The sequence below is a fragment of the Aquarana catesbeiana genome, linkage group LG05 (genome assembly GCF_042186555.1).
Source record: "Aquarana catesbeiana isolate 2022-GZ linkage group LG05, ASM4218655v1, whole genome shotgun sequence".
In the NCBI taxonomy this organism is placed as follows: Eukaryota; Metazoa; Chordata; class Amphibia; order Anura; family Ranidae; genus Aquarana; species Aquarana catesbeiana.
In genome coordinates this window covers 637,613,664-637,757,842 of record NC_133328.1, presented here as the reverse complement: position 1 = coordinate 637,757,842, position 144,179 = coordinate 637,613,664, and the positions used below count along the sequence as shown (strand labels likewise).

At 44.5% G+C, this 144,179-nt stretch overlaps 3 protein-coding genes across 5 annotated transcripts in view; all 3 read left to right on the top strand.

Annotated features, from left to right (window-relative positions):
* The window catches only part of LOC141145597 (leucine-rich repeat-containing protein 14-like), an 18,008-nt gene extending 12,875 nt beyond the window's left edge, over nucleotides 1-5,133 (top strand). For all 3 annotated transcript variants that reach the window (XM_073632422.1, XM_073632421.1, XM_073632423.1), the window contains exon 4: nucleotides 4,012-5,133. In XM_073632422.1, the coding sequence (XP_073488523.1) occupies nucleotides 4,012-4,582 (571 nt within the window). In that variant the 3' untranslated portion in view covers nucleotides 4,583-5,133. The remainder of the gene's footprint in view (nucleotides 1-4,011) is intronic.
* A 61,975-nt stretch (nucleotides 5,134-67,108) lies between these two features.
* Nucleotides 67,109-137,379, top strand: LOC141146119 (uncharacterized). The gene is made up of 5 exons (XM_073632873.1): nucleotides 67,109-68,798; nucleotides 95,823-95,842; nucleotides 101,115-102,473; nucleotides 102,787-103,319; nucleotides 134,390-137,379. Exons 1-5 carry the CDS (start codon nucleotides 67,203-67,205, stop codon nucleotides 136,174-136,176), a joined length of 5,295 nt encoding a protein of 1,764 aa, XP_073488974.1. The 5' UTR covers nucleotides 67,109-67,202; the 3' UTR covers nucleotides 136,177-137,379.
* On the top strand, nucleotides 79,503-93,849 carry LOC141145588 (leucine-rich repeat-containing protein 14-like). The gene is made up of 2 exons (XM_073632414.1): nucleotides 79,503-80,140; nucleotides 92,652-93,849. The coding sequence occupies exons 1-2, from the start codon at nucleotides 79,524-79,526 to the stop codon at nucleotides 93,220-93,222; spliced, it is 1,188 nt and encodes a 395-aa protein (XP_073488515.1). The 5' UTR covers nucleotides 79,503-79,523; the 3' UTR covers nucleotides 93,223-93,849.
* Nucleotides 137,380-144,179: the final 6,800 nt, after the last annotated feature.

Here is a 144,179-nt window from a genome sequence, read left to right as displayed (position 1 = left end):
GAATATCCATTCCCCCATCTCCTCTGTGATGAATGAATGAGGATCTCGTCACTTCTGATTTTGAAACTATCATTCCCTGCCTGTTACAGTCAGGAAAGCAGCTAATCAGGTTAACAGAGTACAGAGGGATAGAGAACAGGGGTTATAGTGGTGCCTAAGAACGTATATAATGTACTAGTAGGTAAAAATATAAAGAACTTTATGATTACAAAAATTAAAACATAAAATACATACACGGGTGTGTGAACAATCATATAACAGTTGGTACATACAAAGGTGGCCACGGATGTTAAAGGGCCACTAAATTAGAACAGGCGATTACTCCTTACATGTTTCGCCAAAGCATTGGCTTCTTCAGGGAATGATATTGGAAACCTGTACATGTATGTAGACTCTATAAAAAAAACACAATATACATGTACAGGTTTCCAATATCATTCCCCTGAAGAAGCCAATGCTTTGGCGAAACATGTAGGGAGTAATCAGTTTAGTGGATCTTTAACATCTGTGGCCACCTATGTATGTACTAACTGAATGTTATGTGGGTGTGTGAACATATGATTGTTCACACACCCGTGTATGTATTTTATGTTTTGATTTTTGTAATAATAAAATTCTTTATATTTTTACCTACTAGTACATTATATACAGTGGGGACGGAAAAGTATTCAGACCCCCTTAAATTTTTCACTCTTTGTTATTTTGCAGCTATTTGCTAAAATCATTTAAGTTCATTTTTTCCCTCATTAATGTACACACAGCACCCCATATTGACAGAAAAACACAGAATTGTTGACATTTTTGCAGATTTATTAAAAAAGAAAAACTGAAATATCACATGGTCCTAAGTATTCAGACCCTTTGCTGTGACACTCATATATTTAACTCAGGTGCTGTCCATTTCTTCTGATCATCCTTGAGATGGTTCTACACCTTTTATTTGGGTCCAGCTGTGTTTGATTATACTGATTGGACTTGATTAGGAAAGCCACACACCTGTCAATAGAAGACCTTACAGCTCACAGTGCATGTCAGAGCAAATGAGAATCATGAGGTCAAAGGAACTGCCTGAAGAGCTCAGAGACAGAATTGTGGCAAGGCACAGATCTGGCCAAGGTTACAAAAACATTTCTGCTGCACTTAAGGTTCCTAAGAGCACAGTGGCCTCCATAATGCTTAAATGGAAGACGTTTGGGATGACCAGAACCCTTCCTAGAGCTGGCCGTCCAGCCAAACTGAGCTATCGGGGGAGAAGAGCCTTGGTGAGAGAGGTAAAGAAGAACCCAAAGATTACTGTGGCTGAGCTCCAGAGATGCAGTCGGGAGATGGGAGAAAGTTGTAGAAAGTCAACCATCACTGCAGCCCTCCACCAGTCGGGGCTTTATGGCAGAGTGGCCCGACGGAAGCCTCTCCTCAGTGCAAGACACATGAAAGCCCGCATGGAGTTTGCTAAAAAAACACATGAAGGACTCCAAGATGGTGAGAAATAAGATTCTCTGGTCTGATGAGACCAAGATAGAACTTTTTGGCCTTACTTCTAAGCGGTATGTGTGGAAAAAACCAGGCACTGCTCATCACCTCTCCAATACAGTCCCAATAGTGAAGCATGGTGGTGGCAGCATCATGCTGTGGGGGTGTTTTTCAGCTGCAGGGACAGGATGACTGGTTGCAATCGAGGGAAAAATGAATGTGGCCAAGTACAGGGAAATCCTGGATGAAAACCTTCTCCAGAGTGCTCAGGACCTCAGACTGGGCCGAAGGGTTACCTTCCAACAAGACAATGACCCTAAGCACACAGCTAAAATAACAAAGGAGTGGCTTCACAACAACTCCGTGACTGTTCTTGAATGGCCCAGCCAGAGCCCTGACTTAAACCCAATTGAGCATCTCTGGAGAGACCTAAAAATGGCCGTCCACCAACGTTTACCATCCAACCTGACAGAACTGGAGAGGATCTGCAAGGAGGAATGGCAGAGGATCCCCAAATCCAGGTGTGAAAAACTTGTTGCATCTTTCCCCAAAAGACTCATGGCTGTATTAGATCAAAAGGGGCTTCTACTAAATACTGAGCAAAGGGTCTGAATACTTAGGACCATGTGATATTTCAGTTTTTCTTTTTTAATAAATCTGAAAAAATGTCAACAATTCTGTGTTTTTCTGTCAATATGGGGTGCTGTGTGTACAATATGGGGTGCTGTGTGTACAATATGGGGTGCTGTGTGTACATTAATGAGGAAAAAAAATGAACTTAAATGATTTTAGCAAATGGCTGCAATATAACAAAGAGTGAAAAATTTAAGGGGGTCTGAATACTTTCCGTCCCCACTGTACGTTCTTAGGCACCACTATAATCCCTGTTCTCTAGACCTCTTTATTCTGTTAACAATAAATTAGGGATGAGGTGCCACATATCTTAAGGATCTCCAGCCATGTTACATATTCTCAGCTAATCAGGGGTAATCAGTGATTGGTTAGCTGCATTTGGAGGTCAAGGGAGACACTGGGGGTCTAATAGACCCATGATTTCTCCATAAAGAGGACCTGTCACCTGCCCAATGCTATCACAAGAGACTTGTTAACCCAAGCAGATAAAACCCCCCGAAAAATTATTTTTTGAGGCCCTCGCACCCCTGCATACATGGATATATGAACTTAAAGCGGTAGTCAACCGCACCTTTAAAAAACAAGACAATGGGATGATGTATACTAGCACATTATGAAATACTTATCTTAACAGCTTGCCGACCGTATACTGTATATATACGGTACTAAAGCGGCTCCCCTGGGCAGGATCACGTACCTGCACGTGATCCTGCGCTCCTGGGTCTGGGGCGGCCCACTCTCCGCTGTTATTGGACACAGTGGGACCCAATCAGCATATCCAGCGGTCACGATGTCTGGCGGGACCTGCCACAATCGTTCGGTGACACGGTCAGACGTCAGGTGGGCTATGTAAACAAGACAGATTGCCGTTCTGTGAGAAGGGGAGGTAGTGACCCTGTGGTGTTCCTACAAAGCAGGAACACAGATCTTTGCCTTTCCACAGTACAAGCGCCTCCCCCCCCACAGTTAGCAAGCACTCCCTAGGAACACGATTTAACCATTTGATCGGCCCCTGATGTTAACCCCTTTCCAGCCAGTGGCATTAGTACCGTGCATTTTTTTTATTTTAGCACTGATCACTGTATTGGTGTGGTCCCCAAAAAGTGTCACTTAGTGTCCGATTTGTCTGCCGCAATGTCGCAGTCCCGCTATAAGTCACTGATCGCCGCCATTACTAGTAAAAATAAAAAATATCCCATAGTTTGTAGAGGCTATAACTTTTGCGCAAACCAATCAATCTACGCTTATTGGGATTTTTTTTTTTTTACCAAAAATATGTAGAAGAATACATATCGGCCTAAATTGATGAAGAAATTAGATTCAGCCTTTAGGGCTGAATGTGTGCAAAAAAAGATGCAAAAACAGCTCTGGCAGCAAAAGGGTTAATTAGCAAGTGGATGGAGACACATAAAGGTGGGTGGGGACACATTAAGGTGGGCGAGGACGCGTTAAGGTGGGCGGGGACACATAAAGGTGGGTGGGGACACATAAAGGTGGATGAGAACACATAAAGGTGGGCGGGGACACATAAAAGTGGGCGGGGAAACATAAAGGTGGATGAGGACACGTAAAGGTGGGTGGGGACACATAAAGGTGGGCGAGGACACATGAAGGTGGGCGGGGACACATAAAGGTGGGCGGGGGACACATAAAGGTGGGTGGGGACACATAAAAGTGGACGAGGACACATGAAGGTGGGCGGGGACACATAAAGGTGGGTGGGGACACATAAAAGTGGGCGGGGACAAAGTAGGAATGATGGATGGGAGATCTCACTATTAGATAGGAACACTGGATATGGGACTCCACCTGTATATATATATATATATATATATCTATCACTTATTGACTGAATTGCTTCTGAACTCTGTGTGCGGTAATGCTGTGCGCACCTTTTTCTTTTCTCAGGGGCATCCAAGAACCGCTGGAGAGTCTGGAATTGGCGTTCTGTTTCCTCCTCCCGCCGGATTTGTATTATTTGACGCAGAGCCTCCACGCCCCTGTCCTGAAGAAGGTGGACCTGAGCGGGACCAACCTCTCGGAGCTCCTCCTCCCCCCCTTGCAGCAGCTGCTGGCCGCCTCCTCCTCCTCCCTCCTCCACCTGGATGTCATGGAGTGCCGTCTCACCGACTCTGCCCTGTCGGCGCTGGCGCCCGCCCTCTGCCGCTGCTCCCGCCTGCGGTACCTGGGACTCTTCAGTAACCCCTTATCCTCCCAGGGACTGAGGACTCTCCTCCAGAACTGCCTGGGGCTCCGGGAGCTCCGATTGGTGGTCTACCCGTACCCGGTGGACTGTTGCGGCGAGGGCCTGGATTGGGGGGATTTTTACGGAGCGCCGACAGACGGATTCATTGACCAACAGAAGCTGGCGCGGTTCTCGGCAGAGCTGCAGGAGACGCTGGCGAGGGTGGAGCGGACGGACGTTGTGTGGACGACGGATTTGTGCCTTCACCGGAACCTGGACTACCTGAACCTCTAGTGCTGGCAGTCGCCGAAATATGGACTCGGGGGGGGCCCAATCCTCTAGATATAGACACAGAAGTGGAACGGCCATTTTTTTTTGGTTATGGGTGCAGAAGGGGAACGGCCATCTTTTTTTTGGGTTATGGGTGCAGAAGGGGAACGGCCATTTTTTTGGGGTTATGGGTGCAGAAGGGGAACGGCCATCTTTTTTTGGGGTTATGGGTGCAGAAGGGGAACGGCCATCTTTTTTGTGGGTTATGGGTGCAGAAGGGGAACGGCCATCTTTTTTTGGGCTATGGGAGGAGCAGGGAAAGTTTTATTGATGTCTGTAGCCCTATTAAGGGGAATTTTTATTCCTCACTTCCTGTTTTGGCCGACACCCACAAAATCTCTCATACCATAAAAAAACATCCTGGCTCCGCCCACAACTGAAATGATTGGCTATTCCTCACTACAGAAGCCATATGTGGTTATATTTTGTATAAATTTTTTCATTTTTTTTCTACGCACAGTGATATGATATCCTTGTAACTTTAATTCAGAATAAAATTTTATTCTTTCAAGATATTATCTGCAGCGAGAAAATCCTCTTTTTTTCTTAATGAAAGTTGAAATTGAATCCGCTTTTATTGTGTCTTCCCTGGTTCTTCCCCCTCCCCCACTGACTTCATTCGTTTCATTGCTAATTAGTTAGAAACCCCAAACATTATATCGTATTTAAAAGCAGAGGCCCTAGAGAATAAATTGGTGGGTGTTGCAATTTATGCATGTCACATGGTATATGCACAGCGTACAACGCTGGCTGTTAAGTGGTTAAATAAAAAAATTTCCGTTTTCATTAACTTATTTTAGGTTCAGCGATGTCATCACTGGGTCTCTGTGCTTCTCTATGCAATGCAGGCAGATCATGGCTGGTGGGAGGGGCCAGCAGTCGGGCTGTATAAAGCTTTGTGAAAACATCACAGCACCCTGCCTGAGTACTCCTCTCAAGAGCGCTCAGCCCTATTGCAGGCAGTGGGAGGGGTTATGCAAATATCAAAACTTCTTGATGGGTGGGTGCCAGTCTGGAGGAGTGGGCGTTCCTAGGCAGGCTGTATTTGCATAGGTAATGCCCACATGTGACGCTGAGTCAATCTGGGGGAGTGGGCGTTCCTAGGCAGGCTGTATTTGCATACGTAACGCCCACATGTGACGCTGAGTCAGTCTGGGGGAGTGGGCGTTCCTAGGCAGGCTGTATTTGCATAGGTAACGCCCACATGGGAGGCTGAGTCAGTCTGGGGGAGTGGGCGTTCCTAGGCAGGCTGTATTTGCATAGGTAACGCCCACATGGGACGCTGAGTCAGTCTGGGGGAGTGGGCGTTCCTAGGCAGGCTGTATTTGCATACGTAACGCCCACATGTGACGCTGAGTCAGTCTGGGGGAGTGGGCGTTCCTAGGCAGGCTGTATTTGCATAGGTAACGCCCACATGGGAGGCTGAGTCAGTCTGGAGGAGTGGGCGTTCCTAGGCAGGCTGTATTTGCTTTAGATTTACCAAAACAATGTAATATGAGGACCAACCTCATCTATCCAATCAATTTCCATCCAATCACCAGGATGGTAGATCGAAAGGAGATTGGACAGCCAAATTGAAAGTGTATGGTGAGCTTTGGTGTCCCCAATTGAAGATTTCCCCCCCTCCTACTCCGGTGACAACGATGAATTTTTGGATCTCCTATTGCTTTTTGTCCTGAAAGAGGGTGAATCTCCCGGGGGGGACACAGACAGCCATAAAGACCTGACAGGGGTTCCAATCCCTCTCCACTCCATCCAAAACTAAAAAGTAAACTTTAAAGTATAGTGGGTTTTTTTTTAATAGAGTGGGGAGGGATTAGAACTCCTGTCGGGTCTTTATTGCGGTCTGTGTCCCCATTAGGAAGGTACAAACTCTCTATTTTGGTCCTGGTGACTCTTGTCATTGAGAGTGAAAGAAAATCCCAAATGTTGGGTTGTCACCAGAACAGGAATAGAGGGGAAATCTCCCATTGGGGACACTATAGTTCTGGGATTTACTCTTATTTCTTGATTTGGATATGAGACAGGAAGTGAAGGGGAAATCTACTCATTGGGGAAACGGGGAGAAAAAAAAAACAAAAAAACTGACGGGTTATAACCCACCCTTATGGCCCGTACACACGATCCGAATATCGTACGAAAACGGTCGTCCGAGGAAGGATCGTACGATATTCGGATCGTGTGTACACTACTTTCGACAGCCGATCACGACCGTTCATCCGATATTATTCGATCGGACATGCACGAAAATTTTCCTCGTACGATTCCAGATCGTACGATTTTCGTTTAGTCAGTATAGTTGTCGTCCGAAAATACAATACAAATACATTACAACACATGACATCACTTCCCTTTTTTTTTGTCTTTCGTACGAGAATTTTCGTGACTTTATTTAGCTATTCAATTTCTACTTGCGACTTTTAAGCGAGAACAGTCGTACGATCGGTCGTACGATATTCGGATTGTGTGTACGGGCCATTACTCTATCCAAAATTGAGAACATTTTTTTTTTCGCCTTTAGTTCTACTTTCATTTTGGAGTAGGTAAAGGTCTTAAAGTGGAGTTCCACCCAAAAAAAAAAAAAAAGTTTCATTAATGTGCATGAAATAAAAAAAAAAAAACATTTGGAGAAAGTTTTTTTTTTTACTCACCTCTTAATGCCTGTTGCTAGGGGGTCCCTCGTAATCTGCCTCCTTACTCACCTCGGCTCCTGACGTCACTTACCTCAAGGCCGGAAGGGAGATCACCTCTCCCCCCTCCCCCTCCCTCTAGGCAATCATCTGGGGCATGTGACAGGTCCCAGATGATTGTGCGGCCAGTCACGGCGCGGCTCGCGCATACGCCCACAGTTACAATGCTGGCACCGCCGAGCGGAGGGGGAGACGAGCGGGGGCCTCGATCCCCCCCCCCCCCGCATCACTGGACCCCGGGACAGGTAAGTGTCCGATTATTAAAAGTCAGCAGCAGTATTTGTAGCTGCTGACTTAATTTTTTTTTTTTTTTTGAAGTGGAACTTTGCTTTAAGGTGACCACGCAGGAAGTGAGGGGAAATCTCCTTAACCGGGGGACACAAACAGCATAGAAAGAAAATTGTTTGCTCCATACAAAAGTAGGGATAAAAATGTTCTGGGTGGAGCAGGGCTACTAAAAAAAAAAAGTATTTTTTTTTTTTTTGCAAAAAAAGAAGAACATTTTATTTTTTGACCAAAACTTTATTTTTTTGCAAAAAGAACATTTTATTTTTGAGAAAAAAAATCATGTTTTTAACATTCTGCTAAAACCTTTGTGAATTAGTACGGCTTGAAGAAGGGGACATACCCTGAAAAATTGTATGTTAGTGCAAATAAAAAAAGTATCATGGACAGTACTCAATTTTTGTTTGCAAAAGCAAAACATTTTTGCAAAAAAAAATAAAAAATAAAAAAATTTGCAAAACAATATCACCAAAAGAAAGCCCGTATGTCCCAAAAACAAGAGGTTTGCGTTACATTGGGGGAGGGGAGATTTACTAACACTGAAACCAATCAGCTTCCAGGTTTTATTGTCATAGCTTAATGGAACAAACTGAAGTTAGAAGCTGATTGGCTCCCATGCACAGCTGTACCAGATTCTGCACTCTCCAGTTTTCGTAAATCCCCCCCCCCCCGCATTGTTATCATAAGTAATGACAAAGTTATGGCCGAATCAAACGTAACGATCGCTCTGCTCTATGTAAGGCGTTCGGGTGTCAGAGCTGGAGAGGGTCAGGCGACGCCCCCTTGCTGGTCACGTGACCACAACATCACCACATGGCCCATGTGGCCGGTCACATGACCAGGATGTCTTCATGGCTCCTCCCCCCTCTGGAATGCAGCATGTGCTGCTGTGTTTTTCCTGTAGACTGGTTGCCGGTTGTATAAGAAGTCCCGTCCATTGTGGAGGTGAGTGTTCTGATTTTTTAGATTGTAAGCTCCATGAGCAAGGCCTTCCTATTCCTTCTGTATTGGTTTTATTTTATTTTGTAAAGTGCTGCACAAACTGTCGGCGCTGTATAAATCCTGTATAATAATAATCGCGATATTTGCTGGTTGGAGTCACCGCGTTTTCTCGCCTTTTACTTGAGGTTTGTCATGTTAGGCGAACGTTTAGCGATCGAATTTGCGCAGGCGAAAAAAAAGTTGAAGTTTATTGTGAGCGATCACTGCTAGTACGGCTCACGTACGGCCGATCTGGAATCGCCGCAAATCGCAGAACAGCATGCGTTTGGATTCTATTCATCTTAAACAGTACCCCCCCCCCCCAAACGCAGAGTGATTTTGCAGCTTGACGAAACGCGAGTGTAAAATCAGACTTGGCAATTTTGGAATTGCTGCGATTTCCAAAATCGCTCAGCAATTACTGCAAAATGCATGTGTTTTGGGTGTAATGCGGTTTTTTTTGGCAGCGTGACAGAATCGCGCACCAAAACACACCTTTGAACGATTGTGTGAAGCTTGTCGCCCCCTCCCTGAGCCCTCATTCCCATTGAACGCAGCTTTGAAATCGTGCGGCTTCACCTGTAATCACACATTTTCAAAACCGCATTTCAGTGCGATTTTTGGGAGCGCCTTGAAAGCTATCTGTGCGGCTTCATGCACAGATGTCTATTGAAGTCGCACTCGAAATCTCCAAAACTTAGCACAGGATCTACTTTTGCAAATCGGTGCGCCGCCGCAAAGTTGGTGTTGCACTGATTTGAACTGTGCCATTGCCGACAATAGGCTGCGTCTATGTCATGCGATTTTTGACCTGTCAAATCACTCCAATGTGAGCGAAAGGCTTAGGCTGCATTCAGATTTTTTGTGTGGCAGAAATGCACGCGATTTTGGCGTGTTGCACATCGGAGGGGGGGCCCCATTCACTTCAGCGGGTTGCTCTATGCGCGTTTGTCACCCAAAAAAAAGTTTCTGCTCCTTTTTCGGAGGCGCAGCAGAATCGCATAGTGTTTTGGTGTGCCAGTAGCCCCGGTTCACACCGAATGCAGGTTTGAAATTGCACTACTTCAGCATGATTTCAAAGCCGCCAGCCAGTGCGATTTCACGTGCGCCTTCCCAAAATCCGTGCGACTTCATGCATAGATGTCGTTGCAAGCAGCGTATGAAATTTGCCAAAAATAGGACCCTTTTCAAAATCGGGGCGAGTCGGAGTCGCACCGAAATGAACGGTTCCATAGGGTGCGACTTGTCATGCGCCTTTTTGATCTGTCAAATCGCACGACGAGTCACACCAGTGTGACCAGGGGCTTAAAGGATAATGGCACCCAACCGCGAGTTGTGCAGCAATTTGCCAATGCGATTTTTGGAATTGTGGCGATTCTGGCCGTGATTAGAAATTGCGAAGTGCGAATGGAGTCTTAAAGGAACAGGAGCTTCTTTTGGGCAGTTGGGCTGCCCTATGGGTGACACGCGGAATTACGTGAAAATCGCCCACACGAGAAGGAACACGCGAAGTGTAAAGGGGGGATCTGGCCCCTGAGCTTCTTTGGAACGATAATCACACATTCAAGTGAATGGGCCGCCCTATGTGCAACGCTTGTTTCCGTGTGAGAATTGCGCTAACAAACTTGCGAGCGGGGACACAAGTAGTGTGCAATAGAGATTCTGAGTGGGGTTGAATCGAGATCACGATTTTTTTTTTTTTTAACTATTAATTGTGTAGCTCTAGTGGTTTCCAATGTGTGGGGGGTGTCATTCAAAATAATCATGCTAAAGTGCAGCGCATTTCTCTGCAGGTGGTGAACTCATGCGATTTCCTGTGCGTTCAACACCCGCGGAGATGTGACCCCCAGCCTTAGGCCTGCATCTAAACCGGGGGGCTCCTAACTTCTAAACAGGGGGCCAGTTTACTGTCCTTCGGATTTTAGAAGGGGCCCGGACAGTGCCCATAGAAAAGGCCCCAGCATCAGTGGGAAAAAAACAATGCCCCATCATTGGTGTAATTGGGAGAAATTGCGCCCCTTTTTTAGTGTCATTGAGAGAAATTGTGCCCCATCATTTGTGTCATTTGGCCTGTTGGTGTCCTTGGGAGAAATTGCGCCCCATCGTTGGTGTTATTGGGAGGATTAGTGCCCCATCATTGGTGTCAGTGGGAGGAATTGTGCCCCATCATTGGTGTCATTGGGAGGAATTGTGCCCCATCATTGGTGTCATTAGGAGGAATTGCGCCCCATCGTTAGTGTCATTGGGAGGAATTGCGCCCCATCATTGGTGTCATTTGGCCTCATTGTTGGTGTCATTGGGAAGAATTGCGCCACCATCGTTGGTGTCATTGGGAGGAATTGCGCCCCATCGTTGGTGTCATTGGGAGGAATTGCGCCCCATTGTTGGTGTCATTTGGCCCCATTGTTGGTGTCCTTGGGAGGAATTGTGCCCCATTGTTGGTGTCATTTGGCTCCATTGTTGGTGTCCTTGGGAGGAATTGTTCCCCATAGTTGGTGTCATTGGGAGGAAATTGCCCCATTGTTGGCGTTCTTGGGAGGAATTGTGCCCCATTGTTGGCGTCATTGGGAGGAATTGTGCCCCATTGTTGGTGTCCTTGGGAGGAATTGTGCCCCATTGTTGGTGTCATTTGGCCCCATTGTTGGTGTCCTTGGGAGGAATTGTGCCCCATTGTTGGTGTCATTGGGAGGAAATTGCCCCATTGTTGGCGTCATTGGGAGGAAATTGCCCCATTGTTGGCGTCATTGGGAGGAATTGTGCCCCATCGTTGGCGTCATTGGGAGGAATCATGGCTCATCATTGATATAAACAGATGAAATGGAGCCTCAAGGGTCGGAAAAAAGCAAGCAAAGAGCCGCAGTTTGAAGACCACTGGTCTAAACCACCAGAAAGCGTTCCGTGGTGGCAGTGGAGGGGGAGATGTGACGCCTCAGCCCCACATATTTTAACCCTATAATTGCCCCGCATGCATTGCGGGGTGTTTTCGGCACTTCCATATTTGTTTGAATGGGTTACATTTGGTGGGCTTGCTGCCTGCCGAGCGCAATATGTCAGATAAGGGCTCGTTTAGCACTTTTAGGGTGTTTGAGCCGTGTTTTTAGCTCCCTCTTAACCGATTGCCGACCAGCCGCCCGTCGTCATACTGCGGCAGGTCGGCTCGTTCCCACGGTTTCGCCATGGCTGTATGTCGGCTCAATATACAGCTGTAGCACGGCAGGGGAGCCGCTGTGCGTGACCGGCCACCCACTATCGTTCCACAGGGAGCCAAAACAGGGATCTGTCAATGTAAACAAATAGATCCCCGTTCTGTCAGGGGAGTACAGAGTGATTGTTTGTTCCTAGTGATCAGGAACAGCGATCTCCCTCTTCTCCCAGTCAGTCCCCCCCCCCCCCCCACAGTTAGAAACACCTCTCAGGGAACTCATTTAACCCCCTGTTCACCACTAGTGTTAACCCCTTCCCTGCCAGTGTCATTTATACAGTAATCAATGCATTTTTATAGCGCTGATCGCTGTAGAAATGTCAATGGTCCTAAAAAGGCATCCGATCTGCCCACCGCAATGTCGCAGTCCCACTAAAAAACACTGATTGCCGCCATTACTAGTTAAAAAAAAAAATGGTAATAAGCATATATTGTTTGGTTTGCGCAAAACTTATAGCATCTGCAAAATAGGGGATATATTTATGGCATTTATTTAAAAAAAAAATTGTAATAAAAATGCCATAAATATATCCCCTATTTTGCAGATGCTATAACTTTTGCGCAAACCAAACAATATACGCTTATTACCATTTTTTTTTTTTTTACCAAAAATATGTAGAATCCATATTGGCCTAAACCAATGAAGAAATGTTTTATTTTTTTTTGGGGGGGATATTTATTATAGCAAAAAGTAAAAAATATTGTTTTTTTTTTTTTAAATTTGTCGGTCTTCTTTTTTTATTTATAGAGCAAAAAACTAAAAACGGCAGAGGTGATCAAATACCACCAAAAGAACTCTCTATTTGTAAGAAAAAAAGGCATCAATTTTGTTTGGGTGCAACGTTATAGGATGACACAGTTTGTACAGATAACGTGTTTCTTCAATCGGTGGATCTGGAAGATCTCAGCACAGGAGAGTCTCCTCCATCACTTCCACATCCAATAAGACAAGAGGGGGGATTTGGGGGGTTTATTATTTATACAATCTGATTGTACAATCTCCTTTTAGATCTACCATCAGCTGTGTAGTATATGTGCCTGCCTGATTTTAACTAAATTGAATTTTTCAACTTTAACTTGACAATACATATTTTTGGTAAAGCTATTAGAGATTCGGTTGTATAGTGTATGGTCAGCTTTAGATTTACCAAAAATATAAGGACACCCATACATTATCCATTCATATTGTTTTTCCAAATTTATTTATTTTAAACATAGGACATACTCAGAGCATACAAAAGAAATACATTACATATTTAAACATAATAATAACCTAAAATTATTCTCATACAGCAGAAGATTAATTTTGTATCTGAAATAACTCTTCCTCCATCAATCTCCTGCCTTCTCTATACTCATGAGCTAGTCCCATTCAATTTTATACTTTTATCTAAATTAACCCCCCAAAAAAAAAAAAACACAAAAAACAAAGAAAGAACCGTGTACCGGTAACACTATATATACTACAATCGATTGGAGAGTCAATCCCTGGAACTACTTTTCCCATACCCTTACCCCCCAAGAAGAAAGGGGATACATATAGCCTCCTTTGATATATGTTTTAACTATTCAGATTCCCTTCTAGAAGGGCCCTTCCCTCTTCCGAAGCCAGAAAAACATTCCAGTTAGACCAAGTCTCGGAATATCTCTCTTGTTGGTGCCTTGAGGACAGGACCAGATCCTCTAATTTACTTATCTCTTTCACTTTATGTAGCCACATCCCAATCGTCGGTGGAGACGTCGACCTCCATGCCAATGGAACACAGGCCTCTAATAGATGCCGTATCACTGACTTCTTATATACCTTTTCTGGTATCTGGGACACGTGTAAAAGAAAAAAGTCCGGGTCCTCTGGTATCCTACTGTTAGTGATAGTCTGGAGAATATGTCTAATCCCTGCCCAAAAACTCTTTAACTTGGGACAATCCCAAAAAATGTGCAACATCGTACCTCCTATCTAGTTGACATCTCCAGCAAAGGTCTGAAGAGTCGGGGGAAAAACTTCTTCAACCTCTCTGGGGTTCTATACCACCGAGTAAAAATTTTAAAATTTGTCTCCTGCATCTTCACACAAATAGACGATTCATGTGTAAACCTAAGAATTTGTTGTTTTTGTGTTATACTGAAGCTTTTCCCCAGCTCTCGTTCCCATTCCTGGACACATTTCAAAGGGACAATTTCGCTTGCTACAGTTAATATCTCATAGTTAGCTGAAAGGATATGTGATTTTGCTCCCGTCTCTGAACACAATTTCTCAAAATTATTAAGCGGCCTTTCAAACTGTCTCGGTGCCGGGAGGGTACTCAGGAAGTGGGTGATCTGAAGAGCACTCCAAAATCTTAATCCGAATAACTCTATCATCTCCGTGACTGTCAGCCATTTCCCCCCTTTTATGTAATTATGTGCCTGTGTGCAGCCCGCCTCAACTAGATGTTTAAATGCCCTATCTTCTATCCCTGGGGGAAATAAGGGATTCCCCAATATTGGGTATAAGGGGGAGGTCTCAGGTATTACCCCAACATTAGGGAGCAATGCCGCACTAATTTTGATAGTATTTCCTATCAGGGGATGTTTAATAAGCTCTTTAGAGATATGTGCCAAGCACCAGGGAGCTCTTCCTAGTATGATCGATGACTGAGTATGCTCCATCTGTACCCAGAGCTTCAGATCCCCATGTCTATTCCAGTCAACGACCCGACTAAGATGTATAGCCTGATGATATTTGCGTATGTCGGGGACCGCCAATCGCCCCTGTCTTTTAGGACGTGTTGGTTGGCTACGCTGTAAACGGGGCTGCTTGTATGCCCAAATAAAATCAAAAATTAATTTCTGACATTGTTTAAAGTACATAGATGGAATTTGTATTGGTAGTGCCTGTAAGAGGAAAAGAAATTTAGGGAGAATACTCATCTTGATGATGTTACATCGCCCTATCCAAGAATGCAGACCTAATTTCCATTTATTCAATAAATCCTTCACTTTTTGAAGCAATGGAGGGAAATTTAACCCATAAATCTTATCAACATTAGGTGCCAGCTGCGTACCCAGATATGTTAATGCTTTGTCTGTCCACTTAAATTTAAAATTTTGCTTAAGATGTTCTATTGAGGTTTGAGGGCAATTAACCCCCATGGCTTCAGATTTAGTGAAATTAATACGTAGGTTAGAGAGAGAACTATACTCTTCAAACTCCTTCATTAAGTTAGGAATCGTTATTAAAGGGTTTGTCAAGGAGAACATCATATCGTCTGCATATGCCGAAATCTTATAATTAGCCTCTCCTATCTGGACTCCTGTGATATCTTGATTTAACCTAATAGTACAGAGAAATGGTTCCAACGATAGGGCAAAGAGAAGTGGAGACAGGGGACATCCCTGGCGTGTTCCATTATAAATCTGGAAGGCTTCTGATAGCACTCCATTGGCCCGTACTCGAGCCGTCGGATTGGAATAAATAGATGCGATCCACTGCAACATTTTATTCCCGAAGCCTCCATATCGAAGGACTGTTCGCATAAAATTCCAGTTTACCCTATCGAAGGCCTTCTCCGCATCTGTATTTAAAAACACAGCTTGTGTCTGAGTTTTGTTAACTACGTACAGGAGATTAAGGACTTTTGTTGTATTATCTCTTGTTTCACGTGTAGGGACAAATCCCTCCTGGTCTAGATGTATCAGATACGGGATATACTGTTGAATTCTATTTGCCAAGACCTTTGTAAACAGTTTGAAATCGACATTAAGTAGGGAGATCGGCCGGTAACTTCCGCAACAAGCAGGGTCCTTTCCCTCTTTCGGGATTACCGTAATATGAGCTAGTGTTGTTTCTTTTATAAATGATGCGGAAGATCCAAGGGCATTAAATAGTTTAAGCATATATGGAGCTAGTGAGGGAAAGAGGGTCTTATAATATTGGGCCGTCAGACCCGGGGCCCGGAGCCTTCCTCAATTTAATAGTTCTTAATGTCCCCTGAAGTTCTTCCATTGTTATCGGTTTGTCAAGATAATCCCTATCTGCCTCTGATAACTGAGGCATTAATGACCGTGAAAGGTACAGGTCTATTTGGGCTTGAGAAGGTATTTTATTCTGCAGATTGTACAGTGCCTTATAATAGTCTTGAAATTCTTTGACTATGTCGTGTGGTTTTGTCACCCTAGACTTATTAGGTAATATCAGATGTGGTATATAATTGGTTTGCTTCTGCTCTCTTAATGTCCTCGCTAAAAGCCTCCCGCATTTGTCACCTGACTCGTATGTAAATTTCCTACAAATCTGTAATGCGGCTTTGGCCCTATAGAGAAGGAGATCTGAGATTTGCGTTCTCTTGACCTGGAGATTCCTCTCCACCGAAGGGGACAAGGCCCGTTTATGACTGGTCTCTAACCGGGAAAGTTCCTCCAACAGTATATTTAGTTGTTCCGCACGTTTTCGCTTAATCCTAGCCCCATGTTTGATTACTACTCCTCTAATAACCGCTTTGTGTGCTTCCCAAACAATACCAGGGTCGCAGTCCGGGGTATCGTTAATAGAGAAGTAAAAATCTAATTCTCTAATCACGTCTTCAAGGACAACCTTGTCCTGTAAGAGGCTTTCGTTCAATCTCCATTGGGTTGATCTCATATTTCGAATCTCTTGCAAGTCATACGTCATGAAGATCGGTGCATGATCTGACCAAGTAATGGAACCTATATTGGCCTCTCGTACTGAATGGAGTTGGGTATGTGGGATTAAAAAGTAGTCAATGCGAGAATAAGATTTATGGGGAGCCGAAAAAAACGTGTAATCTTTTTCTGTAGGATGTAGTAAGCGCCATATATCCATCAGTTGACCTTTATGTAAAGTTTGGGATATGTGGTTACGTGCGCTACGGGAGATGGAAGACCCTCCAGAGGAAGTGTCCTCTGTTGGGTTCAAAGCGACATTTAAATCTCCCCCAATAATCAACTGGCCTTCCGTAAAATCATACAGTTGTTTAAGCACTTTGCCAATAAAGGTTTCTTGATGGTCATTGGGGGCATACAAGGTTGCCAATGTGATGCCAACTTCTCCTACTTTTCCTTTCACGAACAGAAAGCGTCCTCCAGGGTCGCTTATCATGTCTGTCAAACACCAAGGTATCTTACTTGAGAGGAGGATTGAAACCCCCTTTGATTTTGCAGTTTGATTTGCGGCGTGATAAACCGCCGGGTATGCCCGACTTTTTAAAATAGGGATTTTATCATTTCTGAAATGTGTCTCCTGTAAAAATACCACATCCGATCCAAAACGCCGCAAATCCTGTAAGAGTATCCTCCTTTTTTCTGGCGTATTTAGGCCTTTCGTGTTTAATGATATTATCTTTAAAGTATCCATAGGGTGACTCTACCCAACCACAAACGGTTAAAACAAACACCAAAAAAAAAACCCAAGGGCAAAACTAGCAATAACTTGCTAAAATTACGCTCACCGTTTAAACCCGGTATCTGAGCGTCAACTTAATTGGGGTTATGGACAGAAATAGTCGGCTGTAGAACTCCGGGGCTGTCTGCTCTTCCTAGTCCCTGAGCAGTTTATACACCAGGCCTAACCACAGAAAAGAATAATAAAGAAAAAGGGATAAATAGAGAAAAGAAAAAATACACTGGATAGTAGGGAGGGGGGGAGGGCGGCTGTCTAAATTCAAATTAGGACCAACCACAGTCTTTCCCTTTCCCCTCTCTCCTTCCTCCCTCTCTTACTCCTCCTATTAAAAAAAGAAAACAAAAGAGAAAAAAAAAAAAAAGAAAGAAGAGGAAAGAAAAAGGGGAGGGGGGTAAAATCTCCTTTGCCCTTTATCTTTACTTATATTAATACCATCTTAGTCATTTATTTATTAAAGAATTGGAGGGTTTGGGGAGGAAGAAAAAAAAAAAATAAATAAAAAGGGAGGACATAACAAGGAAGGAAAAGGGACTCATCTCAAACAGACTTCCTTTTATATATTGTTATCCCTTTATACTGCTCCTATGATAAGACAAAAAAAAAAAGGATCTAGTATAATATTCCAAATGAGAGTATCGGTGAAAAAAAAAAGAAAAGAAAAATTTATAACTACAGTGTTAATGTGAAATTAGTGCAATTAAAGTTTATCAGAGGGAAAGGGGATGGAGAGGGAGGGGGGGGAGCAAACAGAGGGGAAGGACTCAAGCCCCTCCCCGACCCCCCCCACCCCTCCCTCCCCCCCACGCATATGGATTGCAATCACAGCAACCAAACCAAGAAAATAGTGTTATTACCATGTCATTTGTCTTCTCGTGCTTTAACCACCCACCCAGAGCCATAAATAACAGAAAAAAAAAAGAAAAAAAATGTTTTCCACTCCGAATAGTGATTTATATACCATATCCAAACAAAAAACAAAATTTGGGGCTATCAACATGCCCTTCTTATTCACATTATCAATATAGTGTTATATAGTGTTATATAATTCATCCCTACGGATCCCAGTGAGAAAACCACAAAGGCAAACAGAAAAAAAACCTCAACCACACCCTCTCAAATGTGGGAAAAAAAAAAAAAGAAGAGAAAAAAAAAAAAAAACACACAAAAAAAACCCCCATTTACCTTCTCCTCATCTTCCCCTATACCCCCCTCCCCCTTCCCTCCTACTCCTCCCCTCCCAACCCCCAAACCTGGGGGTGAAGCATTGGTAACTGACCAATATCTGTAAAAAAAAAAAAAAAAGGAAAAGAGAATTCCATACAAATAAAAGTTCTCAGTTATGTCATATCTCCTTATATGAAACAATAGTACTATTGTATAATTCCTGGCCCAAAATTCTATTCAGGCCCTTTGCCATAACCTCCTAATCTACCATATCTCTACTTTCCTTTCCTCTTTTCCTTCCCTCCCTCCCCCTCCCTCTCTACTCCCCTCTTCCCCCTCTCTCTATAATCACAAGATTGTATACTAATCCCCCATAGGGTTTTGAGATCCCCCTTGCTGCCATTGTTGGCGTCGTTGAGAGTCCCTCCGCAGTCTCTGTCTATTCAAGGAGCGCGAACGCCCCCCTGTATGCGGGATATATGTGAGCCAGTTGGAAATCTGGATAGGTGCCACATCTAGAAAATCAAAAAATCCCGGGAGGTCTTCTGGTGTATAAACAGAGAAAGATATTGAGTCTCTGCGGAACCTCACTGACAGCGGGTATCCCCATCTATAGGTACACCCCCGTTCTTTAGCTAGATCCAAAATAGGACGTAAGCTGGCTCTACGTTGGAGGGTTGCTCGGCATAAATCTGGTAGGACCTTGATAGCAGACCCTCTGAAGTCAATGTCCCCTGCTTCCCAAGCTGCTCTAAGTATTGTCTTTCTCTTGAAAACGGTGTACCCGGCAGACCACGTCTCTCGGTTTCTCTGAATCTTTTGGTCTAGGGCCCACAGCTCTATGAACTCTGTCTATGTCCACTACCTTTTCCGGTGTTTTTAAAATTATCTGGATAACCGCCTTGACAATTTCCTGGAGGTCCTCGGTACCCCGTGTCTCCGGGATACCCCTTAGCCGCAAGTTATTTCTGCGGCTTCTGTCTTCAAGTTCCTCGGTATGGAGCTGGAGATCAACCGTCATGGCCGCCTGGGTAGCCAGTGCCTTTTCCAGTGTCCCCACCCGCTGTTCCACTAAGGATACTGTTTCCTCCCCCGCCTTGGTTCTCTCTGAAAGTATGTGGATATCAGCTCTTACCGCTTGGATGTCTTGGCGGTGTGTTTCTTCTAGTCTCCGGATCAGAGCCTCGATATCCCGACAGGTAGGTAGTGTGCTTAACAGCGCTCTTATACCTCGGATGTCTCCCTCTAGACTGCCTCCGTCACTGGGTTGCAAACTGTATGACGCTTCTGGCGGGCTTACAGGAGGAGATGCCGAGTCCACCATCGCTGAGTCTGTTTCAAACGCCAAGCCCGGAGGCTCCGTGATTTCCCTCGCACCTCCCCTCCGACCTTGCAGCGTCTCTTGTGCCGCGCCCAGGATAGTACGTGAGGGTATAATAAGGTACTGCTGGATGTCCCCCTGTACAATGCGGGGATGTACTCTCTCTTTTGCGGAACGAGTTTGGTATCTGTTGCCAGCGTTCATACCGCTACGTCGGCCGCTAGTCTTTAAACATTTATCCGAGCAGATCTACCAGCCCCGGAGCTCTAACAGAGCGTGTCTTCACCCGACCATGTCCAGGCCACTCCCCCCCCTATCCATTCATATTGTATCCAGGAAAGTACTTACACTACATAGTTGATAGTAGATTTAAAACTGATTGTACAATCGGATTGTATGGTCAGCTTTAAGGGTTATGTTAGGTCAGGGGTTAAGGTTACATTTAAGGAGTTGGATCCGGGGATCTGGGTCATATGACGGCGCGGCCTTCGAGGACCCCCAGAGGGCGCGTGCCCACCGCGTCACTCGGGTCCCGGTGCGCGTGCCCGGCGGCCGCGATGTCCGCCGGGCACCCGCGATTGCCCGGTAACCGAGCAGGACCGTGGATCTGTGTATGTAAACACACAGATCAACGTCCTGTCAGATGGGAGGACACCGATGGTGTGTTCCTTGTACAGAGGAACACCGATCGATCTCCTCCCCTTGTGAGTGCCCTCCCCCCACAGTTAGAATCACTCCCTAGGAACATAATTAACACCTACAGCGCCCCCTCCTGGTTAACCCCTTCATTGCCAGTCACATTTATGCAGTAATCAATGCATTTTTATAGCACGGATCGCATGTATAAATGTGAATGGTCCCAAAAAATGTGTCAAAATTGTCCGATGTGTCCGCCGCAATATCGCAGTCACGATAAAAATCGCAGATCGCCGCCATTACTAGTAAAAAAAATAAATCATAATGAAAATGCTATAAATCTATCCCCTTACTTTGTAGATGCTATAACTTTTGCGCAAACCAATAAATATACGCTTATTGGGATATTTTTTACCAAAAATATGTAGAAGAATACATATCGGCCTAAACTGAGGAAAAAATTAAAAATTTGTTTAAAAAAAAAAAATTGGGATATTTTTTATTATAGCAAAAAGTAAAAAATATTGTGTTTTTTTTTTTTTGTCACTCTCTTGTTTTGTTTATAGCGCAAGAAATAAAAACCACAGGGGTGATCAAATACCACCAAAAGAAAGCTCCATTAGTGGGGAAAAAATTATAAAAATTTCATTTGGGTACAGCGTTGTATGACCGCGCAATTGTTATTGAAAGTGCGACAGCGCTGAAAGCTGAAAATTGGCTTGGGCAGGAAGCGGGTGAAAATGCCCGGTATGGAAGTGGTTAATCACCACTGGGGTTTTTAATTTTTTGCTAAACAAATTATAAAAGACTTACATTTAAAAAAAAAAAAAAATCTGTTATAAAATGTTGTTTTCTCCTTCACTGATGAGGCGGCACTGATAGGTGGCACTGATGGGCATTGGCAGGCATTACTAATGGGCACTGATTGACATCTGTGATGGGCACCTCTGAGGGGGGCTGTGCTAATATTCAGTGCAGACCCCCCCCCATCGGGAGAGCCATCGATCATCTCTCCTCTGCTCGCGTCTTGTCGGCACAAACTGAGGAAAGCCGAATACTGGCACTTCCTGTGATTGGTCACAGCTGATCAGGTGGTAAAGAGACTATGTCATGGGCTCTTAATTTTCAAAAAAAAAAAGGTTTTATTGCAGGTTTTTGAAAGTGAAGTACAACACATTACAGAGCCTATTGGGCATACCCAGGCTCGGATACACAATAAAAAACTAAAACGCACAACAACAAAAAAACAAAAACAAAACGCTAACAAACTGTACGCTCGGACCACCTGTGCAGACGGAATCACAAGGATATTCTGTTCCCACAAACAACCTTCAGAGCCTATTGATTGATGAAATACACCCCCCCCTCCTCCCCGCTCTGCTATACCCAGTTTAGGATCCACCAGAGTCTGCATTTGGATCCGGGGATTCCACCCGTCTGTCCCATACTTTTGTGAAATTTTTTGCCACCACCTCGAGACAGGTAAGTGGCCTTGTATAATGACAGAGCTAAATTTAACTAACCGTTTCCAAAAGTTAATTGACCAAATAACTATTTTGAAATATTTTATTTATTTTTTATGTTTTAATCTATTCGTGTTTATATGAAAAAATAATTCAATTTTTTTTTCAAATTCTATCCTAGCTGGAATTTTAAGTCATGGTCACATGTTTCCTGCGTATAATTCTTCTTCCTATGAGCCAGCAATTTATTTTATTAAAACACCATTGAAAAGCTTTTGGAGCGCATTTTCTATTTTTAGAGGCGGTGATGGCAAACGCGGTCCTTTCAGCAGTCCTGAGGTACTTTCTGTTCATTTAAAAAAAAGTTTTGATTGTCGTGTAGTTCTGGACAAGAGTCTTCAGCAAAAACAACAGTGGTTGAAGATTGGAAAGATGCTCTTCAGGGGTGGACTGGGCCGGTGTTGGCATTTCCTCAAGTTCATTGGATTGCAGAGTTATTAGTTCCACAAAAGAAATCCAATTGCAAAAAAAAGTGTTCTGTGAGAAACTATACATCCTTCATAATCCAATCCCATTGCCTCTGCCTCTTTCATAATCTCACTTCAGTGTTTCTGTTACTACCTCCTCCATAATCCCACATTCCGCTCTTCCTGTTTCTTCTACAATCTGTTATCAATGCCTCCTCTTTCTATCTCCCCCCAAATCTAGTCTTACTGCCTCCTCTCCCTACCTCCTCCATTATCAGGTCTCTCTGTCTTCTCTTCCTACCAGCTCCATAATCTGGTCTCGTTGTCGCCCCTCCTTATCTCCTCGGTAATCTGGTCTCGCTGTCTTCTCTCACTTCCTTCTCCATTATCTGGTCCCACTGCCTCCTATTTTTACCGCCACTATAATCCGTTCCTACTGCCACATCCTCATACTTCTTCCATAAATCTGTTATCACTGCCTTCATTCTCTAGGACATCTAAAATTTAGGTAGGACGCCACAAGGTTCCCCTAGAGCAGGGGTAGGCAACCTCGGCCCTCCAGCTGTTTTAAAACTACGAGTCCCATGAGACATTGCAGAACCCTGACAATCACAGGCATGACTCCTAGAGGCAGAGGCATGATGGGATTGTTAGTTTAACCACAGCTGGAGGGCCGAGGTTGCCTACCGCTGGCCTAGAGGGTATATTACCATATATTGTGTAAAATATTTCTTACACAATATATGGTATTATACCCCCTAGGGGAAACCACGTGGAGTCCTACTTAAATTTTAGATGTCCTATGTGTTGTCATTTTTTTTTTTTTTTGTATTGTGAAATATAGTTTTAATGAAAGAAAAAGGAAATCTCCGCGACTGAATACTACATAAAGAGTTGGAGGGGGTTAATAGAATTGCTGCCTCTACTAATTACTACCACTAAGTGGAGCAATGTCATATGATAGGAAAACAAAGTAGATATGGCGCTGTTCTACTGCTAACACATAATGGTGTAAAAATCCTTAAGCTGCTTCCTTATGGAAAAAAACCTGACGACTAAGAAGATATTACACCATGTAAATTATAAGTGTTTAATGCAAAATAAACCAAAAATTACTTATACAGTGTGATCCTGCATCGAAATTAAAATCAAACAAAATGTGTGATCCTTGGTGTGGAAAACCAGTATATATGATATCCAAGACAAAATTAAGCTACTATCAAACTGTTGTGCGTGCTGAAAACACTCTAAAGTGCAATTGTAGTTAATATACTTACATCTGATACCCGTTAGGATAAAGGTAAAATGAATACACTAAAACGCTAAATAAATTGTTGTGCATACTGAAACAATTTAGGTGCAATAATTAGCATACTATCTAAAGTATTATTAGTGTTATTAAACTTACAACAAGCAGATTTTCTATGTCTGCATTTCCATATTGTCCATTTCAAATAAACTAATAAAAATCATCGAAAAAGTCAAAAATTCCTAAAAGTAAATATAAATGATAAAGTGCTCTTGTGCCCGTGAAGAAAATCCTCTTTCTAGTCTGATGGACTTTTCAGTGAGTGAACACACCGTGCATATCTTAGTTCGTGTTCCTATTGCGGCTGCACTCACCAGATTCTTCTTCCCCCTCCTGGGGTTAAAAGCATCCACAGTATGTGCCACTGTGTAGCAATACAGGAAGAAGACCGTCCTTAGTGCTGGCTATGAGGAGTTTCCATTATATATTGTACGTCATGGAAGAGAGAGAGGGAGCCCAAATAGTGTAATCTGTATCAAACCGTTTTATTAACAAACGCATGGAAAGGTACTCGCATACGGTAGAATTGAAAAGGCATTTGTTGCTGACACCAATGTGTGTGACAGGAAGTGATGCAACACACATTGGTGTGTTGCCACTTGGTTCTAGGAACCCCAAATTTGGTGTGCAAACCCAGTGGAACTGGTACCTCAACATATCCAAAGCTGGGGTTCCTAGCACAAAGTGGCCCTGATATACGGGGCCCCAAACCCGGTCTGGAAAATGTCATTCTCTGCTGCAGAAAAGTGCTTGACATTTTCTGAACCGATTTTGGGGCCCTGTATCTCGGGGCCACTTAGTGCTAGAAACCCCAGCTTTAGATATATTGTGGTACCAGTTCCACTGGGTTTGCACACCAAATTTGGGGTTCCTAGCATCAAGTGGCTCTGAGATACGGGGCCCCAAAGTCAGTTCGGAAAATGAAATTTTTTGCTAAAGAAAAGCCACTTGGTGCTGGAAACCCCAGCTTTGGATATTTTATTGTGCTAGTTCCACTGGGTTTGCACACCAAATTTGGGGTTCCTAGCACCAAGTGGCCCCGAGATACGGGGCCCCAAATTCGGTCAACTGTGTCCATCTGCAGCAATGTCATTTCGGGACCCTTTGGGTTCAGAGACCCCAAATTTTGGCTGCAGCTAGAGGGCATCTAGGAACCCTTAACTACCGCGTTTGAATTTCAGGGGACCTATGGCTGCAAATGGGCATAGTAAGGCATGCAAATGGGCACAGTGAGGCTGCAAATGGGCATTGTTGACCCTCTTTTCCACTTACAGTAGCTGTGCATTTCTCACCCTCGTCTTATACTCGAGTCAATAAGTTTTTCCCATTTTTTTGTGGTAAATTGGGGCCTCGACTTATACTCGGAACGACTTATACTTGAGTATATACGGTAATCTTAAATGACAATAATAAACTTTTTATTATTATTATTAATTTGTTCTGTTCCTTTTGTTTAGATGTGGCATTCGTTATTTCGGATAATTTGTTACTTAAGATAAATTCATATTCGTTACGTTCACTAACAGCCAAATTTGAAAGGAAATTCAAATACCTATAATTTAACCAGTTTCCGACCGCCGCACGCCGATGTACGTCGGCAGAGCGACACGGGCAGGCAAAAGGGCTTACCTGTACGTCCCTGCCTGCCCGCGGGTGGGGGGTCCGATTGGTGCCTGCGGCGGTCGGCAAATCTCCCCCGGCGATCGGTGGTGAGGGGGAGGCCATCCATTCGTGGCCCCCCCCTCGCGATCGCTCCCAGCCAATGGGATCATTTCCCTGCCTCTGTATTGTACACAGAGGCAGAGGAAATGATGTCATCTCTCCTCGGCTCGGTATTTTCCGTTCCGGGCCGAGGAGAGAAGACTGTAATGTGAGTGCACAACACAAACACACACAGTAGAACATGCCAGGCACACTAAACACCCCGATCCCCCCCCCCGATTGCCCCCCGATCCCCCCCAATCACCCCCCCCCTGTCACAAACTGACACCAAGCAGGTTTTTTTTGATTACTGCATTAGTGTCAGTTTGTGACAGTTAGTGTGTTAGGGCAATTAGAGTTAGCCCCCTGTAGGTCTAGGGTACCCCCCTAACCCCCCCTAATAAAGTTTTAACCCCTTGATCACCCCCCCCGTCACCAGTGTCACTAAGCGATCATTTTTCTGATCGCTGTATTAGTGTCGCTGGTGACGCTAGTTAGGGACCTAAATATTTAGGTTCGCCGTCAGCGTGTTATAGCGACAGGGACCCCCATATACTACCTAATAAATGTTTTAACCCCTTGATTGCCCCCTAGTTAACCCTTTCACCACTGATCACCGTATAACCGTTACGGGTGACGCTGGTTAGTTCGTTTATTTTTTATAGTGTCAGGGCACCCGGTGTTTATTACCGAATAAAGGTTTAGCCCCCTGATCGCCCGGCGGTGATATGCGTCGCCCCAGGCAGCGTCAGATTAGCGCCAGTACCGCTAACACCCACGCACGCAGCATACGCCTCCCTTAGTGGTATAGTATCTGATCGGATCAATATCTGATCCGATCAGATCTATACTAGCGTCCCCAGCAGTTTAGGGTTCCCAAAAACGCAGTGTTAGCGGGATCAGCCCAGATACCTGCTAGCACCTGCGTTTTGCCCCTTCGCCCGGCCCAGCCCAGCCCACCCAAGTGCAGTATCGATCGATCACTGTCCCTTACAAAACACTAAACGCATAACTGCAGCGTTCGCAGAGTCAGGCCTGATCCCTGCGATCGCTAACAGTTTTTTTGGTAGCGTTTTGGTGAACTGGCAAGCGCCAGCGGCCTAGTACACCCCGGTCGTAGTCAAACCAGCACTGCAGTAACACTTGGTGACGTGGCGAGTCCCATAAGTGCAGTTCAAGCTGGTGAGGTGGCAAGCACAAGTAGTGTCCCGCTGCCACCAAGAAGACAAACACAGGCCCGTCGTGCCCATAGTGCCCTTCCTGCTGCATTCGCCAATCCTAATTGGGAACCCACCACTTCTGCAGCGCCCGTACTTCCCCCATTCACATCCCCAACCGAATGCAGTCGGCTGCATGAGAGGCATTTTCTTTATGTCCTCCCGAGTACCCCTACCCAACGAACCCCCCCAAAAAAGATGTCGTGTCTGCAGCAAGCGCGGATATAGACGTGACACCCGCTATTATTGTCCCTCCTGTCCTGACAATCCTGGTCTTTGCATTGGTGAATGTTTTGAACGCTACCATACACTAGTTGAGTATTAGCGTAGGGTACAGCATTGCACAGACTAGGCACACTTTCACAGGGTCTCCCAAGATGCCATCGCATTTTGAGAGACCCGAACCTGGAACCGGTTACCGTTATAAAAGTTAGTTACAAAAAAAAGTGTAAAAAAAAAACATACAAAAATATAAAATAAAATAAAATAGTTGTCGTTTTATTGTTCTCTCTCTCTCTCTCTATTCTCTCTCTCTTGTTCTGCTCTTTTTTACTGTATTCTATTCTGCAATGTTTTATTGTTATTATGTTTTATCATGTTTGTTTTTCAGGTATGCAATTTTTTATACTTTACCGTTTACTGTGCTTTATTGTTAACCATTTTTTTGTCTTCAGGTACGCCATTCACGACTTTGAGTGGTTATACCAGAATGATGCCTGCAGGTTTAGGTATCATCTTGGTATCATTCTTTTCAGCCAACGGTCGGCTTTCATGTAAAAGCAATCCTAGCGGCTAATTAGCCTCTAGACTGCTTTTACAAGCCGTGGGAGAGAATGCCCCCCCCCCCCAACGTCTTCCGTGTTTTTCTCTGGCTCTCCTGTCTCAACAGGGAACCTGAAAATGCAGCCAGTGATTCAGCCAGCTGACCATAGAGCTGATCAGAGACCAGAGTGGCTCCAAACATCTCTATGGCCTAAGAAACCGGAAGCTACGAGCATTTTATGACTTAGATTTCGCCGGATGTAAACAGCGCCATTGGGAAATTGGGAAAGCATTTTATCACACCGATCTTGGTGTGGTCCGATGCTTTGAGGGCAGAGGAGAAATCTAGGGTCTAATAGACCCCAATTTTTTCAAAAAAGAGTACCTGTCACTACCTATTGCTATGATAGGGGATATTTACATTCCCTGAGATAACAATAAAAATGATTTAAAAAAAAAAATGAAAGGAACAGTTTAAAAATAAGATAAAAGAAAATAATAATAATAAAGAAAAAAAAAAAAAAAAAAAGCACCCCTGTCCCCCCTGCTCTCGCGCTTAGGCGAACGCAAGCGTCGGTCTGGCGTCAAATGTAAACAGCAATTGCACCATGCATGTGAGGTATCACCGCGAACGTCAGATCGAGGGCAGTAATTTTAGCAGTAGACCTCCTCTGTAAATCTAAAGTGGTAACCTGTAAAGGCTTTTAAAGGCTTTTAAAAATGTATTTAGTTTGTTGCCACTGCACGTTTGTGCGCAATTTTAAAGCATGTCATGTTTGGTATCCATGTACTCGGCCTAAGATCATCTTTTTTATTTCATCAAACATTTGGGCAATATAGTGTGTTTTAGTGCATTAAAATTTCAAAAAGTGTGTTTTTTCCCAAAAAAATGCGTTTGAAAAATTGCTGCGCAAATACTGTGTGGGAAAAAAAATGAAACACCCACCATTTTAATCTGTAGGGCATTTGCTTTAAAAAAATATATAATGTTTGGGGGTTCAAAGTAATTTTCTTGCAAAAAAAAAAAAATTTTTTATGTAATCAAAAAGTGTCAGAAAGGGCTTTGTCTTCAAGTGGTTAGAAGAGTGGGTGATGTGTGACATAAGCTTCTAAATGTTGTGCATAAAATGCCAGGACAGTTCAAAACCCCCCCAAATGACCCCATTTTGGAAAGTAGACAACCCAAGCTATTTGCTGAGAGGCATGTCGAGTCCATGGAATATTTTATATTGCGACACAAGTTGCGGGAAAGAGACAATTTTTTATTTTTTTTATTTTTTTTTGCGCAAAGTTGTCACTAAATGATGTATTGCTCAAACATGCCATGGAAATATGTGAAATTACACCCCAAAATACATTCTGTTGCTTCTCCTGAGTACGGGGATACCACATGTGTGAGACTTTTTGGGAGCCTAGCCGCGTACGGGACCCCGAAAACCAAGCACCGCCTTCAGGCTTTCTAAGGCCATAAATTTTTGATTTCACTCTTCACTGCCTAGCACAGTTTTGGAGGCCATGGAATGCCCAGGTGGCAAAAAAAAACCCCAAATGACCCCATTTTGGAAAGTAGACACCCCAAGCTATTTTCTGAGAGGTATAGTGAGTATTTTGCAGACCTCACTTTTTGTCACAAAGTTTTGAAAATTGAAAAAAAAAAAAAAATTTCTCGTCTTTCTTTATTTTCAAAAACAAATGAGAGCTGCAAAATACTCACCATGCCTCTCAGCAAATAGCTTGGGGTGTCTACTTTCCAAAATGGGGTCATTTGGGGGGGTTTATGCCATCTTGGCATTTTATGGCCTTCAAAACTGTGATAGGTAGTGAGGAGTAAAATCAAAAATGTATGCCCTTAGAAATCCCGAAGGCAGTGATTGGTTTTCGGGGCCCCGTACGCGGCTAGGCTCCCAAAAAGTCCCACACATGTGGTATCCCCATACTCAGGAGAAGCAGCTAAATGTATTTTGGGGTGCAATTCCACATATGCCCATGGCCTGTGTGAGCAATATATCATTTAATGACAACTTTTTGTAATTTTTTTTTTTTTTTTTTTTTTGTCATTATGCAATCACTTGGGACAAAAAAAATGAATATTCAATGGCCTCAACATGCCTCTCAGCAATTTCCTTGGGGTGTCTACTTTCCAAAATGGGGTCATTTGTGGGGGTTTTGTACTGCTCTGCCATTTTAGCACCTCAAGAAACGACATAGGCAGTCATAAATTAAAGGCTGTGTAAATTCCAGAAAATGTACCCTAGTTTGTAGGCGCTATAACTTTTGCGCAAACCAATAAATATACACTTATTGACATTTTTTTTACCAAAGACATGTGGCCGAATACATTTTGGCCTAAATGTATGACTAAAATTGAGTTTATTGGATTTTTTTTAGAACAAAAAGTAGAAAATATCATTTTTTTTCAAAATTTTCGGTCTTTTTCCGTGTATAGCGCAAAAAATAAAAACGGCAGAGGTGATCAAATACCATCAAAAGAAAGCTCTATTTGTGGGAAGAAAAGGACGCAAATTTCGTTTGGGTACAGCATTGCATGACCGCGCAATTAGCAGTTAAAGCGACGCAGTGCCAAATTGTAAAATGTGCTCTGGTCAGGAAGGGGGTAAATCCTTCCGGGGCTGAAGTGGTTAATAGTTATTATTAGTTCGTTATTTCGAATTGTCGGATTTCTGAAATTAAAAAAAAAAAAATCGAATGAATTTTTCGTCAGTGCACATGTCTACTCATTTCCCCTTTTTTTCAGGTGCTTGGTGTGCTTTACACATAGGTGGTTCCATAGCACGTGGTGGTGATTGAGTGGCTATCTAAGCTGTCTTCCTCCTCCTTCTGGCACCCAGGGTCAGACTATCTCACAGTCATCACCAAGTGCCATAATGGAATATTCTCAGTCTAACTCTTCATCCACAACTACCACCGCTGTTGCCCTGCCATCTGGCATAGAGGAGCCTGCTGAGTTATTTGAGCATAGTGTCAGCCACTTGCTGCAAATGGATGCAGAGCAATTAATTGGCTATGATGTTGGCTCTGAGATTGGTTGAGTAATGGGACCCTGGAGGGAGGAAACACCAGTCATGGACAAGCAATTGGGAGTGATGTAGCCACAGCATAATGTCAGGCTGGCTGCGGTGATGAGAGGATGCTGATGAGGTAGAGCTGCACGATTCTGGCCAAAATGAGAATCACAATTTTTTTTGCTTAGAATAAAGATCACGAGGATCAGGATGTGACGCACAAGAGTTGGGGGATGGGCCTGACGGCGGCGTTGTGGTAGCGGGCGGCTGATCTGCCTGTGATGCCGAAGACACCAGCAAGTGTAGAGTGGGTCCGGCGATCTAGTGGCCGGAGCCGCAAGTATTACAGCTGACTTGGCAAATAGCCGAGGTCTACGGGCCGGCCTGGGGCCCTCTGCGCGGGCTGTGTGTACCCTCCTCCCTCCCCCCTGTTGTCAGCCTGGATCCGTTCCTGGAGCAAGTCCTCTCTGAGCCACCCCAGAGCCGCCCCTTCCGCCCCTTTCAGCCTCTCGGTCATCCCCGGGTATTGCCGTGGTAAAGGCATGCTAGAAGCCGCCTATCCAGCCTCTCTGAAACCTTTGAGTACAGCCGGTGGCAGCGGTGTGCTGGAAGCCATCTTTTCAGCCCTCCGGATTTCCCCAGGGATAACCTGAGGTAGAGGCTTGTGGGATTGCTGGAAATCTGGAAATCGACTGTGAGTATTAACCTGAGAAACGGGCTGGAGTTGTGGTCGCCAGAGGTCCCCCTGGAGAGTTACCCTGGGAGAGAAGACCAGCAATCTGAGGTAATATCTAGATAGCTGTATTAACCTCATGGTAGGACTATGATATGACATACAGAGGTGTATTTAGGTTTTGTGCTGCCCTAGGCCTGACTAAACTTGTGCACCCCCTAATTTAAATACGACCCACCCTTTCCTGTCAGTGCCAAGCCCCTTCCTGTTTAAGACCCGCCCTGTCATCTGTAAACCACACCCTTTCCTCTTTAGGCCCCACCTTTTCTTTTTAGAGCTCCACCTCTTTCTCTCTGTACATTAACCACCTCCCACCCGGCCACTGCACATAAACGGCCGGGTGGTCATTTCCTTGTCCTGAGTGGACATTCAGGAACGTTCCTCAGAGCGAGTGCTCGCAGCACGGCCACAAGGCACGCTGCGGCTTGGTCCTGTGATCATTATGATCACAGAATCCAGCTGAGCAGAGATCGGGATATGGGCGCTGTGATCGGCCCTCCCGATCACGTGACGGCTGTGTCCAATCACAGCCGTCACAATGTAAACAGAGACGCATGTCTCTGTGACAGTTCTCCCCGCCAAGCTCAGTGCAGAGGGGGGGGGGGGGGACTGCAGATCTGTGACAGCTCTCTGTGCAAGAATGATTTTACACAGAGAGCTGTTACAGATCACCCCACAAACAGTTCACCAAGCACCCCTGTCCCCATACACATGTCTGTGTCCCCATAAAACATCTGTCTGTCCCCCATCACTGCCAACACCAAATAAACACTGATTTGGGTTATTTTTACCAAAGAGATGTAGCAGCATCTTTTTTGGTCAAAATTTATTAAAAGAAAATACTTATTTGCAAAATTTTATAACAGAAACTAATAAAAATGTTTTTTTTTTTTTTAAATGTTCAGTCTTTTTTTATTTGTAGCGTAAAAAATAAAAATCCCAGTGGTGATTAAATACCACCAAAGAAAAGCTCTATTTGTGTGAAAAAATAACATAAAAATGTAATTTGAGTACAGTGTTGCATGACCGCGCAATTGTCATTCAAAATGTGACAGCGCTGAAAGCTAAAAATTGGTCTGGGAAGGAGGGGGGTGAAAGTGCCCAATATTGAAGTGGTTAAAAGTGGGTACCAAGTGCAGCCTCATCAGTGCCCATTAAAGCAGCCTCATCGGTGCCCATTAAAGCAGCCTCGTCAGTGCCCATCAAAGCAGCCTCGTCAGTGCCCATCAATGCAGCCTCGTCGGTGCCCATCAATGCAGCCTCGTCGGTGCCCATCAATGCAGCCTCATCGGTGCCCATCAATGCAGCCTCATCGGTGCCCATCAATGCAGCCTCATCGGTGCCCATCAATGCAGCCACATCGGTGCCCATCAATGCAGCCACATCGGTGCCCATCAATGCAGCCACATCGGTGCCCATCAATGCAGCCTCATCGGTGCCCATCAAAGCAGCCTCATCGGTGCCCATCAAAGCAGCCTCATCGGTGCCCATCAAAGCAGCCTCATCGGTGCCCATCAAAGCTGCCTCATCGGTGCCCATCAAAGCTGCCTCATCGGTGCCCATCAAAGCTGCCTCATCGGTGCCCATCAAAGCTGCCTCATCGGTGCCCATCAAAGCTGCCTCATCAGTGCCCATCAAAGCTGCCTCATCAGTGCCCATCAAAGCTGCCTCATCAGTGCCCATCAAAGCAGCCTCATCAGTGCCCATCAAAGCAGCCTCATCAGTGCCCATCAAAACAGCCTCATCAGTGCAGCTTCGTCAGTGCCCATCAATGCAGCTTCATCGGTGCCCAGCAATGCAGCCTCATCGGTGCCCAGCAATGCAGCCTCATCGGTGCCCATCAATGCAGCCTCATCGGTGCCCATCAATGCAGCCTCATCGGTGCCCATCAATGCAGCCTCATCAGTGCCCATCAAAGCTGCCTCAGTGCCCAGCAATGCAGCCTCATCAGTGCCCATCAAAGCAGCCTCATCAGTGCCCATCAAAGCAGCCTCATCAGTGCCCATCAAAGCTGTCTCATCAGTGCCCATCAGTGCAGCTTCGTCAGTGCCCATCAGTGCAGCTTCGTCAGTGCCCATCAATGCAGACTCATTAGTGCTCATCAAAGCAGCCTCATTAGTGCTCATCAGTGCAGCCTCGTCAGTGCCCATCAAAGCCAGTGTGAACTGAGCCTAGGCCTAGGTTCACATTGGAGCAATTTGTCATGCGATTTGAGAGATCAAATCGCATGACAAGTCGCAGGCTATTGGAGGCAATGGCACTGTTCCAATCGGTGCTACACTGATTTTGCAGCGTCGCACCGATTTGCAAAAGTCGTTTCTGTACTACTTTTGCCGATTTCAGGTGCGACTTCAATAGACATCTGTGAATGAAGCCACACAAATGTCCATCAAGTAGCACCTGAAATCACGCTGACCTTGCTACTTTGAAATCGCACTACTTCAAGTGAAATAGCGTGATTTCAAAGTAGCATCAATGTGAAAAGGGGCTCAGAGATACAAGGAGCTATGAAAGGTTAACCACATATAAAAGCAGACACTAAGGTGTTAAATGCCATTGATTCCAGAATCACCAGCCTGCAGATAGTGAGCTGTAAAGAGTTAACCATATATGTAAGCAGCAGTGTACATGTGTCCATTGAAGAAGAGTAGTAAAGCACAGCAAGGACACAAAGGGTTAATTATCAGAGAGTCATATTTCAGATCACAGGGAGATAAGAGAAACAAAGTCAAAGCACAGATAAGGCCTGTGTGAGGTTTAAGGAGAGACAGTGAAGAAGATCAGGATTTTATTCTCACCCTCCAGGATATACAGACTGTAGATGAGTCTGCCCACTGAAGACACAATCCGACCTCGGGAATCACAACACCAGAGGAGACGCTGACAAGTTCTCTCTCCTGTCTATGCAGAGGGGAGGGGAGGGAGAGGGGGGAACTGTGAGCACACGCTGTGTGTGCTCAATGTGAGAGACGCTCGGCCAGCAAAGCAATGGACTGACTCGGGAGGCAGAGGGGGGGCTTTTTTGTAGGGGGGGGCGCGGCCTGGGCCTTGTTGGCCTAGGCCAAAATACAGCACTGATGACATGCAATGGCTGCAGAAGTTTCTTTAATATACTTGTAAAGCGCCTGGTAAAGGAAAAAAAGGGGAGCTAGGCCTCCCTGTGTACTCCCTTGGGTTATTGTAAAGCTGGCTTAAAGAGCTTGCTGTGTCAAGACATGTGTTAAGATCCTTTTTTGTATTTTAAGAAAAAAAAAAAAAAAAACAGATTACTGTAGAGGGTGGTTGTCTAGATTTCAGCTAGAGGAGTCACTGGGCAGGGAAATTGTAAATGGGTACAATTCTGAAATATTAGCATTCAACCCTAACCCTGGAGTGAAACTTTCGACCGCTGGGATCGCACAGCTCAGTGACAAACACGCCCTACGGGAGATAAGGTGGTGTAGAGCGAAGAGAAGAAAAAAGGAGAGCAGTGCAGGAGAGAGAGGAAGGGCTGGTGTGCGGTGGTGAACATGCGAGGGTGCCCCCAAAGAGCGGCGGAATCAATGAAGCCGAGAGATAGCTTAAACTCTAGCTCTATCCAGAAGTACCTGAAGGAGGCAAATTCGGGAAGTCCAAAGAGCCCAGCGCAGGAAAGCAGACAGCAGGGAGGAAAGGATAAGAAAAAAGACCCAGGGAAGAATAAAGGCGCTCGCGGCGGATTATCCAGAGAAGAAGGGAAAGACCTTAGCCTTGAGGAGGAGAATATCATGGAATCTCTACCAACAAAAAACAAATTCTTAGAGATGTTTGCTAAGCTAGAAAACTTAATTAAATCTGAGATCCTAAATGTTAGAACCGATATGGGCCACCTGCTGAAGCGAGTGGAAATAGTGGAGGAGGCTTCAGATAAACAAGACCGAGAAATACTGGAATTAAAACAACAAATAAGGAATCTACAAATGGCCCAATGGGACATATTGTATAAAATAGAAGAGCAAGAAAATCAAAGTCGCAGACAAAATTTAAGATTGCGAGGCTTACCAGAACAACATGGCGAAGACCTGACCACCAAAATAAAAGCTATCTTCAATCCAATATTAGACAGAGGTCCTAAAGAAGAATTAAAGATTGATCGGATCCATAGGATAAGGAAACCCCCAAGCGTCAGTGAAGATACACCTAGAGACGTTATTATCAGATTTCATCATTACGAAGACAAGGCAAGGATCTGGACCAATCTCAGAAGAGTTCAGCCGGTAAAATTTGATGGGACAGTGGTCCAGATTTTTGCCGATATCTCGGCAGGGACCTTGTCCAGGAGACGTCAGTTAAGACCTCTGTTAGAAGTCCTGAAAAAGGCAAATTTAAAATACAGCTGGGGTTTCCCTACATCTCTGAACGTTGTGAAAGCAGGTACAACAGTCAGACTGAAACATATAGAGAACCTGCAGGATTTTTGTAGAGATTTGGATATCTCTGCCCCAGATATGCCCAATTAGGTAGAAGATGACCGGGAGTGATGTTAGGCGACAAATGGAGTAGATTATTGTACATGATTTAAAAATCTGAAATATTGGACGGGGGATGGAACGGGGGAGGGATGGGGGGTGTCCGGGGGAGGGTGGCTGCGTTAAGCATGAAGAGTTGATGGGCTTAAATCTTTTCGGCCGCCCGCTGGCCCTGTTCCCCCCCCCCCCATACCCCAATCCCCATGCGGAGGGGGGGGGGGGATCTGGTCCTGCAGAGGCTCCGTATAGGGATTCAAAGAGCAACATGCGACATTACAAGGTAGTTCTATTTAAAGATTAAATGTCAGTGTTCACTTGTCTCACATATAATGTTAAAGGGTTGAACTCCCCTCTTAAGAGACACAAGGTGTTAAGAGAATTAGAGCAATTTAAGGCAGACGTGGTGTTTCTTCAGGAGACCCACCTCTCACAGGACACACATGTCAGATTATTCTCCGATTCCTTCCCCAATTGGTTCTATATTGACTCCCCTATCAAGAGGGCCCTTGGTCAAAAGGACCAAGTTTGTGCTCTTGGAGAGGAGCGCAGATATGGAGGGTCGCTACCTCTTTTTGAAGGTGAGGGTGGGTGAAAGGGTTCTTACCCTGGCAAATGTTTATAGCCCTAATAGAAATTCAACCAAATTCCTGTCTCAGGTCCTGAACAAACTGATGGATTTCAGGGCAGGTGAGGTGATTTTGGCAGGAGATCTTAATTTTTGCTTAGATCCAACATTGGATAGTACTTCTAGTTCACAGGGAGTGGGTAGCAAACTCTTAAAAAAAAAATAGGACAGAAATTGCATATTTGCCATATGATTGACGCATGGAGAGCACGCAAAGGAAAGGGACTACACTTTCTTTTCTTCAGTCCACAGGTCTTATTCAAGGCTCGATTATTTTATGGTGGATCATAGGTTATTAGAACATGTTAAGGAGACAAAGATTGGAGTCACCACACTGTCCCACCACGCCCCTGTCATGATGAAAGTGGGGATCCCAGGACATCGGGGGTCCCCATTTTCATGGCGTTTGGATGAAAAGCTCATCGAGAATCCTAGTGTCAGCAGTAAGATACAGGAAGAAATCGATGGGTTTTTCTCGATAAATGATACCGGTGAGATATCTGGATCAGTCCTGTGGGAGGCTTTAAAAGCATATTTAAAGTGGGGTTCCACCCAAAAAAACAAAAATACCTCAAAAATTCTAAAAAAAACCCCAAAAAAACATTTGGATATTTTTTTTTCACTTACCTCTAAATGCCTGTTGCTAGGTGGTCCCTCGTAGTCTGCCCCTTCCTTTGCCTGGGCTGGTGACATCACTTCCCCCTCGGCACAGGAAGGGCTCCGCTCTGCTCCCTCCCTCCTGTCAATCATCTGGGACCCATTACAGGTCTCAGGTGATTGAGCGGCCAATCACGGCGCCGCTCGCGCATGCGCAGTGGGTGCCAGGCTGTGAAGCCACAGCCCGGCGCCCACAGTTGAAATGCCGACGCCGACGAGCAGAGGGGGGGGCGAGCGGGGCTTCGATCCCCCGCATCGCTGGACCGAGGGACAGGTAAGTGTCCAATTAAAAGTCAGCAGGTGCAGTATTTGTAGCTGCTGACTTTTAATTTTTTTTTTTTTTTGACGGCCCCCCTGGGTGGAACTCCTCTTTAAGGGGCATTCTGATTTCATTAGGGGCCAAGGAGAAAAAAGAAAGTACAAAAAGGAAAACAGAACTTATAGAAGAAATTCATCAGCTCGAACAGTTACATAAGGCTGCTAGCGGTAGTCATAACTTACTCATACATCAACTAATTATAAAAAGAGAAGAACTAAAAGATTTAATGGAGATTGATTCCAAGGGCATTCTAAATAAAAACCTAAAAGATAGATTTAGATGGAGTAATAAGGTGGGGAAGCATCTGACAACAGTATTGAAAAGGAAAAGGGGGACCAACTTTATAGATGGGATCCAAAATAAAAAGGGGGTACTAAAATATACTTCCAGAGACATAGCCGAAGAATTCCGGAGTTAATTTTCATCCCTCTATAAGGTTAGGCAAGGCGGGTTAGATGACCTGGAAAGAGAGGAAAAAATTGGATGAGTTTATAAGGGAGGCAGGTTTACCAAGCCTCTCGGACAGCGATGCAAAAGAACTAGAGAGTCCGATCACTGTAGAAGAGATCGAGAGGGCCTTGAATGCATCTCCCTCTGGAAAGAGTCCAGGGCCAGATGGTTTTACTTCCTATTTTTACAAAAAATGTAAGGAGTCCCTGATCCCCAAGCTTTGTCAGATTTGGAATAGGTTTCGGGGGACAGGAAGAGTTATGCGAGGGGGCACTGACAGCGTCAGTAACTCTAATGCCCGTACACACGGTCGGACTTTGTTCGGACATTCCGACAACAAAATCCTAGGATTTTTTCCGACGGATGTTGGCTCAAACTTGTCTTGCATACACACGGTCACACAAAGTTGTCGGAAAATCCGATCATTCTGAACGCGGTGACGTAAAACACGTACGTCGGGACTATAAACGGGGCAGTGGCCAATAGCTTTCATCTCTTTATTTATTCTGAGCATGCGTGGCACTTTGTCCGTCGGATTTGTGTACACACGATCAGAATTTCCGACAACGGATTTTGTTGTGGGAAAATTTTATATCCTGCTCTCAAACTTTGTGTGTCGGAAAATCCAATGGAAATTGTGTGATGGAGCCTACACACGGTCGGAATTTCCGACAACAAGGTCCTATCACACATTTTCCGTCGGAAAATCCGACCGTGTGTACGGGGCATAATACCAAAAGAAGGGAAAGATAGCTCGCTGTGTTCGAGCTATAGGCTGATAGCACTGCTCAACGCAGATATTAAATTATACGCCAAGGTATTAGCCAGCAGATTAAAGGATAAAATGTCATACTGGATTCATCCAGATCAGACCGGTTTTATACCGGGGAGAGAGGGCAGGGACAACGGCGTTGGGTCGCTCCTGGTAATAGAGGCGATGAAAACAGGGGGGACCCCCGGTCTACTTCTGTCGATTGATGCAGAGAAAGCCTTCGACAGAGTAGACTGGGGGTTCATGCTGAGGACGCTGAGGGCAGTCGGTCTGGGTGGTACCATGTTGAACTGGATTAAAGCATTGTTTAAATCTCCCTCGGCATTTGTCAGGGTGAATGGTACACCATCGGCGGAGTTCAGGATGGAAAATGGGACCAGGCAGGGCTGCCCCCTGTCCCCCCTTCTGTTTGTTTTAACCTTAGAACCCTTACTAGCCTTGATTTGAAAGAATCCGGACCTATGCGGATGTGTGGTGGAGGGTGATGTACACAAGCTCTCGGCGTTCGCCGATGTTGTATTGTTTTACATCGTTAAACCGAGGATTTCACTTCCCAACCTTCTGGCTACTCTGAGGAGATATGGGGAGTTATCGAATTATAACCTTAGCAAATCAGTTGTTCTAAACATCAATATCGATGGACAACAAGCAACTAAACTTAAGGAAAATTTCCATTTTCCGTGGAGCAAAAAAATTAGCTTTCTGGGAGTTACATTAGCAAATTCCTTAAGGAAATTGTACCTATTAAATTTCATTCCTCTCCTCGACGAGATCAAGTACGAAATGAGAAAAAGTATGCATCTTCCGATCTCTTGGATCGGACGAGTAAATACTGTTAAAATGACCCTGGCCCCGAAGATCCTGTATAAAATGCAGCTTCTCCCAATCCCGTTAGCGCAGACTTTTTTTAAGGTATTGAACAATATTCTTACTAGATTCATATGGAAAAATAAGAAGCCTCGGATTGCCTACAAGGTCCTGAGTAGGGATAAAGCACAGGGTGGTTTGGCTCTTCCAAACTTTAAAAAATATCACAGAGCGATAGTACTATCACGGGTGTTAGATTGGGGAAGGGAACTGATTAGATAAAAGATGGGTAAGCTTAGAAAAAGATATGGGTAATGCAAAACATCACCAATTAATTTGGAATCCCCCACACTTTAGGAAGCTAGGTCCAAATGCACATATCATAACACGTTACACTTTAAAGATTTGGGATCAGTTACATAAACAAAATGCTTGGGAGTTTAATTCACCATTTATTTATTTAAAAGATAATGAGTTTTTTCCGCCAGGGTTGAGGGAAGTGGTAGGGAATTGGATAAAACATAATGACACACAATTGATGGATATTATGAAAAACGGTAAAATTGTCACTTTTCAGGGGTTAAACCTACTCAAGGACCTAATGAAAATAGACACATGGCGATATAACCAGCTTGTGCTCTTTATTAAAAGCCTCCCCGGTCCCGTTAGAGATAAGAAGAACCTCAGCTCTTTGGAGAAATTGTTCTCGAATAATAGAGCTATAAGGAAAACAAAAGAATTATACAAAATAGTGCGGGAAGAAGGTGAAGCAGTGAAACCGTTATATTTCAACAAATGGGAATCCGAATTGGGACCTTTATCCAGCGGAGTAACTTGGGAGGCCATCCTAAACGCAACACATAAATCAGCAGTAGACACGAGAATGATAGAATCAAATTATAAATGCTTAGCCAGATGGTACATGACACCAGATAGAATAAATAAGATGCAACCGGAATTTCCTGGAAACTGTTGGAGGGGGTGCTCCATCAGGGGAACAATGGCCCACCTCTGGTGGGAGTGCCCAATTATTAAAAAATTCTGGCAGGATGTGCTAAAGATAACACAGGAGATAATGGGTACTGAGATCAAGGAGGACCCTTGGGTGTGTTTGTTCCATGGGACTGAAGGTCATATTAGTAAGTATAATGTATCTTTAACTCCGGTATTACTAAATGCGGCAAAAAGTTTAATACCAAAAAAATGGCAAGCGGTTGAGGGCCCAAGCATTCGTGATTGGTTAATAAGGGTCAATGAAACTTTTATCTTAGAGGCGGGCGAGGTTGAAGATACTAGGCTAGAGATAGAGGAGGATCTGGATGGAGCAAAGTGGGCGAAGTGGATATCCTTCAAAAAAACAGGGAGATTCGCTGAGAAGTTCATGTAATGAATGCATGCTTTACTGGGAGCACGTCTGTAGGGTGGGGGTGGGGGGGAGGTGGGTTGGGGCATGGGAATTTAAGCTGTATACTGGGGCGTAGTGTTAGTTGAGGGATTTTTAAACTTTTGTAAAGCATAAATAAAGATTTCCTAAAATGAATAAAATTGAATAAAAAAGTCATGTTTCTGCTACTATGATGTGACGATAAGGAGACGGGAAAAAAATGAGCCATAAATGGTGATTTAAATCCTCTCAATGTAAACGCTGATGTAGCAAAAAAAAAAAAAAAAAAAAAAAGAATAGAGATCACAATTCTCTCACGATTCTCGCGGCGTAAAATCTTTCACACTATTCAAAAAAATTGGGGCTAACTTTACTGTTTTTTTTTTCCCCAAAAAAATTGCATTTGAAAGATTGCTGCGCAAATACAGTGCAACATAAAATATTGCAACAACCACCATTTTATTCTCTAGGGTCTCTTCTAAATTATATATATATATATATATATATATATATATATATATATATACTGTGTTTATTGGTATATAACACACACTTTTTTCCCCTTACAATCAGGGGGGAACTGTGGGTGCGTGTTATACGCGACCCCCCTCCGATTGTGAGCCTTTTGGCGGCTTTTGGCTTTACTTGGTGGCTTTTGGCCATTCTCAGCGGCTCTCGCAGTCCCGCGTGAGCCGCCGAAAGTCGAGTGCGTCCGAAAGCCGCCAAGAACGTCAGAGAGCCCCTGAGAACGGCGGCGCCATTTTTAAACGTCAAATTTCTGCAAACTACACAGGGCAAGGCTGCAATGGGGGACGAGGCTGCAGATGGACACTGATGAGGCTGCATTGATGGGCATTTAAATGTACGTTTTTTTTCCTTAAACTTCCCTCCTAAACTTGGGGTGCGTGTTATACGCCGATAAATACGGTGTGTATATATATTAATGTTTGGGGGTTCTAAGTAATTTTCTAGGAAAAAAAAATGATTTTAAAGTGGTGTTCCCGTTTAAAAAAAAAAAAATTAAAAGTCAGTAGCTACAAATACTGCAACTGCTGACTTTTAATAATCGGACACTTACCTGTCCCAGGGTCCAGGGATGCGGGGGATCGAAGCCCCGCTCGTCTCACCCTCCGTTCGGTGGCGCCAGCATTGTAACTGTGGGTGCCCGGCTGATTGGCCGCGCAATCATCTGGGACCTGTCATGTGTCCCAGATGATTGACAAGAGGGAGGGGGCAGAGCTGTGAGCCCTTCCTGTGCCGAGGGGAAATGATGTCAAGAGCCCAGGCACTGAATGAGGCAGACTACGAGGGACCCCCTAGCAACAGCCATTTAGAGGTGAGTAAAAAAAAAAAATAACATTTCCAAATGTTTTTTTTTTTATTTTTTTTAGGCACATTCATGATTTTTTTTTTTTTTTGGGTGGAACGCCACTTTAACTTGAAACCAACAAATGTCAGAAAAAGATTGTGTTTAAGTGGTTAAGCTTTCCTCATTTACACACCAAAGTTGATGTAAAGGACAAATTGTTACAATGTTTAGACTTCAGTTCCACTGATAAAGTATGTTGTGATACTTGGCAGACTGCCCGGATTTTACAGCTGTGGCTTCAGCAGAGCAGAGAGAATTCTCTGCATAGAAAGATCGGGAAATGCTTTGTCAAGATCGCAGCGGGAAAAAAAATCGCAATAACGATTCTTGACGATTAATCGTGCAGCTCTATGATGAGGTCTCTAATGTATCTAAGTGCCTGATAGAACAAAGAAAAGTGAGGAAGAGACACAATCTCAAAGGGACAGGATGTCATCCAGGGGCAGCTGGCAGAAAAGTGGAGAAAACAGCCGCCCTAATGGACTGGATGGCAGAGCTCCACAGGTTCAGGGCACACTTACCCCCTCCCCCAGTCCACTCCCCAGAGCTCGGCTCTATGCTCCTTTTTTCAGCATGTGCACTGCAAACTAGGGGTGCACCGAATGGAAATATTGGTGCCTAAACTGAAAATGAAGGATGCACTAGGCCGAAAACCGATACCGAAAATGACGACCGTTTTTAAAAAATATTTTTATATATATTTTATAAATATATTTATAATTGTATTATATTCAAATTTTTAACCAATTCCCGATTGGCTCACGCAGATATACTGCGGCAGAATGGCTCCCCTGAGCGAAATCCCATATGGGTACGTCCTTCTCTTTTTTGGCCACCAGAGGGCGCCCCGCGGCCGCTGCACAGTGGGTAACCCGATGCGTGTGGCCAGCGGGGCACGATCGCCTCCAGCCACGCGCGATCACGCACATGAGCATCAGCACGGAAATTTGTGTGTTTAAACACACAAATCCCTGTGCTGTCAGGGAAGAGGAAACATTGTTTGTTCCTTGTCACTCCCATCCCCACACAGTTAGAAATATCTCCCTAGGGAACACAGTTAACCCCTTGATCGCCCCCTAGTGTTAACCCCTTCTCTGCCAGTGTCATTTATATAGTAATCGGGGCATTTTTATAGTGCAAAAAATAATACCCGCAGAGGTGATCAAATATCACCAAAAGAAAGCTCTATTTGTGGGAAAAAACAGACGTCAATTTTGTTTGTGTACAGTGTCGCACGACCGCGCAATTGTCAGTTAAAGCGACGCAGTGCCGTATCGCAAAAAATGGCCTGGTCATTAAGGGGGAAAATCCTCAGATCCTTAAGTGGTTAAGCTGCAATGTCAGCAGATGGGGGGTGTTTACATGATGCGGTCGCACTCACAGCAAAAATGATCTGACGTGTCGCACTTGGTAGGCGGCCCACCAAACGCGACGAGTTCAATCAAACGAGGAAACGCTGCAAATGCCCCACAACTGCGTGCGATGCATAAATCTGCGGCACTTTCTTGAGAGCCAGTTATGGAGTTAAAGCAGGTGTGAGGAGGTGTCACATGGCCTCCTCGCCACCTGTCAAACAGTCTGAGCCCGGGTTTTCACTATAATGCGCTGCGGATCGCACAGGAACGCTGTGCGTCCCTGTTCCCCGTTTCAGGGACGAATCAGGGCCGATTCTATGCCTGAATTCGGCCCTGAAATGGAGCCAAAGATGCACAGCGTTTTTGTGCAGTGCGCTCCGCAGCCGCCCCGGAGATATGTGAACCGGCTCCATAGGGAGCCAGTCACATTCTCCTACTATGCGAATTGGATGTGGGGAAACGCACATCTAATTCGCATAGGTGTGAACCCGGGCTAAATGAGGATTGCTTTTTTTCTGGAGAGGCCTAATTTTTGCCACGGACTTGAAGAGAAGCATTGCAACCACAGCATGTGACCATCCCGGTCCCCTGCCATTGCAGTTTGAGGAAGTGGTGGCATTGGGGACACTAAAAATGTGGCGTTTTTAACCACTTAATGACCAGGCCTATTTCTGACATTTGTTTACAAGTTAAAATCAGTTTTTTTTTCCTAGAAAATTACTTAGAACCCCCAAACATTATATATTTTTAGCAGAGACGCTAGAGAATAAAATGGAGATCGTTGCAATACTTTGTCGCACTGTATTTGCGCAGCGGTCTTACAAACACCATTTTCTTAGGAAAAAATACACTTTTTTTGCATTAAAAAAATAAGAACACAGTAATGCCGCGTACACACGGTCGGACTTTTCGTCTACAAAAGTCCGACAGCCTGTCCGACAGACTTCCTGCGGACTTTCGGCGGACTTGCAGCAGACTTTCTAACGAACGGACTTGCCTACACACGACCACACAAAAGTCCGACGGATTCGTACGTGATGACGTACACCGGACTAAAATAAGGAAGTTCATAGCCAGTAGCCAATAGCTGCCCTAGCATGGGTTTTTGTCCGTCGGACTAGCACACAGACGAGCGGATTTCGGGGTCCGTCGTAGTTACGACGTAAAGATTTGAAGCATGTTTCAAATCTAAAGTCCGTCGGATTTGAGGCTGAAAAAGTCTGCTGAAAGTCCGGAGAAGCCCACACACGATCGGATTACCAGCCAGCTTTAGTCCGTCGGCGTCCGTTGGACTTTTGTAGACGAAAAGTCCGACCGTGTGTACGCGGCATAACAGTAGCCCAATTTTTTTGTATAATATGAAAGATAACGTTTCGCCGATTTTAAATTGTTACCTAACAACATGTCATGCTTTAAAATTGCGCACGCTCGTGGAATGGGGACAAACTACGGTACTTAAAAATCTCTATAGGCTACGCTTTAAAAAATTTTACAGGTTACCAGTTTAGAGTTAGAGGAGGTCTAGCACTAGAATTATTGCTCTCGCTCTAACATTCGCAGCGATACCTCACATGTGTGGTTTGAACACCGTTTACATATGTGTGGCGCTACTTGCGTATGCGTTCGCTTCTGCGAGTAAGCTTGGAGGGACGGGGCGCTTAAATAATTTTTTTTTCTTATTTATTCTGCTTTTTTTTTTTTAAACTATCCCATTTAAAAAAAAATAATAATTTTGATCATTGTTATTCCCATTACAAGGAATGTAAACATCCCTTGTAATTGAAATAAGCAGGACAGGGTCTCTTTTAATGCGAGATCTGGGGTAAAAAAGACCTCAAATCTCACATTTAAACTTAAAGGGGTTATAAACCCTCGTGTTTTTTTCACCTTGAGGCATCCTATGCATTAAGGTGAAAAAAATTCTGAGGCTGACCAGCCCCCCAGCCCCCCCCCCCCCCCCCCCGTTTCATACACCTGAGCCGGTTCGTTCCCACACCGGAGAGCTCTACCTCTCTGGCTGGGGTTCTCGGCTCTTGATTGGATAGATTGATAGCAGCGCAGCCATTGGCTCCCGCTGCTGTCATTCAAATCCAATGACGCGGGTGCTGGGGGGCAGGGCCGAGTCCGGAATTCTGTATCTATGCACACAAATGCTGGATTCGGGAGCGCGCCCGCATGGTAACCCCAAGGGAGAGCGCTTCTCCCAGGAGGTTTACCGATGCGAGGAGGAGCCGTGAGCTCTACCGGGGGACCCCAGAAGACGATGATCGGGGCCACACTGTGCAAAACAAACTGCACAGTGGAGGTAAGTATGATATGTTTGTTATTTAAAAAAAAAAACAAAAAAAAACGAGGGTTTACAACAACTGTTAAAAGCAAAAAAAAAAAGGGCCCTTTAAGGCCGGAGGGTGGAAGTGATGTTTGACGTGGCTCCAGTCCTCCAAGGGCATAGATGGCCCTCACTCTACTTCCAACTTCCTGCCTATCGCTCCAGGGGAACAGATCGTTTTCCCCCCTTTACCTCCGGCTCCAGTAACCAGGGGGCACCTCTCCCGCCGCCTATAAAAGTGATCTTGTGGCAAATCCACTGCTGGGACAACTTTTATCAGACGCGGGATCGCCTGCTGTTTAAAATAATACTGGGGTATGCCATAGACACGGTATTTAATCCTTATGTTATTCGGTTGCAGCTGAAGCACCTCAGTCTCAATGGCCCACACCTCCCACAATGGATCTTCATTTGCTTACTCACGGCTCGAAGGATTATCTTCAACCTCCCTCCACCACGGAGGTAAAGAAGGAATTGAAACTACAGTGCCTTGAAAAAGTAATCGTACCCCTTGAAATTTTCCACATTTTTGTCATGGAATCTGTTGGTATTGTGACTTGGGTCACACCTAACACATAAGATTGGACTTTGTTCCAGAATGTAGCTATACATGGGCATGTCCATAAACAATGATACAGTGTTGGCCTGGTTTCCTTACATAGTGGTTTGGGAAGGAATAGGGTATAAAAGCCCTATGGAGCAATTTAAATTGGGTTTCCCTCCAGGATTCATTGGTGTTAGTTTCAAAGTCATTTTGTATCCTCTCTGTAGTTGGTGAGGAAGGTTGTCTAGAGGAATGTCTTTTCCCCAGGCTTTTGAAGCTGTGTACTCCAGTGGATTGGTATAGAAAGGTATGAGAGGATTATAGACCTCCAGCTGTAGAAATAGTCCGCGCTGCAATGAGTTTGTCTATAAGAGTAGATTGGAATCTGAGATGTGATTTTGGACAGATTTTGTTGATGAAGGTTAAAAGCTGCATGACATGGAAGATGTGTTGGTCCGGAAGATCGAAATCAGATGCAATTGTTTGGTAGGATATAAGAAGTCCCTTGACTGTGTCATAAAGAGAGACCACGTTCGTTAGGCCTTTTAGCTTCCATGTGTTGAATGCTTTATGGTGGGTGGTCTGTGGTAGCATGGGGTTGCCAAGTATCGGTAGAGGGGATTAAACGTGTAGAGAGACCCCCAAGCGCTTCCTGGCGTCCCTCCATGCAATGACTGTGTCCTGAATGAGTACATTTTGTTGGAGGTTAGGTGGTAGTGATTTTAAGTTGCTATGAAGGATAAATGGTAGATGGTATGGATGTGCCATTGCCGACTCCACCAAAAAGTTAGTGAACTTTGATCATGGAACTAACCAGTCTAATCTTAGATGAAGTAAGCAAGATAAATTATACAATCTAATAAAAGGGAGACCTGCCTCTCTTTCACTCTTCGGGAGATATAGTTTTCTTATTGCGATGCAAGGTCTTTTACGGTGCCACAGGAAGGCCGAAAAAGCTCTATTGATCTTTTTAATGTCCTTATGCTTGATTAGTATTGGCATTGTTTGTTTGCATTGGGTACAACAGACGTGAGAAGCTGACCATCTTATAGAGGTGGCATCTCTCCGAGGAGCGATAATGGAAGGTCCATCCATCCTTCCAGTTTGCTGATTATTTTGGATATCAGAGGAGGATAGTTCAGCTGATAGATGAGGGTTCTCAGCCTAAGTATGTGATGGGGAAGGGTGAAGAGGTCATCCAGAGGCTTTTGCCACTCTTGCAGAGAGGTAGCACCTTACTTTTGGTAGAGTTTAATTTTTAGTCCTGAGCAGGAATGGAAAGTAGTGAAGGTATGTTGAATTAAAGGGATATCTACCTGGGGATTAGCAGTAAAAATCAGAATGTCATCTGCAAAGAGGTTAAAAAGTAATGGTGATGGGGGGCAGCCCTGACGTGTACCCTTGTGGAGGGGGGATAGGGTCTGAAATATGTCCTTCCGCCACTACCCTGGTAGAGGGAGACGACTAGAGACTATATATTAAGTGTGTAAAGGAGCCTAGGAAGCCAAACCTTTCGAGGACAAGTGCCAACCTTTTAAAGCTGACATTGTCGAAAGCCTTTTCGGCATCTAAAGTGACAATGGCTACAGTGCCTTGAAAAAGTATTCATATCCCTTGAAATGTTCCACATTTTGTCATGTTACAACCAAAAATGTAAATGTATTCTATTGGAATTTTATGTGATAGACCAACACAAAGTGGCACATAATTGTGAAGTGGAAGGAAAATGATAAATGGTTCAACATTTTTTACAAATAAATATGTGAAAAGTGTGGGGGGCATTTGTATTCAGCCCCCCGGAGTCAATACTTTGTAGAACCACCTTTCGCTGCAATTACAGCTGCAAGTCTTTTTGGGGATGTCTCTACCAGCTTTGCACATCTAGAGAGTGACTTTTTTGCCCATTCTTTTTTTAAAAATAGCTCAAGCTCTGTCAGATTGGATGGAGATCATCTGTGAACAGCAATTTTCAAGTCTTTGCACAGATTCTCAATGGGATTTAGGTCTGGACTGTGACTGGGCCATTCTAACACATGGATATGCTTTGATCTAAACCATTCCATTGTAGTTCTGGCTGTATGTTTGTTTAGGGTCATTGTCCTGGTGGAAGGTGAACCTCCGCCGCAGTCTCAAATCTTCTACAGACTCTAATGCCGCATACACACGAGCGGACTTTCCGGCATACTTGGTCCGGCGGACCAGAGTCCGCAGCACAATCCGACCGTGTGTAGGCTTCGGCTGACTTTTTTTCCCCAAATGTCCCCCGTACCTAGATTTGAAGCATGCTTCAAATCTTGGTCCGCTGGACTCAGTTCCTGACAGGAAAGCCCGTTCGTCTGTATGCTGGTCCGACGGACCAGATACGACGCAAGGGCAGGGTACTGCCTCTTGCACTCGCTGCAATAGGTAAAAAAATGTTCCTATTGTGGCGAGTACGGGGCATCCCAGGCCCTTAGGTCTGGTATGGATCTTAGGGGAACCCCCCTACGCCGAAAAAACGGCGTGGGGTCCCCCCTAAAATCCATGAAAGACCCTGATCCGAGCACGCAGGCCGGTCAGGAAGGGGGGTGGGGATGAGCGAGCGCCCCCCCCCTCCTGAACCGTACCAGGCCGCATGCCCTCAACATGGGGGGGTGGGTGCTTTGGAGGAGGGGTGCCCTGCGGGGCCCCCCCACCACAAAGCACCTTGTCCCCATGTTGATGAGGACAAGGGCCTCTTCCCGACAACCCTGGCCGTTGGTTGTCGGGGTCTGTGGGCGGGGGGGCTTATCAGAATCCGGGAGCCCCCTATAATAAGAGGGCCCCCAGATCCCGGCCCCCCACCCTATGTGAATGAGTATGCGGTACATGGTACCCCTACCCATTCACCTAGAGAAAAAGTGTCAATAATAAAACACACTACACCGGGGACGGTGGGACTGTTACGTTTTAGGGGGCTTGGTCACTGGGTGATGTCACCCATCACCCAGTGACCACGCCCCCTAAAACTTCACAGTCCCAGCATGCCCAGGGACTGTGACAGCATAAGGGGGCGGGGTCTCCGCCTATGTAAGTCACATCGGAGCGCTCAGAAAGCATTCCAGTTGGAGAGACCGTCGTGTCAACATCGGAAGAAGAGAAGAAGCCAAGAAGCCCAGAAGCCAGAAGTCCGGGCCTCCGCTGGCAAGAGAGCGGCATGAAGATAGCGGAGGAGCCGGCAGAAGAACTGGAACACCGGGAGAAGAGGCCAGAGAGAGCGGAGAAGAACCAACCGGACGCCGGGAGAAGAGAAACCGGAGGGACCCCTGAAGTCGGGAGAAGACCCCGGAGCTGTCTAATAAATTACTTTAAAAACTTGTGTAGTGTGTTTTATTATTGACGCTTTTTCCCTAGGTGAATGGGTAGGGGTACCATGTACCCCATACTCATTCACATGGGGTGGGGGGCCGGGATCTGGGGGCCCTCTTATTATAGGGAGCTCCCGAATTCCGATAAGCCCTCCACCCACAGACCCCGACAACCAACGGCCAGGGTTGTCGGGAAGAGGCCCTTGTCCTCATCAACATGGGGACAAGGTGCTTTGTTGAGGGCATGCGGCCTGGTACGGTTCAGGAGCGGGGGGGCGCTCGCTCATCCCCACCCCCCTTCCTGACCGGCCGGGCTGCGTGCTCGGATCGGGGTCTGGTATGGATTTTAGGGGGGACCCCATGCCGTTTTTTCAGTGTAGGGGGTTCCCCTTAAGATCCATACCAGACCTAAGGGCCTGGGATGCCCCGCGACGGGGCTCGCAAGGTGTCAATCTCGCCAATAAAAGCGGCGAGATTGACTTCCTTTTCTAGTCCCATCGTACCCAAGTCATGTTCAAAATGAACGGACTTGTCCGTGTGTGGGCAAGTCTGTTCATTCTGAAAGTCCGCCATAACTCCGGCTAAAGTCCGTCGGAAAGACGGGCGTACCTAGCCTGCCGGAAAGTCCGGTCGTGTGTAGTCAAGTTCGTCCATTCAGGTAGTCCCCCGGAAAGTCCGGCAGAAAGACCGTCGGACCAAGTCTGCTGGAAAGTCCGCTCATGTGTACGAGGCGCAACAGGCTTTCGTCTAAGATTGCCCTGTATTTGGCTCCATCCATCTTTGCATCAACACTGACCAGCTTCCCTGTCCCTGCTGAAGAAAAGCTTCCCCACAACATGATGCTGCCACCATCATGTTTCACGGTGGGGATGGTGTGTTCAGAGCGATGTGCAGTGTTGGTTTTCTGCCACACATAGCTTTTTGCTTTAAGGCCAAAAAGTTCAATTTTGGTCTCGCCTGACCAGACCACCTTCTTCCATGTTTGCTGTGTCCTCCACATGGCTTTTCGCAAACTGCAACCAGGACTTCTTATGGCTTTCTTTCAACAATGGCTTTCATCTTACCAATCTTCCATAAAGGCCAGATTTGTGGAGTGCACAACCAATAGTTGTCCTGTGGACAGACTCTCCCACCTGAGCTGTGGATCTCTGCAGCTCCTCCAGAGTTACCATGGGTCTCTTGGCTGCTTTTCTCTGAGGGCTGAGGGCTTCACGGAACAGTTGTTTTTATACTGAGATTAAATTGCACACAGGTGGACTCTATTTACTAATTAGGTGACTTCTGAGGGCAATTGGTTCAACTACATTCTAGTTAGGGGTATCAGAGTAAAGGGAAAAGAAGAAAAAAGAGAGCGCACCAGCCTAGTGCATTATCCTTGACAGATTTATTTAATTAAAAACAAGATAAAAACTACTCACAAAAGTCGAAGAAAAAATCGCATAGTAATAGCACAGAGGCAATTATTCCAGTGGTAGCAGTTTTCCAGGTCCCAGGAAGGAGGCATACGGACTACTGCTGGCTAACGCGTTTCAAAGGTTACCCTTCTTCATCAGAGCCTCTGATGGCTCTGATGAAGAAGGGTAACCTTCGAAACGCGTTAGCCAGCAGTAGTCCGTATGCCTCCTTCCTGGGACCTGGAAAACTGCTACCACTGGAATAATTGCCTCTGTGCTATTACTATGCGATTTTTTTCTTCGACTTTTGTGAGTAGTTTTTATCTTGTTTTTAATTAAATAAATCTGTCAAGGATAATGCACTAGGCTGGTGCGCTCTCTTTTTTCTTCTTTTCTTTTAACACTAGGACAATCCCATCCTTTGAGAGCAGCAAAGCCGAAATCCATAGTCCTTCTTGAACCCTTGGGACTTTTTAGCCAACACACCTGTGCGCAAGAGTATTTTTTGCTTCGTCTTTTTATCAGAGTAAAGGGGGCTGATTACAAAGCACGCCACACTTTTCACATATTTATTTGTAAAAAAATGTGATAACCATTTATTTTCCTTCCACTTCACAATTATGTGCCACTTTGTGTTGGTCTATCACATAAAATCCCAATAAAATACATTTACATTTTTGGTTGCGAACATAAGTAGGATCCTGCCAGTGAGAGGAAAACAAGAATCATGTGGACTAAAGCTCATAGGACCAAGAGGTTGAAGGTAAGGAAAGTCACCCAAATCTGTTTGCCCCGTTGGAGTGTGTAACCCGCAGGCGCTTGGGGGGGGGGGTCTTTACTGGGTCTGTGTTGCTCCCTTGGTTCTGTGAGCGATTTTTCCGTATGTGGGGCACAACACCCTGGGAGTTGCAGCAGGGGGCAAAGACAGGATTCCACTTCAGCTGGAGTGTAAAACGTTAGTTGGTCTCCATTTGGGGCTTGTAGTCGCAGCGTGGCAGGGTATGCAAGCGTGCAACAGAGGCCCTGTTTGAAAAGTTCTGCAAATACTGGTTGGAATTCTTTTATCCTCCGGGAGACCTCTGAGTAGTCGGCGAAAACCAGAAGGCTGTACTGTGTCTATTTTAACCGTGCATGTCTTGCGGAATGTTTGAAGGATAGCCAGTCTGTCAGCAAAACTTAAGTATTTGGCTATCACTGGCCTGGGTGACTTGCGGTTTGAAGCTGGCGCTCCCATTCAATGTGGTCGTTCAGCTACACATTGATCTGACAGATATAGGGCCTACGAGAATCACAGAGGTTCTGCAAGATCTGTTTTCAAGGTCTTATAGGGCATACACACGGTCGGACTTTGTTCGGACATTCCGACAACAAAATCCTAGGATTTTTTCCGACGGATGTTGGCTCGAACTTTTTTTGTCTACACACGGTCGCAAAGTTGTCGGAATTTCCGATCGACAACCACGCGGTCACGTATACCACGTACGACGAGACTAGAAAAGGCCGGTTCAGAACCAAGCGCGGCACCCTTTGGGCTCCTTTTGCTAATCTCGTGTTAGTAAAAGTTTGGTGAGAGACGATTCGTGCTTTTTCAGACTCGTGGCTTTCAGATCGTTTTCTGACGTTCAGTTTGTGCTTGTGGGTTTGTATCTGCTCTTCAGTGCGTGCAGCAAGTTCCGTGTGACTTTAGGTAGTCATTGTATTCTTGTTCGTTCGTTACTGGTTTTCAGGTCGCTCTTCACAGGCCTTGCTGTTCTTCAGTGCGTTCTGTTACTTCGTTCTGAGCAGCCGACGTTTTCTAGCCATGTTTCGTATGCGTACTCCTCGTAGAGTTCGTGCTGTGCGGGGGCTTGGTGTTGGGGTCCTGACCTTGACACAAGTCCAGTCCATGAACAGGGTGGGGAGGAGTTCATGGACCAAGAATTGGTTGCTTCAGCATGACCAGTTCTCTCATATGCCTTTGCTCCGTGAGATCCGTGAGAATAATCCTGATGATTTCAGGAACTTTCTCAGGATGACGGACCCCGTGTTTCACCGTCTGTTGGCTTCGCTGATACCCTATATCAGCAGGCAGGATACCTGCATGAGGCAAGCCATCACTCCGGAGCAGAGGTTGGTCGCTACCCTGTGGTATTTGGCCACAGGGAGAAGCCTGCAGGACTTGAAGTTCTCGACAGGCATCTCCCCCCAGGCTCTGGGTATCATCATCCCAGAGACCTGTTCAGCCATCATCCAGGTCCTGCAGAAGGAGTATATGAAGGTAAGATTTTTATCCTTTTAATATCACATTTTATTGTATTGAATGTTTGATAATATCTTGTATTTCTTTCCTCATTCCCTAATTACCATGATTGGAATATGCTGTGAATGTCCCCTTTGTTCTCAGGCATGCTGGATTTTTATGTAATTATTATTTTAGGTCCTTCATACATATTTGCCCTTCAATAACCTCCCCAGCATGGTGTCTCCTGCCCTATATTCACCTCATGTAGTCACTTAACAATGTATTTTATTAGCTCCATAGTAGTGCTTTACCCCAAACACCCCCTAAAATGTTTGGAAATGTTATTTTTGATTTAAATTCAGGCAGAGTGGCAGAGGCTTTTTTTTTGTGGTGTCCCCAAATAATTTTTAGTAACCCTCCCTCCCCCAACTGCTAAGTCAGCTGATCCCAATTCTCTATCTATCCTCAATCATCTATCTGCTGACTTTGCCAAACGCATACACACTATACCCATCTCTTTACTGGTCAGATTTATGGATGAATTCCCCAAAGCATGTAGTGCAAGGGCCTGCCTGTATACTTTACAATGGTACTGTTTAAAGTTTTTGTATCCTATTATTATCTTGACAGGTAATAGCAGAATGTCCAAATTTCCTCAAATGTGTACAGTGTGTATTTATATCTTTGTATTATGACACTTCTTACCTGTCCAGTGGGCTGCCAATAGTGTAACTAAGGAGTAGGGATGAGCCGAACACCCCCCGGTTCGGTTCGCACCAGAACCCGCGAACGGACCGAAAGTTCGCACGAACGTTAGAACCCCATTGACGTCTATGGGACTCGAACGTTCGAAATCAAAAGTGCTCATTTTAAAGGCTAATTTGCATGGTATTGTCCTAAAAAGGGTTTGGGGACCCGGGTCCTACCCCAGGGGACATGTATCAATGCAAAAAAAACTTTTAAAAACGGCCGTTTTTTCGGGAGCAGTGATTTTAATGATGCTTAAAGTAAAAAAAAAAAAGTGAAATATTCCTTTAAATATCGTACCTGGGGGGTGTCTATAGTATGCCTGTAAAGTGACGCGTGTTTCCCATGTTTAGAACAGTCCCTGCACCAAATGTCATTTTTAAAGGAAAAAATCTCATTTAAAACTGCTTGCGGGTTTAATGTCATGTCGGGTCATGGCAATATGGATGAAAATCAGTGAGACAAACGGCATGGGTACCCCCCAGTCCATTACCAGTCCCTTTGGGTCTTGTATGGATATTAAGGGGAACCCCGCACCCAAATTAAAATAAGGAAAGGTGTGGGGCCACCAGGCCCTATATACTCTGAACAGCAGTATACAGGCGGTGCAAACAAGACAGGGACTGTAGGTTTGTTGTTAAGTAGAATCTGTTTGTAATTTTGAACATTTTTAACGTGTTTAGCTCCAGCCAAAAAATCTTTTCTAAGCTTTTTGGAAAACATAGGGAAGGGTTATCACCCCTGTGACATTTGTTTTGCTGTCTTTCCTCCTCTTCAGAAGATTTCACCTCACTTTTTTGTCCCAATGAAAAATGTTTTTTGAAAATTTGGGTTTTTTTGTGGAACAAGGATTGGAAAGCATCAGTGGAAAGGAGAACTTGTTTTCCCATATTAACTCTTACAGGAGAGAATTTCCCTTCCTAGGGGTAGATTTCATCTCACTTCCTGTTGTCTCCTTCCGTTTGCAAGTAGGAGTCGTTTGTAAGTTAGATGTTTGAAAGTAGGGTCTTGCCCTATATACTCAGCAGAAATTTGGGCCTTAGGTGTTGCTGTGGCCACAACACTGTAAGCCCTCACAGGGCCCTGCTGTGAAATATTAGATCAAGAATTGTAATTACATGCCCCTGTTGAACAGGAGCTGAAAAATTAGGCCTTAGGCACTGGTGCTGGTGCCACAACACTGCAACCCCTCACAGACACTCTAGTTGGAACGCAGGAACGAGCCCTGCTGCAAATTATTGCTTCAAAAATTGTAATTACACGCCCCTGTTAGACAGGGGCAGAAAAATTGGGCCTTAGGCACTGGTGCTGGTGCCACAACACTGCAACCCCTCACAGACACTCTAGTTGGAACGCAGGAACGAGCCCTGCTGCAAAGTATTGCATCAAAAATTGTAATTACACGCCCCTGTTAGACAGGGGCAGAAAAATTGGGCCTTAGGCACTGGTGCTGGTGCCACAACACTGCAACCCCTCACAGACACTCTAGTTGGAATGCAGGAACGAGCCCTGCTGCAAAGTATTACATCAAAAATTGTAATTACACGCCCCTGTTAAACAGGGGCTGAAAAATTGTGCCTTAGGCACTGGTGGTGGCGCCCAGAACCAAAAATGTTCTTACAAGCTATCAGCGTGATGATTGAGGAGGAAGAGGATAATTACTCAGGGATAGTCACTCAGCATCAGCATAGGCAGTCTTTGAAGGGATCTGAGATTTAAAAAAAAATTATTCGGTTACATCAGCATCAGGTGCTTGGTAGCTGGTGGTGATCCAAGACTCATTCATTTTTATGAAGGTCAGCCGATCGACCGAGTCGGTGGACAGACGCACCCTGTGATCGGTTACCACGCCTCCAGCAGCACTGAATGTGCGTTCCGAAAGAACGCTGGATGCAGGACAGGCCAGTAGCTCAATTGCATACTGTGCAAGCTCTGGCCAGTGATCCATCCTCAAGACCCAGTAACCCAGAGGATTTTCGGTGGGAAAGGTGTCCAAGTCTGATCTTGCCCCTAGGTATTCCTGCACCATGTAAAACAGACGCTGGCGATGGTTGCTGGAACCGATCATACCTTGGGGCTGCGGACCAAAAAATTGTCTGAACGCATCGGTCAGACGGCCACCTTCTCCACCGCTCCTTCTTTGACTGACCGAAGCCTCAGCAACACGTTGTCCAGAAACAGGAGTTTGTAACCTCCCAGTCTCTGGGAACGCGTTGCACAGACCTTTCTGCAAGGCCTCCCGAAGATGTTTCATCCTCTGCTCCCTCTGCGATGGCAAGATAAGGTCCGCAACCTTACCCTTGTAACGTGGATCAAGGAGGGTTGCCAGCCAGTATTGGTCCTTCTCCTTGATACCACGAATACGAGGATCCTTACGCAGGCTTTGCAGGATCAGGGAGGCCATGCAGCGTAGGTTTGCTGAGGCATTCGGTCCGGAGTCCTCTGGGTCACTAAGAACGACATGGTCCGCAGCCACCTCCTCCCAGCCACGTACAAGTCCATGTGTTTCTTGGGACTGATCCCTTAAAGACTGCTGCTGATGCTGAGTGCCAGGCTCCACCTCCATACTGACACAATCTTCCTCCTCCTCCTCTTCCTCCTCGTCCTCTTCCTGTGTGATCGGCGGGCACGCAGGAACACTGTCTGGATAAAGGGGGCCTTGAGAGCTAAGGAAGTCCTCCTCTTCCTGCCTCTGTTCTGCCTCAAGTGCCCTGTCCATTATTCCACGCAGCGTGTGCTCCAACAGGTGGACAAGGGGGACAGTGTCACTGATGCATGCACTGTCACTGCTCACCATCCTCGTGGCCTCCTCGAATGGTGACAGGACAGTGCATGCATCCCTGATCATGGCCCACTGGCGTGGGGAAAAAAAACCAAGCTCCCCTGACCCTGTCCTGGTGCCATAGTCGCACAGGTACTCATTGATGGCCCTCTGCTGCGTGTGCAGCCGCTGCAGCATGGCCAACGTTGAGTTCCACCTGGTGGGCATGTCACAGATTAGGCGGTTCTTGGGCAGGTTAAACTCCTTTTGGAGGTCCGTCAGCCGAGCACTGGCATTATATGACCGGCGGAAATGCACACAGACTTTCCTGGCCTGCCTCAGGACATCCTGTAAGCCCGGGTACCTGCCCAAGAACCGCTGCACCACCAAGTTAAGGACGTGAGCCAAACAGGGCACATGGGTCATTTGTCCCTGTCGGAGGGCAGAGAGGAGGTTGGTGCCATTGTCGCAAACCACCATTCCTGCCTTAAGTTGGCGTGGCGTCAACCACCTCTGAACCTGCCCCTGCAGAGCTGACAGAACCTCTGCCCCAGTGTGGCTCCTGTCCCCCAAGCACACCAGCTCAAGCACCGCATGGCATCTTTTGGCCTGCGTACTTGCGTAGCCCCTTGAACGCCTACGGAGCACCGCTGGTTCCGAGGAAGAGGCCATGGAGGAAGAAGAAGAGGAGGGGGTGGAGGAGAGAGGTGTGTCACAATCAGCATTTTGGAGGCGTGGTGGCGGAACAACCTCCAACACTACTGCACCTTGTCCTGCATCCTTCCCAGCTGCCAGCAGAGTCACCCAATGCGCCGTGAAACTTAGGTAACGTCCCTGTCCATGCCTGCTGGACCATGAGTCAGCGGTAATATGCACCTTACCGCTGACCGCCCTGTCCAGCGAGGCATGGACATTGCCTTCCACATGCCGGTAGAGAGCCGGAATCGCCTTCCGTGAGAAAAAGTGGCGTTTGGGTACCTGCCACTGAGGAACCGCACATTCCACAAACTCACGGAAGGGGGCAGAGTCTACCAACTGAAAAGGCAGCAGTTGAAGTGCTAGCAATTTTGCCAAGCTAGCATTCAACCGCTGGGCATGTGGATGGCTGGGAGCAAACTTCTTTCGGCGGTGCAGCAGCTGGGGCAGGGAAATTTGCCTGGTACAATCTGACGTCGGTGTACCAAAAGCAGATTGCCCACAAGTACTTGGCTGTGACACACCTAATTCTACACCTTCATTCCTCTCACTGCAGGTCTCAGAGAGGACTGAAGGTCTAGTGGGGTTGGAAATCTCAGCTGATGAGGAGCAAGGAGAGATCCTCTTTGTTCTTTGGTGTGGGTCTTTTAGATACGCTTGCCAACGAACTGCATGGCAGGTCAACATATGTCTGGTCAAGCATGTGGTACCCAAGCGGGAGATATTTTGGCCACGCGAGATACGCTTGAGACATATGTTGCAAATAGCAGCGGTGCGATCTGATGCACTCGTCTCAAAAAAGGCCCACACCAAAGAACTTTTTGAATAACGCGCAGAGACTGCAGCGCCCTGCACATGTGGAGCTTTGGGGTGTGATGCAGTCAATGTGCTGCCCTTAGGCTGGCCCCTGGAGGGCATCCTGCCTCGTTGGTGATGTGCTGCCGCCTCCTCCTCCTCCTCCTCCTCCTCCTCCTCCTCCTCCTCCTCCTCTCTCCTATCAGGCACCCACGTTGAGTCAGTGACCTCATCATCCCCTCCCTCCTCATCACTGGAGCAAACCTGGCAGTATGCTGCAGCAGGGGGAGCATGACTGCCAGATTGCTGTCCTTCTTGGGCACCCCCTCTGTCCGCGCTCATGTTACTGCCTTCATCGAGCTCAGTATCGTCATCAGAGCCTTCCAAACGCTGGGCATCCTCCTGGAGCATGTACCCAACACTGTGGTCAAACAGTTCGAGGGAATCCTCATGAGGACATGGTGGAGCTAGGGAAGGAGTCACTGATGACATTGAGCTGAGGGAAGAGGCCGCTGCTTTGCCAGACAAAGCACCCTGGGCATGGGTGAGAGAGGATGAGGAGGATGAGGACGGCTTGGTCATCCACTCGACCAAGTCTTCCGCATGTTGCGGCTCAACATGGCCAGCTGCCGAAAAAAAGGCCAAGCGTGTCCCATGGCCACGTGCTGATGAGGATGCACCGTCTCCACGACCAGCACTAGACACAGAGCCTGCTTGCCCTCTCTTATTGGCTTGTGACTGTCTGCCTCTCCTTCTTGGCCTTCCAGACATACTAATGGCCTGTAGCTGCACTAAGCTGGGATAGAACACCTGTAATTTTCTTCAAGTAGCTTTATATACTGTAACCAGACAAGCCTGCCTGTCAGTAGGAAGATAACAGGAACGGATCTAGCTGAACACTGTGAGCAGGACGCACTGTACTAAATGTAAATAGTCTAGCTGCCTGACCGTGGTACTAATAGGATCAAATAGAACACCTGTAATTTTCTTCAGGTAGCTTTATATACTGTAACCAGACAAGCCTGCCTGTCAGTAGGAAGATAACAGGAACGGATCTAGCTGTACACTGTGAGCAGGACGCACTGTACTAAATGTAAATAGTCTAGCTGCCTGACCGTGGTACTAATAGGATCAAATAGAACACCTGTAATTTTCTTCAGGTAGCTTTATATACTGTAACCAGACAAGCCTGCCTGTCAGTAGGAAGATAACAGGAACGGATCTAGCTGAACACTGTGAGCAGGACACACTGTACTAAATGTAAATAGTCTAGCTGCCTGACCGTGGTACTAATAGGATCAAATAGAACACCTGTAATTTTCTTCAGGTAGCTTTATATACTGTAACCAGACAAGCCTGCCGGTCAGTAGGAATTTAACAGGAACGGATCTAGCTGAACACTGTGAGCAGGACGCACTGCACTAAATGTAAATAGCAGGAACGGATCTAGCTGAACACTGTGAGCAGGACGCACTGCACTAAATGTAAATAGTCTAGAAGATAACAGGAACGGATCTAGCTGAACACTGTGAGCAGGACGCACTGCATTAAATGTAAATAGTCTAGATAGAAGATAACAGGAACGGATCTAGCTAAACTGAATACAGTGTATATATATATATGCAACACCTGGGATGCATATATATACACAATACACTGTAAGTGCAGCTAACTGACTGACTGTTCTGCCTAATCTATCTAACTCAAATCAAATGACACTGTCTCTCTCTCTCTCTATCTCTCAGCACACCGGAACACACACTACACAGGGCCGCCGTGCAGGCGGCCTTATATAGTGTGGGGTGTGTACTAAATGCCCTGAGCCGTAATTGGCCAAAGCCACCCTGGCTTTGGCCAATTACAGCTCTCTCTACTGACAGCGCTGTGATTGGCCAAGCATGCGGGTCATAGTGCATGCTTGGCCAATCATCAGCCAGCAATGCACTGCGATGCCGCAGTGAATTATGGGCCGTGACGCGCCACACGAATTTAGCGCGAACGGCCCATAACGTTCGCAATTCGGCGAACGATCGAACAGCCGATGTTCGAGTCGAACATGGGTTCGACTCGAACACGAAGCTCATCCCTACTAAGGAGGGGCTGTTCAAAGTAATACCGATTATTTAGGCATTCATCTCTCAATGAAGTGAAGAGGGTTACCTGTCCAAGATTTCCACACACCCCCTATAATGTTAGAAATGGCCCATGAGAGGGGGGGAGGGGGAATATGATAGGTGTACCTTATACTTTGGCCTTGTTAAATTCCCCTTACTAAATGCTATCTGGAGGTTGCCCCATAATGTTTGTGTCTAATCTGCTTGCCATGTTTCTGTGAAAAAATAGTAATGTTTATTGTTTTTTCCTTAACAGTTTCCTTCCACGCCACAGGAATGGCAGACTGTGGCCTCCCACTTTGCCCAGCGGTGGGACTTTCCTAACTGCGGAGGGGCAATTGATGGGAAACACGTCCACATCATCCCACCACCCAACTCGGGGTCGTACTATTATAATTACAAGGGGTTCAATAGTATAGTGATGTTGGCGGTGGTGTCGGCTAATTACGACTTCTTGTATGTGGACGTGGGGAAGAATGGCCGGATGTCCGATGGTGGAGTCATCTCCCAGACGGAGTTCTACAGGCGTCTCCAGAATGGCAGCTTGGACTTGCCAGCTCCAGAGGACAATGTTGAAGGACTCCCATTTGTGTTTGTTGCTGATGAAGCGTTTGCGCTGGGGGACCACCTGATGCAGCCATTCCCAATGAGGACCCTCACCCCGGAACAGAGGGTTTTTAATTACCGGCTGGCCAGAGCCCAAAGAGTGGTGGAGAACACATTTGGAATCCTGGCCAGCCAGTTCCGCCTATTTATGACACCCATCCATATGGCGGAGTATAAACTGAACCATATTATACTTGCGTGCTGTGTTCTCCATAACTTTTTAAGGAAACATTCGGCCAACTATGCTGGCTCAGTTGGGCCTGAGGCCGGAATCATACATCAAACCACACTGACGGCGCTTGAAAATGGCCGTCCTGGCTTGCCCTCCCTGAGTGCCCGTGATGTCCGGTTACGCTACCTGGAGTTCTTTGCGGGTAGGGGGGCTATCAATATGCCAGACAATCTGTGAAGCCTTTTTATAATAAAAAAACCCCAAAAAATCTTTGTGGACATTTACTGCTTGTGTTTGTTTGAGCTGACCCTGACAGAAATGTTTTGAGTGCAGAAAATGGCGTGATTGTGTAACCTTATACAAAGCACTGTTGGCTGTTATTTACTAAATGCAAAAACACATTTCACTACAAGTGCACTTGCAACTGCACTGAAACTGCACTTGTAGTGCAAAGTGGATTTGCCCTTAGGAAATAACCCCCATTTTCTCAGAAAACAACAATTACATCACCCCAAAAGTGTTGTAGCGTTGAGACAATAATCCACACATTCTTGATTAACAATCTTTTTAATACCTGCACAATCACATGTGCATTTACCAAAGGTTTTTCAAACAAACCAACATGTTTGTTGTATAACATTTTTTGTGGTGGCATTATCAAAAATCAAAGTGTCCATTTTAAAGAAAACAGGCCTGTGTAAAACCAACAAGAAAGACACAAATCTTGAACTTACAAACGTCACATTTGGTCGAATTTGAAGGCAATATCAGACATGAGTATTTAGGAACTGTGTTTGATATTGCGTTCAGATGGGGGGAAATCACCCCAGGAAAAGCCAAATTTGGAAGATGCACACAAATTTCCCAATGTCAACATGTGCGACCTGCCATCACGGGGGATCAAGGGATGTGTTTTGGGGGAGAAACCCCTTCCTCACCGCTACTTTATTATTGAGGAAGGGGTTGCACCCCCAAAACGCATCCATTGATCTCCCGTGATGGCAGATAGCACATGTTGACACACTGTGCATCCTCCAAATTTGGCTTTGGGAAAAATCACAAAAACATTTAGCACAATGTAGCACACAAAAGAAGAAAGTGATTTGGAGGGGTTTTAAACTTGCCCCAAAACATCAATGATGTTTTTATATTTTGGAATAACATCATTGATGTTTTGCTTGATGATTTCCAATTGTAAATTACACCCCATGATCTCCCCGATCAGGATCTGGGCACTTTCGGATGTGAAAGGATCTGGATCCAAAACATCACGATCACCTAAAAAGAGAGGAACCCCAAAATAAATTTGGTTTAAAAAAAATGCCGCCATCCATCTCTTATCTGAGCCTGTGGTTGCAGACACTCACCTGTTGTGGTGACTAGTTCCACCACGTCTTCATCCTCCTGCTCAGCTTGTGTTGGGGGGATTTCCCCTTCTTCCAGAGGTGGAGGGTCTATGGTCTCCTCGGATGAGGGGTGTCCTCCGAGTCTTTTCTCCCCTATGTAAAACAAAAATGGTATACTTAGCACACAGATATTTAATGTCAGAACTAGAAATAGGAAACATTGCTTGGAAGTGGGGTACAATTGTCAATTTTAGATGAGTTCCAAGATGTAGCTTTTTTAGTGTCCTTTGTCAAGCTGCAATACTTTACCTGTTTGGTACAAGCTTCACAGATGGAGACCCCCCTATAGTATACACTGGAGCACCTGTGTGGTCCCCCTAATAAAAATGGTGTTCTTGTGTCCCACACTAGTGCTCCAGTGTCCAGATGTGAAAACAGCTGCTCAGTGTCCTCTCTTTAAACACAATCTAGTTGGCATTTCATTCTAGTAACAAAGCCATCTACAAAACCCAAATCTTTGAAGACAAGTATAGGGCGTCAAAATGGTGGCCAAATGCATATGGGCTAAACAATGGTATTTTATAGTTGGAACGAAAAATGTTTGATCCGAACGAATAATGTGCCCATGAACATGAAAGTTGCCATTTTAAACTGTACAACAGTTCCTAAAAGCACATGGAGCAGCACGAACGTAATAAACATAAAGAATAGGAACACAGCACAATTACTTACTTTTTTGCAGCACTCTCCGGATCTTTCTGTACTGCTTATGTTCTCGTAATTTGAGGTCCGACCACCGGTTCCTGAGCTGATCTTTCGATCGCCGTACCCCGAAATTCCGGTGCAGACTCCTGACCACTTTCGCCATGATCTTGGCCTTTCGGATATTGGGGTTGGGGTAAGGCCCATACTTTCCATCATAGTCGGCCTTCTTCAGGATGTCCACCATTTCCAACATCTCCCCAAAGGACATATTTGAGTCCTTAAATCTCCTTCTGGATCGGGACGTTTCAGGCTCCGGCCTTCCCTCCTCCTCCTCCTCCTCGTTGCTACAATTAGCACGCACCTGCTGTCTATCCGCCATGTGCTCTTCCCCCACTGCGCCGAACAAAAAGGGGCGGTGAATAGACTAGAAAGAACGTCAGGGGCGGGCGGAGTTATACGCATGCACAGTGTGTATAAAGCGTAACACACGTGCGTATTACGTACGATCTGTGAGCGGAGGAAGGAGCATCGGAGACGCCGATCGTGATAATGAAGGTAAGATATAAACTTGCGCCTATACTGCTTCGAAATTGAAGCCTATATTGTAACAAGATTAGGGGAGTTTTGCCTGACATTAGGGTTTGTCTTGTGTTGTGTCTTGCAGAGAAAATGGATGGGTTCAACGACCACAATTTCCTGCCCTTGTTCATCCCTTATTTAAAAGCCAAAATTGGTGGCCTGAGGAGCACATATCCTAGGGAGCGCAAGAAGGTCACAGATTCCCAGAGATCCGGAGCTGCAGCAGATGACGTTTATGTCCACAGGCTGTGGTACTACGAGAGACTGCGATTTCTGTCAGACCACACTGAAGTCAGGGAATCCCTCTCCACTCTTCCTTCCACGCTACCTTCCATCCCAGCTGAGGCTTCTGATGTCCAACCTGGGACTTCCAGCCAGGAAGAAGTGGAGGAGCCCAGCTGGAGTCAGGTATAGCATTCTTCTACAGATTTCTGGTCAATAAGTAAATGATGTTTACTAGATGTTATTATTGATCACTAATTGGTGATTGAAAATGTGTTTTACATATCAATAGACAGTAGTGGGCACCCAAAATTGGGACAAGAATGAAAAATGGTGGGCTCAGAAGGATAGTCTGTTATATTTGTTAACATTCAATTTGCAACAGTCAGGAGGTGAAAATTGTGTGTGATTGATGAAGAAAATACTAAAACTATGTCCCTTTTTCATACACAGGAAGACCTCAGCCAGGAGGAGGTTGTGGAATGTGGCAGTCAGGAGGAGGCGGGGCTAAGTGTCAGCCAGGAGGCGGGGCTAAGTGTCAGCCAAGAGAAGCCTGGGACCAGTCGCAGCCTGACTGAGTCTCAGGTCCCTCCCCTCCACCTGCCAGCCATATAAACGAGCCAGGAAGGCCACTCCGAGTCCTGTGCAGGATTCAGCGTTCAGGCTGATCCAGGAGGCTTCGGCATCCCTCAGAGCCTTACCAACTCCTGAAGAGGCCTTTGCCTGCATGGCTGCCACCAAATTGCAGGGCATGCAGGAGGGTCAACTCAGGCTCTGTGAGGACCTGCTTTATAAAGTCCTACGTAAGGGGGTGAGTGGGGAACGAACACCCAAGACCGACGTGGTTGAGTTGGACCATCCTCCTCCTCCTCCTCCTGCTGCCACAACTCCACCACCACAGCCACCACGTGGAAGGAGGCGTGGAAAGAAGACCAGAGAGTGATGACCCTGGGTTCAGTCTGGTCTGACAGAAGTTGCAGTCTATCATATTACCACAGCCTGGGGACACAGATGTCATCTGCTGCTTTCCGGATCTCTGGGACTTCTGGACCAGACTGCCCTCCCTTAGATAAGGACTCCTCAGGCCACCAATTTTGCTTAAAAATAGTTGATGTGTGCCCTGGGGGTACAAGGCTTCACCCACCTCTATAGTTTCTCCAGCGTTGCCTCCCTCTTTGTTTAGTTGTGACCCCTTAATAAAATTTTTTAGGTAAATTATACTCTCCTGTGTGTTTTCATCCAAAAAGGACAGTTTGTTGGTGACGATTCAGGTACATTTCTAACATAAAATGTGAAATTAACAAGAGACACCAAACAATCTCCTACAGATTAAATAGAACAACATATCAATGGTGTTGTGGGAACTTGTCACAAAAAACACACACAAACATTTTCGGGAGTACAAATCAAAATCTCAAAAAAAATAAAAATAAAATACAAACACAAAAAAAAATCTACATTAAAGCCAAAAATATATAAAAAATATACAAAAATATGTTGTCAGATGTGAGAAATCAAAATATATTGAGGGAATCACGATAAATAGTAACGAAATAAGTTTGTGAGAAGTGTGCGTGAATATGAGCAGCAAAAATACCTAATTCTTGTCACATTATAAAGAAGAAGAGAGTGCGCTGTATTAAACCATTTTGAACATTGTAGCGTGACGAAAGTGCTGTATCCATTGCGAACGCTAAGTTTACCAGAACGAGCTGTCCCGTCTTGGAATTTCTTCTGAGCATGCGTGGCACTTTGTGCGTCAGAACAGGCCACACACGGTCGGAATTGACGCGATTGGATTTTGTTGTCGGAAAATTTTATCTCCTGCTCTCCAAGTTTGTGTGTCGGAAAATCCGATGGAAAATGCCCGATGGAGCCCACACACGGTCGGAATTTCCGACAACACGCTCTGACCGGACATTTTCCATCGGAAAATCCGACCGTGTGTACGGGGCATTACAGTTTCTCTTGGATGATGGTGTGAATTTGGGAGTGTTGCTGGAGAGTACCGTTGTTTTGGTAGATCTCATCCTCCAGGGCTGAGATCCTGCATTCAGTGTCTGTTATTCTTCATGCCTGCTCCTCCAGTTCTTTGCAGAATTGTGCGATGCCAGATGCCACAGCTGTGTCCACCGCCGTGGTGATAGTGGGGAGTATCAGGGCTGCTACTGCCTGAGCTAATTTTTTTAATGTACATTCCCTTGTAGCTCCAGCGGGAGCATGTCCACACTCTCTGGCTCCGGATTATGACCAGCGGCTATCTTGTCTCCCTCCGAGGGGAGACTAGGCGGTGCAGAGCGGGAGGGAGCTGAAGCGGGAGCTGGTAAGGTACCGTTCCATAGCTAGTGGGGGTCGGGCCGCAGTGTTTGTGACCGAAAAACCCCAAAAAACAGGCTGTTACCAAGTTTTGTAGGCCGAATGTAGCTGGGCTAGCAAGGAGCCACTGTGACCCAATGTCCTTGCATGTGGCTTCGTAACCAGAAGTGGATTTTTTATCTTATGTCAATGGGGTCTTTTTGTTTGGGGTGCTGAAAATGGTAATACAAATACTGTAATTACTTTACACCTAAATTCCATAACCTTCTACTTCTTAGTGCAGTCGGTCGTTTGAAACCACTTCCTTTGCCGACAGGTCACAGTTTTCTGATGTCATTGCATCAATATGTATAACCAAATAAGCATTTAACCCATGCTTGAGGGGACCCCACTGCATGGCTAGATTTAAAACAGCCGGAGTTGGGTAAAAGTAAAGTTGTCCATTGACTCTGAAAAATATTTCTTTTACACAAAACATGTAACCAGTTAATAGAACTGCATTTCCTTTCTCAGTGTTCTGTTTTGTGTGAAGTTCTCTTTTCAAAAGATGCAAACAAGCCCCATACACACAAATTTTTGTCTGATGTGATCAAAACGTCCGATTTTTTTCTTTTTCATTACTATGGTTTTCTGACAAAAAAAATCTGAAGAACAAGACTAGGCATGCTCAGAAATGAAAGAACACATACAAAACAATTCAACACATTACGTCACTTCTGACGTTGAATTCTGTTGTCCGAAAATTTTGTGATGTTGAGTAACCTCTTCACTTTCGATGTGAGACTAGCATCCAACAAAAATCTGACGAAAATTCGTCCAATAATCTGATCGTGTGTACAAGGCTTTAAGGTTGGGCCTCATTTATATGGTTTTGGTAAATCTGAAGACAAAAATCTGCAGAAAATCTAATAGTGTGTATGGGGTCTAACAGTCACTACATTGTGTGACCAGAACACTCCCGTGTATGAAAATACCACTTCAACTTATAGACATTCACTTTATGCACATACTTCCTGTAGATATAAGTTGCAAAACAAGATCAGCCCCTCCCTGTGTTGAGAAATGTGAGACGTGTCCTCTGGTTTCTGAGTGTCAGAGACTTTGTTTCATTTCTCTCTTCTGCTGTCAGAAATGGCGTCTGCTGATGTGAGACAAGAGCTGGACTGTTCCATCTGTCTGGAAATGTATAAAGATCCTGTAATGCTGAGCTGTGGACACAACTTCTGCCGGGTCTGTATTGATCGTGTGTTGGATACACAGGTGGGGTCTGGAGGTTATTCATGTCCTCAGTGCAGAAAAAGGTCTAGGAGTCGTCCTACACTGCAGAGGAACATAACATTGTGTAATATAGTGGAGACTTTACGATCTACTCATCCAGATCAGAAGAAGACTGGAATCTTCTGTACACAATGTATTCACTATCCTGTACCTGCTGTTAAATCCTGTCTGATGTGTGAAGCTTCTTTGTGTGATAATCACCTGAGAGTCCACAGCAAGGCACCAGAACATGTCCTAACTGATCCCACCACTTCCATGAAGAACAGAAAATGTGCCATCCATAGAGAACTTCTTAAATATTACTGCACTGAGGACTCTTCCTGTATCTGTGTGTCCTGCAGTTTGGCTGGAGAACACCGGGGACACAATGTGGAGACTCTGGATGAGGCCTCCGAGAAGAAGAAACAGAAACTGAGAAATGTTCTGCAGAAACTGATTGCTAAAAGAAAGGAGATTGAACAAAGAGTCCAGAGTCTGCAGAAACTTAAGGGAAAAGTACAAGAAAAATCAGCTGGTCTAACGGAGAGAGTCACTGCCCTGTTCATAGAGCTCAGGAGACATCTGGAGGACCTGGAGAATAGAGTCCTGAGGAACATCTCCAGCCAGGAAGAGCAGATCTCACACTCATTGTCTGATTTGATTGATCAGCTGGAAATAAAGAAGGACGTTCTGTCCAGGAAGATGGAGGACATTGAGGAGCTGTGTAACATGACTGACCCACTGACTGTCCTACAGGAATCAGACATAGGGGACTTGTGTGATACTGAGAAGGGAGATAATGAGGACAGAGAGAGACATGATAGACTCCTCCATGATGGAGGGGATCTGGATGTGGCTGGAATCTCGCACACATTACTCACAGGGTTATCTGATATGATAAAAGGGGTAAATGTATCCTTCTATATACCGGAAGCTTCAGACATATTACTGGATGTGAACACAGCTCATAATAATATACACATATCAGATGACATGAAAACTGTATCCAGGTCAGATATAAAGCAGAATCGTCCAGAAACACCGGAGAGATTTCAGTCGTGGTTTCAGGTATTAAGCAGTCAGAGATTTTCCTCGGGGCGACATTACTGGGAAGTGGATGTCAGTGAGGCAGAAGATTGCAGAGTTGGGATGTGTTATCCCAGTATAGAGAGGGGAGGAGTGCAGTCACTGATTGGAAATAATAGGAAGTCCTGGGGTTTGTTCAGGTATAGAGGTGTGTGTTATCTAATACATGACAATAAACAGATCAGGATATCTCCCAATCTCTCCAGTAACAGAGTCAGGATCGATGTGGATTATGAGGCCGGGCGGCTGTCCTTTTATGATCTGTGTGACCCGATCCGACACCTCCACACCTTCACCACCACCTTCACTGAGCCCCTCCATGCTGTGTTATGGGTATGGAAAGGTCGTATAAAGATCTCTGGGAGGGTCAGGAGATTTTTAATATGATCATATTACAGGAAATCTGAGCTGAATCTGGTGAAATCTGGTGAGAAATGTCAATCTGGTTCATAGGATGACACAGTTTGTACAGATAACGTATTTCTTCAATCGGTGGATCTGGAAGATCTCAGCACAGGAGAGTCTCCTCCATCACTTCCACATCCAATAAGATCAGAGGGGGGATTTGGGCGGTTTATTATTTATACAATCTGATTGTACAATCTCCTTTAGATCTACCATCAGCTGTGTAGTATATGTGCCTTCCTGATTTTAACTAAATCAAATGGCTTTTCAAGTTTAACTTGACATTACATAGTTTTGGCAAAGCTAAAGGAGATTTGGTAGTGTATGGTCAGTTTTAGATTTACCAAAAATATAAGGACACACATACATTATCCATTCAAATTGTATCCAGGAAATACTTACACTACATAGTTGATAGTTGATTGTACAATCTGTTTTAGATCTACTATCGGATTGTATAGTGTATGGTCAACTTTAAGGGTTATGTTAGGTTAGGGATTAAGGTTAAATTTAAGGAGTCATTAGATTTGAGGAACAAGGTGTTAAAATTAATATTTAAGTGTTTAACCACTTCCGGACCGCCCGCCACAGTTATAGTTAAACAGTCGGCTGTTTGAAGAGGAATATCATTATTATGGCAGCAGCTAGCTACCAGAACCCCGGTATCCTCTTCTTCAGCGGGCGGTCCGCTTTCAGATAAAGTGATCTCTGCAGGGGATTCGCTGCAAGATCACTTTTATCGGCGGCGGGAGAGGGCCCCCCCCCAGATTTTTAAGGGTAAAAGTATGTCCCCATTCCACGAGCGGGCGCAACTTTGAAGCGTGACATGTTGGGTATCAATTTACTCGGTGTAACATCATCTTTCACAATATAAAAAAAATTATTGTAGCTTTACTGTTGTCTTATTTTTCAATTCAAAAAAGTGTATTTTTTCTAAAAAAAAAAAAAGTGCGTTCGTAAGACCGCTACGCAAATACGGTGGGACAAAAGTATTGCAATGACCGCTATTTTATTCTCTAGGGTGTTAGAACCCCAAAACATTATATATTTTATTTCTAAGTAAATTTCTAGCAAAAAAAAATGATTTTAACTTGTAAGCTACAAGTTTGAAAAATAGGCCCGGGCCTTCAGTGGTTAAAGTATAACTAAACAGTTTTTTAAATTTTGGAACACGTGGGAATGAATTAGATCCCCTGCTAGGTTTTTATTGTGGTCTGTGCCCCCGTTAGGGAGACTCACCTTCTCTATTTGTCCTGTTTATTGATATCACAGAATAAAGAATGAAAAAGAAAATTACAAATTTTAGGTTGTCACCAGAACAGGAATAGAGGGGAAATTTTCCATTGTGGACACTAGTTCTGGTGATAACCCGGGATTTCCTCTCACTTCCTGTGTGGCTATGGGACGGGAAATGAAGGAAAATCTCCCCAATAGGACACAGAAGGCAAAAAACTGACAGAGGTTATAAACTTAGCTTACTCTATTCAAAATGAGAAAAGGTTTTGCCTTTTTAGATCTAATTTATTATTTTGAAGTGTTAATTTTCATGCTTTGGTTTAAATTGTATATAAAGCCCTTTCTTAGTGTTGAAGAGAAGGGAGTAGAGAAAGTTCACAGAGACACAAAAAGTGAGAGGAAATGTCTCCAAGGTCAGAGGAATTCCCCTCTTCGATCGGTGTCACCGGAACACATGTCCTCATGGGAAGATTGTAGACATGCACTGCCGAAAAATGCATTTGTTTTCGTCTTCGTTTTAATTGTTTTTCTTTTTTTTTTTTTTTTTCGGGTCAATTCGTAAATTCGAAGATTCGTAAATTCTAAAATAAAAACGAAAATCCAAAAATTCAAAATCATAACTAACTAATAATAAAGAACTATTAAATTATAGGTATTGGAATATCCTTTCAAGTTTGGCTGTTAGTGAACGTAACGAATATGAATTTATCTGAACTTACGAATTATCCGAAATAAGGAACGCCGCATCTAAATAAATGGAACGGAACAAATTAATAATAAATAATAATAATTGTTTTTTATTATTATTGTCATTTTATTATTAATTTGTTAAGTTCCATTTGTTTAGATGCGGCATTCCTTATTTCGGATAATTCGTAAGTTCAGATAAATTCATATTCGTTACGTTCACTAACAGCCAAACTTGAAAGGATATTCCAATACCTATGATTTAATTTAATAGTTATTATTACAGATTTTCGAATTTTCGGATTTTCGTGTATTTGAATTTCAGAATATTTAAGAATATTGTAATCTTACAATATTTGAGTTTACGAATATTCGCAGAAATTCGTTAATTTGGGTTTTCGTTAATTGGGACGCTAAAAAAACGAATTTGAAATGAAACTAATTGCGTATGTCTAGAAGATTTCCCCTCATCTCCTGTCTCAATGACAGCCATAAAAGGTCAGCCTTCCAGTTACATTCTGTGTCAGGAGCCAATGGTCACCAGGAGAAATACAGAGGGAAAATCTCTACGGGGGGTGGGGGGGGGGGGTAGGGGGGGAGATAGACAGCAATAAAAGCCAGGCAGAGGTTCTAACCCTTCACCCCTCTATCCAAAACTATAAACCGTTTTGAGTTTAGATTTAGAGATCAGAGATGGGGGGGGGGGGGACTTAGGCCGGGTTCACATTGTCTTGCTGCGTTTTGGCGGCAGAGTAGGTGTGTGTGTGGTTTACGTGCATTTTACATGAGTTTTTTAGCCACAGTTCCATTGATTTCTATTAGGATCGCTTTTGCCGCATTTTCTGAAAAGTACCGCATGCCAATTCTTTTCTGCGCTTTCAGAAAACACGGCAAAACATCTAATAGATGTCAATGGGACTGCGGCTAAAAACGTGTGTAAAACACATGTAAACCATCACTTTGTAATACGATCGGGGATAATATTTTTTATCACTGTTTCTAATTTCATTGTATTCATTTAAGATTGTTTTATGGTATAAAGAAAAAACTGATTGAGTTTGATTTTTTTTTTTAACCTTTTTATATTTTTTCTTTTTGGTGTATTATATATCCCATATCATATAAAGAATATATCAGTAAATCTCGGTGATGGTTCATATATCTGTATAAATTCACCAATAAAAATATCAAAAGAGAGATTGTTGTCATGTGAGTTGATGGTTGTACAGGTTGGGGGGGGGGGTTTATGGCGGTAAAAATAGTACATTTTCTCTGTGGCAACTTGGACAAAGGATATGCTGGATAATGTTGATGTTCTCTTTATTATTCTGTCTGCTTTGCCTTTTGTGTTTTTTCTTTTTTTTTCTTTTTTTTTTTTTGTGTATTTTGTTGTTATTCAATGTAGGGGACAGTAGGGGGGGAAGGAGTACAAACCGCAAATTGTTAAATTGCCAAATCATTTTTAGGTGCTTTTATTATTTTTAATGTGTTTTAACTTATAATAAAATATACCAAAAGGATAAGGGGAAAATACAAAAAAAAGTGTGTACTGTCTCTTTAAATTTTAACCACTTCAATACCGGGCATTTTCACCCCCTTCCTGCCCAGGCCAACTTTCAGTTTTCAATGCTCTCACACTTTGAATGACAATTGCGCGGTCATGTAACATTGTACCCAAATAAAAATTTTGTAATTTCTTTATCGTACATCACGGGACACAGAGCACCATAATAATGACTATGTGGGTTATACGCTTACCTTTAGGTGATTGGACACTGGCAACCAATAGTAAGACGGTTCCTCCCATATAACCCCTCCTACACAGGAAGTGCCTCAGTTTTTTTGCCAGTGTCTTGAAGGTGATGGTCATGGCTGTTGAAGCTCTTCAGTTTCTTCAAAGAAATGTCCCACTGAGGACGTTATAATCGGATCCATTCGGATGGCTTACTAAGCTAAAGTGGATGGTACAAGAACGAGTTGTTGCTTGTAATGTGTCCTTTTTAGGCACTGGACCCTTGTTAAAATTGGTATTCCTGGTCAAACTTGCCCAAGGAAACCATAAAGGGTGCTTTACAGGTCCAGGGGTGTGGACCCCAATATGGGGGACCCGGTCCCTAGAGGCGCTACCTGCCGTGATGGGGGAAGATTGGGCCTGGCAAGACAGGCCCTGCTGCTTGGGATGGTGAGTACTACCTTTGAGGCTTTTTTGTATATACATGTGAATATATGTATTTCCCCTTGTAAAACTGCTAGTATAACCTTGAGCCTGTGCTAGGATTACAGAGGCCGGTTTGGCACTCACTTTTTAAAAAAAAATTTGCGCGCGAGTGCGCGCCGCATGCACACTGCGGGCGTGGCACCGGCGCGCGAGTGCGCTGCCGCCATCCACGTCACAGGTGCGCGTCAGGACGGCACATGCGCCATGCGGTAGGCGGGTCACCAATCGCTGATGCGCGCGCTTGCTCTCATGCTAGTATTTTAAAGCGGGGAGCTCTGGCGTGCGCATGGAGGAAGCAGAGCGAATGGTGGGCACGTGAGCCTGGTGGTCTTGGACACAGCAGTGACAGGTTTAAAACTAGTTATAGTTTGTGGGGAGTACTGCCTGTTTAGTTTCCTCGTGTGTAAGCAATGTCTTCCAAAAAACGAGGAGCAGGGAACAAGGCAAGCACAGGGGTAAGAGTCCCTCCACAAATAACAGGAGACCAACCCCGTGCTGATGCAGCCTCAGTTTCTTCTGAGGAACCTGCGGCTTCTGACCTGGCTGAGCCATTGCACTTGTCAGGCATAGTAGCCACTACCAATGTACCTGGCTCGGCTTATGTTACAAAGGATGATTTGGCATCTGCCTTAGCGGGTCTTGAAGGCAAGATAGCTGGCATGATTGCCTTTCTAACACAGGGGGGAAGGAAGCGTAATAGATCTCTCTCCTCCGGGCCCGGGCCAAGTGGTGAGTCACTAGAGCCCCAGGATTCTTTTAGCCAGATGGGTCCAGGTAACCTGGAACCAGAATGGGCAGAAGATCCAGAGGAGGTGGTCATGAAGGACCAGGAGGTAGGAGAGGCTGAAGATTCCTCGGCTGAGGACTCCGGCTCTGAGGAGCCAATTTCAGCCTCCCATTGCCAGCAATTGTTTATCCAATCTCTAATGGAGATGGTATGAACTGGGTTTAAGTTACCCCCGGTTCAGGAGTCTGCACTCGCTTGTTCCACTCTGGGATCTTTGCGACATAAGCAAATTTCCCAAGCCTTTCCCTTGCATCCATTACTGGAGCAGGTGATTTATGCGGACTGGGAGCATCCTGACAGGATATACTTACCTCCCAAATGGTTTTCTGTTTACCCTATGGAGGAAAAGTTTAGGAAGAAATGGAGCACACCTTTTGGTAGACGCCATATTTTCCGTGAATAAAAACTTAACCTGTCCAGGTTATCAAGGATCCGGCTGATAAAAAGCTAGAGTCCTTATTGAAGGCTTCCTTCTCGGTTGCCAGTGCAGCAGTTCAGCCTGCTGTTGCAGCTATTGGGATTTGTCAATCCCTAAAGGATCGCTTTAAGAGGATAGTAAAGAGCATTCCTTGCCAGGGGCAATCTGCTGAAAAGCTATTCGAAATCCCTCATGCCTTGTGTTTTGCGGTGGATGCCTTAAAGGACTCAATTCAACAGATGTCTCGTTTTGCGTTATTATCAGTTCATATGCGCCGAGTATTGTGGCTAAAGAACTGGTCTGCTGAGACACCATGTAAAAGGCTACTTGCTGCCTTTCCATTTCATGGAGAATGCCTGTTTGGCGATGATCTGGATAAATATATCCAAAAGATCTCTGGAGGAAAGAGCGCTCTGCTTCCTATTAAAAAGAAGGGGAAGCAGCCCTCTTATAAAATTCCTAATCCCCCAGGGCCTGGTGCCTCTTCCCCTAAACGGTATCGATGGCCTCAGCCGTCTGGGTTCAAAAGACCACAGGGTCAGAAAAAACCCTGGACCCAGAAGCTACCCAAGCCCAATTCCAAGTCTACCTTGTGAAGGGGCGCCCCCGCTCTCACAGGTGGGGGGCAGGCTGCAGCTGTTTGGGGAGGCCTGGGAGGAACTGGTTCACGACAGATTGGTCATTTCCACTGTAAAGAACGGTTACAGAATAGAGTTCCGGGAGGTTCCCCCGAACCGCTTTCTACACTCAAGGGTCCAGGCGGATCCGGAGAAAAGAAGTTGTCTACTCCTAGCTTTACACCATCTGCTGATGCAGGGGGTAATTGTAAAGGTCCCGCACGAAGAAAGATTCAAGGGGTTTTACTCAAACCTGTTCACCGTGCCGAAACCAAATGGGGAAGTAAGGCCCATTTTAGACCTCAAGGCTCTCAACTTCTTTGTAGACGTCCGATCTTTCCGCATGGAGTCGGTTCGATCAGTAATAAGGTCCCTGAGAAAGGGAGACTTTTTGGCATCCAAAGACATCAAGGATGCTTACCTTCATGTGCCGATCTTCGGTCCACACCAAATGTTCTTACGTTTTGCTGTAGAGGGCAGTCATTTCCAGTTTGTGGCACTACCGTTCGGTCTAGCCACGGCCCCCAGGGTCTTCACAAAGGTTCTGGCCCCAGTACTGGTTTCCCTAAGATCTCAAGGAGTCTCCATAATAGGATACCTGGATGATCTACTTCTAAGGGATTGCTCTCGCCCTACACTAGTTCTAAACGTGTCAAGTACGGTGCGGGTCTTACAACGCCTAGGTTGGGTACTAAATTTGGACAAGTAAGCTCTTTGTCCAACACAAACCTTGATGTATCTGGGTCTGGTCTTGAACACCGCCCAAGAAAAGGTGTCTCTTCCGCCCTTAAAAGTCGCCTCCATAGTGGAACTTGTACAGAAGGTGAAAAAAGAACCAACACCTTCTGTCCGGCTATGCATGAGGTTATTGGGCAAGATGGTGTCGTCTTTCAGCGCAGTGCCATATGCACATTTCCACTCCAGAGTGTTCCAGAACAGTATCCTGAAAGCCTGGGACAAGTCTGCTCGAACCTTGGATCAACCAATGGTTCTATCTCCACAGGTTCTATGGAACCTCTCTTGGTGGTTAAGAACCAGCAACTTACAAAGAGGGAAATCTTTCCCACCAGTAGCCTGGAAGGTGGTGACTATGGACACTGCTGGGGAGCAGTCCTAGAGGAAGCGTCTGTCCAGCGAGTATGGTCCCAGACAGAAAAGACTCTGCCAAACAATCTACTGGAGATTTGGGCAGCTCGTCTGGCCCTGTGATTCTGGACGTCCAGATTGCAGGGTTTTCCGGTCAGAGTTCAGTCCGACAACTCCACAGTAGTGGCGTATATCAACCACGAGGGAGGTACCAGGAGTCGGGCAGCCCAAGGAGAAGTAAATCATATACTAACCTGGGCAGAAAATCATGTGCCGTTTCTATCAGCAGTGTTTATCCCGGGGGTGGACAATTGGCAGGCGGATTTCCTGAGTCGCCAGAAATTGTTACCAGGGGAATGGTCCCTGCATCCCGAGGTTTTTCTACAGATCTGCCAATACTGGGGGACCCCAGATGTGGATCTGCTGGCATCTAGATTCAATGCCAAACTGTACAGGTTTGTGTCCAGGACCAAGGATCCGCTTGTCGGGATAGACGCGTTAGTGGTTCCTTGGGATCAGTATTCTCTGATATATGCCTTCCCTCCGATCCAGATTCTGCCGCACTTACTACGCAGAATACGGGAGGAACGGAAGCCGGTGATCTTAGTGGCCCCTGCGTGGCCCAGGAGATCATGGTACTCATGGATTGTGAAGTTGGCAGTAGGAGATCTGTTGGTTCTTCCTTGGCGCCCAGACCTGTTGTCTCAAGGGCCCATATTCCATCCTTCTTTACGGTTGCTGAATTTGATGGCCTGGCTATTGAGACCAGACTACTGAAAGACCGTGGTATTATGGGTTCAGTCTTGTCCACTTTGATAAACGCTAGAAAGTCAGTTTCTAGAGCTATCTATTATAGAGTCTGGAAGTCATACATTTCTTGGTGTGAGAAAAGGAAATGGAACCCTCGTAGGTATACGATTGGAAGGGTGCTCGCCTTTCTCCAAACAGGAGTAGACTTGCAGCTTGCTTTAGGGACAATCAAGGGACAGATTTCGGCCTTATCAGTCTTTTTCCAAAGACCAATTGCATCCCATTCTTTGGTGCGAACCTTTGTCAAGGGAGTAACACACCTGAGGCCACCACGTAAACCACCTTTGTGTCCTTGGGACCTAAATTTGGTACGGTCAGCCTTACAGAGTCAGCCCTTTGAACCTATTAGGCATATCCCTTTTGTCCTATTGACCAGGAAATTAGTTTTTCTTATGGCTATAACATCAGCTAGAAGGGTGTCAGAATTGGCCGCCCTTTTGTGCAAAGAACCTTTTATGGTTCTTCATAAGGGCAGAGTGGTCATGCGTCCTCGTCCGGATTTTCTACCAAAAGTGGTTTCCAAATTTCATTTGAATCAGGATATAATTTTTCCTTCCTTTTTTCCAAACCCTAAGACTAGGGAGGAAAGGTCGCTTCACTCACCGGATGTGGTGAGGGCGATAAAAGCTTACTTAGAAATGTCAGCTCCCTTTCGGGAAACTGACTGTTTTTTTGTCTTGCCTGAGGGTCCTAAAAAAGGACAGCCGGCAACAAGTTCAACTATATCCAGGTGGATTCGCCAGACTATTGTCCAGGCGTATGGATTAAAGCACAGGGTTCCACCCCGGGAATTAAGAGCACACTCCACTAGAGGGGTTAGTGCATCATGGGCAGTACGCCAGCAGGTGTCTATGGCTCAGGTTTGCAAAGCAGCCGTTTGGTCTTCAGTTCATACATTCACCAGATTTTACCAGGTGGATGTGAGATCTCAAAATGAGACTGTTTTTGGCCACAGCGTGCTGCAGGCTGCTTTATAATCTCAGATCCATTGGGTCTAGGGATAATGTGTCCCCCCCCCTCAGATGCATTGCTTTAGGACATCCCACATAGTCAGTCATTATTATTATGGTGCTCTGTGTCCCGTGATGTACGATAAAAAAAAATGGATTTTTAAAACAGCTTACCTGTAAAATCCTTTTCTTGGAGTACATCACGGGACACAGAGGTCCCTCCCCTCTTTTTCTGGGATCGTCATTGCTTGCTACAAAACTGAGGCACTTCCTGTGTAGGAGGGGTTATATGGGAGGAACCGTCTTACTATTGGTTGCCAGTGTCCAATCACCAAAAGGTAAGCGTATAACCCACATAGTCATTATTATGGTGCTCTGTGTCCCGTGATGTACTCCAAGAAAAGGATTTTACAGGTAAGCTGTTTTAAAAATCAATTTTTCACTGTCACGACCACTAATGCAAAGGAGGTGGAGGGGGGGTTAAATTTCACAGTTACCAGTAATGCAGGGGGGTGATTGGGGGGAGGGGGGTTAAATTGCACTGCTACTGACCACCAGTGTATATGTGTGTGTGTGGGGGGTGATGGTGGTTCGGTGTTAATAGTACCCATACCAGTGCTGGGGGTTATTAATCACACTGACATCACCAATGCTGGGGGCTATGATTAAACTCCTTGACACAAATGCTGGGGGCTATGATCGCATTCACAGTCCCCAATGCTGGGGGTTATCATTGAACTCCCTGACACCAATGCTTGTGGTTATTATTGTGGTCACTGATACCAATACTGAGGATTATTCTTACTGCAACTGACAACAATTCTGGGGATTATTACTCTTGTCTATGACACTAATGCTGAGGTTTTTATTGCATCCACTGACCAATGCTGGGGGTTATTATTGAACTCACTGACACCAATGTTGGGGTTATTGTTACACTCCGTGACACCAAAGCTGGTGATTATTATTGCACTCAGTAACACCAATGCTGGAGGTTATTATTGCAGACAATTAAACCAATGCTGGGGGCTATCATTGAACTCAGTGACACCAAAGCTGGGGGTTATTACTGTGTCCACCAACACCAATGCTGGGAGTTGTTTTTGCATCTACTCACACCAATGTTGGGGGTTATTATTGCACTTACTGACACCAATGCTGGGGGTTATAATTGCACTCACTGACACCAATGCTGGGGGTTATTATTGCACATACTGACACCAATGCTGGGGGTTATAATTTCACTCACTGACACCAATGCTGGGGGTTATTATTGCACTTACTGATACCAATGCTGGAGGTTATTATTGCACTTACTGACACCAATGCTGGGGGTTATAATTGCACTCACTGACACCAATGCTGGGGGTTATTATTGCACTCACTGACACCAATGCTGGGGGTTATAATTGCACTCACTGACACCAATGCTGGGGGTTATTATTGGTTGGCTTATGCTTTTTTCCTATTGTTAATGTCCAGTCCTCCTGTAGGTGGCAGTGTAAACCTATGTTCTTATAATGTGTGTGCCCCTCAATAGACAAGAAAGAAATGGCAGTTACCTGAAGCCATTGGATCAGAATGACAGCCAGGGAATTAGTATTTTCAGAAGAATCTCACAATGGCGCCTTACATCCTCTGTAGAGGTTTAGGAGGTTTTATATCCCCAGGATCCGCTAAACACTGGGGTATCAGTTTTGGGAGGAGACTCTTATTTTTTTTAAATAAAAAGGGTAAAGATTCCTTTTAATAGAAGAACCTTAAAGGCGCACTCCACCCTGAACTGATATTGGCTTATGCTTTGCAGGAAATGTAGGTTGGGTATGTATTTACTGCTCCGCTCATAATATTTCTCTCTTGTTTTGCGCAGGGGGCATTGATTGTGTCTCCTGGACATGATGGGCACCCACAATTCCTTCCTGGAACAAAGCCCCGGCACGAAGAGCACGTTGTCACGCACGGTGACCCTGGCCAAAGCATGCATTGAGCTCTCTAGGAGACGCCGCAGCGAAGCCACGCAAGCGGCAAAGAGGAGGCGGGGACACGAAAATTCTGCACTGGTCCCATCCCACCCCCTGGACCCTGTGTATGTGGAAGTGCGAGTGGACCTCTTTAAAACCAGCACGTCCTACTCCGTCCTGCGGGAGGCGCTCCAGGCGAGCGTCCACGGCCCAATGCGCCTGCGGTGCTGCGACCTGCGGGCCAAGGAGCTGTCCCTGCGGAGAACAGTGGCACTGCTGGAGCTCCTGGAGCCGGCGGGGGTGCGCCAGATCGACCTCAGCTTCAACAACCTCGGCCTGGAGGGCCTCAACGCCCTCCTGCCCGCCATGGTGAAATTCAGCTCCCTGCGCAGCCTCAAGCTGCCGTACACTAACGTGGACGTCCGCCGCCCGACCCCCGACATGGAGGACGCCATGAGGAAATTCGCCGCGCTGGTCGGACAGCTGAAATCCCTGAAGGTGCTGAACCTCGGATCCTCCCGCCTGTCCGGGCGGCTGTGGCAGGTGTTGGGGTACGACTCCTAAGTATCTTCAGAAACAATATGGCTTCCCTTAACCCTTTCTCTGCCGACGACGTAACCTTTACGTCGTGTATCCGCCCACCTTGTGATAGCAAAAAAAAAATTCAAAAATGTTCCCAAAAATGTTTTTAAAAAATAATACAGCCCCACCCAAATTATTCTACGAAATCTGTGCATTAGACATGTGCAATTCGTTTAGTTCCGAATTCATTTTTTAACCAATTTTGACAAATTCGTTAATTCCGAATTTCCAAATTTTTTAATTTCCGAAATTACAAATTTCCGAATTTTCAAATTTCCGAAAATTCTGAATTTTCGGAAATTCAAAAACCTGAAAATCTCAAATAACTAATAATAAATATTAAATTATAGGTATTGCCATTGTCAGGTCAGAGTGAGAGCTATCGTCGGCTGGGAGGAGGAGGAGCCGGATGTGGGTGGCTTACTGGATCGGCTGCTGATCCCGGGATGCCGGACGTCTCCTCCTCCAGCTCCAACTTGCGGCTGAGAGCAACCCTGTCCCCTCGATAGATTCGATCGCCGCCCGCCCGCGGCGCCCCCCCCCCCCCCCCCCCCCCCCCGTGCCGGAGCCGGGAGATCCAGGGCCGACGTTGTCTCGTTGTCCCGCAGAAGCTCCGCTAACCCCCCGTAGGACACTGGACACGAACCCCCCAGCTGTATCAAAAATCTCAGGCAAGTGCTGACACGCCGGGAGGCAAAGGAAGTGGACGGCAGCCAAGCTAGGAGGGATCCGAACTGAAGGCTGCTCCGTCCGTAGAAACAGCTGACACAAGGGAAAAAAAAAAAAAAAAGGAGAGGAGTTTGGTAAAACGTTTGTATACGACAGAGGGGGTAAGTGCTTTCCTTCTTATCTCAAATAACTCGTGAGACCCCCCTTCTCTGCAGGGGACTGGGAACTAAGGATCAAAACTCTGTAAGGCAATCCTATATCGGTGTTAATATGCAAATGCAAACTACATCTACTATTGAAGGCTAATACCTTTTTATGACTCACATTGTGTGCAACCAGCAAAAAAAAAAAAAAAAACATGTGCAGTTAGCCTTACAGCCATATGTAAGATACGACGGATATGTGTGTTAGAACGGGCTTTCATAAGTTGTAACCTAATCAGCCCCAGGCAGCTCTAAAGTGATCAAAACTCTGTAAGGTAATCCTATATCGGTGATAATATGCAAATGCAAACTACATCTACTGTTGAAGGCTAATACTTTTTTATGACTTACATTGCTTGCAACCAGTAAAAAAAAAAATCATGTGCAGTTAGCTTTACAGCCATATGTAAGATACGACGGATATATGTGTTAGAACGGGCTTTCATAAGGTGTAATCTAATCAGCCCCAGGCAGCTCAAAAGTGAATATGTCCTGCAAGCCTGTGTCAGTTTAAGGCGGTTAGCCTTAATATAAATCATACCCCTGAAGATAACTGAGAACGGGACTTGTTAAGATTGCAGTAGACGAAGGCAGCTGACTGGGAAGACTTCTAGAATTGCGTACTGGAGGGGCCACCAGGCCGGGGGGTCGCTCCCCTTTCCACTTGATCACTTTACTTGACCACTCCCGCCTCCCTTATCTACCTCTTCTGAGGTCTCCAGGGGTCAGCTGCTCTCTTTTCTCTTTTCTTTAGGCGTAAAATCATAGTAAGGGTATACGGAAAGCACCTGATCTAAGGGGGCAGGGACCCCAGAAGAAAGCAACCCCTTGGGGACTGCAGGGTGTACTGGGGAAGGGTAGAATATATACTACTTTAGCTTACAGGGGATCACGTCAGCAGGATACCTACACTCACCCTGCAGGACCCCCAGGGTCTACAGCATAATGAAGGGAAAGGGAGGGAAAGCGGCAGCGGCCAATACGGCCAGCAGCAACAGAACAAGCGTGAGCCCGGGCGCCATAAGGAAATATATGGTCCAAGAGGGGAATAAAGGGAGCCCAGGGAAGGCTGGCGGTCCTAAATGTAAAACCCCTGAGCCCTTATCCAAAGTCAGTACACGAAGACAGCTGGCGGAGACAGATACCAATTCTTCAAGTATGGAGACAAGGGAAGAGACTGCTGCGACCCCCCAGGAAGACAATCAAATAGCAACAAAAAGTGAGATGGTAGAAATGTTCGCAAGACTAGAAGCAATTATTAAAAGTGAGATCGGAGCAATCCGACAGGACTTGAGCCATACACTAAAAAGAGTGGAAGAGTTGGAAACAACAACGGATACCCAGGGAACGGAGATGAATGTTCTTAAACAGCAAATCGAGGAAATCCAAAGAGAACAAAGGAACCTCCGGTACAGATTGGAAGACCAGGAGAACCGTAATAGGAGGAAGAACCTGCGGATAAGAGGCCTACCTGAGAAGGAAGGGGGGAAAGAAAATCTCCAAGAAATAATAGATCAAATTTTTGGTGACCGCCTGGATCCAACTGAAAATAGATCGAAGATCAAGCTAGACCGGGCCCACAGGGTAAGGAAGCCAGTGGAGATCAGGGGAGATGCCCCACGAGATGTAATTGTCCGATTTCACAATTTCCAAGATAAAGAAAAGATCAAGTCAAGCTTAAGAGCAAATCAACAAGTGAAATACGGAGAAGAAAACCTCCAGATCTTCCCAGATCTATCGGCAGAGACTCTAGCCAGGAGAAGAACTCTCAAACCACTCCTAGCCCATCTCAAAGCAAATGATGTCCAATATTCCTGGGGCTTCCCAGCATGTCTGATTGGACACAAGGAGGGCCGCTCTGCGACACTTAGATTCCCAGAAGAGACACAAAAATTTTGCCAACGCCTGGAAGTGCCACTGGTTGAAATACCGGGGTGGTGGGAAAAATCCGAAACTCAAGAGTATAGGGTGGGGATACCTGCCTGGAAGCCAGTTACCGATACGAGAAGACCGTAAACAGACGACACAAGATTGTATATGCACATAGGAGGAAAAAAAAAAAAAAGGGGGGTGTGAGAGAGTGAGAAAGACGGGGGGGGGCGGGGGTGGGCCCCGGGGGGGGGGGTGAGAGGGAGTGGGGAGGAGGGGGGGAGTCGGGTACTCCGACGGGAGTGGGTAGATCCAGGAATGGCACCCCCGAGCTCAACCTCTAGGGGGAAAACCGGGGGGCCAGGAGGAGTTAGTGGGGCCACGGTTAAAAGGGCCAGGATAAGGTCTGCTACCCCAAGGGAGGGAGGGAGGGAGGGGGGAGGTGGGGGGGAGGATAGGGTGGGGGTGAGGGAGGGACAGGGGCGGGAGGGGGAGGGGGGTGAGGGTATGACCGATAAGCGTGACACTGCTCCCCGCTATCCAGATTTAAAAAAAAAGAGGTTCAGCCTACGAGGGGGTGCGTCAACAGGATGGCTGGGATAAACGTAATTTCATATAACGTGAGGGGTATCAACTCTCCGGTGAAGCGTGTAAACATAGTAGGGGAGTTGAGGCTCCTCAGGGCAGAGGTAGTCTTCCTGCGGGAGACGCACTTCCTCGTGGGCAGGAATCAAAGAATACGCTCGAGGGACTTCCCAAACTGGGAATATGGGGATACCCCAGTTAAGAGTTCAAAAGGTGTAGCGATAGGCTTTGCCAAAAACATCAGGTTTAGTCCAGATGAAAGAATGATCGACCCGGAGGGACGGTACCTATTCCTCAGGGGCAAACTAAATGGGGTAGAATGCACGTTGGCAAACATCTATTGCCCGAACACCAACCCCGGGGGGTACCTAATGGGCATTCTTGCTAAATTGGAAAGCTTTAAAAGGGGGAGGACCATCATTGCGGGAGATTTTAATATATGTCTTGACCCAGCGAAAGACAGTACGTCGTGTGTCCGTGGGACCGGAGGGATTTGGATGAACAAACTAAAAAGGAAGCTGCACCAATACCAACTGTTAGACATTTGGAGGCTGCAGCACCCGAATAATAGAGATTACTCCTACTACTCCCACGTACACTCGACGTACTCTAGGTTAGATTTTTTCCTGGTGGAACACAGGTATGTAGACGAGGTAGAAGCCACAAGAATAGGATCGATTACATTTTCAGATCACGCGCCAGTGAGTCTTCTGTGGAAATTAGTTAAGGGAAGCCAGTCTTCCAATAACTGGAGACTAAATGAGGAGTTACTGCATGACAGAGAAATAGACCAGCGCATTAAGGAAGGACTAGAATTCTACTTTAAAACTAACTCGGTCGAGGAAACTTCAAAAGCTGTAGTATGGGAGGCCCATAAAGTATTCATTAGAGGCATCTTAATAAAAGCAGGATCAGAAAGGAAGAAAAAGGAGGCTAGGGAAAGATCAGCCATACAGAAAAGTATTCAGGAGCTGGAACAACGACATAAGCAAACGGGAGAAAAGGAGATATTGGTAGAATTATATAAAAAAAGAGAGGCCATGCGAGAACTCATAGAAATAGACAACCGTAAGGTTTATAACCGGGTAAAGAAAGAAAGATACATAGGGGGCAACAGACCCGGGAGGCCCCTGGCTAGGGTCCTAAGCAAAAAGAAAAACAATAACTATATCGATAAAATAAGAACTAAATTAGGCGAGATCGCCTATAAAGATAAAGACATCGCTAAGACTTTCCAGGAGTTCTACGGGGGATTGTATGCCATAAACAAAAAAATTAGCACTGAAGAAAGGACAGAAAAGCAAGGGAAAATCAAAAAATACCTAGAAGATAGTGGCCTGTCTAACCTCTCAGAAAATGAACAAGTAACTCTGGAGGCCCCATACACTGAACTTGAAGTGAGGAAAGCGCTCAAAGGGTTGCAAATGGGAAAAAGCCCAGGTCCGGATGGACTGACGGTGCTTTACTATAAAAAATACCAGGATCTACTAATACCAAAAATGTGCTCCTATATGAATGAAGCTGGGGAAAAAGGAGAAATGAGAAAGGAAGCCTTAGAAGCCATAATAGCAGTCATCCCAAAGGAAGGCAAAGACAATACAGTATGCTCAAGCTATAGGCCGATCTCTCTCCTAAACGTAGACACGAAAATTTACGCTAAAGTAATCGCGGACAGACTAAAACCCATAATAGAAAGGATAGTGCATCCAGATCAGGTCGGGTTCGTGTCAGGCCGTCAAGGGAGAGATAATAGCATCAAGACCCTCCTGGCGGTGCAGCAGTTGAAGAAAAGCGGAGTCCCAAGTCTACTCCTGTCAATAGACGCTGAAAAAGCATTTGACAGGGTAGACTGGGACTTCATGATGGGCACACTGGAGGAGATGGGTTTCGGGATCAAGATACGTAGAAGAATAGGGGCACTATACTCGGGACCCACTGCCAGAGTAAGAACAAACGGAGTCCTTTCAGAGCCATTCGATATGCATAACGGGACTAGACAGGGGTGTCCGCTCTCCCCTGTCCTGTTCGTATTAGCCCTAGAGCCCCTACTAGAAAAGATCAGGAGGTGCCCGGATATTAGTGGGGTAACGATAGGAAAAGATCAATATAAACTAGCCGCATTTGCAGATGACATCCTCCTATACATATCGCGCCCAAAAATTTCCCTCCCGAATATAATGTCAATACTGCTTGAATATGGTAAGCTTTCTAACTTTAAAATAAACCCAAGCAAATCGGAGACACTAACCTTTAACACCAGCAAACCCAGAGATCATTCATATCAGAAGCACTTCCCCTTTCAATGGGGGCAAAAGGAGCTAAACTACCTAGGGATTAAGATTACAACCTCATATGAGACGCTTTTCCACGCCAACTTCATACCACTTCTTAACAAGATCAAGCAAGAACTCAGCAGAATCCACATAGGACAACTATCTTGGGGAGGGAGAATAAATATATATAAGATGGTTGTATTGCCAAAAATCACCTACGTAATGCAAATGCTGCCAGTCGCACTTCCACAGGCATATTTAAGAAAACTGCAATCAATTTTTCTTAGGTTCATATGGAGAGGAAAAGCACCACGTTTAAAATTTACACAATTGACAAAAGCGAAGGGCCAAGGGGGATGGGGAGCACCAGACGTATGCAAATACTATGAAGCCATATCTTTAGCTAGAGTAATTGATTGGGCAAAAAATAAGGCAGACAAACACTGGGTGAAAATGGAGAGGGAGATTAGTAATGATGGGTTGAATAAAATAATTTGGATACCCCCACACTTAAGAGAACTTAGCTCTGAAACACACGAGATCACCAAACACGCACTAAAGATTTGGGACAAGGTCCACAAGAGGGAGCACTGGGGATACAATTCCCCCTTAATGTCACTTAAGGACTCAGCATACTTTGCACCAGGGAGAGGGGAGTGGTTCGGGAGATGGCTATTAGATGAAAACATCCAGTTAAAGGATGTTATGCAACAGAATAAAATATGCACATATCAGGAACTAAAAGAAAAAAAAAACTTGCTGGTAATAAACACCTGGCGATACAGCCAACTGAGTCAGTTTATTAGATCCCTCCCAAAACCAATTAGATCAAAGGAAAATCTTCGCCCACTAGAGAAAATGTGCCTGGATAAAGACAGGAAGGGGGGGTTCTCTCAGACATACAGAATACTGATAGAATTAGGGAATACGGATACCCCCTCTTTTATAAAGAAGTGGGAGAAGGAGCTGGGGAGGGAGCTCACTCCTCCAGAAGGGTCATTGATCCTAAGCAGAGTAACAGCCACGTCAGTTAACAGTAAAATTCTGGAGCTAAACTACAGATGTCTAACCAGGATGTACATGACTCCAGACCGTTTGAGCAAATTTTCAAACGGACCTCCACAATATTGCTGGAGGGGATGTAAGGAGCCGGGATCAATGACCCATATCTGGTGGCAATGCCCGATAATAAAAATATTCTGGACAGAGGTCAGGGGTGTTATTAAAGACATAACAGGGATCAATACCCCAGATGACCCCTGGGTTTGCCTATTCCACCTGAGCGAAATGTCTAATAAAGCCTATTTAAGAACGCTACTACCGCACCTTTTAGATGCGGCTAAAAGCCTGATACCCAAATACTGGAGAAAGGCAGAAAGACCAGCTATGAAGGAATGGTTAGAGAAAGTCAATAAAATACATAACCTAGAATATTTAAGATACAGTGAGGGTACGAAAATGGGCGTCTTTATGGAAAAATGGAAAAGATGGGAAGAGTTTAAAACCTCCCTGAGAGCGGCCGAAATATGGATAGCCTAGGTTGGAAGATAAAGAGATAAAGAGACCCAGAGATTAACATCTAAAATAACCTTAGAAGCTGAAACAAAGACGGTCCAGAGGAAGATAGAGAAAGAAGAGGGAGGCAGGAGGAGACGCTCGGTCATGGGGGGGGCCAGGGGGGAGTAGGGGGGGAGGGAGAGAAATGTATAAAGATATAACATCTAAACACAACATAAATAACTTTTGCAACCCGAAGAAAAAAAAAAAAAAAAAAATACAATCAGCATTACCACGATGATGAGAAGCAGGAATGGGAAGAAGTTGGATGTACTGATAACTGAAGAACGACTCCCAGATAAACAATCTTGCTGAGTGGAAAAAAAAAAAAAAAAAAAATTATAGGTATTGGAATTTCTTTTCAAATTTGGCTATTAGTGAACGTAACGAGTATGAATTTATCCGAAGTCACAAATTATCTGAAATAAGGAATGCCGCATCTAAACAAATGGAACGTAACAAATAATAATAATAAATAATAATAAAACCTTTTTATTATCATTAATTATTTATTATTAATTTGTTCCATTCGTTTAGATGCGGCACTCGTTATTTCAGATAATTCCTAACTTCGGATAAATTCGTACTCATTACGTTCACTAATAGCCAAATTTGAAAGGAAATTCCAATACCTATAATTTAATATTTATTATTAGATATTTGAGATTTTCAGGTTTTTGAATTTCCAAATTTGAAAGGAAATTCCAATACTTATACCTTAATAGTTAGTTATTATTTCGAATTAAACTGATTTTCTTTCTTTTTTTCAGATTTTCGAATTCCGAAAATTCAGCAATCCGAAAATTCGAAACTCGGAAATCTGAAAAGTCGAAAATTCAGAATTTCGGAAATCCGAAAATTCAGAAATTCTTAAAATTTCCGAAAAAAACAAGAAAACTAAAACAAAAATGAACAATTTTTTTGTCAGCACATGTCTACTCTGCATTCAGGGAAAATATTATTTTGGGGGTTCTAAGTAATCTTCAGGCCTAAAATGTTTATTTTAACATAAAACGTAAATGCAAAAAATTTAAATAGGAAAGAAAAAAAAGTCACAGGCAGCGAAAGTGTTAAACGCCAATGTAAAGCGATTGGAGGGCAGACTTGTTTTAGGAGTCCCTTTAAAGTGGACCTGTCATCAGATAGTTTGTATATTCAATGAAACATTTACAGGATCTCTCGGAGAGATCACAATACTCCCCTTGGCAATGCCTTCCTCTGCCTTGCTCAGCTTTTCTGGGAAGGAGGGGGGGGGGGGGGAGACTGCGGCAATGCTTCCTTCTGCCTGCAGCACGCTGATGACATCACAAAGCCACTGCGACTGCAGCTCAAAGCTGTCTTTTAAACCACTTCCCATCTGGTGTATGTATTTAACCGCTTCAGCCCCAGAAGGTTTTACCCCCTTAATGACCAGAGGATTTTTTTTTTGCGATTCGGCACTGCTGAGTCGCTTTAACTGATAATTGAGCGGGCGTGCGACGTACCCAAACAAAATTTACTTCAAATTTATGTCCTATTTTTATCTCACAAATAGAGCTTTCTTTTGGTGGTATTTTTTTATTTTTTGCGCTATAAACAAAAAAAAAGACCGACAATTTTGAAAAAAAAAAAGCAATATTTTTTTACTTTTTGCTATAAAAAAAAATATCCCCAAAAAGCGTATATTGATTGGTTTGCGCAAAAGTTACAGCATCTACAAAATAGGGGATAGATTTATATAATTTTTATCTATTTATTTTTTTTACTAGTAATGGTGGCAATCTGTGATTTTTAGCAGGATTGCGGCGGATAGATCGGACACTTTTGACGCTTTTTTGGGACCATGAAAAAAAAACAATATTTTTTACTTTTTGCTATAATGAATATCCCCCCCCCCTAAAAAAAAATGTCTTCATCAGTTTAGGCCACTATGTATTCGTCTACATATTTTTGGTAAAAAAAAAAAAAAAGTGTAATATTGATTGGTTTGCGCAAAAGTAATACAAAACAGGGCATATATTTATGGCATTTTTATTATTATTATTTTTTTTTTTATAGAAATGGCGACGATCAGCGATTTTTAGCAGTACCGCGACATTGCGGCGGACAGATCGGACACTTTTGGTGGTTTTTTTGGGACCGTTCACATTTATGCAGCAATCAGTGCTATAAAAATGCACTGATTACTGTGTAAATGTCACTGACAGGGAAGGGGTTAACACGGGGGGGGGGCGATCAAGGGGTTAAATGTGTTCCCTAGTGTGGGTTCTAACTGTGAGGGGATTGAACTGATTAGAGGAGGAGCCAGATCGCTGTTCCTAATTACTGGTAACAAGACGATTTTGTTTTACCTCCCCTGTCAGAACAGGGATTTGTGTGTTTACACAGAAAAATGCCCGTTCTGGCTCTCGTGCCCGCGGTTGTTTGCGGCGATCGCGCCCAGAGGCCGCGTTCATTGCGTCCCCAGCTGTGCAGCAGGCGCACGGGCCAGCTACGGCTCTTAAAGGAGCCGCCATACATATACGGCGATTCGCGCAGGAGAGCCAACCTGCCGCCGTGTATATATATATATATATATATATATATATATATATATATATAAATATATATATATATTTCCAGGAGCTGACGTCGGGAAGTGGTTGCGGCTGCAGCCATAATCTTGGTACCGTTTTTTTTTTTTCAGCCGGCTGTCATGTAACAGTGATCCACATGGCTTTACAGCTGCCTGATCACTATTATGAGGCTTTATTATTATTCCTCCCGGGACCACAGTAAGAGGCCTGCCCATGGAGGAGATGGAAGAATATCCATTCCCCCATCTCCTCTGTGATGAATGAATGAGGATCTCGTCACTTCTGATTTTGGAGCTATAATTCCCTGCCTGTTACAATCAGGAAAGCAGCTAATCAGGTTAACAGAGTAAAGAGGGATAGAGAACAGGGGTTATAGTGGTGCCTAAGAACGTATATAATGTACTAGTAGGTAAAAATATAAAGAATTTTATGATTACAAAAATTAAAACATAAAATACATACACGGGTGTGTGAACAATCATATAACAGTTGGTACATACAAAGGTGGTCACGGATGTTAAAGGGCCACTAAATTAGAACAGGCGATTACTCCTTACATGTTTCGCCAAAGCATTGGCTTCTTCAGGGGAATGATATTGGAAACCTGTACATGTATGTAGACTCTATAAAAAAAACACAATATACATGTACAGGTTTCCAATATCATTCCCCTGAAGAAGCCAATGCTTTGGCGAAACATGTAGGGAGTAATCAATTTAGTGGCTCTTTAACATCTGTGGCCATGGTATGTACTAACTGAATGTTATGTGGGTGTGTGAACATATGATTGTTCACACACCCGTGTATGTATTTTATGTTTTGATTTTTGTAATAATAAAATTCTTTATATTTTTACCTACTAGTACATTATATACAGTGGGGACGGAAAAGTATTCAGACCCCCTTAAATTTTTCACTCTTTGTTATTTTGCAGCCATTTGCTAAAATCATTTACATTCATTTTTTTCCTCATTATTGTACACACAGCACCCCACATTGACAGAAAAACACAGAATTGTTGACATTTTTGCAGATTTATTAAAAAAGAAAAACTGAAATATCACATGGTCCTAAGTATTCAGACCCTTTGCTGTGACACTCATATATTTAACTCAGGTGCTGTCCATTTCTTCTGATAATCCTTGAGATGGTTCTACACCTTCATTTGAGTCCAGCTGTGTTTGATTATACAGATTGGACTTGATTAGGAAAGCCACACACCTGTCTATATAAGACCTTACAGCTCACAGTGCATGTCAGAGCAAATGAGAATCATGAGGTCAAAGGAACTGCCTGAAAAGCTCAGACACAGAATTGTGGCAAGGCACAGATCTGGCCAAGGTTACAAAAACATTTCTGCTGCACTTAAAGTTCCTAAGAGCACAGTGGCCTCCATAATCCCTAAATGGAAGATGTTTGGGACGACCAGAACCCTTCCTAGAGCTGGCTGTCTGGCCAAACTGAGCTATCGGGGGAGAAGAGCCTTGGTGAGAGAGGTAAAGAAGAACCCAAAGATCACTGTGGCTGAGCTCCAGAGATGCAGTCGGGAGATGGGAGAAAGTTGTAGAAAGTCAACCATCACTGCAGCCCTCCACCAGTCGGGAATTTATGGCAGAGTGGCCCAACGGAAGCCTCTCCTCAGTGCAGGACACATGAAAGCCCGCATGGAGTTTGCTAAAAAAAACACCTGAAGGACTCCAAGATGGTGAGAAATAAGATTCTCTGGTCTGATGAGACCAAGATAGAACTTTTTGGCCTTAATTCTAAGCAGTATGTGTGGAGAAAACCAGGCACTGCTCATCACCTGTCCAATACAGTCCCAACAGTGAAGCATGGTGGTGGGAGCATCATGCTGTGGGGGTGTTTTTCAGCTGCAGGGACAGGACGACTGGTTGCAATCGAGGGAAAGATGAATGCGGCCAAGTACAGGGATATCCTGGACGAAAACCTTCTCCAGAGTGCTCAGGACCTCAGACTGAGCCGAAGGTTTACCTTCCAACAAGACAATGACCCTAAGCACACAGCTAAAATAACGAAGCAGTGGCTTCACAACAACTCCGTGACTGTTCTTGAATGGCCCAGCCAGAGCCCTGACTCAAACCCAATTGAGCATCTCTGGAGAGACCTAAAAATGGCCGTCCACCAACGTTTACCATCCAACCTGACAGAACTGGAGAGGATCTGCAAGGAGGAATGGCAGAGGATCCCCAAATCCAGGTGTGAAAAACTTGTTGCATCTTTACCAAAAAGACTCATGGCTGTATTAGATCAAAAGGAGCTTCTACTAAATACTGAGCAAAGGGTCTGAATACTTAGGACCATGTGATATTTTAGTTTTTCTTTCTTAATAAATCTGCAAAAATGTCAACGATTCTGTGTTTTTCTGTCAATATGGGGTGCTGTGTGTACAATATGGGGTGCTGTGTGTACAATATGGGGTGCTGTGTGTACATTAATGAGGAAAAAAATGAACTTAAATGATTTTAGCAAATGGCTGCAATATAACAAAGAGTGGGGACAAATAAAGGTGGGCGGGGACACAAAGGTGGGCGGGGACAAAGTAGGAATGATGGACGGGAGATCTCACTATTAGATAGAAACACTGGATATGGGACTCCACCTATATATATATATATATATATATATATATATATATATATATATATATATATATATATATATATATATATATATATATATCACTTCTTGAGTGAATTGCTCCTGAACTCTGTGTGCGGTAATGCTGTGCGCACCTTCTTCTTTTCTCAGGGGCATCCAAGAACCGCTGGAGAGTCTGGAATTGGCGTTCTGTTTCCTCCTCCCGCCGGATTTGTATTATTTGACGCAGAGCCTCCACGCCCCCGCCCTGAAGAAGGTGGACCTGAGCGGGACCAACCTCTCGGAGCTCCTCCTCCCCCCCTTGCAGCAGCTGCTGGCCGCCTCCTCCTCCTCCGTCCTCCACCTGGACGTCATGGAGTGCCGTCTCACCGACTCCGCCCTGTCGGCGCTGGCGCCCACCCTCTGCCGCTGCTCCCGCCTGCGATACCTGGGACTCTTCAGTAACCCCTTATCCTCCCAGGGACTGAGGACTCTCCTCCAGAACTGCCTGGGGCTTCGGGAGCTCCGATTGGTGGTCTACCCGTACCCGGTGGACTGTTGCGGCGAGGGCCTGGATTGGGGGGATTTTTACGGAGCGCCGACAGACGGATTCATTGACCAACAGAAGCTGGCGCGGTTCTCGGCAGAGCTGCAGGAGACGCTGGCGAGGGTGGAGCGGACGGACGTTGTGTGGACGACGGATTTGTGCCTTCACCGGAACCTGGACTACCTGAACCTCTAGTGCTGGCAGTCGCCGAAATATGGACTCGGGGGGGCCCAATCCTCTAGATATAGACACAGAAGTGGAACGGCCATTTTTTTTTGGGTTATGGGTGCAGAAGGGGAACGGGCATCTTTTTTTGGGGTTATGGGGGCAGAAGGGGAACGGCCATCTTTTTTTTGGGTTATGGGTGCAGAAGGGGAACGGCCATCTTTTTTTGGGTAATGGGTGCAGAAGGGGAACGGCCATCTTTTTTTTGGGTTATGGGTGCAGAAGGGGAACGGCCATCTTTTTTTTGGGTTATGGGTGCAGAAGGGGAACAGCCATTTTTTTTTGGGTAATGGGTGCAGAAGGGGAACGGCCATCTTTTTTTGGGCTATGGGAGGAGCAGGGAAAGTTTTATTGATGTCTGTAGCCCTATTAGGGCAATTTTTTCCCTCACTTCCTGTTTTGGCCGACACCCACAAAATCTCTCATACCATAAAAAACCAAGCTGGCTCCGCCCACAACTGAAATGATTGGCTATTCCTCACTACAGAAGCCATATGTGGTTATATTTTGTATAAATTTTTTCATTTTTTTTCTACGCACAGTGATATGATATCCTTGTAACTTTAATGCAGAATAAAATTTTATTCTTTCAAGATATTATCTGCAGCGAGAAAATCCTCTTTTTTTCTTAATGAAAGTTGAAATTGAATCCGCTTTTATTGTGTCTTCCCTGGTTCTTCCCCCTCCCCCACTGACTTCATTCGTTTCATTGCTAATTAGTTAGAAACCCCAAACATTATATCGTATTTAAAAGCAGAGGCCCTAGAGAACAAATTGGTGGGTGTTGCAATTTATGCATGTCACATGGTATATGCACAGCGTACAATGCTGGCTGTTAAGTGGTTAAATAAAAAATTTCCGTTTTCATTAACTTATTTTAGGTTCAGCGATGTCATCACTGGGTCTCTGTGCTTCTCTATGCAATGCAGGCTGTATTTGCATAGGTAACGCCCACATGTGACGCTGAGTCAGTCTGGGGGAGTGGGCGTTCCTAGGCAGGCTGTATTTGCATAGGTAACGCCCACATGGGAGGCTGAGTTAGTCTGAAGGAGTGGGCGTTCCTAGGCTGGCTGTATTTGCATAGGTAACGCCCACATGGGAGGCTGAGTTAGTCTGGGAGAGTGGGCGTTCCTAGGCTGTATTTGCATAGGTAACACCCACATGTGACGCTGAGTCAGTCTGGGGAAGTGGGCGTTCCTAGGCTGGCTGTATTTGCATAGGTAACGCCCACATGGGAGGCTGAGTTAGTCTGGGGGAGTGGGCGTTCCTAGGCTGGCTGTATTTGCATAGGTAACGCCCACATGGGAGGCTGAGTTAGTCTGGGAGAGTGGGCGTTCCTAGGCTGTATTTGCATAGGTAACGCCCACATGGGACGCTGAGTCAGTCTGGGGAAGTGGGCATTCCTAGGCAGGCTGTATTTGCATTAGATTTACCAAAACAATGTAATATGAGGACCAACCTCATCTATCCAATCAATTTCCATCCAATCACCACGATGGTAGATCGAAAGGATATTGGACAGCCAAATTGAAAGTGTATGGTGAGCTTTGGTGTCCCCAATTGAAGATTTCCCCCCCCTCCTACTCCGGTGACAACGATGAATTTTTGGATCTCCTATTGCTTTTTGTCCCGAAAGAGGGTGAATCTCCCGGGGGGGACACAGACAGCCATAAAGACCTGACAGGGGTTCCAATCCCTCTCCACTCCATCCAAAACTAAAAAGTAAACTTTAAAGTATAGCTTTTTTTGTGGGGAGGGATTAGAACTCCTGTCGGGTCTTTATTGCGGTCTGTGTCCCCATTAGGAAGGTACAACTTCTCTATTTTGGTCCTGGTGACTCTTGTCATTGAGAGTGAAAGAAAATCCCAAATGTTGGGTTGTCACCAAAACAGGAATAGAGGGGAAATCTTCCATTGGGGACACTATAGTTCTGGGATTTACTCTCACTTTCTTGATTTGGATATGAGACAGGAAGTGAAGGGGAAATCTACTCATTGGGGAAACGGGGAGAAAAAAAAACAAAAAAAACTGACGGGTTATAACCCACCCTTACTCTATCCAAAATTGAGAACATTTTTTTTTTTCGCCTTTAGTTCTACTTTCATTTTGGAGTAGGTAAAGGTCTTAAAGTGAAGTTCCACCCAAAAAAAATAATTTTTTTTCATTAATGTGTATGAAATAAATAAAAAAAAAAAAACATTTGGAGAAAGTTTTTTTTTACTCACCTCTTAATGCCTGTTGCTAGGGGGTCCCTCGTAATCTGCCTCCTTACTCACCTCGGCTCCTGACGTCACTTACCTCAAGGCCGGAAGGGAGATCACCGCTCCCCCCTCCCCCCTCCCTCTAGGCAATCATCTGGGACACAGGACAGGTCCCAGATCCCAGATGATTGCGCGGCCAGTCACGGCGCGGCTCGCCCACCGGCGAGCGGAGGGGGGACATGAGCGGGGCCTCGATCCCCCCCCCCCCGCATCACTGGACCCCGGGACAGGTAAGTGTCCGATTATTAAAAGTCAGCAGTTGCAGTATTTGTAGCTGCTGACTTTTAATTTTTTTTTTTTTTTTTCTAGAAGCGGAACTTTGCTTTAAGGTGACCACGCAGGAAGTGAGGGGGAAATCTCCTTAACCGGGGGACACAAACAGCATAGAAAGAAAATTTTGTTTGCTCCATCCAAAAGTAGGGATAAAAATGTTCTGGGTGGAGCAGGGCTACAAAAAAAAAAGTTTTTTTTTGCAAAAAAAAAGAACATATTATTTTTTGACCAAAACTTTATTTTTTTGCAAAAAGAACATTTTATTTTTGAGAAAAAAAGTATGTTTTTAACATTCTGCTAAAACCTTTGTGGATTAGTACTGCTTGAAGAAGGGGACATATCCTGAAAAATTGTATGTTAGTGCAAATAAAAAAAGTATCATGGACAGTACTCAATTTTTGTTTGCAAAAAAAAAAAAAAAAAATTTGCAAAACAATATCACCAAAAGAAAGCCCGTATGTCCCAAAAACAAGAGGTTTACGTTACATTGGGGGGGGGGGGGGGGGGGGGAATTTACTAACACTGAAACCAATCAGCTTCCAGGTTTTATTGTCATAGCTTAATTGAACAAACTGAAGTTAGAAGCTGATTGGCTCCCATGCACAGCTGCACCAGATTCTGCACTCTCCAGTTTTAGTAAATCCCCCCCCCCCATTGTTATCATAAGTAATGACAAAGTTATCTCCGAATCAAACGTAACGATCGCTCTGCTCTATGTAAGGCGTTCGGATGTCAGAGCTGGAGAGAGTCAGGCGACGCCCCCCTGCTGGTCACATGACCACGACATCACCACATGGCCCATGTGGCCGGTCACATGACCAGGATGTCTTCATGGCTCCTCCCCCCTCTGGAATACAGCATGTGCTGCTGTGTTTTTCCTGCAGATTGGTTGCCGGTTGCATAAGACTGGAGGTGAGTGTTCTGATTTTTAGATTGTAAGCTCCATGACCAAGGCCTTCCTATTCCTTCTGTATTGTATATCTTTATATTGTAAAGTGCTGCACAAACTGTAGGCGCTGTATAAATCCTGTATAATAATAATCGCGATATTTGCTGGTTGGAGTCGCCACGTTTTCTCACCTTTTACTTGAGGTTTGTCATGTTAGGCGAACGTTTAGCGATCGAATTTGCGCAAAAAAAGCTGAAGTTTATTGTGAGCGATTGCTGCTAGTATGGCTCACGTACGGCCGATCTGGAATCGCCGCAAATCGCAGAACAGCATGCGTTTGAATTCTATTCATCTTAAACAGTACCCCCCCCCCCCCCCCCCCAAACGCAGAGTGATTTTGCAGCTCGACGAAACACGAGTGTAAAATCAGACTTGGCAATTTTGGAATTGCTGTGATTTCCAAAATTGCGTAGCAATTGCGGCAAAATGCATGTGTTTTGAGTGCAATGTGTTTTTTTTTTTTTTTTTTTTTTTTTTGCAGCATGACAGAATCGCGCGCCAAAACACACCTTTTGAACGATTGCGTGAAGCTTGTCGTCCCCCCTGAGCCCTCATTCCCATTGAACGCAGCTTTGAAATCGTGCGGCTTCACCTGTAATCACACATTTTTGAAGCCGCATTTCAGTGCGATTTTTGGGAGCGACTTGAAAGCTATCTGTGCGGCTTCATGCACAGATGTCTATTGAAGTTGCACCTGAAATCTCCAAAAGTTAGGAAATACTTTTGATAGTCGGTGCGTAGCTGCAAAGTCAGCGTCGCACCGATTTGAACTGTGCCATTGCCGACAATAGGCTGCGACTTTGTCATGCGATTTGAACTGTCAAATCACTCCAACATTTTTGTGTGGCAGGAACGCACGTGATTTTGGCGTCTTGCACATCGGAGGGGGGGCCCCATTCACTTCAGCGGGTTGCCCTATGCGCGTTTGTCTCCCAAAAAAAAGTTCCTGCTCCTTTTTTGGAGGCGCAGCAGAATCGCATAGTGTTTGGTGTGCCAGTAGCCCCGGTTCACACCAAATGCAGGTTTGAAATTGCACTACTTTCAAAGCCGCCAGCCAGTGCGATTTCACGTGCGCCTTCCCAACATCTGTGCGACTTCATGCATAGATGCCGATGCAAGCGGCATATGAAATTTGCCAAAAATAGGAGCCTTTTCAAAATCAGGGCGAGTCGGAGTCGCACCGAAATGAACGGTTCTATAGGGTGCGACTTGTCATGCGCCTTTTTGATCTGTAAAACCGCACGAGTCACACCAGTGTGACCAGGGGCTTAAAGGATAATGGCACCCAACCGTGAGTTGTGCAGCGATTTGCCAATGCGATTTTGGAATTGTGGCGATTGGAAATTGTGAAGTGCGAATGGAGTCTTTAAGGAACAGGAGCTTCTTTTGGGCAGTTGGGCTGCCCTATGGGTGACACGCGGAATTACGTGAAAATCGCCCACACGAGAAGGAACATGCGAAGTGTAAAGGGGGGGCGGATTTGGCCCCTGAGCTTCTTTGGAACAATAATCGCACATTCAAGTGAATGGGCTGCCCTATGTGCAACGCTCGTTTCTGTGTGAGAATTGCGCTAACAAATTTGCGAGCGGGGACACAAGTAGCGTGCAATAGAGATTGTGAGGGGGGTTGAATCGATATCACAATTTTTTTTTTAATGATTAATTGTGCAGCTCTAGTGGTTTCCAATGTGTGGGGGGTGTCATTCAAAATAATCATGCTAAAGTGCAGCGCATTTCTCTGCAGGTGGTGAACCCATGCGATTTCCTGTGCGTTCAACACCCGCAGAGATGTGACCCCCAGCCTTAGGCCTGCATCTAAACCGGGGGTCTCCTAACTTCTAAACAGGGAGCCAGTTTACTGTCCTTCAGATTTTAGAAGGGTCGGACTGTGGCCATAGAAAAGGTCCCAGCATCAGTGGGAAAAAGATAATGCCCCATCATTGGTGTAAGTGGGAGAAATTGTGCCCCATTGTTGGTGTCATTGGGAGGAATTGTGCCCCATCATTTGTGTCATTTGGCCCCATTTATGGTGTCCTTGGGAGGAATTGCGCCCCATCGTTGGTGTCCTTGGGAGGAATTGCGCCCCATCGTTGGTGTCCTTGGGAGGAATTGCGCCCCATCGTTGGTGTCCTTGGGAGGAATTGCGCCCCATCGTTGGTGTCCTTGGGAGGAATTGCGCCCCATCGTTGGTGTCATTGGGAGGAATTGCGCCCCATCGTTGGTGTCATTGGGAGGAATTGCGCCCCATCGTTGGTGTAATTTGGCCCCATTGTTGGTGTCCTTGGGAGGAATTGCGCCCCATTATTGGTGTTATTGGGAGGAATTGTGCCCCATCATTTGTGTCATGTGGCCCCATTTATGGTGTCCTTGGGAGAAATTGCGCCCCACCGTTGGTGTCATTGGGAGGAACTGCGGCCCATCTTTGGTGTCATTGCGAGGAATTGAGCCCCATCGATGATGTCATTGGGAGGAATTGCGCCCCATCATTGGTGTCATTGGGAGGAATTGTGCCCCATTGTTGGTGTCCTTGGTAGGAATTGTGCCCCATTGTTGGTGTCCTTGGGAGGAATTGTGCCCCATTGTTGGTGTCCTTGGGAGGAATTGTGCCCCATTGTTGGCGTCATTGGGAGGAATTGCGCCCCATTGTTGGTGTCCTTGGGAGGAATTGTGCCCCATTGTTGGCGTCCTTGGGAGGAATTGCGCCCCATTGTTGGCGTCATTGGGAGGAATTGCGCCCCATTGTTGGCGTCATTGGGAAGAATTGCGCCCCATCGTTGATGTCATTGGGAGGATTTGCGCCCCATAGTTGGTGTCCTTCGGAGGAATTGCGCCCCATTGTTGGTGTCCTTGGGAGGAATTGTGCCCCATTGTTGGTGTCCTTGGGAGGAATTGTGCCCCATTGTTGGTGTCCTTGGGAGGAATTGTGCCCCATTGTTGGTGTCCTTGGGAGGAATTGTGCCCCATTGTTGGTGTCCTTGGGAGGAATTGTGCCCCATTGTTGGTGTCATTGGGAGGAATTGTGCCCCATTGTTGGTGTCATTGGGAGGAATTGTGCCCCATTGTTGGCGTCATTGGGAGGAATTGTGCCCCATTGTTGGTATAAACAGATGAAATAGAGCCTCAAGGGTCATACAAAAGCAAGCAAAGAGCCGCAGTTTTGTTCCCACGGTTTCGCCATAGCTGTATGTCGGCTCGCTTAACAGCTGTAGCACGGTGGGGGAGCCGATGTGTGTGACCGGCCACCCACGATCGTTCCACAGGGAGCCAAAACAGGGATCTGTCAATGTAAACAAATAGATCCCCGTTCTGTCAGGGGAGTACAGAGTGATTGTTTGTTCCTAGTGATCAGGAACAGCGATCTCCCTCTTCTCCCAGTCAGTCCCCTCCCCCCACAGTTAGAAACACCTCTCAGGGAACTTATTTAACCTCCTGATCACCACTAGTGTTAACCCCTTCCCTGCCAGTGTCATTTATACAGTAATCAATGCATTTTCTCAAGTCGTCTTCCAGGACGGCACCCTGAGAGATGACTGGTCCACCTGACAGGAAACACAATCAAGATAGAGGTTAAAAACCCCGCCCCTCCCTGTGCTCCTCAGTTTTTGATTGTGTTTCTCCACAGCGAAACAGTTTGTTTTTTTCCAATAGACCTAAGGCCGTGGGCTGGAAGTCTCCCCCTGGGTGCTAGATCGCAGGCTTGAGAAGCCTCTGGATCTGGTAGGGCTTGCCCTTCCTTGGGGGTTCTTTCCCATTTTCTCAGCGGGGCGGTGAAAAACCCCTCTTGAGAGTTGGGGAACCCTGGGCACAGGGCATCCCCAGAACTCCAGGGACCATAGTTCTTGCTCCCCTTCTCCTTACCTGACAGAGTCAGGAGGGTGAGTCCTGCCATCTGACTCTCCCCCTGTGGAACAGCGGACAGAGGTCCGCTAGCACTCCCATCCGCTCCGGCGTGGTGGCGTCTCTCGGTTCGTTGGCCCTATTTTGCAGTGGGTCTTTTCTCTAGGAGGAAGTGACGTCACGGCGCACCGGTCACTAGAGCGCTTCCGTCCCTACAGGCCTCAGCAACATGGCGGTGGCGTCCAGAGCGGCGTGAAGAGGGAGCTTGCAGCTCAGTTTTTCTGCAGCAAACTACAGGGGCTGAAAGTGAGTGGATTCCTTTCATTGGAGGCAGCAGTCTTGGACAAGGAGCAGGCGTCCACCACTCACTAGCTTAAAGATGGAGCAAGATGAGTCCACATCAGCAGCCGTTTTGGAGGCCACTGGGGGTGAGTCTACCAGGCTGGAGGAAGTAAGGGAGGGGGTGGGTCCCCTACCCTTACCCTCACAGGGGGTCTTTGGTCTATTTTGCTTGCTGGCTAAAACGGGCTTCTTTTCTTTCAGAGACAGAGGTTGCCCAGAGTGTTGCCAGAAGACCCAAGTCCAAAAATCCTTCCGATCCAAAAAGTGTGGGTACTGCAATGACAAATTGGCAGCAGAGCACACAAAGCCGTTCTGTTACAAGTGCATACACAAGTTGTCTGGGAAAGAGACCTCTGAGGTTATGAGAGATTTTCTCTCAGTTCCGTCTAAAATGCTGTCCGCCCTTAAAGCCTTTCAGGCAAGCCTGAATACTAGGCAGGATAGCAGAGAGGGCTCATCCTCCCAGGAGAGTGCTTCTACTATTAGTAGATGGGTAAGCACTGTGCCACAGAGACCGCCATCTTCTCAGGGCTCTGAGGAGGAGGCGGAGGAGGTGGAAGACCCCAGTCCTAGTCTCCTTGAGAAAGGGGAAGATGTCGAGGATAGCCAGGAGGAAGAGGGACATTCCAGACCAGGCAGACATATTTTCTCTACAGATGATATGGAGGGCCTCCTAGGGGCAATTTATGCTTCAGAGGAAATCCAGGAGCCTGAGGCACAGATTTCTGCACAGGATGAGATGTATCAGGGTTTGTCTAAGGCTCAGTCCAGAGTGTTACCAATCCACCAGTCTCTCAAAGACATTATTCTAAGAGAGTGGAAGAAGCCAGAAAAGAAACTTCTAAAATTTAAGTCTTGGAAGCGCAGGTGCCCTTTCAAAGAGGAGGAGGAGGAGGAGAAGTTTTTTAAATTACCCAAACTTGATGCATCTTTGGCTCAAGTGTCTAAACAATCAGACCTTTCTTTTGAAGATGCAGGTAACATTCGGGATCTATTGGACCGTAGGTCCGAGACCCTTTTGCGCAGGGCCTGGGAGGCCAATACAGCGACGTTAAGCCCAGCATTAGCATCAGCCTGTATAGCCAGAAATACAGATATGTGGCTTAATAAATTGACAGATCATGTGGCAGGTACTTCCAAGTCCAGAGATCTATTGGACTCCCTGGAAGTAATTGGTAAGGTGGTGGCCTTCTTTGCTGACGCTGCAGTCGAGTCCGTACGTACTTCGGCTAAGACGGCAGCACTTCTTAATGCAGCCAGAAGGACCATATGGGTTAAGACTTGGGATGGAGCTCACACTTCCAAGACGAGATTATGTGGTCTACCTTTCGAGGGGTCCCTCCTGTTTGGTGCAGGGTTGGATCAGACCCTCTCCAGATCCACGGAAAAAGGAAAGAAATTTCCTGTGAAACCTAAGAAGGGTAAAAAATTTTTTCGAGGCCCCCAGGTCAACAACCGGTTTAAGGACCGTAAGGAGGGCAAGAAATGGGGTGTTGGTAAAGGCAAACAAAAAGGAGGTCTCCTTTTCTCCGGCCCAAAAGCCACAGACAAGGACTCCAAGTGACGCCAGCACCAAAGTAGGGGGAAGGCTTGCACAATTTGTCCCGCAGTGGGAGCAGGTAGCTCGGAGTCCTCTTGTCCTTCAATGGATAAGAGAGGGCTACAGACTAGAGTTTGCTTCCAGGCCTCCCCAGTCTTTCCTACCCAAAGAGAGGCCAAAGGCTATAGGTCTCATAGAGAGTGTGGGGCAGTTGGCAGACCAGAGGGTCATTCTCCCAGTACTGATGGATCAACGAGGACGAGGTTTTTATTCCCAAGTCTTCGTGGTTCCAAAACCGTCTGGAAAATTCTAGTTAATTTTGAATCTAAAGAGATTAAACACTTTCCTGCGATACAAAAAGTTTTGCATGAAATCGGTGTACACGGTCAGAAAGCATTTGTTGAGGGAGGTTTTTATGGCCACCATAGACCTGAAGGATGCATATCTGCATATTCCCATTCTGCCGAAACACCAGGCATTCCTTCGTTTTGCTATTCGTACAGATCAGGGTACCCAGCACTGGCAGTTTCAGGCCCTACCCTTCGGGCTGGGGGCCAGCCCAAGAGTCTTTACAAAGATTCTTGCAGAGGTCGTCTCCTACCTACACCTTCAGGAGATCTCTCTGATCCCCTATCTGGACGACCTGTTGGTCTACAACCTCTCCAGGGAGTCCCTTCTCCTGGATCTGGACAAGGTGATATCCACCTTGGAGTCCCTGGGATGGTTGGTCAGTCGCGAAAAGTCCTCCCTGACTCCTTCTCAGACCAAGCTCTACCTGGGCCTGTGGGTGGACTCGGTGGGGCAAAAGCTGATCCTCCCACAGGAGAAAATTAGAAGCACTGATCTCTTCAGTGTCTTCAATCCTGGTTAAGGGGGTAGTTCCCCGAAGATTGATCATGAGGATTCTAGGGCTTATGACTTCATGCATTCCGGCAATACCTTGGGCCCAGCTCCACTCCAGATCCCTTCAGAACTTCCTGCTCTCCTCATGGGATGGAAAGAAGGAATCATTGGACATTCCGATTTCCGTCCCTCAAGAGGTAAGGGAGTCTCTGCTTTGGTGGCTCAACCCTCAGAGATTGGGGGCAGGTCATCTTTGGTCCCAGTTCCAGCCTGTCAGGGTAACAACCGATGCGAGCTCCTGGGGATGGGGGGCCCATCTAGAGGAGCTCCAGGCTCAGGGTGTGTGGGACAGACTACAAAGAATTGCTTCTTCCAATTTCAGGGAATTACTAGCAGTCAGGGAGGCTCTAAAAGCGTTCAAAAGCAGGATCAGGGGGGGGGGGAGGTTCAGATCCTCTCCGACAATGCTATGACAGTGGCCTTCCTGAATCGTCAGGGGGGTACACGGTCTCTCTCACTGATGAGATTGGTGCAGGAGATCCTGGAGTGGGCAGAACAAAGAATTCCCTCGATCTCTGCAGTGCATATAAGGGGGGTTTTCAACATAAAAGCAGATTTCCTCAGTCAGCAGACTGTACCAACAGGGGGAATGGGAATTAAATCCCGTAGTGTTCTTCCTGGTCTGTCAGCAGCTTGGCACGCCAGAGATAGACCTCTTTGCCCGCAGGGCAAACAGGAGAGTCAAAAGGTTCTTCTCCCTCTCCAGGGAAAAGGGATCCGAGGGGGGGACGCATTAGCTCAGGAATGGGGTTTCAGGCTAGCCTATGCCTTTCCTCCCTTAGCCCTGATCCGGAGAATTCTTCAAAGACTGAGTTGGGCGAAGGGGCAAGCTGATCTTGATTGCCCCCTGGTGGCCCAAGAGGACCTGGTTTCCCACATTGTGGAACTGGGCGGTATCCCCTCCGCTTCAACTTCCAGAACGTCAGGATCTTCTGCTTAAGGGCCCTCTTTGCCATCCAAACCCCGGTTTCTTCAGGTTAACGGCCTGGCTTTTGAAAGGGAGAGTCTGCGCAACAAGGGGTGCTCTGAGAGAGTGATTGACACCCTGTTGTTGAGTAGAAAGCCAGTGACTAGACGTATCTATGCTAGGGTCTGGGGGGTCTTCTCCCGTTGGTGTGAAACGAGAGGGGTTTTTCAGATGGATATTCCAGTGATCTTAGACTTACTGCAGGAGGGAGTAGATCGAGGTTTGGCAACCAAGACCCTTAGGGTTCAGGTGGCAGCTTTGTCTAGCTTTTTTGGATATTAGATTGGCTCTAGATCCTTTGGTGAAGAGATTTTTGACGGCTAGAGAGAGACTTTCCCCGGTTCAAATGAAGGAATTTCCACTGTGGGATTTATCTTTAGTCTTGGAAGCCCTGACCAGGGCGCCTTTCGAGCCGTTGGCTCAATCTTCAGTTAGATTGCATTCTTTTAAGACTGCCTTCCTTCTGGCTGTTACCACAGCCAGAAGGGTGGGCGATTTGCATGCTCTTTTTATGAAGGAGCCTTTTTTTTCGCCTATTGGAGGACAGAGTCATTCTCAGGCAGGATCCTTTGTACCTGCCTAAGGAGGCTTCACGCTTCCATAGGTCGCAGGAAATTATTTTACTATCCTTCTGTCTCAATCCACAGAACAAGAAGGAGAGGGCTTTTTTTATACTTTAGATGTCAGGAGATGTCTGTTGCTTTACCTAGAGAGAGTAAGAGAGTTCAGAAAGTCACAGCATCTGTTGGTCAGTTTTTGTGGCGCTCGAAGAGGAGAGCAGGCCTCTAGGGCGACTATTGCTAGATAGATCAGACAGGCTATTTCCATAGCTTATGAGCAAACAAATGAGACAGTCCCAGCTAATCTTAAAGCTCATTCTACATGGTCTCTGGCAACCTCTTGGGCAGAAAGGGCCGGAGCATCGGTAGATCGTATTTGTAAAGCAGCAACTTGGTCAAGTCAGAACACGTTCCTGAAACATTACAGAGTGAAACTTCTGTCACCCCAGGACCTGGCTTTCAGCAGAAAGGTCCTGCAGGCTGTTGTCCCGCCCTAAGGTAGGCCTGAGCTACTTGCTCCTCTCTCAGGGTGCCGTCCTGGAAGACGACTTGAGAAAATGACCAGTTACACTTACCGGTAACGGTGTTTCTGGGAAGTTTTCCAGGACGGCAGGCCTACTTCCCACCCGGTTTGTATTTTTATATTGTGATACATTGGAGGTGTTTTTATTTTCACTTTCGTGCACTGGTGTGGGTCAATACTTTTTCACAACTGAGGAGCACAGGGAGGGGCGAGGTTTTTAACCTCTATCTTGATTGTGTTTCCTAACAGGAGGACCAGTCATCTCTCAGGGTGCCGTCCTGGAAGACTTCCCAGAAACACCATTACCGGTAAGTGTAACTGGTCATTTTTATAGCGCTGATCGCTGTATAAATGTCAATCGTCCCAAAAAAGTGTCCGATCTGTCCACCGCAATGTCGCAGTCCCACTAAAAATCACTGATTGCCGCCATTACTAGTTAAAAAAAATAAAGGTAATAAGCGTATATTGATTGGTTTGCGCAAAAGTTATAGCCTCTGCAAAATAGGGGATATATTTATGGCATTTATTAAAAAAAAAATTATAATAAAAATGCCATAAATATATTCCCTATTTTGCAGATGCTATAACTTTTGCGCAAACCAATCAATATACGCTTATTACGATTTTTTTTTTTTACCAAAAATATGTAGAATACATATTGGCCTAAACCAATGAAGAAATGCTTTATTTTTGGGGGGATATTTATTATAGTAAAAAATATTTTTATTTTTTTTTTCAAAATTGTCTGTCTGTCTTTTTTTATTTATAGAGCAAAAAACTAAAAACCGCAGAGGTGATCAAATACCACCAAAAGAAAGCTCTATTTGTAAGAAAAAAAGCACATCAATTTTGTTTGGGTGCAACGTCATAGGATGACACAGTTTGTACAGATAACGTGTTTCTTCAATCGGTGGATCTGGAAGATCTCAGCACAGGAGAGTCTCCTCCATCACTTCCACACCCAATAAGACAAGAGGGGGGATTTGGGGGGTTTAATATTTATACAATCTGATTGTACAATCTCCTTTAGATCTACCATCAGCTGTGTAGTATATGTGCCTGCCTGATTTTAACTAAATCGAATTTTTTAACTTTAACTTGACATCACATATTTTTGGTAAAGCTATTAGAGATTCGGTTGTATAGTGTATGGTCAGCTTTAGATTTACCAAAAATATAAGGACACACCTACGTTATCCATTCATATTGTATACAGGAAAGTACTTACACCAGGGCTCGACAAACCCCGGGCGCCAGGTCGCATTTGCGACTAGAATTAGCGACCTGGGGCGGCACAGCTGGGGGGTCCTGTGTCCGTTCGACACCCCCCCCCCCCTCCCAGCGATCGTGCTGGGCTGCGCCGGTAATTGAGGCCCCGGCTTTGCGGCCTACTGCAGTCCTATGGTTCCTTCTGCAATCGGGCGCCCTCTGGTGGTGGCCGTTGGTATGACAAGACATCCACCAATGCTAATGGAGCTTCCCCTGCCTGTTTTCACTGCCTGCTCATGTCCTTCCCTTTACTTAGAACCCCCAAACATTATATATATTTTTTATTCTAACACCCTAGAGAATAAAATGGCGGTCATTGCAATACTTTCTGTCACACCGTATTTGCGCAGCGGACTTACAAGCGCACTTTTTTGGGAAAAAATACTTTTTTTAATAAAAAAAATAAGAAAACAGTAAAGTTAGCCCAATTTTTTTTATATTGTGAAAGATAATGTTACGCCGAGTAAATTGATTCCCAACATGTCACGCTTCAAAATTGCGCCCGCTCGTGGAATGGCGACAAACTTTTACCCTTTAAAATCTCCATAGGCGACGTTTAAAAAAATTCTACAGGTTGCATGTTTTAAGTTACAGAGGAGGTCTAGGACTAGAATTATTGCTCTCGCTTTAACGATCGTGGCGATACCTCACGTGTGGTTTGAACACCGCTTTCATATGCGGGCGCTACTCACATATGCGTTTTGCTTCTGCAAGCGAGCTCGGCAGGACGGGGCGCGTTTAAAAATTTTTTTTTTTTTTTCTTATATATTTTACTTTTTATTTTTACACTGTTTAAAAAAAAAAAAAAATGCTGTCACTTTTATTTCTATTACAAGGGATGGGGCACATTTTAAATTTTTTTTTTTTTCTTATTTTAACTTTTTTTTTCACTGTTCTTTAAAAAAAAAAAAAAAAAAGTCACTTTTATTCCTATTACAAGGAATGTAAAAATCCCTTGTAATAGAAAAAAAACATGACAGGACCTCTTAAATATGAGATCTGGGGTCAAAAAGACCTCAGATCTCATATTTACACTAAAATGCATTAAAAAAAAAAAAAAAAAAATTGTCATTTGAAAAAAAAATAATAAAATGTCCCTTTAAGAGCTATGGGTGGAAGTGCGATTTGACGTCGCTTCCGCCCTGCAATGACTTGGAGATGGGCGGGGGGGGCCATCTTCCTCTCACTCGTCTCCATGTCAGGCCAGGGACAGATCCGGATCGCCTCCGCCGTTACCGACGGCCACGGTAAGCGGTAAAGAGCACCGGAGCGCGGCGGTAGGGGGGCCCTCTCCTGCCGCCGATAAAAGTGATCTCGCTGCGAATCTGCTGCAGAGACCACTTTTATCTGAAAGAGAACCACCGGCTCTTGAAGAAGATATCGGGGTTATGGTAGCTAGCTGCTACCATAACAACGGTATTTCTCTTCAAAGACAGGACGTATATAGTCGTCCTGCGGGAAGGAAGTGGTTCATTAAAATGAATTTATTATTTGTTATCTCCCTGCTTGGCCCCTTTCACACGGGCTGTCTGATCAGGTTCGCCTGTCAGTTTTTCAGGCGGACCTGATTGGATCCTTAGCGAGAATATGGCGGTCTTATGTCCCTGCATGGCAGGAAATAAAAGCAGTCACATTCGTTCTAGTCGTCTCTGTGTAAATTTAAGATTGGTTAATTTTTATATTGAAAATTAAGCTTTGTCGGTCGTTTAAAAAAAAAAAACCTGGCTCCTAACTTTTTTAGCTGGCTCCTAGATTCCAAGCAAATTTGTCAAGCCCTGACTTACACTACATAGTTGATAGTAGATCTAAAACCGATTGTACAATCGGATTGTATGGTCAGCTTTAAGGGTTATGTTAGGTTAGGGGTTAAGGTTACATTTAAGGAGTTATTATATTTGAGGAATAAGGTGTTAAATATTATTTTAAGTGTTTAATTAAAGTATAACGAAACTTTTTTTTTTTTTTTGGAACACGTGGGAAGGAATTTAAGCCTCTGTCAGATTTTTATTGCTGTCTGTGCCCCCATTAGGGAGACTCCCCCTCTCTATTTGTCCTGTTTTATTGATATCACAGAGAGTGAAAGAAAATTACAAATTTTGGGTTGTTACCAGAACAGGAATAGAGGGGAAATGTTTCCATTGCGGACACTAGTTCTGGTGATAACCCGGGATTTCCTCTCACTTCCTGTTTGGCTATAGGAAAGGAAGTGAATGGAAATCTCCTCAGTAGGACACACAAGGCAAACAAAAAAAATCTGATAGAGGTTATTACCTTCACTTACTCTATTCAAAATGAGAAAACGTTTTGCCTTTAGATCTAATTTTATTATTTTGAAGTGTTAATTTTCATGCTTTGGTTAAATTGTATATAAAGCCCTTTCTTAGTGTAGAGAAATCTCCCAGAGACACAAGAAGTGAGAGGAAATCTCTCCAAGGTCAGAGGAATTCTCCTCTTAGATCGGTGTCACCGGAACACATGTCCCCATCGGAAGGTTTCCCCTCATTTCCTGTTCCAATGACAGCCTTAAAAGGTAAGCCTTTCAGTTACATTCTGTGTCAGTGGTCACCGGGGAGAAATACAGAAAATTTCTACAGACAGCAATAAAAAACAGGCAGAGGTTCTAACTCTTTACCCCTCTATCCAAAACTATAAACAGTTTTCAGTTTAGTTTTAGAGATCAGAGACGTGGGGGGTAGACTTAGGCTGTGTTCACATTGGCGTGCTGCGTTTTTGCGGCAGAGTAGGTGTGTGTGCGGTTTACGTGCATTTTACGTTAGTTTTTAGCCACAATTCCATCGTTTTCTATTAGGATCGCTTTTGCCGCATTTTCTGAAAAGTACCGCATGCCAATTCTTTGGCGCGCTTTCAGAAAACACGGCAAATCATGTGATCTAATAGACGTCAATGGGGCTAAAAACGTGTATAAAACACATGTGAACCATCACTTTGTAATAAGATCGGGGATAATATTTGTTATCGATGTTTCTAATTTCATTGTATTGATTTAAGATTGTTTTATGGTATAAAGAAAAACTGATTCAGTTTGATTTTTGTATCCTTTATATTTTTTCTTTTTGGTGTATTATACTGTATATCGGTGATGGTCAATATATCTGTATAAATTCACCAATAAAAATATTAGAAGCGATATTTGTTGTCATGTGAGTTGATGGTTGTACAGGTTGGGGGGCTAAGGGCGGTAAAAAAGTTACATTTCTCTCTGGTAACTGGACAAAGGATATGCTGGATCATGTTGATGTTCTCTTTATTATTCTGTCTAATTTGCCTTTTTGTGTGTTTTTTTTTTTTTTTTAATTTTATTTTATTTTTTTTTGTGTATTTTGTTGTTATTCAAGGTAGGGGGGAAAGGAGTACAAACCGCAAAATGTTAAAGTGCCAAATCATTTTTAGGAGCTTTTATTATTTTTTAATGTGTTTTAAGTTACAAATAAAATATACCAAAAGGATAAGGGGAAAATGCAAAAAAAAAAAATGTGTACTGTCTCTTTAAATTTTAACTACTTCACTATCGGGCACTTTCACCCCCTTCCTGCCCAGGACAATTTTCAGCTTTCAGCGCTGTCGCACTTTGAATGATAATTGCCCGGTCATGTAACACTGTACCCAAGTTAAATTTTTATCATTTTTTTCCCCCACAAAGTTTTCTTTTGGTGGTGTTTAACCACTTGCTGCCCGCCCACCGTCATATGACGGCGGGACGGTGCAGTTGTTATCCTGGGCCACCGTCATATGACGGCGCGGCCTTCCAGGCCTCCCCCAGGGGGCGCGCGCCCGCCGCGTCACTCGGGTCCCGGTGCGCGTGCCCGGCGGCCGCGATGTCCGCCGGGCACCTGCGATTGCCCGGTAACCGAGCAGGAGCGTTGATCTGTGTATGTAAACACACAGATCCACGTCCTGTCAGATGGGAGGAGACCGATGGTGTGTTCCTTGTACAGAGGAACACCGATCGGTCTCCTACCCTTGTGAGTCCCCTCCCCCCCACGGTTAGAATCACTCCCTAGGAACATAATAAACACCTACAGTGCCCCCTTCTGGTTAACCCCTTCATTGCCAGTCACATTTACACAGTAATCAATGCATTTTTATAGCACGGATCGCTGTATAAATGTGAATGGTCCCAAAAAATGTGTCAAAAGTGTCCGATGTGTCCGCCGCAATATCGCAGTCACGGTAATAATCGCAGATCGCAGCTATTACTAGTAAAAAAAAAATAAATAATAATAAAAATGCTATAAATCTATCCCCTTATTTTGTAGACGCTATAACTTTTGTGCAAACCAATAAATAAACGCTTATTGTGAAATTTTTTTACCAAAAATATGTAGAAGAATACATATCGGCCTAAACTGAGAAAAAATTAAAAAAAAAAAAAAAAAAAAAAATTTGCATATTTATTATAGCAAAAAGTAAAAAAAGCGCAAGTAATAAAAACCGCAGGGGTGATCAAATACCACCAAAAGAAAGCTCTATTAGTGGGGAAAAAATTATAAAAATTTCATTTGGGTACAGTGTTGTATGACCGCGCAATTGTTATTCAAAGTGGGACAGCGCTGAAAGCTGAAAATTGGCTTGGGCAGGAAGGGGGTGAAAATGCCCGGTATGGAAATGGTTAATAACCACTGGGGTTTTTAATTTTTTGCTAAACAAATTATAAAAGACTTACATTTTTGAAAAAAAAAGTTCTGTTTATAAAATGTTGTTTTCTCCTTCACTGATAGGCGGCACTGATAGGTGGCACTGATGGGCACTGGCAGGCATTACTAATGGGCACTGATTGACATCTGTGATGGGCACCTCTGAGGGGGGCTGTGCTAATATTCAGTGCAGACCCCCCCCTGTCGGGAGAGCCACCGATCGGCTCTCCTCTGCTCGCATCTTGTCGGCACAAACTGAGGAAAGCCGAATACTGGCACTTCCTGTGATTGGTCACAGCTGATCAGGTGGTAAAGAGACTATGTCATGGGCTCTTCATTTTCAAAAAAAAAAAACTTTTTATTTGCATTTTTTTGAAAGTGAAGTACAACCCATTACAGAGCCTATTGGGCATACCCATGCTCGGATACACAATAAAAAACTAAAACGCACAACAACAAAAAAACAAAAACAAAACACTAACAAACTGTACGCTCGGACCACCTGTGCAGACGGAATCACAAGGATATTCTGTTCCCACAAACAACCTTCAGGGCTTTTTGATTGATGAAATACACATCCCCCCCCCCCCCGCTCTGCTATACCCAGTTTAGGATCCACCAGAGTCTGCATTTGGATCCGGGGATTCCACCCGTCTGTCCCATACTTTGTGAAATTTTTTGCCACCACCTCGAGACAGGTAAGTGGCCTTGTATAATGACAGAGCTAAATTTAACTAGCCGTTTCCAAAAGTTAATTGACCAAATGACTATTTTGAAATATTTTATTTATTTTTATGTTTTAATCTATTCATGTTATATGAAAAAATAATTCAATTTTTTTTCAAATTCTATCCTAGCTGGAATTTTAAGTCATGGTCACATGTTTCCTGGGTATACTACTTCTTCCTATGAGCCAGCAATTTATTTTATTAAAACACAATTGAAAAGATTTTGGAGCGTATTTTCTATTTTTAGAGGCAGTGATAGGCAAACACGGTCCTTTCAGCAGTTCTGAGGTACTTTCTGTTCATTTAAAAAAAGTTTTGATTGTCGTGTAGTTCTGGACAAGAGGGTCTTCAGCAAAAACAGTGGTTGAAGACTGGAAAGATGCTCTTCAGGGGTGGACTGGGCCGGTGTTGGCATTTCCTCAAGTTCATTGGATTGCAGAGTTATTAGTTCCACAAAAGAAATCCAATTGCAAAAAAAAGTGTTCTGTGAGAAACTATACCTCCTCCATAATCCAATCCCATTGCCTCTGCCCCCTACTTCTTTCATAATCTCACTTCAGTGTTTCTGTTACTACCTCCTCCATAATCCCACTATCCGCTCTTCCTGCTTCTTCTACAATCTGTTACCCTGTTTCCCCGAAAATAAGACCTAGCATGATTGTCGGTGATGTCTGCAATATAAGCCCTACCCCCCAAATAAGCCCTACCCTGTTCCCCCGAAAATAAGCCCTACCCTGAAAATAAGACCTACAAGGACTTTAACCAGGGCTTATTTGGGGGGTAGGGCTTATATTGCAGCCATCACCGACAATCACGCTAGGTCTTATTTTCGGGGAAACAGGGTATCAATGCCTCCTCTCTCTATCTCCCCCCAAATCTAGTCTTACTGCCTCCTCTCCCTACCTCCTCCATTATTAGGTCTCTCTGTCTTCTCTCCCTACCAGCTCCATAATCTGGTCTCGTCTCCCCCTCCTTATCTCCTCGGTATTCTGGTCTCTCTGTCTTCTCTCACTTCCTTCTCTATTATCTGGTCCCACTGCCTCCTATTCTTACCGCCACTATAATCCGTTCCTACTGTCACATCCTCATACTTCTTCCATAAATCTGTTATCACTGCCTTCAATCTCTAGGACATCTAAAATTTAGGTAGGAGGCTACCTAAAACTACTAAACTTGAAACTACAAGTCCCATGAGACATTGCAAGACCCTGACAATCACAGGCATGACTCCTAGAGGCAGAGGCATGATGGGATTGGTATTTTTTTTTGTTTAATACATTTTTATTAAAGGAAAATATAGCGAAAAAATATAAATTACAACTCAACGTAGGTAACATTTTCATATTAGAAAAAACATAGATCATAGTACTCATGGATGACAGAGAATATATGTAAGTCAGTTATACAGAATATATATATATATATATATATATATATATATATATATATATATATATATATATATATATATATATATATATATATATATATATATATATATATATATATATATACATACATACAGAGAATTAACGTTCAACCTAATTAGAGAGAGGATTTTTATTATGTGAGCACTATAATCCCAAAGCTTTTAAAACCAGAAAAAAGAAAGATGTATCTTTGGTTTAATGAGAGAACTGAGTATAAAAGGATAGTGGAGAGAAAGTAGAGAGAAAGAAAAAATAAAGAAGAGGGAAGGACGGAGAGAGGAGAAATGAGAGATAGAATAAAGAAGGAAGAGGGGGAAGGTGGGTTGCCGGCATGCATAGCCACTTATTAAAAAGGTGGGGAAGGTATCAGAGGTCAAATGTATGATAGCTGAGTTTGAATAACAGGTTTTAAGGGGTTTGTGCAATGAGGTCTCTATATGAGGAGGAGGTTTGAAATTTTTTCCATGGATCCCATATTAACGAATGTTTCTGGGAGGTCCCTCTAATATTGTGAGTGATGCTCTCCATGAGGTAAACATTGTCAACTGTATGTAGCCACACTTTTATAGAAGGAGATACTGGTTGACCCCAAAGAGTGGGGATTAGGGCCTTGGCAGTATTCAACAGATGAGGGATGAGTGAGCGTTTATACACCCTTATAGGAGTTGTTGTAACATGAAAAAGGATAGCCCAGGGGTCATTAGGTATATCGACTTCAGCAATCTGGACAATTAGAGCACGTATGTCATCCCAGTATGATCGAATAAGTGGACAGAACCACCATATGTGTGCATGAGTAGCTTTGTTCCCACAGTTCCTCCAGCACAATGGGGAACTGGCGGGGAACATTTGGTGCAATTTAACTGGTGTGTAATGCCACCTAGTGAGCAATTTATAGTTTACCTCTGACATTTTTGAGGCTACGGATGAAGTGTGGGCTAATTGTAGAATCCTATCCTTTTGGTTATCAGTCAAAGGAAGATCTAGGTCGGTTTCCCATTTAGTCAAGAAAGGTGGGAAGTCGGGAGATTGAAGAGCAATGAGAGCTTTATAAAATAAGGAAATACTATGTAAAGGGGGGTCCTTTGGATGAAATATTATCTCTATATCGTTTAAGTCGCTGACACCCCTAAGTGGAGTAGGAAGAGATCTTACGAAGTGTTGTAGTTGGTGGTATCTCCATTTATCTAGAAACGTGGCATGGTTAGGTGCAAGGATCATATGTAATGGTTTAAGTATATTGCCATCTAAAATATGATGTAGTAAGAGAGGCTCTTCCGGCCTCCATGTTTTAAAGCCTGGGTCAAGAAGGCCTGGAAGAAAATATTTGTGATTAAGGAGAGGTAGTAGGGGGGAATCATAGTTCCAGGAAAAATTTTTTATGTATGGCATCCCACACATCCAAAGAAGAAATGGTAAGAACTGAGGTATTACGATCAAGGTTCCTGTGAGAACGGGGTATCCAAGGAGCCACTGAAAGATCCACTCCGCTCAGGAAATATTCTATTTGTACCCATAGCTTCGAGTTAAGAGCGTACCTCCAATCAGCTAGCCTGGCTAAAACTGTCGCTTGGTAATACGCTTTAAAACTAGGAAGTGCCAGACCACCTGAGCATTTGGATCGAAACAATAGCTCCCTGGATATTCTGGCGTGACCGTTTCTCCAAATGAAACGGGAAATCATGGATTGTAGAATAGTAAAAAACCCCACTGGGACACATAGTGGGAGCATTTGAAAGAGAAAGAGGACTCGAGGTAGTATGTTCATTTTGATTATATTTACCTTCCCTAACCATGTGTGGGACAGGCTAGACCATTTTCGCAGGTCACCTCTAATCTTGTTTAGCAAGGGAATATAATTATATCGAAAGAGGGATTGGAGGTTAGAGGTAAGATAAATACCTAAATATTTCAAACATTTTGTTTCCCACTTAAAGGGAAAAAGGGGCTTGAGAGAGAGAGCCTCGGACTTAGGAATGTTAATGTTTAAGATTTCGGATTTGGATAAGTTTTATTTTGAAGTTAGAAATTGAATGAAACGTGGAAAATGCAGACATTAAATTAGGGATCGAAATGCGTGGTTGTTGGATGAAAAATAGTACATCATCTGCGTAAGCTGCATATTTATGGGATCTGTTGCCTATTTGTATACCTTTTTAATATTATCATTATTCCTAATTGTAGCTAAGAAGGGTTCTAATGTAATAGCAAAGAGGAGAGGGGAGAGGGGGCAGCCCTGCCTAGTACCATTGTGTAACGCAAAGAGGTCACTTAGCGTACCATTAATTCTAATTTGTGCTGAGGGATTGGAATACAGGGATGAGATACGATGAAACATTTTAGGACCCAGCCCTAAGTGTCGTAAAGTCAACTTAAGATACTCCCAGTCCACCCTATCGAAAGCTTTTTCTGCATCAGTGGAAAGGAGTAGGGTGGGCTGGGAGCACCGCCGAACATATTGAATTAGAGAGATTGCACGAAGGGAATTATCTTTTGCTTCTGTGTGGGGTATGAAACCTGACTGATCAGCCGAGATCCATCTGGGTTTGAGGGGGAGTAACCGGTTTGCCATTACTTTGGCGAATAATTTAATGTCAACATTTATTAGTGATATTGGCCTGAAACTGTTACACAGAGTAGGGTCCTTATCTGGTTTGGGAATGACAGTAATGTGAGTTGAAAGCGACTCCGGGCGTAGTCCAAAGGATTGAGAAATAGAATTTGCATATGCAGAAAGACGAGGGAGTAGGATGTCACTGAATGTTTTATAATATAAAATAATGAACCCGTCAGGTCCAGGGGCTTTACCAGATGGGGAGGACTTTAATGCTGCCTGGAATTCTTCAACCGAAAAGTCTTCCTCCAGTTCTTTAAGGGCAGAGATGGGCAATTTAGGAAGATTGGCGTCTTTTAAGTAGGAAAGCATGCGGTTTCTTCTCTCTTTGTGAGGAAGATTTGATAAGTCGTTTTTGACATTATATAGATCTGAATAGTATTCTCTGAAGGCTTTAGCAATGTCCGGAGTTGCATGGGCCAATTCACCTGTTGAGAGTTTGATTTTGGGGATGAATGACTGCGACTGTTTAGTCTTTAATGATCTAGCTAATAATCTACTTGGTTTGTTCCCCCACTCATAGAATTTCTGTGACAAACGTTGAAACTTTCTCTTGGTGTCTAAATTAAGGAGAGATTTTAATTCCTCTCGCTTAAGTGTGAGGGACTGGAGGTGTTCAATATGCAAAGAGAGTTTATGTTGCTTGTCAAGAACCGCTATCTGTTGTAGCACCTGGTCAATTTGTTGACCATGTTCCCTTTTCCTCCGAGCACCAAGCTCAATAAGTCGGCCTCTAATAGTAGCCTTATGAGCTTCCCATATAATAGAGGGGGAGGTGTCAGAGGGTTTGTTTTCCTTAAAGTATTGTGACAGGTGAGAGGCCAATATGGAAACCTCTGCTTCATTGGTAAGAAGGGAGTCATTAAGTTTCCAATTGGTGATATGACGCGGTAGGGAAGGCATGGTCAATGTCATCGACACAGGAGCATGATCTGAGACCGATGCGGTGCCAATGTGAGTAGATTGTAGAAGGGGGAGATGAAAATGGTCTAAGAATATGTTGTCTATTCTAGAGTAAGATTGGTGTGTTGAGGAAAAATGTGAAAAATCTTTCTCTTTGGGGTGGAGGAGACGCCAGACATCCATTAACTGGAGATCCAGAAGCCTTTTTTTTACAAATTTCAGTCGTTTAAAAGAAATGTTGGAGCGGCCCAATGACGTATCAATAGTGGGGTCTAGTGACATGTTTATATCCCCCGCTAAGATAATAAGTCCCTTGGCAAAGTGTGACAATTTAGTCAGTATTTGGGAGAAAAAAGCGGGTTGATTATAATTTGGACAATAAATATTTGCAAGAGTGCATTGATTATTTCCAATAAATCCTCTAAGAAAAAGAAAGCGGCCATGATCATCCGCCAGCATATCAGATAGCCTAAAGGACACATTTCTACAAAAACCAATGGCTACACCCTTGGCCGATAGGCTATAATACCACTGCGGAAAATTAGGTGATGTTAGTTTAACAGGTGTTGTGTGGGTTAGATGCGTTTCTTGGAGGAAGGCAATGGAACATGTGGCTTTTTTCAGTTCCCGAAAAATTTAATGTCTTTTAGCAGCGACATTAAGACCCCTAACATTATATGATACAATCTTTACCGTAGCCATTAATAGAATAAAATGTAGGTTTTCAGCCTATCCTGCCATGCATGCCAGCAGGGAGGGGGAAGGGGAAGAGAGAGAGAGGAGAAATAGAGAGAGAGATGAAGAAAGAAATCAAAAAATAAGCGTATACATAGAGTATACACACAAATCAGAAAACTTGTGGGCAACATATTAATATCACGCAGAAACCTGCAGTGGTCCCATTGGAGGAAGAGAGAGCGAGAGGCCATCCCAATCCCTGAGCAGGGATTAAATAGGATAACTACTGGGCCTCCCACTCTCACCAGCCCCTGAAGGAGATGGGGACGGGGTTGCGCTGTAGGGGAGAGGCAGCTAGGGAGGTGCACCTCTACAGTACACGGCCTGTAAAAAAAAAAAACAATTAATTTGTAACTACAAGTAAATAATTAGTTCCAGTTAGAAGTGTGAGACACTAATTATATATATATACAGGATCAATATAAACAGTATACATCCTACAAGGAAACATATAAGTAGACCAACTGGGAACCTGAACCAAAAAACAAAAGAAAAAGAAAAAAAAAAATTGAACAGTGGTCGGTATAATGGTAGGTCCGCTTTGAGCATATAAAGGTAACTAAAAGTAGAGAAAACCTGCAACCAAAGCTGGACACTGAATTAAAGTTCTTGTAGGAGAGAGGTTGTTTACATTATTGACATTGGTATGGGTGAAGGATTAAATGTTTCAACCATGCTTTTGTGCAGATCCCGGAAGGGAAGGACGCCCTTTCTTTGAGGGGGTCTTTTTCCAGAGCAGATCCATTGGGCATGAGAATTTAGGGATTGGATCCTGCCAGCTTGGAAGCTCTATGGGCGAGAGATGAAGATCCTGCAAGAAAGTTGGGAGTTCCTCAGGAAACCGTAGTGTATGGGAGCGTCCATTTTTCGTGGCGATTAGGCAGGCAGGAAAGCCCCATCTGTACGTGATCCCATCAGAGCGTAGGTGGTCAAGAAGCATCTTTAGGGTTCGACGCCGATCCAGAGTATCTTTAGAGAGATCTGGATATATGGTAGAGCTGCACGATTCTGGCTAAAATGAGAATCACGATTTTTTTGCTTAGAGGATAGATCACGATTCTCTCACGATCCTCGCGGCGTAACATCATCTTTCACATTTAAAACAAAAAAAATTGCGCTAACTTTACTGTTTCTTTTTTTTTATTTATTGAAGTGTATTTTTTCCCAAAAAATTGCATTTGAAAGACTGCTGGGCAAATACAGTGCGACATAAAATATTGCAGCAATTGCCATTTTATTCCATATTATAAAATATTATAATAAAAAAAAAAATATATATATATATATATATATATATATATATATATATATATATATATATATATATATATATATATATATATATATATATATATATATATATATATATATATATATATATATATATATAATATATTTTATCTCTAATGTTTGGGGGTTCCAATTAATTTTTTTTAGCAAAAAATATTGATTTTAACTTAAGAAAGAAGTGTCAGAAAAAGATTTAGACTTTAAGTGGTTAAACTTCCTGCATTTACACGTTGTTTAAAGCTTGGCAGATTGCCCAGGTTATTTGTTTACACAGAGAAGTTCTATCCCTTTGATCTAAGAAGGAAGTTAGATACAATGTTTCAAGTTCTAAACTTGGCAGAATGCCTGGATGTTTTCTTTTGACAGCTGAGTGAGCAGATAATCTCTCCACTTGTTTATATGAAAGAATCTTCAAACTCAGCAGGAGAGATCGTCAGGGGAGGTGAATCGAGATCACGATTTTTTAACGATTAATTGTGCAGCTCTAATATATGGTGATGGTAGCTCCGTCGAAGTCAATATTAGGCAGACCCCGCATCTTCGTCATGATAGCATTTTTATCTTCAAAGTAGTGTAAGCGACAGATCACATCTCTGGGCAGGTCAGAGTTAGCATTACGGGGTCTCAGAGCACGGTGTACACGGTCAAAACGTAGCGGTGCAGTGACAGGGTTACCCAGAGTGGAGTTAAAGATGCCTCTTATGGAAGGTTCAAGATCCGAATCTCCAGTTGCTTCCGGTAGACCTCTAACACGTATATTATTTCTACGGTTACGGTTCTCGAGGTCTTCAAGCTTGTACAAAGATGCCCGATGGGCAAATGCCAGTTGGGTAACAGTATCCTGTAGTTCTTTAATGGCTACCGCCTGTGTGTCTTGCCGTTGTTCCGTTTCCTCCACTCTGACCAGGATATGTGACATATCAGATCTAACAGCAGTAATTTCTTTTTTGATGGATTTCTCCAAACTATGAAACATACCAGCCAGTTCTTTTTTAAGACCGCTCATGAGTGTAGACATTTCAGAACCCGCGGGAGAACCAGGATCGTCAACACGGTCCGAACCATAAGAGGATGCCGGAGAGCTCTCTCTCACCGAAGCAGCGTGAGACGATGGAGAAACACTTGTTCTCGAGGTTCGGGCCTGGTTGCCGCGTGCGTTAGCTAAGTATTGTTGAATGGAGCCTGTAGAAACTGGAGTAGATAGTGGTCTCTTGCTTGGACGTTTAACTGTGGTAGACCGGAGTTTCTGCGTTTTGGTGGGCATATCTGGAACTAAGTGGCCGATAACTGCAAAGGGCACCCCCCACTCACATCCAATCAATATTGTGACATGATACTGTTGCTAGCATGTAGAGGAAATCTCTTATACATTGGAAGCGGATATCTTTAAGTGTTCTCCAGCAGCCTCGGAGAGGAGCAAGAAAAATTATCTTGAGTAGATTTTTTTTTTTTTTTTCCCCGGTATAGGAAGCTGCGTAGGTGATGCGTTACCTAATAGTGGGTTAGGCAGCGCTGGGAGCAGAAGGATGGCCGCTGGCTTCCAGGATTGGGCTGAAGCTGTGGGTTCTCCTAGCTGTAATGGCCGGCTGGGAGTATTAGTACTGTGCAGGTCTCAGCAAACAGAAAAAAGAACCAGTGCAGAGTCACAGCAGCAGGAATAGTTCACAGTGCAATAATAGAAGGATGTCACTAATGAGAGAGTGCTGTAAGAGGGCTCTAATAAGGCAGACAGTGAAGCAGAGTGAAAAGGAGAGTCCTTGGAGCACCAAGATGGCTGCCGGGCTCCAGTAGTAGGCCGAAGCCGTGGACTTTCCTAATGGCCGTGTCCGGCCGGGTGAGCGCCGCTATAGATATGTTTAGAACGCTGTTACAGGGCCCAGAGATTGAGACTCCTCTAGTAAGGCAGACCGTAGGCACCACCACTAGAGCCGTCAGGGGGATGGATGTGCGGATGGGGCAGTACTCACAGTGTCCCAGAACTTCCAAGGCCGGTGCAGCCGTCCGCAAAATGGCGTCTAGACGAGGGGAGCCGGCGGCAGCAGAGACGGGCCTCAAGCGATACAGCGCCGGCACACAGGCCTTCCCTATAGCCCACAGCGGTCCGGTCTGGTGGACAGGGGAGAAAGACACCTCCGATCCCTTGATCCGCGGGAGATAACAGCGGCAGACCTCTGCCTCCTAGTAGGCCTCAAGATGGCGGCTGAGACACAGGGTTTGAGTCTGTCTATAGGCCGTGTCCCAGAAAGTGCTCCAAATATATAAAATATCCTCCAAAACCAGCTGGATAGGGGAGCCAGGCACTCGAGGCAGTGACAGCAAGCTAGGAAAGCCTGAGATGAGCTGAGATGGCTGTGGATTTTGATGTTTAGGACGGAGCTCAGCTTCCACATGTCCTCTCTGTAGCTAGGTTGGACACGCCCCCCCGGGATTGGTAGTTTAACCACAGCTGGAGGGCCGAGGTTGCCTACCGCTGGCCTAGAGGGTATATTACCATATATTGTGTAAAATATTTCTTACACAATATATGGTATTATACCCCCTAGGGGAAACCACGTGGAGTCCTGCCTAAATTTTAAATGTCCTATGTGTTGTCATTTTTTTTGTATTGTGAAATATAGTTTTAATGAAAGAAAAAGGAAATCTCAGTGCAAAGGACTGAATACTACATAAAGAGTTGGAGGGGGTTAATAGAACTGCTACCTCTACTAATTACTACCACTAAGTGGAGCAATGTCATATGATAGGAAAACAAAGTAGATATGGCGCTGTTCTACCGCTAACACATAATGGTGTAAAAATCCTTAAGCTGCTTCCTTATGGGAAAAAAAACCCCGAAGACTAAGAAGATATTAAACCATGTAAATTATAAGTGTATAATGCAAAATAAACCAAAAATTACTTATACAGTGTGATCTTGCATCGAAATTAAATTTATGTGATCCTTGTTGTGGAAAACCAGTATATATGATATCCAAGACAAAATTAAACTACTATCAAACTGTTGTGCATGCTGAAAACACTCTAAAGTGCAATTGTAATTAATATACTTATATCTGATACCGGTTAGGATAAAGGTAAAATTAATACACTAAATAAATTGTTGTGCATACTGAAACAATTTAGGTGCAATAATTGGTATACTATCTAAAGTATTATTAGTGTTATTAAACTTACAACAAGCAGATTTTCTATGTCTGCATTTCCATATTGTCCATTTCAAATAAACTAATAAAAATCATCGAAAAAGACAAAAATTCCTAAAAGTAAATATGAATTATAAAGTGCTCTTGTGCCCGTGAAGAAAATCCTCTTTCTAGTCTGATTGACTTTTCAGTGAGTGAACACACGTGCATATTTTAGTTCGTGTTCCTATTGCGGCTGCACTCACCAGTAGGGATGAGCTTTGAGTTGGCTGTTCGCAAGTTCGCCGAACAGCGAACAATTTGGGGTGTTCGCGGCAAATTCGAATGCCGCAGAACACCCTTTAAAAGTCTATGGGAGAAATCAAAAGTGCTAATTTTAAAGGCTTATATGCAAGTTATTGTCAAAAAAAGTGTTTGGGGACCTGGGTCCTGCCCCAGGGGACATGGATCAATGCAAAAAAAAGTTTTAAAAACGGACGTTTTTTCAGGAGCAGTGATTTTAATAATGCTTAAAGTCAAACATTAAAAGTGTATTATCCCTTTAAATTTTGTAGCTGGGGGGTGTCTATAGTATGCCTGTAAAGGGGCGCATGTTTCCCGTGTTTAGAACAGTCTGACAGCAAAATGACATTTGGAAGGAAAAAACCCATTTAAAACTACCCGCGGCTATTGCATTGCCGACAATACACATAGAAGTTCATTGATAAAAACGGCATGGGAATTCCCCACAGGGAAACCCGGAACTAAAATAAAAAAAAAAAAATGACGTGGGAGTCCCCCTAAATGCCATACCAGGCCCTTCAGGTCTGGTATGGATATTAAGGGGAACCCCGGCCAAAAAAAAAAACAAAAAATGATGTGGGGTTCTCCCTAAATTCCATACCAGACCCTTCAGGTCTGGTATGGATTTTAAGGGGAACCCCGCGCCAAAAAAAAAATAAACGGCGTGGGGTCCCCCCAAAGATCCATACCAGACCCTTATCCGAGCACGCAACCTGGCAGGCCGCAGGAAAAGAGGGGGGGACGAGAGTGCGGCCCCCCCCCTCCGGAACCGTACCAGGCCACATGCCCTCAACATTGGGAGGGTGCTTTGGGGTAGCCCCCCAAAACACCTTGTCCCCATGTTGATGAGGACAAGGGCCTCATCCCCACAACCCTGGCCGGTGGTTGTGGGGGTCTGCGGGCGGGGGGCTTATCGGAATCTGGAAGCCCCCTTTAACAAGGGGACCCCCAGATCCCGCCCCCCCCTGTGTGAAATGGTAAGGGGGTACTTACCCCTGCCATTTCACTAAAAAACTGTCAAAAATGTTAAAAATGACGAGACAGTTTTTGATGATTCCTTTTATTTAAATGCTTCTTCTTTCTTCTATCTTCCTTCATCTTCTTCTGGTTCTTCTGGCTCTTCTGGTTCTTCCTCCGGCGTTCTCGTCCAGCATCTCCTCCGCGGCGTCTTCTATCTTCTTCTCCTCGGGCCGCTCCGCACCCATGGCATGGGGGAAGGCTCCCGCTCTTCTCTTCTTCTTCTCTTCTTCTCTTCATCTTCTTCTTCATCCTCTTCTCTTCTTCCTTCTTCTCTTCTTCTCTTCTTCATTTTCTTCTCCGGGCCGCTTCGCATCCATGCTGGCATGGAGGGAGGCTCCTGCTGTGTGACGGCGTCTCCTCTTCTGACGGTTCTTAAATAACGGGGGGCGGGGCCACCCGGTGACCCCGCCCCCTCTGATGCACGGAACATGACGGGACTTCCCTGTGGCATTCCCCGTGACGTCACAGGGAAGTCCCGTCATATCCCGTGCGTCAGAGGGGGCGGGGTCACCGGGTGGCCCCGCCCCCCATTATTTAAGAACCGTCAGAAGAGGAGACGCCATCACACAGCGGGAGCCTCCCTCCATGCCAGCATGGATGCGGAGCGGCCCGGAGAAGAAAATGAAGAAGAGAAGAAGGAAGAAGAGAAGTGGATGAAGAAGAAGATGAAGAGAAGAGCGGGAGCCTCCCCCCATGCCATGGGTGCGGAGCGGCCCGAGGAGAAGAAGATAGAAGACGCCGCGGAGGAGATGCTGGACGAGAACGCCGGAGGAAGAACCAGAAGAGCCAGAAGAACCAGAAGAAGAAGAAGATGAAGGAAGATAGAAGAAAGAAGAAGCATTTAAATAAAGGAATTGTCAAAAACTGTCTCTTGTCATTTTTAACATTTTTGACAGTTTTTTAGTGAAATGGTAGGGGTAAGTACCCCCTTACCATTTCACACAGGGGAGGGCCGGGATCTGGGGGTCCCCTTGTTAAAGGGGGCTTCCAGATTCTGTTAAGCCCCCCCGCCCGCAGACCCCCACAACCACCGGCCAGGGTTGTGGGGATGAGGCCCTTGTCCTCATCAAAATGGGGACAAGGTGTTTTGGGGGGCTACCCCAAAGCACCCTCCCAATGTTGAGGGCATGTGGCCTGGTACGGTTCAGGAGGGGGGCGCACTCTCGTCCCCCCCTCTTTTCCTGCGGCCTGCCAGGTTGCGTGCTCGGATAAGGGTCTGGTATGGATTTTAGGAGGAACCCCACGTCATTTTTAAATTTTGGCCGGGGTTCCCCTTAATATCCATACCAGAACTGAAGGGCCTGGTATGGAATTTAGGGGGACTCCCATGTCATTTTTTTTTTTAAATTTTGGTTCGGGGTTTCCCTGTGGGGAATTCCCATGCCGTTTTTATCAATGAACTTCTATGTGTATTGTCGGCAATGCAATAGCCGCGGGTAGTTTTAAATGGATTTTTTCCTTCCAAATGTCATTTTGCTGTCAGACTGTTCTAAACACGGGAAACATGCGCCCCTTTACAGGCATACTATAGACACCCCCCAGGTACGAAATTTAAAGGGATTTTACACTTTTATTGTTTGACTTTAAGCATTATTAAAATCACTGCTCCTGAAAAAACGGCCGCTTTTAAAACTTTTTTTTGCATTGATTCATGTCCACTGGGGCAGGACCCAGGTCCCCAAACACTTTTTATGACAATAACTTGCATATAAGCCTTTAAAATTAGCACTTTTGTTTATTCATGTTCGTGTCCCATAGACTTTAATGGTGTTCGCATGTTCGAGCGAACTTTTTTCCTGTTCGCATGTTCTGGTGCGAACCGAACAGGGGGGTGTTCGGCTCAACCCTACTCACCAGATTCTTCTCCCCCTCCAGAAGTTAAAAGCATCCACAGTATGTGCCACTGTGTAGCAATACAGGAAGAAGACCGTCCTTAGTGCTGGCTATGAGGAGTTTCCATTATATATTGTACGTCATGGAAGAGAGAGAGGGAGCCCAAATAGTATAATACTGTATCAAACTGTTTTATTAACAAACGCATGGAAAGGTACTCACATACGGTACAATTGAAAAGGCATTTGTTGCTGACACCAATGTGTAAGACAGGAAGTGATGCAAGGGCGGAGTCAGCATACATCCTTGCGTCACTTCCTGTCACTTCCTCTCTCTCTTCCATGACGTACAATATATAATGGAAACTCCTCATAGCCAGCACTAAGGACGGTCTTCTTCCTGTATTGCTACACAGTGGCACATACTGTGGATGCTTTTAACCCCAGGAGGGGGAAGAAGAATCTGGTGAGTGCAGCCGCAATAGGAACACGAACTAAGATATGCACGTGAGTTCACTCACTGAAAAGTCCATTAGACTAGAAAGAGGATTTTCTTCACGGGCACAAGAGCACTTTATCATTTATATTTACTTTTAGGAATTTTTGTCTTTTTCGATGATTTTTATTAGTTTATTTGAAATGGACAATACGGAAATGCAGACATAGAAAATCTGCTTGTTGTAAGTTTAATAACACCAATAATACTTTAGATAGTATACTAATTATTGCACCTAAATTGTTTCAGTATACACAACAATTTATTTAGTGTTTTAGTGTATTAATTTTACCTTTTATCCTAACGGGTATCAGATATAAGTATATTAATTACAATAGCACTTTAGAGTGTTTTCAGCACGCACAACAGTTTGATAGTAGCTTAATTTTGTCTTGGATATCATATATACTGGTTTTCCACACCAAGGATCACACATTTTGTTTGATTTTAATTTTGATGCAAGATCACACTGTATAAGTAATTTTTGGTTTATTTTGCATTATACACTTATAATTTACATGGTGTAATATCTTCTTAGTCTTCAGGTTTTTTTTCCATAAGGAAGCAGCTTAAGGATTTTTACACCATTATGTGTTAGCAGTAGAACAGCGCCATATCTACTTTGTTTTCCTATCATAGCTTTATTGAAGATTAATAAATTGTTATAACATTTATACGTGCCTCTAAAGTCCATTCATTTTTCCTTCAATCCAATTCATGTTTTCGGGATGTGGCACATGTGTAGTTTAGGTGCCCCTTAGCCACCTAAGGGCACTGTAATTATTTCAATATTTCCCTCCAATCCTTTACTTCTCCGTGATCAAATTTTACTGCCTCCTCTTCCTACCTCCTCTATAATCTGGTCTCGCTGCTTCCTCTCTCTACTACCCCAATAATTTGATAATGCTGCCTCCGCATCCTCCTTAATCCGGTCACACTGCTTCCTCTCCCATCCTCTTTAGCAGTCAGGTCTCACTACCTTCTCTATCATTATTTGTTCCCACTGCCTCTTCTCCCTACCTCCTCCACAATCAAATCTCACTGACTTTTTTTTTCTCTACCTCCTCTACAATCCAGTTTAATGCCTTCTCCCATCACCTTGTTCAAAATGCCATCTCTCTGATTCCTCTCCCTATCTCCTCCATAATTCTGCCTCCCTTCAATACTTCATTCTCTCGGCCTCCTCTCCCTACATTCTTCTCTTAAGCTCATTCTGCTGCCTCTTCTACTCCCCCTTTTTACTATCCAGTCATGTTGCCTCTTCTGTTTCTCTACTTCATAATGTAGCCCAACTCTTTTTTTTCTCTTTCATCCCTACCAAAAATGTTTCCAACTGTCAACTATGAGGGGGCAAGCAACCTCTTTAAACCCAAGCCAAAGTAATGTCATGGATATGATCTATCATCTGCAGGCAGGGCCCATTTCTAGACATGTGCATTTCGTTTAGTTTGGAAATTCGGGTAACGAATTTCAACAAATTAATTAATTCGGAAATATACAAATTTTTCCAACTATTCGGAAATTTGAAAATCCAAAAATTCAGAAATTCGAAAATCCGAAAATTGTTAAATTTTGTATTTCAGAAATTCAAAAAGAATGAAAATCTGAAATAACTAACTAATAATTAAACTATTAAATTATAGGTATTGGAATTTCCTTTCAAATTTGGCTGTTAGTGAATGTAACGTAATTAATAATCTTAAATGACAATAATAACCTTTTTATTATTAATTCGTTCTGTTCCTTTTGTTTAGATGCGGCATTCGTTATTTCGGATAATTTGTTACTTAAGATAAATTCATATTTGTTACGTTCACTAACAGCCAAATTTGAAAGGAAATTCAAATGCCTATAATTTAATAGTTATTATTAGTTCGTTATTTCGAATTTTCGGATTTCTGAATTTAAAAAAAAAAAATCGAATGAATTTTTCATCAGTGCACATGTCTACACATTTCCCCTTTTTTTCAGGTGCTCGGTGTGCTTTACACATAGGTGGTTCCGTAGCACGTGGTGGTGGTTGAGTGGCTATCTAAGCTGTCTTCCTCTTCTGGCACCCAGGGTCAGACTATCTCACAGTCATCACCAAGTGCCATAATGGAATATTCTCAGTCTAACTCTTTATCCACAACTAACACCGCTGTTGCCCTGCCATCTGGCATAGAGGAGCCTGCTGAGTTATTTGGGCATAGTGTCAGCCACTTTCTGCAAATGGATGCAGATCAATTAATTGGCTATGATGTTGGCTCTGAGGTTGGGAGTAATGGGACCCTGGAGGGTGGAAACACCAGTCATAGACAACCAATTGGGAGTGATGTTCCCACAGCATAATGTCAGGCTGGCTGCGGTGATGAGAGGATGCTGATGAGGTAGAGCTGCACGATTCTGGCCAAAATGAGAATCACAATTTTTTTTGCTTAGAATAAAGATCACGATTCTCGCGGCGTAAAATCTTTCACACTATTCAAAAAAATTGGGGCTAACTTTACCGTTTTTTTTTTTTTTTTTTTTTTTTTTTAAATTAAAGTAATTTTTCCCAAAAAAAAATTGCATTTGAAAGATCGCTGCGCAAATGCAGTGCGACATAAAATATTGCAACAACCACCATTTTATTCTCTAGGGTCTCTTCTAAATAAATATATATACCCCGTATTTATCGGCGTATAACACGCACTTTTTTCTCCTTAAAATCAGGGGAAAATCGTGGGTGCGTGTTATACGCAAATTGTGAGCCTTTTGCCGGCTTTCGGCCATTCGGCCGAGTGTGTCTGAAAGCCGCCGAGAACGTCAGAAAGCCGCTGGGAGCCACCGAGAATGTCCGAGAGCGGCTGAGAACGGCGGCGCCATTTTCAAACGACAGATTTCTGCAAACAGCACAGGGCAAGGCTACAGATAAACACTGACAAGGCTGCAATGGGGGAACAAGGCTGCAGATGGACACTGATGAGGCTGCAGATGGACACTGATGAGGCTGCATTGATGGGCATTTAAATGTGTGTTTTTCAAATTTGTTTGTGTACAGCGTCGCACGACCACACAATTGTCAGTTAAAGCGACGCAGTGCCGTATCACAAAAAATGGCCTGGTCATTAAGGGGGAAAATCCTCCGATCCTTAAGTGGTTAAGCTGCAATGTCAGCAGATGGGGGGGTGTTTACATGATGCGGTCGCATCCACAGCAAAAATGATCTGACGTGTCGCACTTGGTAGGCGGCATCCCACCAAATGCGACGAGTTCAAGCGAGGAAACACTGCAAATGCCCCACAACTGCGTGCGATGCATAAATCTGCGGCACTTTTTTGAGAGCCAGTTATATAAAAAATTCATCGGGTATACAACCGCTTTAAAGCAGGTGTGAGGTGGTGTCACATCGGAGGTGTCACATGACCTCCTCGCCGCCTGCCAAACAGTCTGAATGAGGATTGCTTTTTTTCTGGAGAGGCCTAATTTTTGCCACGGACTTGAAGAGAAGAATTTCAACCGCAGCATGTGACCATTCCGGTCCCCTGCCATTGCAGTTTGAGGAAGGGGTAGGGGTGGCGTTGGGGACACTAAAAATGTGGCGTTTTTAACCACTTAAGGAACAGACCTATTTCTGTTAAAATCAGTATTTTTTTGCTAGAAAATTACTTAGAACCCCCAAACATATATATATATATATATATATATATATATATATATATATATATATATATATATATATATATATATATATATATATATATATATATTCATTTTCTTTGGTAAAAATATACTTTTTTTGCAGTAAAAGAGAAGAAAACTGTAACGGTAGCCCAACTTTTTTTGTATAATATGAAAGATAACGTTACGCCGAGTAATTTGATACCTAACATGTCATGCTTTAAAATTGCGCATGCTCATGGAATGGTGACAAACTACGGTACTTCAAAATCTCTATAGGCGACGCTTTAAAAAAAATTTCAGGTTACCTGTGTAGAGTTAGAGGAGGTCTAGCACTAGAATTATTGCTCTCGCTCGAACATTTGCAGCGATACCTCACATGTGTGGTTTGAACACTTTACATATGTGTGGCGCGACTTGCGTATCCGTTCGCTTCTGCGCACGAGCTTGGAGGGACAGGGCGCTTTAAAAAAAAAAAATTCTTATTTTGCTTTTTATTTTAAAACTGTCCCTTTAAAAAAAAAAATATATATATTATTGTTATTCCCATTACAAGGAATGTAAACATCCCTTGTAATAAAAATAAGCAGGACAGGGTCTCTTTAATGCGAGCTCTAAAAAGACCTCAAATCTCACACTTACACTTAAAGGGGTTGTAAAGGTAAGTGTTTTTTCACCTTAATGAATCCTATGCATTAAGATGAAAAAACTTCTGACACTGACCGGCCCCCCAGCCACCCCCCCACCTGAGCCCGTTCGTTCCCACGCTGGAGGGCTCTACCTCTCTGACCGGGGTTCTCGACTCTTAAATTGGATGGATTGATAACAGCGCAACCATTGGCTTCCACTGCTGTCAATCACATCTAATGACAAGGGCGCCGGGGGGCTGAGTTCGGTATTCTGTATCTATGCATGCAAATGTTGGACTCGGAAGCGCGCCCACATGGTAACCGAGGAGGAGCCGCGAGCGCTGCCGGGGGACCCCAGAAGACAATGATCGGGGCCACACTGTGCAAAACAAACTGCACAGTGGAGGTAAGTATGATATGTTTGTTATTTTTAAAAAAATGAGGATTTACAAACCTTTTAAAAGCAAAAAAAGTTATTTTACACAAAAAATAAATAAAAAGAAAAGAGCCCTTTAAGGCTGGAGGGTGGAAGTGATGTTTGATGCTGCTCCCGTCCTCCAAGGGCATAGATGGCCCTCACTTGACTTCCAACTTTCTGCCTATCACTCCAGGGGATCGGATCGTTTCCCCCTTTACCTCCGGCTCCAGTAATCGGGGGCGGGGGGGGGGGGGGCACCTCTCCTGCCGCCTATAAAAGTGATCTTGTGGAAAATCCGCTGCTGGGACCACTTTTATCGGACGCCGGAACGACTGCTGTTTTAAAAAAATACCGGGGTATTTAATCCTTCTGCTATTCGGTTGCTGAAGTACCTCAGTCTCAGAGCCCCACACCTCCCTTCAACCCCGGCTCCTCCCACAATGGATCTTTATTTGCCTACTCACGGCTCGAAGGATTATCCTCAACCTACCTCCACCACGGAGGTAAAGAGGAAATTGAAACTACAGTGCCTTGAAAAAGTAATCATACCCCTTGAAATTTTCCACATTTTGTCATGGAATCTGTTGGTATTTTGACTTGGGTCACACCTAACACATAAGATTGGACTTGGTTCCAGAATGTAGCTATAAATGGACATGTCCATAAACGATGATACAGTGTTGGCCTGGTTTCCTTACATAGTGCTTTGGGAAGGAATAGGGTATAAATGCCCTATGGAGCTATTTAAATTGGGTTTCCCTCCAGTATTCATTGGCGTTAGTGTCAAAGTCATTTTGTATCCTCTCTGTAGTAGGTGAGGAAGGTTGTTTAAAGGAATGTATTTTCCCTAAGCTTTTGAAGCTGTGTACTTCAGTGGATTATTATAGAAAGGTATGAGAGGATTTTAGACCTCCAGCTGTAGAAATAGTCCGAGCTGCAATGAGTTTGTCTATAAGAGTAGATGGGAATCTGAGATGTGATTTTGGACAGGTTTTGTTAATGAAGGTTGAAAGCTGCATGACATGGAAGATGTGTTGGTCCGGAAGATCGAAGTCAGATGCAATTGTTTGGTAGGATTTAAGACACCCATTGACTGTGTTTTAAAGAGAGACCACGTTTGTTAGGCCTTTTAGCTTCCATGTGTTGAATGCTTTATGGTGGTTGGTCTGTGGTAGCATGGGGTTGCTAAGTATCGGTAGAGGGGATTAAACGTGTGGAGAGACCCCCAAGCACCGCCTGAAGTTCCACCATGCAATGACTGTGTCCTGAATGAGAAAATTTTGTTGGAGGTTAGGTGGTAGTGATTTTAAGTTGCTATGAAGGGTAGATGGTATGGATGTGCCATGGCCGACTCCACCCAAAAGTTAGTGAACTTTGATCCCTGAACTAACCAGTCTAATCGTAGACAAAGTAAGCAAGATAAATTATACAATCTAATAAAAGGGAGACCTGCCTCTCCTTCGCTCTTTGGGAGATATAGTTTTGTTATTGCGATACAAGGTCTTTTACAGTGCCACAGGAAGGCCGAAAGAGCTCTATTGATCTTTTGAATGTCCTTATGCTTGATTATTATTGGCATTTTTTGTCTGCATTGGAGACATCAGACGTGAGAAGCTGACCATCTTATAGAGGTGGCATCTCACGAAGAGCGATAATGGAAGGTCCATCCATGCTTCTAGTTTGCTGATTATTTTAGATGTCAGAGGAGGATAGTTCAGCTGATAGATGAGTGTTTTCTGCCTATGTTCACTCCTAAGTATGTGATGTGGTGTGGCGCTATGGGAAAGGGTGAAGAGGTTATCCAGAGGCTTTTGCCACTCTTGCGGAGAGGTAGCACCTTACTTTTGGTAAAGTTGAATTTTTAGTCCTGAGCAGGAATGGAAAGTAGTGAATGTTGATATGTTGAATTAAAGGGATATCTACCTGGGGGTTAGTAGTAAAAATCAGAATGTCATCTGCAAAGAGGTTAAAAAGTAATGGTGATGGGGGGCAGCCCTGATGTGTACCCTTGTGGAGGGGGATTGGGTCTGAAATATGTCCTTCCGCCACTACCCTGGTAGAGGGAGACGAGTAGCGACTATTAAGTGTGTAAAGGAGCTTAGGATGCCAAACATTTTGAGGACAAGTGCCAACCTTTTAAAGCTGACATTGTCGAAAGCCTTTTCGGAATCTAAAGTGACAATGGCTACAGTGCCTTGAAAAAGTATTTATGCTCCTTGAAATGTTCCACATTTTTCCACATGTTACAACCAACAATGTATATGTATTTTATTGGGATTTTATGTGATAGGCCAACATAAAGTGGCACATAATTATGAAGTGGAAGGAAAATTATAAATGATTTTCAACTTTTTTTACGAATAAATATGTGCAAAGTGTGGGGGGCGTTTGTATTCATTGTATTCCAGATGCCACAGCTGTGTCCACCGCCAGGGTGATAGTGGGGAGTATCAGGGCTGCTACTGCCTGAGCTATTTTTTTTTAATGTATAACTCTGGGGAGACCCTTGTAGCTTCATCGGAAGCATGTCCACGCTCTCTGGCTCCGGATTATGACCAGCGGCCATCTTGTCTCCCTCTGCAGGGAGACTAGGCGGTGCAGAGCGGGTGGGAGCCGTGGAAAGGGAGCTGGTAAGGTACCGCTCCATAGCTAGTGGGGGTTCGCCCACAGTGTCTGTGACCGAAAAAACCCCCAAAAAAACGGGCCGTTACCAAGTTTTGTAGGCCGAATGTAGCTGGGCTAGCAAGGAGCCCCTTGTGTCTCACTGTCCTCGCATGTGGCGCCGTTATCAGATGTGGATTTTTTTATTTTATGTCAAAGGGGGCCTTTTGGGGTGCTGAAAATGGTAATACAAATACTGTACTTAACACCTAAATTTCATAGCCTTGACCAGTGGCCATCTTATCTCCCTCCGAGGGGAGACTAGGCGGTGCAGAGCAGGAGCTGGTAGGGTACCGCTCCATAGCTAGTGAGGGTCGGCCTGCAGTGTCTGTGATCGAAAACTGGCTGTTACTAGGTTTTGTAGGCCAAATGTAGCTGGGCTAGCAAGGAGCCACTGTGACCCAATGTCCTCGCATGTGGCGCCGTAACCAGAAGTGGATTTTTTATTTTATGTCAATGGGGTCTTTTTGTTTGGGGTGCTGAAAATGGTAATACAAATACTGTACGTACTTTACACCTAAATTCCATAACCTTCCTCTTCTTAGTGCAGTCGGTCCTTTGAAACCACTTCACTTTGCCGACAGGTCACAGTTTTCTGATGTCATTGCATCAATATGTATTCCCTCCCCCAAACAAAATAAGCATTTATCTCATGCTTGAGGGGACCCCACTGCATGGCTAGATTTAAAAGCAGCCCGGAGTCGGGTAAAAGTACAGTTGTCCATTGACTCTGAAATATATTTCTTTTACACAAAACTAATCTAAACCATATCAACATGTAACCAGTTAATAGAACTGCATTTACTTTTTCAGTGTTCTGTTTTGTGTGAAGTTCTCTTTTCAAAAGATGCAAACAAGCCCCATACACACAAATTTCTGTCTGATGTGACCACAACGTTCCCATTTTTCTTTTCATTAGTACGGTTTTCTGAAAAAAAAAAATCTGAAGAGCAAGACTAGGCATGCTCAGAAATGAAAGAACACATACAAAACAATTCAACACATTACGTCACTTCTGACGTTGAATTCTGACATCCGAAAATATTCTGATGGTGAGTACCCTCTTCACTTTCGATGTGAGACTAGCATCCAACAAAAAAACTGACGAAAATTCGTCCAATAATCTGATCGTGTGTACAAGGCTTTAAGGTTGGGCCTCATATTTATATGGTTTTGGTAAATCTGAAGACAAAAATCTGCAGAAAATCTAATAGTGTGTATGGGGTCTAACAGTCACTACATCGTGTGACCAGAACACTCCTGTGTATGAAAATACCACTTCAACTTATAGATATTCACTTTATACACATACTTCCTGCAGATATAAATTGAAAAACAAGATCAGCTCCACCCTGTGCCGAGAAATGAGACGTGTTCTCTGGTTTCTGAGTGTCGGAGACTTTCACTTTCATTTTTCTCTTCTGCTGTCAGTAATGGCGTCTGTTGAAGTGAGACAGGAGCTGGATTGTTCCATCTGTCTGGAAATGTATAAAGATCCTGTAATGCTGAGCTGTGGACACAACTTCTGTCAGGTCTGTATTGATCGTGTGTTGGATACACAGGACGGGTCTGGAGATTATTCCTGTCCTCAGTGCAGAAAAAGGTCTAGGAGTCGTCCTAAACTGCAGAGGAACATAACATTGTGTAATATAGTAGAGACTATACAATCTACTCATCCAGATCAGAAGAAGACTGGAATCTTCTGTACTTACTGTATTCACTCTCCTGTACCTGCTGTTAAATCCTGTCTGATGTGTGAAGCTTCTCTATGTGATAATCACCTGAGAGTCCACAGCAAGTCACCAGAACATGTCCTAACTGATCCCACCACTTCCATGGAGAAGAGAAAATGCTCCATCCATAGAGAACTTCTTAAATATTACTGCACTGAGGACTCTGCCTGTATCTGTGTGTCCTGCAGGCTGGATGGAGAACACCGGGGACACAAGGTGGAGACTCTGGATGAGGCCTCTGAGAAGAAGAAACAGAAACTGCGAAATGTTCTGCAGAAACTGATGACAGAGAGAGAGGAGACAGAGAAAAGAGTCCAGAGTCTGCAGGATCGCAGGAGAAAAGTACAAGAAAAATCAGCTGGTCTAACAGAGAGAGTCACTGCCCTGTTCATAGAGCTCAGGAGACATCTGGAGGACCTGGAGAAGAGAGTCCTGAGGAACATCTCCAGCCAGGAAGAGTGGATCTCATTGTCTGATCTGATCCATCAGCTGGAAATAAAGAAGGAGGATCTGTCCAGGAAGATGGAGGACATTGAGGAGCTGTGTAACATGACTGACCCACTGACTGTCCTACAGGAATCAGACACAGGGGACTTGTGTGATACTGAGGAGGGAGATGATGAGGACAGAGAGAGACATGATAGACTCCTCCATGATGGAGGGAATCTGGATGTGTCTGGAATCTCACACACATTACACACAGGGTTATCTGATATGATAAAAGGGGGAAATGTATCCTTCTATATACAGGAAGCTTCAGACATATTACTGGATGTGAACACAGCTCATAATAATCTACACATATCAGATGACATGAAAACTGTATCCTGGTCAGATATAAAGCAGAATCGTCCAGAAGCACCGGAGAGATTTCAGTACTGGTCCCAGGTATTAAGCAGTCAGAGATTTTACTTGGGGCGACATTACTGGGAAGTGGATGTCAGTGAGTCAGAAAATTACAGAGTCGGGATGTGTTATCCCAGTATGGAGAGGGGAGGATGGCAGTCACTGATTGGAAATAATAACAAGTCCTGGGGTTTGTACAGGTGTAGCGGTGGGTGTTCTCTAATACATGACAATAATCTGATCCTCATATCTCCCAAGCTCTCCAGTAACAGAGTCAGGATCGATGTGGATTGTGAGGCCGGGCGGCTGTCCTTTTATGATCTGTGTGACCCGATCCGACACCTCCACACCTTCACCACCACCTTCACTGAGCCCCTCCATGCTGGGATATGTGTATGGAAAGGTCGTATAAAGATCTCTGGGGGGTCAGGAGATTTTTAATATGATCATATTACAGGAAATCTGAGCTGAATCTGGTGAGAAATGTCAATCTGGTTCATAGGATGACACAGTTTGTACAGATAACGTATTTCTTCAATCGGTGGATCTGGAAGATCTCAGCACAGGAGAGTCTCCTCCATCACTTCCACACTCAATAAGACAAGGGGGGGGTTTGTGGGGCTTTATTATTTATACAATCTGATTGTACAATCTCCTTTTAGATCTACCATCGGCTGTGTAGTATATGTGCCTGCCTGATTTTAACTAAATCAAATGACTTTTCAAGTTTAACTTGACATTACATTGTTTTGGTAAAACCAAAGGAGATTTGGTAGTGTATGGTCAGCTTTAGATTTACCAAAAATATAAGGAAACACATACATTATCCATTCAAATTGTATCCAGGAAAGTACTTACACTACATAGTTGATTGTACAATCTGCTTTAGATCTACTATAGGATTGTATAGTGTATGGTCAACTTTAAGGGTTATGTTAGGGTAGGGATTAAGGTTAAATTTAAGGAGTCATTATATTTGAGGAACAAGGTGTTAAATATTAATATTTAGGTGTTCAACCACTTCAGCCCCGGAAGAATTTACCCCCTTCCCAACCAGAGCACTTTTTGCGATTCGGCACTGCGTCGCTTTAACTGACAATTGCGCGGTCATGCGATGTGTCTCCCAAACAAAATTAACGTCCTTTTTTTCCCACAAATAGAGCTTTCTTTTGGTGGTATTTGATAGCCTCTGTGGTTTTTAGTTTTTGCGCTATAAACAAAAATAGAGCGACAATTTTGAAAAAAACGCATTATTTTTTACTTTTTGTTATAATAAATATCCCCCAAAAAGATATAAAAAATTTTTTTTTTCCCTCAGTTTAGGCCGATACGTATTCTTCTACATATTTTTGGTAAAAAAAATCGCAATAAGCGATTATTGATCGGTTTACGCAAAAGTTATAGCGTTTACAAAATAGGGGATAGTTTTATGGCATTTTTATTAATATTTTTTTTTTTTAAATGGCGATCAGCAATTTTTATTGTGACTGCGACATTATGGCGGACACATCGGACATTTTTGACACATTTTTGGGACCATTGTCATTTATACAGCAATCAGTGCTATACAAATGCACTGATTCCTGTGTAAATGACACTGGCAGTGAAGGGGTTAACCAGTAGGGGGCGGGGAGGGGTTAAGTGTGTCCTAGGGGAGTGATTTCTAACTGGGGGGGGGTAACTGTGTGTTACACGTCACTGATCTCTGCTCCGATGACAGGGAGCAGAGATCAGTGACAGTGTCACCAGGCAGAACGGGGAGATGCTGTTTACATCAGCATCTCCCCGTTCTTCCTCCCCGTGAGGCGATCGCGGGTATCCCTGCGACCCGACTCACGGAGCTTGCCGCGGGCGCACGCGGGCCCGCTGGCTGCCTCTTAAAGGGGAACGTACAGGTACGTGATTCTGCCTATATGTGCCCTTCTGCCGACATATATCGTCATGAGGCGGTCGGCAAGCGGTTAAAGACTAGCCTCGTTTTGAGATTTTTTGTGTTTACATGTCTAAAACCGTTTTTTTTTTTTTACTAGAAAATGACTTGGAATCCCCAAACATTACATATTTTTTTTTTCTAACACCCTAGAGAATAAAATGGCGGTCATTGCAAAACTTTTTTTCACACCGTATTTGCACAGCGGTTTTACAAGCGCACTTTTTTTGGAAACAATTCACTTTTTTGAATAAAAAGATAAGACAACAGTAAAGTTAGCCCAATTTTTTTTTATCTTGTGAGAGATAATGTTACGCCAAGTAAATTGATACCCAACATGTCACGCTTCAAAATTGCGCCCGCTCGTGGAATGGCGACAAACTTTTACCCTAAAAAATCTCCACAGGCGACATTTAACAAATTCTACAGGTTGCATGTTTTAAGCTACAGAGGAGGTCTAAGGCGAGAATTATTGCTCTCACTCTAACAACCGCAGTGATACCTCACATGTGTGGTTTGACCACCGTTTTCATTTGCGGGCGCTACTCACGTATGCGTTCGCTTCTGCGCGCGAGCCCATCGGGACAGGGCGCTTAAAAGAAATTTTTTTTTTATTTATTTTACTTGATTTTATTTATTTTTTCACTATTTAAAAAAAAAAAAAAAAAAAATTTGAGTCACTGTGCCTTTAAGGGCGGAAGTTTTGACGTTGCTTCTGCCCTGCTATGGTTTGCAGATGGGTGGGGGTCATCTAAGCTTCACTCGTCTCCATACCCAGGCACGGATAGGACCCCATCGGCTCCGGTGAGCGGCGAAGGGCGCGGGAGAGCTGCGGGAGGGGGGCCCCTCTCCCGCTGCTGATAACGGGGATCTCGCGCTGAATCCGCTGCAGAGACCACCATTATCGTAAACACGACCGGCTCCTGAAGAGATGGATACCTCGGTTGTGGCAGCAGCTGCTGCCGTTACCGAGATATCCATCTTCAAAGTGCCGACGTATATGTACAGGAGCTGGTCGGCAAGTGGTTAATTAACCACTTACGGACCACCCGCCGCAGTTATACGTCGGCTGTTTGAAGAGGAATATCGTTGTTATGGCAGTAGCTAGCTACCATAACCCCGGTATCCTCTTCTTCAGCGGGCGGTCCGCTTTCAGATACAAGATTCACCGCAAGATCACTTTTATCGGCGGCGGGAGAGGGCCCTCCCCCACAGATTTTTAAGGGTTAAAGTTTGTCACCATTTCACGAGCGGGCGCAACTTTAAAGCAGGACATGTTGGGTATCAATTTACTCGATGTAACATCATCTTTCACAATATAAAAAAAATTGGGGTAGCTTTACTGTTGTCTTATTCTTCAATTCAAAAAAATTTATTTTTTCTAAAAAAAAAAAAAAAGAGTGCGTTCGTAAGACCGTTGCGCAAATACGGTGGGACAAAAAATATTGCAACGACCGCCATTGTTTTCTCTAGGGTGTTACAGACAGGGTTCACATTGGCGATCTGCATTTTGGCGGCAGAGCAGGTGTGTGCGCGGTTTACGTGCATTTTACATGAGTTTTTAGCCACAGTTCCATTGATTTCTATTAGGATCGTTTTTTTCCGCGTTTTCTGAAAATTACCGCATGCCAATTCTTTTCTGCGCTTTCAGAAAACACGGCAAATCATGTGATCTAATAGAAGTCAATGGGGCTAAAAACGTGTGTAAAACCATCACTTTGTAATACGATCGGGGATAATATTTGTTATCGCTGTTTCTAATTTTATTGTATTGATTTAAGATTTGTTTTATGGTATAAAGAAAAAACTGATTCAGTTTGATTTTTTTTAACCTTTTTTATATTTCTTCTTTTTGGTGTATTATATATCCCGTATCATATAAAGAATATGTCAGTAAATCTCAGTGATGGTTCATATATCTGTATAAATTCACCAATAAAAATATCAGAAGAGAGATTGTTGTCATGTGAGTTGATGGTTGTACAGGTTGGGGGGTGGGCTAAGGGCGGTAAAAAAAGGTACATTTTCTCTGTGGTAACTTGGACAAAGGATATGCTGGATAATGTTGATGTTCTCTTTATTATGTCTGCTTTGCCTTTTTGTGTTTTTTTTTTTTTTTTGTGTATTTTGTTGTTATTCAATGTGGGGGGAAGGGGGAGTAAAAACCGCAAATTGTTAAAGTGCCAAATCATTTTTAGGAGCTTTTATTATTTTTAATATGTTTTACCTTACAATAAAATATACCAAAAGGATAAGGGGAATATGCAAAAAAAAAGTGTGTACTGTCTCTTTAACCACTTGACTGTCTATGGGACTTTTTTTGGACATTTGTTTATCCTATTCACGTACTTTTACACACGTGTGTGAAGTGTTGCATGTTAAGCAATGTTTTAATATTGGTATTAGGCATATTGAATTTGCACTTGTTATGCTGTGTTGCACATGCTACACATTATTTATTAAAACCTTTTTATCTATTAAGGTTAATTGATGTTGCACTGATTACTTATTTGCACATATTGTTTCATTTTTACGCTATTGAACATTTTTTTTATTTTTATTGCTGCACTGATTGTGTGTTTGCACCTATTAAGTTTTAGGTATTTATTGATTATCCATTGTCTTTACACACCTTTGTGTTATAGACCTTTGTGGAGTATTGCGTTTATAATTATGCATTTCATCGTTTAAGGCTGAACTGGTGTTGAATCTTTTGCTGATTTGCACGTCTTTTTGCACATTTATTTATTTATTTCACGCTGCATTTTTATTTGCACATCACTTTATCTAAGTGCTCCCCTGAACCCACTTTTATTGAGGATCTATTACTTCAGTGGAGGTTTCTTCGGTTGACGTTTATTATTCTTAATTTCCTAGGCTTGATTTAGTCCGGAAGCGGTTATTATGATTAATTTTTTGATGTAACACTGGTTCACCATTTACCTTTGGTTACACAATGTAGTGGAAGATTAATTTTAGATACAATTATTACCTGGGATTTCTGTCTTTTAACTCCTGGTATGGTTGACTGTCTTACATATTTTAGCTTAATTTATTAGCGCCGCATATTTTTACCGTTTTTTCATTTTAACAAGACATGTGGCCACTCATTAAAGTGAGAAGAAAAGAGGTTTAACCTTAAACTGCGTAGAGGGTTCTTTACTGTAAGAGCAGCAAGGATGTGGAATCCCCTTCCACAGGCAGTGGTCTCAGCGGGGGGGCATCGATAGTTTAAAAAAACTATTAGATAAGCACCTGAACGACCACAACATACAGGGATATACAATGTAATACTGACATATAATTACACACATAGGTTGGACTTGTGTCTTTTTCAACCTCACCAACTCTGTAAAGCTGTCCACATAGACCGTCCCTTGCACCGCCGGCTCTCACCGCTGTCTGTCTGCAATTGTGACCAGGAAGACTACCCTGCGATCTGATAGCGAGGCTTGAAGCGCTCGTGTAGCTCAGCGTGGAAGGGATGACATTGATGGCGGTGCGGAGGATGGCCTATGTGGACAACTTTACCTGGATGCCTGCATACTTAAATGGGCCTGTTTTAATCATCAACCATGTTGCTAAATGTTGTACCTTCATTAAATGTAACCATATTGCTACACTTAGAGGCGCCTCTCTTCTCTTTTAAACTAAGTTGTGACTTGACGCAACTTGTATATCAAGACCTCGCTTGTATATAAAGTCACAATTTTTTAAAGAATTTTACTTGCCTTGCAATACATATCAAGTATTGAGTAATTATCCAGTGAGTCTGCTTTGGAGCCTGGGATTCCGCCCATATGTCCCATACTTTGTGAAATTTTTTTGCCACAACCTCGAGAGAGGAAAGTGGCCTTGTATAATGGCAGAGCCAAATTAACTAACCATTTCCAAAAGTTAATTGAGGAGCAGAAGAGGCTTTCCACCTGAGGACCATGGCCTTGCGTGCATAATAAAGTAATAGCCCCAGTAGCGTTCTGACTGCCCGGCTGGGAGCCAATGGGTCTACAAGTCCTAGCAAGCACACCTCCACTGTCAGTGGGATCTGAATGGTAGTGATAGATAAAATAAAAGTAGTAACCTCATTTCAAAAAAAAATTTTTATCTGGTGACGGCTCCAAAATACATGGGAATTGTCCACTGAGGGTGAGGTTCACCTCCAGCAGGAAGCCGGAAAAGATTAACATATTTTGTGTAAATGCATGGGTGTGAAGTACACTCTATGCATAATTTTGAACTGGTACTAGTCTGTCCCTAGCAGAGGCCAATTGTGAGAAGGAGTGCTCCCCATTTCTTCCCAATCTTTCGTATCTAGTGCCAGGAAATCCCCCACACACTTTAAGGTCCTCTAGTCCAGTGTTACCATTAGGGAGTAATTCTTTAATATATGGTGGACAGAGGTTTAATCATAGATTTTTCTCTGAGCAGGGTCATAGGCTCTTTACCAAGATCGAAGATACGGTGTGTCAGAGCGACGCACCGCACCACCGATCGCGGCTCTGTGCACCCCAGGGTGCGCACGAGCGGCTTATCTTACTGGACGTCATATGGTGCCTAGTCAGGGTAACTGAGCCACCTTGCGGATGTCATTCTGTAATAGGCTGGTAAGGAAGTGGTTAAGTGAATTTTCATTGATTTTCTTCCTATCGACTAAAACAAATCTAAAAAAAAAAACAAAAAAAAAAAAAAAAACCTGAAAAAAAAACAAAAAAAAACCCAAAATACACCAAAAACGCAAGGAAAAAACTTAAGGAAATGACTATAACTATTTAGAACATTTTTATTTATTTTATGGGGGTATTTATTTTTATGTTTAATCTATTCATGTTATATGAAAAAATAATTCATTTTTTTCAAATTCTATTCTCGCTGAAATTTTAAGTCATGGTCACATGTTTCCTGGGTATACTTCTTCCTATGAGCCAGCAATTTATTTGATTAAAACGCCATTGAAAAGCTTTTGGAGCGTATTTTCTATTTTTAGAGGCAGTGATAGGCAAACATGGTCCTTTCAGCAGTTCTGAGGTACGTTCTGTTCTTTATAAAAAAGTTTTGATTGTAGTGTAGTTCTGGACAAAAGAGAGTCTTCAGCAAAAACAACAGTGGTTGAAGATTGGGAAGATGCTCTTCACGGGTGGACTGGGCCAGTGTTGGCATTTCCTCAATGAGCCATTGCTTCTGAAGTTCATTGAATTGCAGAGTATTCGTTCCACAAAATAAATCTAATTGCAAAGAAAATGCGTTCTATGAGAAACTTCACCTCCTCCATAATCCAATCACACTGCCTCTTTCATAATCTCACTTCAGTGTTTCTGTTACTACCTCCCCCATAATCCCACTTTCCCCTCTTTCTGCTTCTTCTACAATCAATGCCTCCTCTCTCTATCTCCCCCCAAATCTAGTCTTACTGCCTCCTCTCCCTACCTCCTACGTTACTAGGTCTCTCTGTCTTCTCTTCCTACCAGCTCCATAATCTGGTCTTGTTGTCTCCCCTCCTTATCTCCTCGGTAATCTGGTCTTGCTGTCTTCTCTCACTTCCTTCTCCATTATCTGGTCCCACTGCCTCCTATTCTTACCTCCACCATAATCCGTTCCTACTGCCACATCCTCATACTTCTTCTTCCATAAATCTGTTATCACTGCCTTCAATCTCTAACTCCTCCATGATCAGATTGTACTGCCTCCTCTTCCTACCTTCTCCATAATCTGGTCTCATTGCCTCCTCTCTCTACTACCCCAATAATTTGATAATGCTTCCTCCCTTCCCTACATCCTCCATAATCCGGTCACCCTGCTTCCTCTCCCATCCTCTTTAGCAGTCAGGTCTCACTACCTTCTCTATCGTTATTTGGTCCAGCTGCCTCTTCTCCCTACCTCCTCCACTATCAAATCTCACTGACTTTTTTTTCCTCCTCTACAATCCAGCTTTACCGCCTTCTCCCATCACCTTGTTCAAAATGCCATCTCACTGATTCCTCTCCCTATCTCCTCCATAATTCTACCTCCCCTCAATATTTCGTTATCTTAGCCTCCTCTCCCTACTTTCTTCTTCTTCTCAAGCTCATTCTGCTGCCTCTTCTACTCCCTATTTTTACTATCCAGTCATGTTGCCTCTTCTGGCTCCTCACTTCACAATGTAGCCCAACTATTTTCTCTTTTATCCCTTCCAAAAATGATTCCCAATGTCAACTTTGAGGGGGCAAGCAGCCTCTTTGCACCCAAGCCAAAGTAATGTCATTAGGGATGCACCAAAATTTCGGCTGCCGAAACATATCCGCCGAAAATAGCCTTTTCGGCAATTTGCCGAAACAGAAAAATGGCCGTTAATTGAGCCAAAAATGGGGTGGGGCCTGGGCGGGACTCCACCCCCGGTGCCGCCCATTACGGGAGTGTCATATAGTGCAGAAGAGAGAGGAGAGCCGCCGCCGCTGCCTGTTTGATTAGAGCGCCGGGAACATCACAGCTTTCCAACAGGATTGAACGGGTAATCTGTCTATCAAAGTTCCCCGGACAA

Excerpts from the sequence above, each read along its gene's own strand:
- LOC141146119 (XM_073632873.1), top strand. The coding sequence starts at position 67,203 with ATGGCGTCTGCTGATGTGAGACAAGAGCTGGACTGTTCCATCTGTCTG. Across the intron at positions 68,799-95,822 it reads GGGTCAGGAGATTTTTAATA|AAGCGGAACTTTGCTTTAAG; the intron begins TGATCATATTAC and ends TTTTTTTTCTAG. Across the intron at positions 103,320-134,389 it reads CTTCAGTGTCTTCAATCCTG|TCACTACATCGTGTGACCAG; the intron begins GTTAAGGGGGTA and ends GGGGTCTAACAG.
- LOC141145588 (XM_073632414.1), top strand. The coding sequence starts at position 79,524 with ATGATGGGCACCCACAATTCCTTCCTGGAACAAAGCCCCGGCACGAAG. Across the intron at positions 80,141-92,651 it reads CGGCTGTGGCAGGTGTTGGG|GGGCATCCAAGAACCGCTGG; the intron begins GTACGACTCCTA and ends TTCTTTTCTCAG.